The sequence below is a fragment of the Periophthalmus magnuspinnatus genome, chromosome 23 (assembly GCF_009829125.3).
Source record: "Periophthalmus magnuspinnatus isolate fPerMag1 chromosome 23, fPerMag1.2.pri, whole genome shotgun sequence".
NCBI lineage: Eukaryota > Metazoa > Chordata > Actinopteri > Gobiiformes > Gobiidae > Periophthalmus > Periophthalmus magnuspinnatus.
In genome coordinates, this window is record NC_047148.1 from 16,884,360 (window position 1) to 17,024,632 (window position 140,273).

The 140,273-nt window shown below is 39.5% G+C and overlaps 16 protein-coding genes across 32 annotated transcripts in view; 8 read left to right on the forward strand and 8 right to left on the reverse strand.

Moving 5' to 3' along the window:
• Nucleotides 1-7,297: 7,297 nt before the first annotated feature.
• On the reverse strand, nt 7,298-9,193 carry LOC117391293 (alpha-2B adrenergic receptor). Its single transcript, XM_055231944.1, has 3 exons — nt 9,144-9,193; nt 8,014-9,061; nt 7,298-7,728 (listed from the first exon to the last, which is right to left on the reverse strand). Exons 2-3 carry the CDS (start codon nt 8,931-8,933, stop codon nt 7,380-7,382), a joined length of 1,269 nt encoding a protein of 422 aa, XP_055087919.1. The 5' UTR covers nt 8,934-9,061; nt 9,144-9,193; the 3' UTR covers nt 7,298-7,379.
• A 2,133-nt stretch (nt 9,194-11,326) lies between these two features.
• LOC117392037 (low choriolytic enzyme) lies at nt 11,327-13,109 on the reverse strand. The gene is made up of 9 exons (XM_055231550.1): nt 12,742-13,109; nt 12,639-12,674; nt 12,498-12,563; nt 12,387-12,433; nt 12,243-12,312; nt 12,059-12,173; nt 11,822-11,994; nt 11,546-11,627; nt 11,327-11,456 (listed from the first exon to the last, which is right to left on the reverse strand). Exons 1-9 carry the CDS (start codon nt 12,791-12,793, stop codon nt 11,327-11,329), a joined length of 771 nt encoding a protein of 256 aa, XP_055087525.1. The 5' UTR covers nt 12,794-13,109.
• zcchc9 (zinc finger, CCHC domain containing 9) lies at nt 12,848-16,520 on the forward strand. Its single transcript, XM_033989064.2, has 6 exons — nt 12,848-13,338; nt 13,723-14,158; nt 14,255-14,405; nt 14,804-14,896; nt 14,984-15,052; nt 15,129-16,520. The coding sequence occupies exons 2-6, from the start codon at nt 13,748-13,750 to the stop codon at nt 15,239-15,241; spliced, it is 837 nt and encodes a 278-aa protein (XP_033844955.1). The 5' UTR covers nt 12,848-13,338; nt 13,723-13,747; the 3' UTR covers nt 15,242-16,520.
• Nucleotides 16,521-17,288: 768 nt separating this feature from the next.
• xrcc4 (X-ray repair complementing defective repair in Chinese hamster cells 4) lies at nt 17,289-28,818 on the forward strand. Of its 3 annotated transcripts, XM_055231948.1 has the most exons (9): nt 17,560-17,615; nt 18,987-19,120; nt 19,390-19,568; nt 21,863-22,029; nt 23,003-23,134; nt 23,249-23,388; nt 24,714-24,846; nt 26,706-26,753; nt 28,395-28,597. In XM_055231948.1, the coding sequence occupies exons 2-9, from the start codon at nt 18,988-18,990 to the stop codon at nt 28,495-28,497; spliced, it is 1,035 nt and encodes a 344-aa protein (XP_055087923.1). In that variant the 5' UTR covers nt 17,560-17,615; nt 18,987; the 3' UTR covers nt 28,498-28,597. The 3 variants fall into 3 exon arrangements, with proteins under 3 accessions (XP_055087924.1, XP_055087923.1, XP_055087922.1); XM_055231949.1 differs by lacking the exons at nt 17,560-17,615; nt 26,706-26,753 and adding an exon at nt 17,289-17,378 and having other exon boundaries at nt 28,395-28,818; XM_055231947.1 differs by lacking the exon at nt 17,560-17,615 and having other exon boundaries at nt 18,974-19,120; nt 28,395-28,596.
• Nucleotides 28,819-29,024: 206 nt separating this feature from the next.
• Nucleotides 29,025-45,973, forward strand: LOC117391994 (versican core protein-like). Its single transcript, XM_055231927.1, has 16 exons — nt 29,025-29,245; nt 29,667-29,740; nt 29,937-30,326; nt 31,633-31,807; nt 31,890-32,017; nt 32,123-32,416; nt 33,601-34,347; nt 36,831-37,069; nt 38,338-39,574; nt 40,031-40,144; nt 40,244-40,357; nt 42,097-42,255; nt 42,416-42,498; nt 44,232-44,376; nt 44,452-44,634; nt 44,706-45,973. The coding sequence occupies exons 1-16, from the start codon at nt 29,214-29,216 to the stop codon at nt 44,888-44,890; spliced, it is 4,299 nt and encodes a 1,432-aa protein (XP_055087902.1). The 5' UTR covers nt 29,025-29,213; the 3' UTR covers nt 44,891-45,973.
• LOC117391813 (arrestin domain-containing protein 3-like) lies at nt 33,676-87,400 on the reverse strand. 2 transcript variants are annotated; one of them, XR_008649228.1, is made up of 9 exons: nt 86,939-87,400; nt 84,637-84,718; nt 84,370-84,517; nt 84,197-84,299; nt 83,826-84,082; nt 83,539-83,692; nt 83,311-83,465; nt 82,508-82,935; nt 33,676-33,688 (listed from the first exon to the last, which is right to left on the reverse strand). XR_008649228.1 is itself a non-coding variant. In XM_033989728.2 (8 exons), the coding sequence occupies exons 1-8, from the start codon at nt 87,216-87,218 to the stop codon at nt 82,858-82,860; spliced, it is 1,257 nt and encodes a 418-aa protein (XP_033845619.1). In that variant the 5' UTR covers nt 87,219-87,400; the 3' UTR covers nt 81,982-82,857. The 2 variants fall into 2 exon arrangements, 1 of the variants encoding a protein (XP_033845619.1); XM_033989728.2 differs by lacking the exon at nt 33,676-33,688 and having other exon boundaries at nt 81,982-82,935.
• Nucleotides 46,298-54,965, reverse strand: LOC117391719 (hyaluronan and proteoglycan link protein 1-like). 3 transcript variants are annotated; one of them, XM_033989616.2, is made up of 6 exons: nt 54,688-54,965; nt 50,254-50,408; nt 49,536-49,699; nt 48,911-49,109; nt 48,529-48,831; nt 46,298-48,422 (listed from the first exon to the last, which is right to left on the reverse strand). In XM_033989616.2, exons 2-6 carry the CDS (start codon nt 50,378-50,380, stop codon nt 48,133-48,135), a joined length of 1,083 nt encoding a protein of 360 aa, XP_033845507.1. In that variant the 5' UTR covers nt 50,381-50,408; nt 54,688-54,965; the 3' UTR covers nt 46,298-48,132. The 3 variants fall into 3 exon arrangements, with proteins under 3 accessions (XP_033845507.1, XP_055087921.1, XP_055087920.1); XM_055231946.1 differs by lacking the exon at nt 54,688-54,965 and adding an exon at nt 51,651-51,729; XM_055231945.1 differs by lacking the exon at nt 54,688-54,965 and adding an exon at nt 50,669-50,793.
• Nucleotides 58,958-60,928, forward strand: cetn3 (centrin 3). The gene is made up of 5 exons (XM_033989518.2): nt 58,958-59,068; nt 59,539-59,674; nt 60,103-60,217; nt 60,295-60,486; nt 60,641-60,928. Exons 1-5 carry the CDS (start codon nt 59,052-59,054, stop codon nt 60,682-60,684), a joined length of 504 nt encoding a protein of 167 aa, XP_033845409.1. The 5' UTR covers nt 58,958-59,051; the 3' UTR covers nt 60,685-60,928.
• LOC117392139 (myocyte-specific enhancer factor 2C) lies at nt 65,858-79,202 on the forward strand. The gene is made up of 11 exons (XM_033990130.2): nt 65,858-66,045; nt 66,704-66,789; nt 71,214-71,382; nt 71,974-72,177; nt 75,561-75,704; nt 75,801-75,984; nt 76,070-76,102; nt 76,214-76,368; nt 76,603-76,732; nt 76,876-76,999; nt 77,081-79,202. Exons 3-11 carry the CDS (start codon nt 71,329-71,331, stop codon nt 77,412-77,414), a joined length of 1,362 nt encoding a protein of 453 aa, XP_033846021.1. The 5' UTR covers nt 65,858-66,045; nt 66,704-66,789; nt 71,214-71,328; the 3' UTR covers nt 77,415-79,202.
• Nucleotides 87,401-90,354: 2,954 nt separating the features above from the next.
• Nucleotides 90,355-103,324, reverse strand: mctp1b (multiple C2 domains, transmembrane 1b). Of its 12 annotated transcripts, none has more exons than XM_055231940.1 (22): nt 102,843-103,324; nt 98,315-98,438; nt 98,101-98,243; nt 97,952-98,031; nt 96,699-96,822; nt 96,517-96,561; nt 95,823-95,861; nt 95,280-95,447; nt 95,073-95,203; nt 94,138-94,324; nt 93,974-94,067; nt 93,802-93,904; nt 93,619-93,721; nt 93,441-93,542; nt 93,299-93,373; nt 93,012-93,131; nt 92,827-92,937; nt 92,479-92,532; nt 92,293-92,402; nt 92,109-92,218; nt 91,931-92,028; nt 90,919-91,431 (listed from the first exon to the last, which is right to left on the reverse strand). In XM_055231940.1, exons 1-22 carry the CDS (start codon nt 103,263-103,265, stop codon nt 91,360-91,362), a joined length of 2,616 nt encoding a protein of 871 aa, XP_055087915.1. In that variant the 5' UTR covers nt 103,266-103,324; the 3' UTR covers nt 90,919-91,359. The 12 variants fall into 12 exon arrangements, with proteins under 12 accessions (XP_055087911.1, XP_055087910.1, XP_055087915.1 ...); XM_055231933.1 differs by lacking the exon at nt 102,843-103,324 and adding an exon at nt 98,526-98,618 and having other exon boundaries at nt 90,923-91,431; nt 95,280-95,441; XM_055231932.1 differs by lacking the exon at nt 102,843-103,324 and adding an exon at nt 98,526-98,618 and having other exon boundaries at nt 90,923-91,431; nt 95,280-95,444.
• A 203-nt stretch (nt 103,325-103,527) lies between these two features.
• septin5b (septin 5b) lies at nt 103,528-109,355 on the reverse strand. Its single transcript, XM_055231450.1, has 11 exons — nt 109,074-109,355; nt 107,905-107,995; nt 107,495-107,581; nt 107,297-107,420; nt 106,013-106,147; nt 105,813-105,930; nt 105,069-105,170; nt 104,880-104,976; nt 104,658-104,793; nt 104,242-104,344; nt 103,528-104,073 (listed from the first exon to the last, which is right to left on the reverse strand). Exons 1-11 carry the CDS (start codon nt 109,122-109,124, stop codon nt 104,011-104,013), a joined length of 1,107 nt encoding a protein of 368 aa, XP_055087425.1. The 5' UTR covers nt 109,125-109,355; the 3' UTR covers nt 103,528-104,010.
• Nucleotides 109,356-118,351: 8,996 nt separating this feature from the next.
• Nucleotides 118,352-119,584, forward strand: cldn5b (claudin 5b). Its single transcript, XM_033990242.2, has one exon. It carries the CDS (start codon nt 118,420-118,422, stop codon nt 119,065-119,067), a length of 648 nt encoding a protein of 215 aa, XP_033846133.1. The 5' UTR covers nt 118,352-118,419; the 3' UTR covers nt 119,068-119,584.
• A 327-nt stretch (nt 119,585-119,911) lies between these two features.
• acads (acyl-CoA dehydrogenase short chain) lies at nt 119,912-123,802 on the reverse strand. Its single transcript, XM_033990172.2, has 10 exons — nt 123,723-123,802; nt 122,505-122,665; nt 121,904-122,053; nt 121,721-121,832; nt 121,387-121,538; nt 121,107-121,277; nt 120,898-121,035; nt 120,672-120,767; nt 120,547-120,603; nt 119,912-120,454 (listed from the first exon to the last, which is right to left on the reverse strand). Exons 1-10 carry the CDS (start codon nt 123,748-123,750, stop codon nt 120,302-120,304), a joined length of 1,218 nt encoding a protein of 405 aa, XP_033846063.1. The 5' UTR covers nt 123,751-123,802; the 3' UTR covers nt 119,912-120,301.
• Nucleotides 123,803-124,107: 305 nt separating this feature from the next.
• crybb1 (crystallin, beta B1) lies at nt 124,108-126,325 on the reverse strand. Its single transcript, XM_033990352.2, has 6 exons — nt 126,195-126,325; nt 125,860-126,002; nt 125,526-125,644; nt 125,260-125,392; nt 125,022-125,164; nt 124,108-124,529 (listed from the first exon to the last, which is right to left on the reverse strand). Exons 2-6 carry the CDS (start codon nt 125,980-125,982, stop codon nt 124,352-124,354), a joined length of 696 nt encoding a protein of 231 aa, XP_033846243.1. The 5' UTR covers nt 125,983-126,002; nt 126,195-126,325; the 3' UTR covers nt 124,108-124,351.
• Nucleotides 126,326-127,190: 865 nt separating this feature from the next.
• cryba4 (crystallin, beta A4) lies at nt 127,191-128,759 on the forward strand. Its single transcript, XM_033989614.2, has 6 exons — nt 127,191-127,246; nt 127,500-127,543; nt 127,762-127,880; nt 128,043-128,184; nt 128,254-128,396; nt 128,521-128,759. Exons 2-6 carry the CDS (start codon nt 127,505-127,507, stop codon nt 128,666-128,668), a joined length of 591 nt encoding a protein of 196 aa, XP_033845505.1. The 5' UTR covers nt 127,191-127,246; nt 127,500-127,504; the 3' UTR covers nt 128,669-128,759.
• Nucleotides 128,760-129,755: 996 nt separating this feature from the next.
• grk3 (G protein-coupled receptor kinase 3) overlaps nt 129,756-140,273 on the forward strand; it is a 25,576-nt gene continuing 15,058 nt past the window's right edge. Inside the window, exons 1-2 of the mRNA XM_033988994.2 lie at nt 129,756-131,417; nt 136,424-136,500. Coding sequence (XP_033844885.1) covers nt 131,305-131,417; nt 136,424-136,500 — 190 coding nt within the window. The 5' untranslated portion in view covers nt 129,756-131,304. The remainder of the gene's footprint in view (nt 131,418-136,423; nt 136,501-140,273) is intronic.

Consider the following 140,273-nt stretch of genomic DNA (forward strand, 5'->3'; position numbering starts at 1 on the left):
TTTTTTGTTTCATATGGATATGCCCAGTAATTACAGATTTAACCAGAAAATAACAGGTCAACAAATCCACAATGTGACAAATAAATAAAGGAATTTCTCTACAGAATTCTAACCTGATCTCTAGCTCAATTTTAAATGTAACTTCAAATATTGAGTCCTGTTGATAACCGTCCACCAGAAAAGTTACATAGTGCACCTTTAAAATGCGTCACTTTCTTCCTCAGCTATTCTTCTTAGGGGTCATTTTTTTCCCAGCTGACCTTATCAGCGTCCTCTTCTCTCACGCCAACTAACTTCATGTCCTTTTTCCACTACATCCATAAATCTCCTCTCTGGTCTTCCCACAGGCCTGGCAGCTCTAACCTCAGCCACTGATATATTTACAGTGGTAGCTATCTATGTCATTTCAGCCTGGCCCTGTGAACGCTATCTCACATACATCTAACGAGAGCTGTCCCCTCTGCTGTACTCCGTCCTGATTGATCTTTGCCACTCCCAAACAGAACTTCAACATCTTATGTTGCTTCTTCCAGATCTGACACTCACTTTTTTAATTAGCTAAATGATTTGTGGATGTTTTTAATTGCTGTCTATGAGGAGAATTTCTCTGCATAGTTTACAAGCCATTTGTTTTATCTACATTATGTCGCATTTCCTCTGTACATTTCAGTAAATCTGCAGGAACCTTGAGCATAAATATTCATAATATTTCACACTGATCTGTCCTGGAGTAAATTATAGTATAAAATGGGATCTTTATGATAAAGAACAAGTACATTTAAAATGTAAATCATCGGAGGAAACTCACAAAAAAGTGCCATTTGGTCTGATGGTGCATACAGCCCTGACCTTTTTTGCTGAATGGAGGCTGAGAAAATGATGTGCTTCGTAAATCTGAAACCTTGAACTGTATCAACTTGCACTTACCAAGGCAAGGAGTCATAAAATAAAGGTTTATAACACAGACCTCTGCTCTGGTGTTTTGTGGTGGCACATCCTTTCACAGTTTTAAATGGGTCATATTATGTAAAATCAACTTGTGTGAGCTTTAACCATGTTATAATAGCATTCCCTTATTATAAACTTTGAGTTTCAGTAATTCCACCGTCCTGGATTTGATGCTTGAGTACTTAGAAAATGTTTGTTTTTTCAGCCCACTGCTCTGTACTTACTTGGGATTATGTAGCAAGTTTCCCACAATGAAAACAAGTAAAGAAAAATATGTGCCTTGCTCCAATGAAATGCCACAAGAGGTGAGGCCTCTCAGTTCTGCAGTTTTGGACAGGTTAGTGGACCTGTTTCTGTTATTAGTTTGTTAGGTCAATATTGCGGTTTACAATGAATAAAATGTAATTCAGTACTGTGATGCTTAAATAAAACGAGCATGGGCTCCTCAGTTAGAAATCAGGACTAATGATAATAATATGTGTGTGTGTGTGTGTGTGTGCGTGTGTTGGTGTGTGTTGGGGTGTGTTTGTGTGTGTGTGTGTGTGGGGGGTGTGTGTGTGTGTGTGTGTGTGTGGGCGTGTGGAGGTGTGTGCATGTGTGTGTTTTGTCTGATTATATGAATAAGCAATTCATACATTTATCAGTTATCAAAAGAATAATATTACAATGGCTGTACTTGGGCAGAGCAGGAGGAGGCTGTGAGTTTGAGTTTAATAGAAGCTGCTATAGTGACAGATGAGCAAAGCCAGTGTGCAGATGAAGTTGTATATTTGCTCAAGCCTTTGTGTCTCACACATCAGTTCTTCTGTCCAGCTGGTACGGAATGGTAAGAGGCCAAACTGAAGATGTGAAAATCCTGGATGAAAGCTGAGATTCAAATAAAGTGGCTTTGTTTTAGCCACAGTGGCTTCAGGCTGCAATGTTTAACAGCTGGTCCTACACAAATCAGGAGATGGAAATAGTAAATGCAAATGCAAAAATTTGGAGTTGGCTCATCAAGTCAAGGTCAAATATGTTGAGGAGTAGTGGGTGGGTAATAAAAGGTCAATATTGTCTGCGAGCTGAAGGGAATCCAGCAGAAAATAAAAAATATTGTTATATACTACTACTACTACTACTGCTTCTACTACTACAGTTAGATACATTTAAATAAATTGTCATACAATTAAGAGAATGTATTTTACTAAAGAGACAGAGAGTCAGATTTCTGACACAAAATGAGAGCCAAGAAAATAATGGAAAGTAAAGTAGACCTGCACAATCCTCTCTAAGTGACCTGAAGGTTGCACTCCGATACCTGCTCCAGAGAACCATGATAGGAGTGGGGATCAAGCATTGAGCACATGTGATTGCCTTTTGCTAAGAGAAATCCAAAAAGGCTAAAATATTGGGTATGAAAATGGAAACTGCCTCAGAAAAGGACTGAAACACTGAACTCCATATTCTTGCAATAAAATGTTAATTAAAATACTGTATTTAGGTTTTCCCTTAGCCAGTGCTTTTGGGATGTAATCAGTGGCTGGATTAATGTCAATCTGTTTATTTGGACAGATGGCTGTGTGAAGCAGTACGGACATGCACCATAACAACCACTCAAGTTAAAAAGTGTCCAAACCCATCTTCAGAGATTTGAGCATGCAGTATGTACTTGTGTGAACACCAAGATCATTATTTCTGAAGGACTGTACAATTTACAGTGGCACAGTGGCTAAGTGGCTACTCACGATTCACAGCAAGAAGGTTCCAGGTTCAATCCCTGTGTCATTCGGGCTTTTTTGTGGGGGGTTTGCGTGTTCTCCTTATGTCTAGATGGGTTTCCCCTGGGCAACTGTGATTTCCTCCAATAAACCCAAAACATGCACCATAGGTACAATTCTCGACTTAAGGTATTCCTGACCAAGCCTGGTAACAATATCACAGAGATGGGTCCCCAAGTGCAGGACTGTGCACCCACTGCGACATTGAAAGATGGATCAACAAAGAGAACAAATTTCTCTATGGGGATAATAAAGTGTATCTTAACCTTAACCTTACAGCAGAATAAATGCATGCGTAACAGCTATAATCTTGAGCCCTCTGCGAAAATTCACTCATGTAAACATTCACCCAGGATCTCATCCAAAAATCAATAATGTGCCACTTCAAATCACTCATTCTCTCCAAAGCATGTTAGGATTTCATTGTTCTACTAAAAATACTCACAACACTTAGCATTTCGTGGGTACTTTGTCTTTTTTCACACCATTTAAAAGTGCTCTTGAGTCTCTGAAGAGCTTAAAAAAAATAGGCATACAAACTCTGAATATATTAAATGCAAACAAGAAATAAGAGCATTTCAACAGCTCTTGATAGACTAATGTTTATTTTGGAGGTAGTCATACCATTGCAAGAACATGAACTAGAACTAGAGCCGCTAGTCTTCCATCAAGAGGAGCTTTTTGTGGCACCCTGGACGCCTTCACTATTCACTGTTATTCTTTCAAATTATATATTTTTTGTAAGTAAGTTGAGCAGTTCAAGTATCACAAGGTCTGCAGTGTTTGTACTGATGTGGTCACTAAATCAAACTGTTGAAGACTGGTGAAGCAGGAGCTGAATTGAAAGGCAAAGCTCTACCTGTGGACATGGGCTTTGGGTAATGACTGAAAGGACAAGATGGCAGATACAAGCGGTTGAAATGTGTTTCTTCCACAGGGTGGCTGGGCACTCCTTATAGACAGCGTGAGGAGCTCAGTCACATGGGAAGAACTCAGAGTAGAACCGCTGCCCCACGTCAAGAGGGGGCTTTCAGATGCCTCCCCAGGGCATGTTCCACTGAGAGGAAGTCCAGTGGAAGATCCAGAACATGCTGAAGGTACTATGTCTCTCAGCTGGCTTGAGGATGCCTTGGGATTCCCCGAGCTGAAGGATGTGTGGGTGGAAAGGGAAGTCTGGGCATCTCTGCCTCTGTGACCCTGTGCAAAGTGGAAGACAAAGAAGAATTTGTAAAAAACTCAATTCTATTTTTGTTGCTTTTTAATGTAATAATATTCTGAAATATCTTCATGAGAAATCATTCGGCCTTTGATTGTAAGCATGTTTTATGAAGGATCTCAGGCTGGTCAGGGAACACTTTGGGATCCTTCATAACGTAATGACATGCTATTGGACAGCTAAAGGTGTCTGGGCGTGTTTTTATGTCCCTTCACTCTCATCCTATTAGTTTGTACTGAGATCTGCTCTGACATTTAACCATGTCAGTGCAGAGCCTCCAGCACTATGGCTACTTTCTAATGGGATAACATCCTTATTTGTTTTAACTCAATCACATTATTACACACACACACACGCACCCCCACACACAAACACACACGCACACAATACACAGCACTGCCTCCATCTCACACAATTCCTTTAATTATGTCAACATCATCCAAATACAAAAAAAGTAAATAACTAAACTGCCCAGTAGCTATGGCGAATGATACCTCTGAGAATTGTGTGTGTGTCTGTATGTCCTTCATGTTGGAGAAGCTCTATGACCATGATGATTACAGTGAGTCACACACACACCTGATGCCTAATGTCAGCTCCTCCTCCAGATCCTCCAGAGGACACTGGCGTCTACCAACCTGAGTCCAAGTCAGCAAGAAGAGTAACTCAAAGCATGAAGTCATACAAAGCAAAGGAAGAAAAAAAGACAAAAACAAGTCACTTCATGTTAACAGACTGAAACACTGAACACTTTGCTCAGTGTCAGTTTTGTGTGAACTTTGTGGGCCTTGAATTAACAGTATGTGAAGTCTTAAATAGAGATGCAGAACCCTTCAACACATTTAGAAATTAATACAGCAATTGTATTTGATGTATTGTATGTACTGTATGTATTTGAATGTTTTAAATTGGACTCTGTGGCTGTACCGTTTTATTCCCTATATTATGAAGCAGACTATAGGTTTGTAACACATATGATACATTAATATGTTCAAATGAAGAGTGCACAGATTGCCTATTTCAGCTCCATCACAATGGATATGAAGCCTGAAGCTTCACACAAGGCTATGGCTCACACTCACATGTACACATTTCTGCCTGACGTGAACACATGCATTATTGACACAGGTACCTGCACATCACAAGTTAAAACAGTGACCACATACAAGGCTCATGGGAAATGCTGGAAACTGCTTACAAGTTTAAATAAGTGCCACGCAATGGAATCTTTATGACCACAACACATCAATATGTAATTGGGCTAAATTATTTATAGCAGCTCTCCTTCCAGGTGTTTATGAATTCTCATGTTACAAACTCTTATGCTCATAAGATAACTATTAAAAGATGATTGTACTGCAGACACGTGGAACATGTCCAACTTGTAAATATCAAAATGAAATCTTTTTGCACACACACAAAAAAAGTTGATGTTTGACATGTATAAGTATTGACTGAAGTGAGAACTGAACCCCTGCAGCTTGTGCAGACTGACAAACGACATCACATTACTGCAGCTTAATATGACATCATAAAAAAGGCATTAAGATGATTGCCTTGAAGCTATGGATTTGTCAGCATAAATACACAAATTAATTAGGTCATTTTCATTTAAATATCTAAAGTGCCTGTTGAATTGACAAGTGAAAGACAAAATTTCAGTTCATTTTAAATAAAACCACAACTTGTTGGTCAAATAACAAGCACGATGACATCTATTAGTTATTTGTTTTCTTTCTCCCAGAGGTTGTAAAGATCAAACAGACAAAGCTTATTAGGAAAACATCTCCGACAGAAAGCAAAGGCAAATGACATGATTCCATTATTCTTTGCTCTGTAAGTGCTCTCCCACCCACTCGGCTCGTATACCCAAGCTTTGGTAAAACCATGTCTTTTTCAACATTTCATTGTTAGTCCATTTCAAAATAAATGTATACACATATACATCATTGCAGAGTCATACAGTGTTACATTGTAAAAAATCCAACCAGGATTTATATTTTTGATAAATAAAATTGCAATGGATGGATTATAAATTGTGTTTGCTCACTGCTGCTCACATGAGGCATACATACAGCCTAACTGTGTAGGCTACTGATTCTGCTTCTGTTATTGTACTTGTAAAAATATAAAATATAATCATATTTCACAAAATCAATGTCACTCAAGAAATTTCTTGAAAGTTAAAAGTATATGGTTTTATTGGTAGAGGGACTAACCACACCCAATACATTTTGTATTGCCATTCACTCATTTTACATTCACATGCGACATTTCAAAGCTCCTGCATTATCAAATCAAATCATTATTCATTAGAATTGACCCATAACGTATATTGGTTTTAACAACATGCATGGTTTAAACATATATACAAAGGTAAGATCCTCTGACCACATCACATGCAAATGGAGTATTACAAAGAAGTGCACTTAGGCCACAACATTCAGTTTCTGAACTTTGTGCTCCAGTCAAAACACTGTCATAATATGTGTAACACTTCATATTTTAGTACACACATGACTGAGTGGATGTAGAAAAATACTAAGATGCACAAATATAACTTTGAGGCAAATATCCTTGTTGATTAGTTGAAAATGTATTTAATTCAAATAGTGTGTCTGAGTGAGTCTTTTAATGCAATACTGATGTGGTCAAAGTTGCATTCAAATAGTTGGCTTATAATTTTACACTTATGAATAATAGACTAATACATGAGAGCCAGTTCCACACACTCTAAAATACTTTTGGATGTTGCGTTAAACAGAGCGTACAGGGACAAGTCGCTGGGGCCAGCTCTGAGTTCAGTGTATTGCTGCTGAGCATTTATTATCTCACCTCTGTTTTGTTTATTGAATATTGCACATTAATAACGAGTCTGCTTTGAGACGCTTCTCACCACAGTCTTCTGTGTTGGATACACAGACAGAGGTTTGACATCTCAAGCTTCAGACTAGATAAAAAATTCAATCCATCACTGTTCATGTCCCCAGCCTCAGCTCCAGCTGAAGGTGCTGAACTCCCATTTGCCATGCAGCCTCCTGTTTCTCTGAGCCATTTTCATCTGCCACCAAGAACACTTAGAGATATTTGCTCTCTTCCAATAAGCCCCGCGGCCCTGTGTTTTCTTCTGCCACACAAACAGGGCACTCACAGAGTTTTATAGTCTTCAAGTGACTGACCACAGACCCTGTATCCATTTGGCTTTGATTTCAACATATAATCAAATAATTTCTTCTCCAGTCATTGTATATATAATTACAAGCTTGCCTGAAATAACATTAAAGAAGATTGATTCAGCCACTTGACTGCTGCTTTCAGAATTTCAGAGATGTTTTCTAACGTTGCACTGGCGGAGCACAATAATAAATACAAATAAATGTTTCTGACCAATGCAGAAGTGTACATTAGCTGTAACTATAGTTTGTGGTTGAATGAGTTTAATATGCACTTCATTGTTTCTAGGAAAACGTACCCTTAGTGTCTCTGCACAGTATCCTCTTAAAAGCTCTCCTAAAGTCCTTGTTAAATATAGTGTAAATGACCGGGTTGAGGCAGGAGTTGCAGTAACCTATCCAAAAGAAGAACTTAAATAGGGGGTTAGGAATGGTGCATGTCTCTGGACATATAGCTTGCAGGGAATAAGTGAAGAAGAATGGGAACCAGCAGATGACAAAGACCCCCATGACCACTGCTAGAACAAAGGTGAAACGCTTCTCTCTGTTTACCATGGCTTTGCGCCGTGATGTTGGAGTCCCTTGGATGTTTGGACTCTCTTCTACCACCACTTTGGAACCAGCCTGCGTGGCCATTGTGTGTTTGTATCTACATGCCAAGTTTAGGACGTGTATTTTGAATTCTTTAGTTTTGGAAAACACCAGACCCTGCTCATTGGTCTTCATTGTTTCCGTTCCCTCTTCTTCATCATTATTACTTTTTACTCCCATTTGCAACTCCACCTCAGAGTCAGAGCTGGACACCTTGTCTGCTTTGTCTTCCTCCGTGTCTTTGGGTGGAACAGCTGAAAGGATTTGGCTGTCATGTTGGGGGATTGAAGGAGAGGAGGATGATTTTTGGATCGCAGCATTACTTGAATTTGGATTTTGCTGAGCATCCTGCTTTGTAATGCTTACAAGCGTTATAGTTTGTGATGCCTGGGTTGAATCTAAATGAGTTATCTTGCTCAGGACCTTTTGCTGTTGGTCTCCAATTGAGTCCTGTTTATCTCCATTCTGTTGTCCCGCTTCAGCTGCCCTCTGCACATGCTCATGGGCTCCAACTGGTCCTGGCATTGGCTTGTGGTTTTGGCCGGGTGGACAGCGCGTATGCTTCTTGGCGATCTGATAGATTCTTATATAGACGAGAATCATGATAACACAGGGTGCAAAGAAAGAACCAATAGTGGAGTAGAGGATATACCAGCGCTCATCGTTTAGTTCACACGTTTCTTCACCTCCTTCGCTCTTGTCCAGTGTAAGCAACGGTGGGAATGATATGACTGCAGATATGAGCCAAACAATGACAATAGCTGCCTTGATACGTTTAGGGGTGCGTTTGGTACCATAAGAGACGGGCCTAGAGATGGACAGGTAGCGGTCAAGTGCAATGGCACAGAGGTGCACAATTGAGGAAGTGCAGAAGAGAACATCCAACGCCAGGTAGATCTCACACCAAAGTGAACTGAATACCCAGTGTCCCTGCAACTCATTGGCCAGAGAGAAGGGGATTATAAGAGTTGCCACTAAAATATCCGCAGCAGCCAAAGACACCAAGAACAGGTTCTGAGCCCCTTTTAGGGATCGTGATGTGAGTACAGCAATAATGACTAAAATGTTACCCACAATAGTCACCATCATCATAAATGTGATCGAAACGGCAATGGCGGCAGTGGCTTGTGGAGAGTAGTGAGGGATCTTCACAGTGCTCTGGTTACAGGGTTGGGTGATGACGCTTTTGTTCCTGGAGTGGAGCGCCCCAAGCTCAGAAAGGCAGGGTGTGTCTGGGGCAGTTGCCATGGTTACAGAGTCCTGGTCCTCACAAGTTAGAAACAGGGTTTCTTTGAAAAAGCATATTTAGAATTGGGACACACATATCATGTCCAAAGCAGTATAAAGATCCAATGACAAAGTCACAAGAAGAACTTCTGTAAGAGATAGACACAAGACAAATTACAACCAATTGTTTAAAATAATGCAATAAATTAAAATAAAAAATAGCCTACTCACTGTGCAGTATGAGTGCTGAAGTTGAAAAGAATGGATCTGCATTTCCTCACAGAACCTAAAAGTAGTCATCTTGACTTTAAACCAGAAGTCAAGGGTCAAATATTCAGCAGAGATTCCCATCTCCCCTTTTCTCCTCAAAAGGAAGTGCAAGATGTGGCTAACAATTTTAAAAAGTGCATCATATTAAGTAAGAGATAATAAAAAAAGAATACAAGTTTCTTCTCCCTTGTCACAAGACCAGGCTGTAAATGACCCAAAATAAAAAAAAAATAAATTAAAATATCAATCCACATCTGTGCTTCTTCCGAACTGTCATTCTCCTAGGACTCTGGAGACGGATCTGCTGGCGGAGAAGAGAGAGGAAAAGTGTGTGCAGGAGAGAGTGAGAGAGAAGCACAGAATTAATGCGGACGTTAGCGGATCAACGAGGACGCACGTTGCGCACGGCTGCGCTGGACCCAAACTGCCCTCACTCAGACTCGGTGGGAATCAGAGAGAAAATTGGAGGATGGATAAATGCATGCACAGAATGATGAATTTTAATATTTTGACCAATTGTAACCACTTTTCCTTTTCCTCATGTTTCCCCATTTCACAGCATTCAGCAGCCACTCACTGACCCCAAAGTGAAGTCATAGCCTCAGTCAATGCTTCACATGACATTGGCAGGATCTAGTGTGTGACCGAACATCACTGATCTCTTTGACTGGAACTTTTCACAGTATGGCTTTAACCTGGACTTCCTTTTGCACTTACTTCACTTGCGTTTTTATTGCTCTGAAATACCAATTCGTTTAGACTGTTCAAAATAATCCCCCTTATGTGTGTGCTCGTTGTCTCTCCACAGATCTTACCAGGAACTTGACCTGGTGATGTCACCTGCTTGCCCCCGTCCCGACACTATTAATGTCATACTGTGGAACATTCCAGAGAACGCAGTAACATCTCACGGAAACATCTTAAGCTGCTTTTTCAGTAGTATTACATATTGTTACAGCAGTAAAATATGTTTTGTTTTTGTTTTGTTTTTTTCAACCAATTCCATCCAAAAACAAAGAAAAAGAGCGCGCGAAAAGGGGGAGGGGGATACTTTTTCAAAACTAGAATTTCCAAAACCATCACTTTCTACCTGTTAAATGTTTATATATTTTTGAAGCATTGCTACCCAGGGTAATGGTGGAAAATTGCTCTGACATTTACACTTGATATGAGCCATCAAATAAACAGTGAAGTTAACAGTGTGTTAAGTGCAGACGTTTACTGTTGTTGGCAGAATGAGGACAGAACCTTGGAGAGAGATGGTTTCATGGAAAGACTGAGAAGATTGGTTTGAACACAACTATTTTTATTTCTGCGCTGGTGCATAAGTGGGATAATTAACAGATGAGACTGTTCAGAAAGCCCATCCCGAATTAATCTAATGTCTGATTCAAAATGAGGCATTTCACAACAGAAAAGTGAAGCCATAGTGTAGCAGATACTGATGTAGCCACTCTGAAAGCAACTGATACAAAAAGTTTCATTTGTGCAAATCAACTTAGTTTCATTTAGTTTGAAACAAAATGTATCTAAAAAGTCTTATAGAAACATGTCCAAATGATTTCTAAAGTGCAGAACTGACAGGCCCCGCCTTTTCATACACACATACATTCATAAGTCCAGAAGCAGATTTTCACTTAGCCTGTGTGTTTGTTGTTGAAAAATGTCAGTAACATTTTTCCCTACACGTATGACCTGGATAATTTCAGGCAAGTTTGGAGCTGAAGGCAGATAAAGGGTAGGGCGGGTAAAAGCAAATGTTTTGAGTGCAGGACTGAAACATACATTAATCAGTCCAAATACAACTTCTGATGAGTGAATGATTTAAAACGCTCATAAAAGTAGTTTTACATAATAGGCCTATGTCCCTTTTAAATTAATTTACTCAACGTTACCTAAAAACAAAAACAGAAAATATTTTCAGCAGTGAATTTATTTTAAAAAGCTTTTCTGTTCTCATTAGACTGTGTTTCAGCGCCCCCTAGAGGAGGATTGGAGTTTATGCAGTGTCAGAGTGTTGTGGACATCATCATTTGCCTCTATTGCCAGGACCCCGGTTCATCAGTTAGATTTCTTGAAGAATCTGCAAAAATGATGATTAATAATAAATGTTTTTGTACAGTGGCTCATCTAACATGTTTGCTCTACACACCACACTGATAAAGCAGCCGGACCCTCAGTATGTCCAACTGTGTCAGCCTCTCCCTCTGCCCCATGTCTTTGGCCGTATGGAGAGGTACAATAGTGGGTGAGCCATTGGATGAAAAGTATGCACTAAATGCAAAACAATGAAAGAAATGAATAATTGATATCAAGCTAGGGGAAAAAGTGTCTTAAAAGCCCTTAATTCATTAACACATCACCTTCCATAGTGTAATATGGAGGCAGTGTCATAAGGGACATTCAAGGTGTCACCATGTCGCTTAACAAAGTTCTGTTCAGTTCCTGAAACACAATAATTCAATTAAAATAACTTATAAAAACATGTAATCATTATTATTTAGAATAACAATCTGCCAGACAATTAATGGCAGAAGGACCAAGGTGCATCTTAGGCTGTAACCATTAGGAGAGGATGGAGGAGCACACACTGATATGGAAACCACTGAAATAGAACTGATACAGTTTTATGTTTTTACCTTTTATGATGTTGTTTTTGATAATATTAATGTAACTGTCCCGGTCCATACGAGTGTGCTCATGATAGAAGCCAAGTGCATGCAAAAGTTCATGAACAATATTTCCCACGGTGCAGACAGACCCAATATATACTGCCTGGTCTCCACCAATGAACCCCACATAAGATGAACAGCTAGAAAATATGATAAAGAAAGTTACCAAACAGTTCAAGTTAATTGTTGCCAGATGGAACATACCCTGGACTGTTTTTGAAATGAAGGAAGTTGGTCTCAAATGTCCGGAGATGAAACGTCACACAAGTTTGATCTGAAATCATTCGTGTTGCACTTAAGATGTCATTTGTACGACTACCTGTAAAGAGACAAGAAACAATTACAACAGTCCTTTCTATGGTCTATGGTCAAATGGAACTCTGCTTACGTAGCTCAGCACTTATCAGATATGGTATGGCATGTGTTGGCCAGATAGACTGCACTGCATTCCTGTCAGTCTGCACAGCAACACAGATAATGTATGGAATCATGATACTGATGCATCAATTGAGTTTGATAAATGCACACTCACAAATTGTAGAATGTCTCCTTCTTCTATTTGATGTTTTGAGTGTAGCTCTGGAAAATGTTTACCATAAATTGATTGCTTGAAGTGAGTCTAAGAAAGCATATGGCAATTTACCTTCAATAGTCTCAGGGCTGTGTTTAATAGTTCGCAAGGTTTTGTAGACCCCATCAAGTAAGAGTTCTGTAATAAAAAGCCTGAGTATATTGCAAAAAACGTAGTACAACCAATCATCAAAAGACCATAATTGTGCGTTACCTGTGGAATTTCCCCTGTTTACTGGGCTTGATTTAACTGCAACACAAAAAGCATTTTTACTAAACCACTCCACAGACTACAATTAAAGTTTTGAATCTCTTACCATGAGGATGCCACCCAAAATATATGATTACATTTAAAAGCCAAAGATGCATTTTCAAGGTCTTCTCTGGGTGATGTTAAAAAAAAAAACTCTTTTCAACTTCTCTGACACAATCTGACTAAACGAGGCTCAGCTGTGCGTCTTCTATGTAGACTTCCCCTTTGACAGTACAACTAAAGTAATGTTGCTAAATTGCAAAGTGCTGTAGTACTGTAGGTACACACAATATTATCAGAATACTGTGAATAATTGACAAAAAGGTACTCGGTTTTTTTTTTTGGTTTTTTTTGTAAATCAACTTAATTGAGGAACTAAAATCTGCCGATGGTAAACACTAGAGGTCACTGTAGCGCGTGTCCCATAGACCCGCGTGTTTGTGGATCAAGAAGAAGAAGAAGAAACAACTTCCGTGAAAACAACACGTGGAAAAGCCTAGAAGTGTTTACTCCAAACTGTCTTAATCCAGTCCGAGTTGATTATTTATTAATGGTTGTTGCATAATAATGTTTTATTCTAGTATGTAGAAATAAGTGTTACGTGAGTCAATAGTTGCGGGAAGGGAAACCTGCTGCTTCTGCTACTTCCGAGGAGCGGAGTGTAAGTAAAACTGGTTTAAATTCGTATAAATATTCACTGACACTAATTCATGATCATCCTCCCCGGATCTTGTAAGACTTTATGATTGGGTTCACACGTGTTTTCCATCTAGTTTGAGTCCCATCAGATATTTTGGGTCATTTACATATCAAAATATAGTGTGTTTATCTTGGTGTGTAATTCATTTGGAATAATTGCGAACATATATAGTCTTAGACCTTAGAACAGATCTTTCACACATCTGTTATTTTTAAAACAATGTAATTAAAAAGGGGGTAATTCGTTTGTAGATGCCTTGATAACATGACTAAAATGTCCTGTAAAATTTCTGGCAAACGATTTTAAGTAAAGTGTGGAACATTGTTAATGCTGTTGTTCCTTTAGACTGTTGAACCAGTGCAGTCTAACCATGACAAGGTGGGCCCGAGCGAACAACATCCACCGAAACAAACCATCTGAGGCCACTCCATGGAGCCAGCTCAGAACAAGAGGGCGAGGGGAGACTGCAGCAGCACATGCCAGTGGCAGCTCCACCAACTCCTCAAAATCTCAAAAAGGACTTCAGAAAGAACACCTGCGGAGGACTCAGCCCCAGGGCACTGCTTTAAAGAAACCGAATCGTAAAAAGGACTATGTCAGTGAGGATGTAAATGGCTTCATGGAGTATCTCCAGCAGAGTGGCCAGCTGCAGCCCAAAACTGATGAAAAAATTCAGTCACGAGACCTGGATTTCGCAGAGGAGGTGGAAACTGCTTTGAAAAAAGATCAGAGAAGGGAAGACCGACGGATTAAACGACAAAAGGACAAGAAAAATAAAATGGTGAATACCTTTTTATATATTTTTAAGTATTATCTGAAAATACCTTGTTTTTTATATTTATTGTTTGGTAATATCTGTCTTTGTCTCTTTTTTCAGCTTTGTTTTAACTGTAGAAAACCAGGCCATGGCTTAGCAGATTGTCCAGAGGCTGACAGAGATGAGGAGATGGGCAGAGGCATTTGTTACCGTTGTGGCTCAACTGAACATGAAATTCACAAGTGTAGAGCTAAAGTAGACCCTGCTTTAGGTGAGGCACACAAGATACAAAAGGTTTCTCAAACTTGTTGTTAATAATACTATACTAATGTCGGGCTGTGGGATTTACGTGACTTAGTCGACAAAATCATTTTATTTGGATTGTATGCATTTTTGTATGTACGTAACAGGAGATGGGAGAAGGCATGTATTTTATTTATTCAATATTTTATATTTTATGTAGCGAATTTGGGATTTTGGGAGTCAGAGACTGTCTGCCCTTCTTATATGTAAACACAGTTTAATAGTACTTTAAATGTTTTTGTGTGAGCTTGTAGTCTTGTGAGAGATTTACCAATGCCATACCACACCCCCTATTAGTCGACTTCACATATGCCGTGTGCATCACCATAAACTAAGTACTGCCCCTCGTGCTCATTTTTACTGTAGGAGACTATCCATTTGCAAAATGCTTCATCTGTGGAAAAACTGGACACTTGTCACGCTCCTGCCCAGATAACCCAAAAGGGCTGTATGCACAAGGTAATCAAAATCAAGTGTGTTTTGTTTGTAAATACTACTTTTGTGCTCTAGATTATATGTGTGATTATACTATATGTCAATGTGCAGGAGGATGCTGCCGTGTTTGTGGTTCTGTGGAGCATTTTCAGAAAGACTGTCCAGAGCACCAGGCATCAAGTGTGTATTTTAGTTATCTGCTAATCCTTGGACCTCGTTACAACCGTTATTAACTATACTTTCCTATTTGTTTCAGCAAACACCATGACACTAAACTGGTTATCCAACAATATGAGTGCGGACCATGAAGATGTGCACATGCCAGTGAAGAAAGCCAAGCCCAAACAGTCTAAAGTTGTGGTGTTCTGATTTGCAAAGACTGTGCTGATATATGGAGCCACAATAACCTAAACATTTCACAGTTTTCACTCTTTACACTGTGGATTGTGCCTTTACAGATGGTTTAGTCAAGACTCTGGAGGCCAAATATTGTTCATTGTCCTTTGTCATAAAAAAAGAAAAAAGAAAAGTGAGATTAATTTGTTTAAACACATCAGTTCAAAACACAAATATATGTAATTTCAATGTGGACAAACTTCCTGAAAAGCTTTCATCATTTCACAATCAAATTATTTTAGCACGGTCCCTAATCTATAAACATAGTTTTTCACCACATAAGTACATAATATGGAACAATAGGGACATTTTATACAAACATACATTATTTTTTCCCAACTGGATAGAGAAACAGATTGTTTTTGTGAAACAGCTTTTTTAACATTGAGGGGCAACTTGGAATTCCTAATAAAATTTGTATGAATTTCCCGTTATGCCAAAACAATATGCTATACTTTTTGATGACAAGCCAACTGGCATCATAATGCTGCAGACTTACCCCCTGCATCTCTACTCAGTCCTGTAAATCACTGAAATTGGGAAAATCTGCTTTTCTACTCTCAAAAACTAACAAGAATATTTGCAAACTATTCCGGAGAGAAGTTACTACTGTCCCACATGGAGTATCATTTTGGAATTGTTTTGTGAGAGATATTAATTGGAAATTAGTTTGGACAATCCCCAATGAATATCTAATAACAAACAAGGTAAAAGAGATTCTCTTTAAAATTATCCACAAATATTATCCTGCTAATCATTATATGATTACATTTAAGGGGGGCATTGATGTGAAGTGATCATTTTGTGAAAATCATCCTGAGACTGTTAAGCATCTTTTTTGGATGTGCTTGTACTCAACATCATTCTGGAAAGACTTAAGCAGATGTATCACTGGACATCTCAATAAGGACTTTATTTTGAAACGGGAGAATGTGGTATTTTATTTCTTCTGCAAGCAAACAAAAAATGAACTGTTTCATTATAAATCTGTTGATTATGTGGGCAGAATTCTACCTGCACAAATGTAGAGGAATCAAATAAACTAATTGTGCATATTTCTGTGGTGACACTTTCCTTAAGTGACTTCACTAACAAAAAGGCCATGAAAACAGTTCTGTATTTAGGAATTACAACATATTTGAATGTGTGTACAACCCCTGGTATAAGGCGTTATAAGTTGTAACGTTTGTATACAATTTATTTAACTTAGTATACTTACTGAATACATTCATTAAAAAAAAGGGAAGAAGTTAGGAAAAGGAGCCTGTTTGCTTTCGTTCATAGCTTTTCACATAGGAACCTCAGGAGCTTCCTAACCAGAGGTAAAGAGTTTTTAGTCATCCCACAATACAGTGCGCATTTTCCCCAAAGGTTTCCAAACACGGCCGATCTCTGCGCGACTTTGTAACGCATTAAAAGTTTCATTGTCTCAGATCTTACACAAAACAACTATCTGGATAAGACCAACTTTGTATAAGAGTGGAAATAAAGGCTTTTAGGCTCTTCACAGCTTCACGCGCTTTTTCTGTAGACTTCATAATAACCTAAGGGAAGATCTGCGCACATTGTTTATGTTTATAAAAAGGAAACTTAAAGCCACATGGCTAATTTGCATAAACTCCGCTCTGTGCTCTGCAACAGACGGACTAAAGTACAGGATTTGATTGAATATTCGTCGGGACAGAGGACAGAGCAGGGGCTGTGCAGCTGATGGTGAGTCTGGAGAATATTCTCTTCTGTGCATGGGCGCATATCGTCATGTTGGAGGTGGTTTATGTTTTAAAGTTTTCAAAATCTCAGATCTACAGTCTATGAGGTTTAATGTGGAGCGTTTTCTTAAACAGCAGCTTCTCATGTTCAAACACTGGGGTCATTTAAGTACACCGTCATGTTGTAGTAGAGGAGAATGCAGTGCAGTAAAGGAGAATGTGGAGAGCTTATTGTAGTCCGTTTTGTGGGTGTTGTAGTTGTTTTTTTAACAGCTGTAGTGTCATGTGACTGCTCCTTTGTTCCTGTTGCAGGTGAGGATGGTCAGATTCTCCAAACGCAGCTGAAGCTCCTTCTGTCTGTCGAGGACTCTTATGTTTGACCCCGTCACGTAGCTCCAAAGGTGAAGTAGTTAGGGGCTAGGAACTAGGAGCTATGATCTGAACTATTCAGAACGAGCCAATATGTTCCTGACATAATAACTTAAGTAATATCGGCGTCAGTTGCAGGTGAATGGGGAGGTGCCGTGGAAACTTCCGTGGGAAAGTGTCATGTGACGCGATAAACTGTCGCTTAATGATGACGTAATATAAGCTCTTTCAAAGTCCAAAAATACGAATCTATCAAGATTACTCAAAGGGTAATTTAAAGAGTGTCATCTTCAGCTGCGATTGTGGTTGTTTTATTTGTGTGTGTGACCTGTAGCTTGTTGGCGCTTCTGTCCAGTTGTGTTGATGTTTACATACACCAGGAGTCAGTCTCTGCACTGCTGCTCTCAGCTCATGGAACAAAAGTATTACACTTTAAGTATAGGAAAACACTTTCCAGTACCATCTAATTTCGGAGGTTGAATACATTCGTGTAGCAGGTGTTAAAAGGATGTTGTTAAAGATGCGGCTGCTTTTTTCTGCTTCAACATGCGTCTTGCTCCGTTAGCAAGCATGTGGCACTAAGTGTTTATTAGTCAGGTAAGGTGTGGGTTTTCAGCTCGGGCTGTACTTACAACAATAATAATGGGGTTTGTGTGTTACATTACAGTGTTCACAAAGCTAGGCTTACATGGTGTACTAATCCTTTACAACAGGCATGTTTCAGGACCCGTGATGATCATTGATGGGTTATATCAGAGCTTATCATGGCATCACTCAGCATTTGTGCCACTGTATTTTTTCTGATTATATGAATTAATCAGATTTTATAGTATAGCAGATGGAACAAAAGATTACTCACTATAGGACACCAAATATGTGTTCAATTTAACAGGTCAGCTTTTCATTTTTATCAGTAGTATCAGTTTTTTCAGGACATCCTTGCAAATCTATTCAGCAGTTATCTGACACAGGGGGTAGCTCTCCCAGATCTGCTCTCCTGTCAGAGGTTCAACATGGGGCCAAACATATTGTCTCAGAGGGTTTTATTGTTCTTTGGCAAGGAGAGCATGGGGCCAGTTATTCACCACTACCAGCATTTTCAACTAGGATGTTGTGCTGCATCAGTAGAATCAAACTCAAGACACACAAAATACGAGTTCCAAAAGATTAGGTTCCCTTATGGCTGTCAGAGCACAATGGGTCCCCTTGGCTTTTCCAAATGCCTACATGTCACATGTTCCCAGGTTGAACATATGCTCATCTGTTAAAAGTCCAGGAGTGGAAATGCATTTCTTTTAGTTTTTTGTTATGCTTTTACCACTTTTTGTTGGCAAATGTGAAGTTCTCTATAAGTGAAGTATATTATTAATTTCTACTAAAGGCTCACAGGAGCAAGAAGCTCCTCAACATTAGAACCTGGTCAAAAACAATTCATCCTTTTCAGGCTTATTCCTTCCTGGGCCTTTGTCCATTCAAACAATTTGAATTGTGTTATTACTATAACAATAGAGGATTTTGCCATGCCAAATCAGTCAAATTAAAAAGGAATCCTCATGCCAGAAAAACATTATTATGTTAGTCTAGCCTAATATAGTGTCACTCAATTATTTTAATTTTTCCATTTTCAATTTCTTTGTTAGGATGCACACTTCAGTCCGTCAGATCTCTCTCTCAGGTTCCTCTTATTTCCTGCGGCTGGACTGGAGTGGACCAGACCTGGGCTCAGGGTTCCGGCTACTGCTGACAGATGCACAGGATGCTTGGAGAGGAGAAGGTGCAACTCTGTCCATCAGGGCATCACTTTCCCCTCACATTTTAAAGATCTTTAAGATTTATGTTTGTTCCATGCACTTTGACCTGTTGTTTCCAAATAGCTGTGTGGTCCCACTTCACCTTTGCACATTTATTAATACACTTTGTCTCCAGAGGACAGGGTCAACCAAAGTAAAATGTTTGTGTAGTTTTTGCATTTTTGTTCATTGAATTTGCCTCTACATCCAGTGTCCTGAGCATCTTCTTACTGCAAGATGTTTGTCTGTCTAGTTACTCAGGCAGCCATATGTGAGGAGGCAAAGGAGCTGGAGATGGAGAATGAAAAGTATGTCCAAGACATCCAGCAGGCGCTGACTGGGACAGAAATCTCCACTTCCTACAGCTTCACTCTCACCAGCAGCAGCACGCATGTGTTGCTGGCCTACGAGAAAGTGCAAAAAGACATCTCAGTGAGTACAAACACACTATTAAACTCATCATTAGTGTCTCTCTCATGAGGAGGTGTCTGTCGTAGACAAAGCAGTCCAAACTAAATTGTGATGATTGTAATGAAGTGATGACAATTGCTGTATATATTTTCAATGATTGTTTATGAATAATAGTTTGGCAGTTATAGATTAGATTAGATTGGGTTTATTAAAGATTGACTTGACAGAAGAAAACATTACATGCTAACGCTGATCACAATCACAACAGCTGAAAAGATAAAAGATGAAACATTCCCATAAAAGGATTCTAAATAGGCCTATACAAGATGTAAGATGTAACAATTTTTAAGTGTAAAACCACTGGTAAAAGAGAGAAGAGGTCTGTGACCCACTGAGATAGGTGCCACAAAAGGGCATTGGTCAGAAACCCCTTGCGTAAATATTATGGAAATTCTTTCTCATTACGTCATTGTTAAGTTTAGGTAAGAGCTTGTCACCTCAGTCCAACTCCTCAAATGGAGTTGAGTTTTTTTTTACTGTAGGACTGAACTTTTTAATGCACACCCATGTAACGTACAAATTTAATGATTACTCTGCTTCATATATGTGCTGTCTCAAGCTACTTTACAAAGGCTGACATCTATGTTGAGAGTCAAAACTACCGGTATCATTAGTGTTTTAGTTGTTTCTGAGTGCTGTCTTGTATATAAGATGAGATATGTGCCCATTAAAAGCTTCACAGGACCAAGAAGGTATACATATAAAAAATATATTTTTATGTTTGTTACTTTGTTGATTATAGCAGAATCACACACAGAAACTGAACATTTTTTTATATTTCTAATAATTATATAAAATTGGTAACATTTTGTGTTGCCACTCACCAGATCAAAGACATCTTGACCATATATTGTGTCACAGGATATAAGGGACACCTAACCCCATAGCCAATTTCCCACCTGACCCAAAGAAATATATACTTTTGTGACACATTTCATTTAGTGCCTAGTTTTTTCAATTTTTAGTAAGCTCATAGGTTCAAGTGTTTTCACTTGAACCTATGAGCTATATGGGAGCTTCAAATGTGCATTGCACATGCACACCATTAAAAGTATTTCATATCATTATCAATCATAATGAAAGGCTTGTGTTTACTGCCTGGTCATTGCCCTCTAATAGGAGCTTAATAGAAGTTACACTGAGCCTGTTGAATAGATGTGCAGCTGTTACATGCAGTGGTTAGCATACCAGGCATTTGTGAGTTTGACAGCATATTTCAAAGTACGCTCGTCTTTTCTCATATCTGTCATATTCATATAGAATGGGGCACAAGTTTTTATTTGGATGAAAATTTTGCTTTGGTTTTATAATATTTTCCTTACTGAGATTTACAATAGCCCATTGTTGAATCACTTTCTCACAGTACAGTACTGTGGACTTTAATGACAATCAGATGGTGTATGGATATCACTAGATTATTGTGGATAAAGACCTCTTTTCCACTAAAATGATTTTTTTCTGTCTTCTTTTCTATCTGTACCATTCATGTATTCAGTGAGGTTATACTTGGAATTACTTTGCAAAAGATTACATCACTTTTTTCACTTTTTATTTTAGTTCATTGCATTAGCCTTTAAATTAAGCAAGAAGTTGCAGCAGAAGTACCTAATTGCGTCAGAAATGTCTTTTGAAACTGGAATTTCTATGACTTCATCAGAGACCTTGCCCATGTAAATGGTTTAAGAGCCAAAATAGTGAAGACAAGCTCCAATGTCTGCTATATTAAAAAAAAACAAAAACATTTGACTGTTGGTCCAAATGTCTAATAGTGTCCAGTAGTTTTGTGTAATAGTGTCCAGTAGTTTTGTAGTACGTTACGCATTTGGAACATGTGCTGCAAACCCATTCTGCAACCCCATTTTATGGCGATTCCTAAAAAAAATCCCAAAGGCAATAAATATATAAATAAAGAATATTTATTTTAATCTATCATAAAATAAATTTTCCATCATTTTGTAACTGAGTGTTTGGAATGATGCAACAACTGGAAGTGTTAACTGAAATGCTCCCAGGAGGCATTTGAATTCCTTGGTATATTTGGTCAACAGTGTCTGATGATTTACTTTCTTAAACTGAATGCCATGTATTGCACCTTTATCTTGCATTTGTCCAGTCAAACTTCCTTTTTCTAATTCCTTGAAAAACATGCACTTTGTGAGTGGACTTGCTTCTCCAAAGGCTGAATATCACATACTAAAAAAATACTGAGACTCAACAATAATAAAGCCACATCCCTTCTGTTCTGTCTGTCTCAGTTCAGGCTTGGTTCTGTAGCACTCACAGCCCTCTCGGATCCTGCAGAGGCAGTGAGGGACCTACTGATTTACAGCATGGACAAGAGAAACTCACTGGAACGACACAACTGCAAACTAGAGGAGCAGAACCAGCGACTGAATCAAGAGCACCAGCGCATTACCGCACAGTAAATACAAACTACTCCACTCTGACAATGACAGTGACACCATGTTACTAGTGACCTCTGCACCAGATGTATGGCTGGGTTGTGACAAGACTTGGAAAGGGCATATTGCCAAATTCACATCATTTATGAGAAGGTTCTGTCTTCATATTATCTTGAAATGAAAGTACGTCACAGCTGTGTGCGTGTAACCCAGCAGACATGTGCCGAGTGAGTCAGAGAATCCTGCTGAATTACTCACTACCAAAAAGAGAAAAAAGAAAACACACAAACACATATTATACAGTTCATATATATTCCACATCTGTTTAAAGGTGCACTCTGTAACCTTTCCCTTAGAGAGTCTTCCACCTGATTGATTCCTTGGAGATGTTATTACTTTCCCTGGAATGTTTACAGGATGGCATTAAGCTTATCTATCCTGCATTCATTCAATTGCAGATATTTTTTATTGCAAAAAAACTTAAAGACTTAATACTGTGTGTGGGCTCACCTCTCCAAAGATCTGATCTGTAACTTCAACTGCTGGTGTCATCTGCTTTTCCCAAAACATGCACTGTAGCTAAAATCCTCCAGCTAAGGTAGTCCTGAGTCTGACCAAGCCTAGCACAAGATCATGAGTGCCACACCCATTTCTCTTGAGGAGATTCCCCAGCAGCATTGAAGGATGAGGGAAATGCTGAGGACAAATTTCTCTGCGGGGACAATAAAGTACTTGAACTTTAATCAGTTGAGTACCATACATACAAGTCTATAACATAATCATGGAGACAAGCACTCTTCATCGAAAAAGTTACACGGTGCACTATAAATATCTATTTAGTTCATTATGTGGTTGTAAATATATATATTTGATCATATATATAAATATATATTATATATTGTGTTTTATTAGATGGACTGTCAACTCCTTTCTTTTTTGTTAAGCTATATATGGACTACAGTAAATGTTGCTATATTCTTGTATTGTGTCTAGACTGAAGCAGTACACGAGTGGAAAAAAAGCACTGGAATTGGAACTATACTCTCGATTTATCCATGTGCTCAATGCGAAGAAAGCAAAGATTCGAAGTCTGCACCGTACTCTGACAAGTCTGCAGGAAGAACGGTACATCTTACTATCTTACAACAGTCTTTCTTTTATAGAATGTGTGGTGCTTTTTTGTTTTACATTTTTATATAATTTAAATAATATAGAGATAAGGTGTGGCTTTATTCTTAGAAGTTCTGATGGAAAAACTGACCAAACTCGACATTCTGAGCACAATGATGAGGACGAATATGGAGGAAGTACTGAAGATGAAACCGAAGAGGCAGAACCCAAACCTGTTGAGAAGACCCCGACAGAGGTTGAGACAAATGGTGAGACTAAGCTGTCCTCAATTTAAGAATTTTGCAACCAAATTGTTTTGTGCATGTATCATAAAAACATGCAGGTCTACATCCGCTACAGAAACTTACCATTTAAGGTCTTGACTTTTAAAAAGCACCAGAAACAGAGGTTTTGTATATTTTCTTAAGCAGTCACGCTGTGTATCAACAGTCTTGACCCTGAACATGCCTGTAACCATAGTAGCTTGACATCATAGCTGTTGCCCTGGTAGCTGAGTGTGTTTACATTGTGAGTGTATGTATTTCTTTGGCCGTGACTACATCAGTGAGTTATGTAATGCACCGTACAAGCACTTTATGAATTGTTGAATTGTTTTTCATCAGTGTTTAGGTCCCATGAGAATTGACAGAGTTAAATGTGTCTGGTGTAATTTGCATGGACTCAAGGTTGTGGAACCAAACGGGGTGGGGTAAGGGACTTGCCTTCTTTAAAGCTGTTTCGCTATTTTCCACTATCCACACCTTAAATTATGCATTCAGAGGTTCTCTTGTAGGTACTAGCAGGGAAAGTCCTGCATCTGTGTACTGGGTCTAAGGGGAAATGTTACTTTCTGTTGCTAGGACAATGACTCAGTCTAGTGTGTTTTGCCAACAGAGTGAAGAAAACAAGGGGAAGTTTAAATCATTTAGAGTTTATATTTTTATGTGTTTTGACTTTACTATATATATAAAAGGCTGAACAGTTTTGGGAAAATAAACGGCATCACTTCATTCTGTCTGTCTAGTAGACCAGGGCAGCTGTGGCTATAGAAATGTCTTACTACCATCGAGTGTGCAGAGTGAGTGACTATAAATACATGTAAAGTACTCTGAATATTATTAAGTCCTAGGGCCACAGGCTAGTCTTGTTATTAAACGTCCCACGATGCAGTTTCTATGACGGTAAAGAATTAGATTAGTCCAATATTCCCTCAGTTAGATGCATACTGAGGCTGATTTAATAAGTAATGAGTACCAATCTGTAGTTTTGTAGTAAAGTGAAATATAGCAAATCCATGGGCAGATGTCATATCTCAGGCTGTGGAGGAATGGAAAAAACAGGAGTACTGAAAATCTGTGTGAATTACATAATCACCTGCCCTCAGACACCAGTTAAATCAAACTCTTCTTCAACATCTGATACATTGTGTTTGTTTTTCTTTTGTGCAGTTGCTAAAATATGATCTTTTTTTTAATGTTTTTGAATTATGTTGTCTAGCTTCTATATAGTTGCAGCAGATTTTGTATTTTCTATATGATAGAATTAATTATTAATTTGTTTTTTTATTGCGTTATTTGTTTGTTTTTCTTCACAGAACGCACAACCCCAAGCCCACTGGATGACCTTAATGACCTTATAGATGTGGCTCCATGTCGCAAACGCCGCTTTCGTCACCTGAATCCACCAGCTCCTCAGCCGTCTAAACCACAGACCTCCAAGAAGAGAAGGTACCGCACAAAATTACTGTTTACTTTTGCGCTTGTATGACTCGGGAATTAATGAGCTGTGGTTAGTGTGCAGTGTAGAGACCCTGCTAAGTGGTGCTAAGGTAATATGTTGCTGAACCTGCATTCGTTGTTTGTTTAAACGTTCGTGTTAAATGTATTGTTCTGTCATCTGAAGCTGGAGTTGTTTATTGTAGTGGTAGTATATGTTTGCCGATTCCCAAACTTCACTTTCTGCCTCTTTGCCTGGTATTCACTTGAATGGGAAAATCAAATATCATTAAACGTCCCTGTCAAGGCTTTTTTATGATAGGCAAGCACACCCAAACCCTTGTGGCGTGTTACAGTTTTAACCCCCTGACCTGGCCATTTTCTAGGTTCAAGGTTACCATCATTTTTAGGGCAAAAGTAAAGCTCAAATGGGTTTAGGCATATTATTATTATTATTATTGTGGGAAAGTTTTGCCCATATTAGGTTCTTACATACTTGCATACATTATTTGACAACAAACTTGAATGGGATAAAATACAATCTTAGGTGTCACATCAAAATGTTTGCATCTTGTAACTTTCATGTGCAATGGGCATTAAAGTTTAGATTGGTTGGCTGTTCAATACTAGAATGATAAAAAAAAATAATAATGGTGATGTCTTTTCATGCCGTCGGAGTCCAGGTGTTGACATGATCTTTGACCTTGGTCATTAAATTCTTGAAAGTCTTGGGAGGGTAGTGCTAGACTAAACATTTAACCACACACAAAGTCAAATTTTTATCATTGTTATTGACAGAGGCAGAGCTCAATATGTTTCAGTGAGTTCAAAGCCCTGGAGAGAGTGGGAAACGCAATACTTTTAGATTAGGTCAGTGGTTGCTGCTGTCCAGAAAAGTGTCTGGACTAGAAATGAGCTCTGGAGGGTACTCACATATTTGCAAATATCGAAAGATTCTCCTTTTTGGCTTTACAGGTGATAAAAAACCTTTGGTGCGAGGTTTATGATTTTTGCTCCTAGGTCTAAGCAACTGTAGCCTGCTGATTGTGCTTGTGTCTTTTGCACACACATAGTAACACTTTCCTTTAGGCACACCAGCTGCTACCGAGTCTTCTCTTTCCACTGATGGGAAGTTGTCCCTTCAAACACTTGAGAGGGCGGTGTCTTGGGCTCACTATCCTCAGAGTTTTGCTAAGATATGTTTTATTATGGTTTCCTGTCCGGTGACGATTGCTCTATTTCTTCTTAAATCTGCTTTGTAATTAAAATGATCATCATAACAATACCATTTAGAATATAAGCCTTAATAGCCACTTCTTGCAAAAAAAAAAAAAATGTTTACAAGTCCAGTCTCTGGGCTTAAAAACATTATTATGTAATTATATTTTTTCCAGACTGATTCATAAGTCTGCACAACTTCACAACATAATCCAAAGGTCCTTGTGCCCAGTATGTCTTTTTTCACGATTGAGTTCAGTTGTGGTTGTTTCAGATATGTGCATTTTTGTATAATCTTAGTTAAAACATTGTTTGTATGTTGAAACCCTCATTGTAGAAACCCAAACATCTGAGTGCCAATGACTGTAAATTGTGCCAAATGCAGATGGCCCAAAGTGTAGCTCTACTCAGTTCAGCAGAAAAGGAGCAGTGAGTTGATGAGCAGCTGTGGCTGGCTGGGTGTTTGATCAGTGTGCAATGGTTGCCTCCAGAAGCAGACCCCCTCTGAGCTGGCAAACAGCAGCCCGACGAGGCTGCAGCAGTGGGCCCTTTGTCTGCTCTTGTGTGGGGTACAGAGCTGCTGGCAGTACTACACCCAGCCATTGTGTTTTCATTGCAGTTGCTTAACACTTTCACCTTGTGTTTCTGTGCAGGTTGTCCACAGGGAGAGTAGAGAGAAGGAGAAGAGTAGAAAAGAGAAGGTGAAAAGAGGCCATAGAGAACGACTTGGAAAAAGATACCTTTGGGAAAGGCTTAGCTCAATATAAAAATGTATATCCTGGCTCAGTGTCAATACAAGAATGCAGTTGCTCATATTGTAGTACTTATTTTTGCCTTGTTTGCTCAGCTTACTAAGGCAAATGTTAGACCTCAATGTATGGTTTACTTCCTGTATTCCCACATTATTTCTTAATTAAAATTATAATTTAAGTTCAGGTACAGTTGCTGTTTACTGAAAGTAGTATTTGTTTTATTCCCATCAGGACAAACTAGAAATTGAATTAAGCTTTCTGCTTAATTGCATGTTATCAAGACAAAGCAAAGCGCTGTTATTGTCTGCTTAATTTAGAATGGCTCTGGGCTTCACAGAATAATAATGTTTACAGTGGAGCATGTTCTTTTTATTAAACATTAAACACTGGTTTGAGGGTTCAGTACCCGGAGCTTTCTTCAGTTGCCTTCTCAGTGTCACCACAGCAAATGTTAAGCTAATGTAAGGCTTTTGAAAACATTGACAGTTTAGTTCATATCATCTGTTATATCAAATATGGATTTTCCCAAACACGGTTTTACTGTTGACACACCTCATCACAATAATAATCATTATCAATCGTATAGTTTTTGTGTGATTCTATTATTGGTGTCCTAAGGGCACAAAAAAACTTTACTCTTTGAAATTCTTTGCTTGTTCGCAAGCTCCAAACCTGCTCTAATTGGTGTTTTTCTTGACATGTCACCAGACCACTCCATATGATCATGTCTAAGCTTAACCTCATCTCTCAGGGTCAAAACGACATGGTTTCTGCCATGTGTTCAGGACCGTGGTGGTCTCATAGCTGCATCAATCAGCTCCCCCTCTGCACTCAACACTTTTCTTGTTCTAATGCAATTAGTAAGGATTTCCCACCTATTAATGTTCAAAACTCATTATCATTGATCTGCATTGGTGTCAAAGCTTAGGGTTAGTAAAGCAAAATCTAATGAGTGGAACCTCATTTTAAAATTGTGGGTGGTCTTCAAACAACCTGGGATTAATATTCAGCATTCCAACATGCAGTCCAAATGTGAGGGGTACACTCACACAAACTTTTGCAGCTAGGAAAGCATTTGATGAAAATGTCTCTTGGGTTGAAACATGTATAACCAAACTGTGACTTTTTATTTTGTTTTAGTTGTATCTTATGCCTTCCATGCCACTGTGTTTAACTTAAGTAAAATATACAGAGTTAGACCAGAGAAAGCCCCCACACAGGTAAATGTTGGATGTAGAGCACTTAGAGTGGGGGTAGCTGCTGACCTACTATTACTTACACACACACACACACCCACACACACCCACACACACCCACACACACACCCCCACACACACACACACACACACACACACACACACACACACACACACACACACACACACACACACACACACACACACACACACACACACACACACACACACGATGATCTGAGTGCAAATGTGCACACAGGTATAAAAGTGTGTGTGCCCATGTGGTTCTAGTCTAGCTCCTCATGGACTTCCCGTCTCAACAGGAAAACTGTGCTGTAAACCAGCCTCATTAGCCCACTGACCCCATCTCTGTGTTTCTCCGTGTTTGATACAGAAGCGAGTCGCCTCCAGCACCCAGTGTGGAGCAGGCGCCCCACCGCTCCACAGATGCTGCGGCAGCAACTTCAGACGCTGAGGACCTGTTTGAGGACTTCTGACCCTTCTCCAGTGGACTTCAAAAACACAAGATTCATGTACTGTGAACTGCCACTAAGTAGACCAAACTGATGAAGTACTACAAGCTACATTTTAACTTATGAAATATACATTTTTTTATTGTTAGTGATCATTTTAACACCATAATACATGATATATATACAGTCAATAGATTTTCATTTTAAGTAAATTTTAGACTATCCATTGTATGCTTTTTGAGAGACAGGCTCTAGTCAGGAACTCCCTCAGCCTGATCATTTTAAATATTTTTTTTTGAACATTAACTTAATTCTTATAATGACAATAAACATATTTTTAAAGTGTAAACGTCCACTGTGTATGTTTATTTCTTTTTTTTTTCCTTTTAAAAACTAGTAAAGCTGTTGTAATTCTCTCTGTCAAGTTTGTATCCTCATCCTCTTTAATCTTTTTGGTGCTTAGACACTCGCTTCCTCTCTTTACAAGAATGACGATAGCAGAGGGGAGTGTGCGTAATGACGCGTCTCCCTCTGCTGCTCTGGGCGGTGTAATGGGGTGCACAGACAAACGTGCCCCTCCTCGTCCTAATGTTGGGATAATAGGGGGTGTAAAGTGCATTTGAACTTGCAGCTAGAGCTGAGAGGCAGGCGGGCACGGAGCAACGCCACTCTATCTTTGTGCGCTACGGCTAAATGCGCTAATTAATACCTTTTAAGGACACTGTGGGACTGTTCAATATATGAGTGGATTTGCTGTTAAAATTCCTAAAAGGTAAGTTGTGGTCTTATTTATATACAATGTGTGTTTGGCTTTGCATTAGATGGATAGATTTGGTCAATATTGGACTCTTAAACAAACATCTTTGGGAATACTAATGCGGGATTTGAGGGGCCATCCCCCCACAATGATAAGTTAATGAGTGTGCTTGTGGTAACATTGAGATATGGGGCGTCAGTCGGGCTCACTTAAGAATCCACATCAGTTTAACACCGGGATCTTAGGATAAGTGGTATCTTCACAGCTGGGCTTTCTCTGGCTACACCTCACCCCTCACATCTGCTCTTCTTACCATACCTTATCTGTTGGTCTCAGGTTGGTCTCCCTGTCTCTGAAAGGTCTTTACAAGTTTCTTAAGCCACTTGAGTCTTATATTTTGAAGGTTGTTTTTTTGTTTTTTTGTTTTTTTTCTTAGTTTACAGATGATGCCCCAAACATTAACACACCTGCTCTGCTTGGTGTGTCTGTGCTCTGCTCTTCCTCTGCAAGGTGAGTGCCCGAAGAAACATATTTTAATATATTTTTAAATGTATTCTTTGTTAATCTCTTGTTACTACTCAAAGTCTTTATACTTCATAGACTTACTGTAGTCATAATATGTATGTAACACCGGTGAAACACGTTATTTAAGCCAAGATTTACCTCACTGTAAAAAATAAATAAACAATTTATCATTGTTCTTTAGGACCCTCACACCAAATGAAGCTGCAGACAGCCTCACCTGTCAAAGCGCCGCTAGCAGGCCACGCACTGCTGCCATGCCACTTTTCAATATCCTCGGACTCTCTGACCACTTCCACACTCAAATCCCTCGAGAGCTCAGAGGATCAGCTGAGGATCAAGTGGACAAAGCTGGAGGACAATGGGGAGAAGCTGGTTGTGGTTGCCCAGGGAGGAAAGATGAAGGTGGAAAAGAAGTACTGGGACAGAGTAAAGCTGTCCTCCTCTCCACTGCTCCACCGAGATTCCTCTTTGATGATCGACAAACTCAGGGTCAGTGATGCTGGGCTCTACCGCTGTGAGCTGATGCTTGATATGGAGAACATCCAGGGTACTGTCAGCCTCAACGTCACTGGTGAGTCAGATACAGTTGTATGTGGAGCTGGAAACTGAGAGGGTCCATTTACATCTATTATGTTTGTGAGCAACTTGATAAACTCAGGTGTCCAGTCCTGTGTAATTAACAAGTAATATAACAATAAAGCAAGTGTAGCCATTATGCTGAAGTAAATATAAACTGAAGTTTGTAAACTTTATATAGTATTTCTGTTTCAGAGACACTTAGTGGAAGTTTGTAGACTTGACTGCTTTTCTTTTGTGAATAGTAATGTGTACTCAGCTGTAAAGCCCATATTAACATTTTATGACGTTATAAAGTTGTGGTCAACATCTTAACAAATATGTGCCTGTTTACACATTAAAATTTACATAGGTCACTGAACGTTTGTGTTGTTTGAGGACAGTATGTGCAGTAACTAGTGCTTCAGCTTCTACATAGTTTAAAATAGTTCAAAGTAATGTATTTGTCAGTAAACGCACTCTTAAATAAGACATTTTCAGTGTTGGGACCTATTCAGGTTGGAATTTTAACTATGCTCAAATTTTAGTGAACTTTTTCCACCAGTGTAATTATTACCTGTGTGGACATATAATAATTATATGATACTGCATTTGCAACTGCCATGTAAAGACTTACATGACAACATGTCATTCAGCTGTTTGACAACATGATTGGATTGACTTGGGGCCAAACACACATATACATCTTTCCCCCACCTTTGAGGTCATACCACTGTTTCCTTACAAAACTCTTAAGATAGCAGACTGTATATTTAGTGCAGTGCCCCCTTCTGATGGAGTAAAGCTAATGCTGCATCTTGTTCTTTAGTCATCTCTATTCTCTAACACAAGCAACATCACCATTCAAATGTGTCTATGGGACTCCTAATAGAGTTCACTCTGTACTTCGTGGCATCATACCAACTGAATCAACCCGTGGATTCAGACATTTACAGATTCCACATTTATACTAAACAGGGCGCTTTGTGGTCTGCAGACAAAGACTTTCCCTATGAACAACACACAAGTGGTCATTTCACACTCTGGCCTATTCACATCCTCCTGCAGCTCTGCCAGGATGTCCTCGCTCATCAGATATAAAATCCACCCATCCACAAGAGGATACAGGACCTGATTACCACACAGCACAACTATGTACATTAAGCAGATAATAAGTATCAGGTTTGTGTTACTGTAGGTTTTGTTATGTGGTTATTTACTTCCACCAGCTTTTGGGGTTATACATTAATAATCAAATATAGGGAAGATGAACGATGAATCTGTTTAACGACTGTGGCTAACTCATTTCACAACTCTTGCAGGTGTTGTTTTCCATTACCGGTCTAAAAGTGATCGCTATTCTCTGGATTTTCCGAGCGCCGTTGCAGCGTGCCTCTCAGCCGGTGCTGCTATTGCTACACCTGAAGAACTTAGTGCTGCATATGAAGATGGCTTGGACCAGTGTGATGCTGGCTGGCTGGCTGACCAGACAGTGAGGTGTGATCAAGAGCTTTGGATGGTGTAATAATAGTGGAATTGTAATAAACATAAGAGTGTAACCTCAGAATATTTTTTCCAGATATCCAATCAATATGCCTCGACCAGGCTGTGCAGGTGACCTGATGGGCAAACCAGGAGTGAGAACATATGGGGTTCGAGAATCCTCAGAGAAATATGATGTGTACTGCTTTATAGACCAGGTGCAAGGTAACATAGTCATTCATCATCCTAATGACAATTGAATACAACTATACTATATGATAAATGATTTATTTTATAGTATAATCATTCCTATGTTTTCATTACCTAAAGGTGAAGTTTTCTATCCACCAATTAAAGAGAAGCTCACGTTTGAGCAGGCCACGGCTGAATGTGAGAAACACGGCACCGTTCTGGCCTCCCCTGGTCAGTTGTTTGCAGCTTGGAGGGCGGGGCTTAATCGCTGTGACAACGGCTGGCTCTCTGATGGCAGTGTCCGCTACCCTATCAACATCCCCAAACCCCAGTGTGGGCGGGGTCAAGTGGGGGTGCGCACACTCTACAAGTTTGAAAACCAAACTGGCTACCCTGACCCTAACGATAAACATGGAGCCTACTGCTTTAAAGGTAAGACATGATGGTGCTGAGTAGATTATCTGTTTTTGTTTTGGTCACTCATAACTGCACATAATCTTAAGGTGGCGCTCTCTATTATTTTCTGTGATCTCTATTATTAACAGTCCAATATGTGGCTTGCCTCAGAACCATAGTTGCTGAGCTGGAACTTCATAGTATAAATTGCCCAGATTACAAAAGTTGCCAAATAACTCCCACATGTATTGCATATAGGGAAATAAAAGAGTAGAGAGAGCACTGAAGAAGTGACACTGAATGACAGGAGTCCCACTTACTGAAAGTACTTTAAACCCAAACAACAAAAGGATATACTTCTAGTACCCCTTTTATGGTGGGGCAGGTTTTTACAAGGGGAAAACCCAACACAATCCGACACAGATTTTGCACAACACTGTACATGTCCCTAATGTATCACAGCTGGACTATCCCCAAAACGACCAATAGACAGAGGGCGGAAACTGAGAACAAACTTATCCCTCCCATATGTAACCCCATGATTACGAAATAATCTAGAAAATAACATGTCTGATAACATTGGGCATTTAAGACGGTAGTCAAGACTCTTTTATAAAATGTTCTGTATGCCCTGCCAAATAATGAGCAGGGCTTAAGAAAGCTGGTGAGAGCAATGCTTTAATGACAGTTTGTAGACAGACCCCAGCCCAGCCAGATGGCCATGGCTCACCAAACATATGACTTCATATTTGGGCAGCGCTAAAGCCAACCTGAATGTGTAGCCTCTCTCTGTTATGGTGTAAAAAGACCATACCAGACAAGAGCTGCTGTCTCCGAGGTCTGCAGGCCATTTGGCAATAAACACCTTTGTTATGTGACTGTGGAAAAATGCTCAAAGGGGAGAATTGGGGGAGAGACGTGGAGTGGAAAAAAAGAGAAAACCCCTCAATATGTGCACTTATCAAGGATGAGCAGAAGGAGGAGACCATTAAAGTATTATGGTAGTGATGTCTAAAAAAAAAAGTAATTGCCGTAATTACCTGTTACGTACATCCAATGTATTTCATTTATTTTTTTCATGATGTAACACTAACAACAGCCATTAAATGGCCAAATTCAAAGTATGCTATACATTATGCAAATATGAAAATATTCATATTAAAAACCCAAAAGCTACAGCAGTCTTGACAGTCAATTTTCAATCTTTTTTGTTTCCTCAGCTATCACTCCGACCACTCCAGCTCCTCTTGTGACCCCCTCAGACTTGGACAGGTCTACACGGACCATCAGCACTGCAGCGTCTCCAGACTCCGAGAGGCTCCAAATCCAAACACATGAGCCTGCGCCAGTGCCCCACACAACTCATAAACCTGATTACACAACTTCAGCCTCCCACTTAGAAATTAGCCATACCCCCTCTCACGACTCAATGCATGTGACTACTACTACTACTATTATAGATGATTATGATGTCCTAGATTTTGAAAATGGGACCTATTTAGAGTCTGTGCCTATCAGAGGAGATGTATTGCCCCCACTGGAATCCCCCCCTACACCTCCCAGTCATCTAGACAGCACACACATAGGACAAGGCAGAAGTCCCACTGTGCTGAGAGAAGGTCAAAGTAGTACCAGTGGCGAGTCAGGTAGGGACAGTCTTTTAGAAGACAGACTCGTGGTCAATCCCACACAGGTGCAGCACTTTACATATCCAAATATGGGAGAGGACAGCACCAAGATGGAAGTGAGGGGTTTTACCCCAGAAGTAGTGACTTCAGAGCCTGTCATTGCAGATGGAAGTGTCCCAGTGAGTAGTGGGGACATGGGACACCCTGCAGTGGTTTTCAAAGAGGACGTCACTCCTGGGCTGTTTGACCAGTCAGCATCCAGTGCTGTAGATGCAGATTCCTCAGACAAACCTCCCATTCATGTCATCATCGTCAACGTGCACAATCAAAACCAATCTGGTAAGTGGACAGTTTCAGTTAAGTTTAACAATATCTTGAGTGCGTAAATGTTTATGCGTTATCATTAATCAGTCTTTTCCATTGTAAATACTGTTTTTGTGTTTTCATAAACATAAAAAAATAATTATACTCCTTAAAAATAACTGTGGCAATATTTGTAGATTAGATCAATTAGATTAAATTGATTAGATTAGTTTATTTATAACTTTCATGTTGCATAAAGACAAAATTGCACACACAGCCACCACCGTTGCACAATTTAGTGTACAGTCGAGTCCAGCCAGTTTCTGATTCAACAGCCTAACTGCTGTTGACAAGAAGCTGTTGAACATTAGTAGCAGTAGTTCTGTAGACCAACTTTGGCTGTGGACATGGAGAAGAATCAAAGATCTGCACTAAAAAAAACTGTCTGTAGAGGCCTCCGCAAACATTGGTCGTGCTGCCATCTTGTTTGACTTATTTGATTTAATTAAATAAGCTTTGCACTTGAAACCATAATCTGTGGGAAACACTGTATTGACATTTTTTTGTAACTGTACAGGTGTACAACTTATTTAAGAACAAACCATAACATTGAGAAATATCAGAATTCCATAAATATGACTTATGAAAGAGGGGATATTTTACATCTATGGGGTAATAACTGCTAACACATAACATATTTAAATCACCATGTTACCTTTTATTGTTTTGAAAATGCTATATTCATCAAAAACAACGTATTAACATGTTTTATAAGTTTCACTTTTCTTTTTAATGCACAATCAGTGTGCATCTCAGTAATGAAACATCGCATCACTTTTGTCAAGTTTATTTATAGAATTAAAGAATTTTCATGTGGGAGCATAGATGAAGTAGGCTTTGGGCTGAATTTTACAGCTAACTGTAAGAAGGGTTTAAATAGGGCTCAGGAGAAATAATACGCAGACATGCATGGATGACATCTAAAACCTCTTCAGACATGTTTTTGCTGAGGGACAAGAATATAATATGGCAGAAATCTCAAAAACTGTATTTTGCATTATATCCCATCTTTAAGTAGATAGGGAAAAGGTGGAAAACATGTAATTCTTATAAAGTAACTGGGTTTGAGTACAGACTATTGATCCAATGCATTTTTTGTCTTTTGCAATTCAGTCACATAGGCATAAAGGGATAAAATATACACATATTAACATAGTAACATGTTTCATATTTGTATTCAAATACCTGAAAAAAGAAAGGTTTTATCAAAGGGCTAGAAGATGGAGATGAGCGAATGGGATCAGATGCTTCAGGATAGTGGTCTGCTCTAGTTTGACCTCTGACCTCAAACAACCTTCATAATTTCCATAATTCATCTCATCAGCCCTGAACTGTAATGCATATACCCAGAGTGCATCAATACTCTGTCAGTGGGAACTGGTTTTCTCAAGCCTGACTGGATTTTTGTTGTTTGTTTCATGCACAGCTAGTGCATTGGCTCTGCCTCTTTGTATTGTGTAGCAAAGAGAAGATCTGTACAAACACACATACTGATACTAGAGCCAGATGTGGAAAGTTTTGAACTAATTTCTGCTTGACTGAGTTTCAGCTAAACATTTTACAAACTCATCATGGTATATCCTTTGGGAAAACAAGCTTGTGTAATAATCATACATATAAAATGGCAGCTTTCACTCACTCTACCTGCTTTTCTCTTTCCTTTCTCTTTCAAAGACTGGTGGTCCAATTAGAGAGCTCTTTTCTTGTGGTCCAGAAACAACCCACAACTGGTTCACCGTAATTGCCCCCCTCCAGGGATCTCTCTGAATAGTTTATCGCTTACATTTTGTTTCTTTGAGATCCTCAGTCTTACTTTTGCATGTATTAACCTCTCATATGTGTTCACGCTCCACTTACACACTTAATAGGATTCTTCCTATGGCCACACCATCTTCCCTGTGTTTGTTATTGAAATATTAAAGGTGTATTATGTTGCATAGTGATTTATCATAAGGGGCCCCACCACTGACTGTTTCCACGTCATGAGGAAATTAGGACAATTTAAGCAGTGAGCCCTATGATGAAACGTCTTTCTGTTACAAGCCATATCGATGTCAGAATCACAGGGGCTTTTGACTGTGAGCCTCATGCTGCAGCTAAGTAGTTTAGCTGCGTAGATATATCTCGTTTACAATGTGCCCCACTCCTATGCTGAGGTAAACCTAAGGCATGTGTTTGTGTCACTTTTTTGCACATTTTTGCTCCACTTCCCACGATATTGGTTCCATGTGTACCATAAAGTTCTAATGAGAAGACAAGTGCTCATTGTCTATGGGCAGCCTTCGGCACCAAGTGACTGGCCTTAATCATAACCATCACAGACCACTGACTGGGAACCATCCTGATACACTTTGGATCTTTTTAATCAACAACAGAATGAGCCAGAGCAATTTATGTGTTGTGCAATATTGCCTTGGTCTATGTACTTCTGCCTAAATGTTATGCCTGTTTGTTCACAGTTGATGATGTCCTGAGGTTTCTGAACCAGCCTGGACAGGTGCCACTCTTCCCTCCGATCCCCGACCTGTCCTTGGGCAGCGACGGCTTCCCTGGTCCCTTTGAGGCATCTCCCATCAGCGGTCCCTTTGAGGCATCTCCCATCAGCGGTCCCTTTGAGGCATCTCCCATCAGCGGTCCCTTTGAGGCATCTCCCATCAGCTTGCCCTCAACAATCAGTTTTGTAAATGGGAAACATGAGGTAATACATTGAGATCATTTGTACCCTTTTACGCATTTCATGTGCTTTGCTTTAGATTATATTACCTTTTTGTTTCCACTGCCAGCCAGAATCAGCCATTTCTGAGAATGCTGTAACTTACTTTTTTTTATCTTTATTTATACCTGGGAGAGAGCACTTGGACTCTTTTTCATGACGCCCTGTTTTAAATACAATACAAGCAGAAAAAAGAAACAAAACAAACAAGTATACAAGTCCAGATAAAACATTAAAAACAGGTGTGTGTATAAAAGTTTATTACCAGATTCTTAAATTGTGATTGTGTCACCAAAATATGTGGTTTTGCTTTTCGTTGGAGGGTATTCCATTTTTGTGAAGCAAAAGAGTTAAAAGCTCTCTTTCACATCAAGTAACTGTACTTGTTTGTTTTAATATTCCTAAAACATAAGTATGTCATAGCATAAAGGTGCAAACTTAAATAACCTTTATCTGGAAAAAAAAAAAAACTTTTGTGTGACGGAGTTTAAGGGTCAGTTAAATAAAATAAATTATCCGGGCGATACGAGAATAAAGTAATAGCATTTCGACATTAAAGACATAATTTTACGAGAATAAACTCATAGTAATACGAGAATAAAGTCATAATATTACCACTTCCAGCCAGTTCCTCTTTCACAAAAGTAGCAATTTCTTCCAAATCTGTATGGTTCCTCCGACAAAACAAACTCAAACGTTTGCAATGTCCGTTCAAAGTACTTATACTGATGATAGTGTGGTGATGGTGGGCTAAAAGACACAGTATTTCACCGTGGACAAACCCCAGTTGAAAGTTTATCTGAACAAAATGCTCCAAATTCTCCATAATGCATAACGCACTAGTCACTCCTTCACGCACAGCAACCTATACTCTCACTATAACTTTATTCTCGTAGTGCTATGACTTTATTCTCATAAAATTATGTCTTTAATGTAGAAATGCTACGTCTTTATTCTCGTAGCACCTGCATAATTTTAGTTTATTTAACTGACCCTTATACTCCGTCGTACTTTTGTAATTTACAGTTAGGGATTATGGAACTTCAGCATTTGGGAAACGTATGTAAAAATATGGAACCATTAAATTTTCTTGTGATTTATTGGGAATTAGTTATTTGAAGTGGTAAACATGGAGCTTTAATATATTAAAGGAATTCAAGTGTAAGCATTGTAAAAGTGTATAATATTACTTCATAGTGCTAAAAATTGCAGTACATGCAAAAATGTAAAATGATGACTTTGTATTCTTTCAGGTGACATTTAAACCTGACCTCCCAGAAGAGGCCAGGGGAGATCAGTTTGAAATCGTCACATCTGTCCAGACCGAAACAGTACAAGAGGAGGATGTGGACGATGTTGAGACCGCCACTCCTTTTGACTATGGAGCCATCGAGGTGCACACAAAAAACAATTATGACAACTCTCTCTCTACTGATCCAAATGGTGATCGTATTTCTGAAGAGCAGCCAACAACACGTCATGAAGCTAATGCCACATTGACTTACACTGCAGCACCGATCACTTCTCCAGGCTTGGTCTCATCCCATGTGACCTTCACTAACAGCCTGTCTACATACGAGGACATGGAAGGGTCCGGCACCAAGGGAGCAGAAGATTCCTCCCTTGAAGGTTCTGGGAGCGGCTTTTTTCCTACTGATATTGTATCAGACGTCAGGACAGATGAGACGGAGATTGACGGAATTGAGGTGACCACTTTTCTCCCCGACCTCGTGACCACAACATCCAGCGTCAAGGTCCAAACGGAGGAGTTTGAAGGGTCCGCCTCGGGGGAAGAGGAGGCTTCAGGCCAAGACGGTTATCCCCTAGAAATGCATAGATTTGGAAGCACTCTTTCACCAATTTTCTCTACATTCCATCCTAAAATGGATGGTAATGCAATGGATGTACCTTTAGTTCAACATGCCACAGCTATGACGACAGAATCCGGAGCTAGTTCTAAACATTTGGAAAGAGAAGTGGAGCTCCCTAGTAAAAATGTTATTACTTCAATGTCATCAACGGCAGGGCCACAGGAACACTCTACACATTCTTCTTTGGGGGGTAGTACTATGTCATTAATGAATGTTCACCAAGCTACAACAATGGAATCTGACTTTCACAAACAGACCCCAGATCGTTCTCTTGCTTCAAAATATCCTATCACTTATTCTACAGTTACCGCCAAGATGGACACCACAACACTTTATCCTGAAATGTCACACAAAATCATTTCAGAAGAGCACACTATGCTGTCCACAAGTACAACCAGAGTCTCCCCCTCAACCACGTCTCCATTGTACACCTTTGACCAAAACACCAACTCAGTCCCTGCGTGGGCTCTCGTCCCTGATCCCGATGCTACTCCTTTGCCAGATGACTTCAAAGACTATGACAAAGAGATAGCACCACCTTTGGAGTCCCAGCCTAAGATGCCAGACGCAGTCACATACCCAGCCCTTTCTGTGGAAGCCAGCACTGTCAATATCAGAGGTACATGATAATATTATAATACTACTACTACTACCACTACTAATATTACTACTGCTAGTGATTATTATTATATTATTATTATCTGAAGCTGTATTATGGAGCCCCTAAAATAACAGGCTATATCAATAATATAATGGATATTATTAAGGCAAATATTTATTCATCTTTGACATCAGAATCAGGTCAAATCCATTTAAACACAAGTTTCAGGGCTGATTGTTAAAGCATATATTATAGAACCAGGTCAAAATGTATAATCAAATTATTATTATATTAATAAAAATGAATGTCTCATCATGTTGTAGTTTTTGCATTATCCTGATAATTGTATTCAGACAATGCATCAGGAATGTGTTTTGGTGATATTGGCATTAAAAGTCATTTAGAGCAGGACAAGTATTGATCTGCTAATTGTGTAAGCCTTGGTTAAATTCTCATTTTCTGTGCCCTGTTCAGATCTGCTGCCATGTGCTTCAAGTCTGTGTCTTAATGGTGGCTCCTGCTACAAAAAAGGCTCTGAAAACATGTGTGTCTGTGCACCTGGATACAGCGGACAATACTGCGAAACCGGTACAAACAGACTTCATATAAGCTTGTTCTGTAGTGAACACATCACAATGACCCTACACTGACAGACAAATGAGGACTTACATAGGCTTGTGTGTGCAGATGTCGATGAGTGCCAGTCCAGCCCGTGTTTGAACGGAGCCACCTGTCTGGATGGGGTCAATTCTTTCACCTGCCTCTGCCTGCCCAGCTATGCAGGGGAACTGTGTGAGCAAGGTCAGTGCATATGGCAGCACTATATCGCAAGAAATACTTAAAATAAATATATAAATAAATGATTAAATAAAGAAATAAATACTAGTTTAATTCTGGGAAGATCTCGAGAGATAAGTTTTTCATTTGGTTTGGATTAAATAATGGTTAATGCTGGTGAGTTACATCTCTTGAGAAGCCTCAGTTCCAAGAAACAGTTCTACAATGACAGAAAAAGAAAAAAACATTTAAATACATTTTTCAAGTAAATCTAAAAATTGTAAATCCACTGAACCTCACAATTTCTTCATTATAAATGATGTCAAAATCTTGTCTTATCTCTTGCTCGTGAATCTAATCTTGAGTCTCATCTTGTTTCGTGGAAATTGTGTCTTATCCCATCACTGTTTAATTTAAGACATAAGCACTGACCCGCTCAGGTGAAAACAAGATGTATAAGATATACTGCAAACAAAATGACAGGGGACAGAGGACAGACCTTGACTTGTGCAAATGCATTAGGTGTATTCATTGTTCTACGTATTAATTTAAAGTGAAGAAGAGCAGCACAGTGTGACTGTACCCAAAGCATCCGACTGTCATTACAGTCTTTGGTTACTTAATATCTGTGGTAAACTGCTTGGATTAAACAAATGTATAGTTGCTGGTTTCAGTAATCTGCAAATTGGCCTGTTATTTGTCCTTTTGCACTGGGTGTTGGCTGTGCAGCACGTGAGCCCCAACATCTGGTCCAATATATCTGTCATCATTCATTAACAACAAAACTAGACACGGTCATGGAGCCACATAAACTAATTTATTTTTTTCCCCATACTCTTTCTCCAGTTTTTTCTGCTAAATGGCGTTATTAGTGTTCATTGATTGGGAAAAAAATAATTAAATAAAAAATGGCTTTCACTTTTGAACATTTTTAAAGAATGACAACCTACAGTTAGGGCCTAATAAAAGTTCTTTGTATACAGAATCAAACTTGGGATACAGTCATTGTTGTTATCTTAACTATTTTTAGTTCCCAGATAATTCACTGCCCAATTTCTATTTTGGATTTTTTTACCGTCACAAAACCCTATCAGTGCAGTTTGCCAGGCCTGATACAGTCTGTGCTCTGTCAGATAAAGAACAGCTGTCTTCTTGTTGCTGCCACTGGAAACAACTAAATAGGACATTGTCTCCATTCTTTTTGTCTGAAAGCTTTTGCAGCTGTATGGCACTTGAACAATACTAAATACAGCCTCTAGTTTCTCCAGTTAAGACTTTGAATCTGTTTTTAAATCAGTGATTGGTTGCCACAAGGAGTCAGTCCTTGTTCATTAGTCCCACCTGGGCCTGGGCACAGTGTGCCGTCATAAGGGTGCACATCTAGACCACCGCGGCCATGAGCTTTAACTTATACAATACAGTCATTGTTGCTTTGTCCGATCCAAAAGCATTGAGTCATTGTATAACAATATAATAAAAAGACACAGAACCATGTGCATAATGCCGAAGGTGTATTATTAAAAGCCTATACTAATACAAATACAAAAACTTTATTGTCCACCGATGTAGAAATTTGCCTTAAAACACAAGTCACAATAACATTGTCACAACCAGAACCACAAATGGCACTATAGCAGGAGTATATATAAAAATCATAAAATGTGCACATGAGCTCAGTATTACATGTAAACGTATTTAGTCATGTTTTATACTAAAAATGTTCTCATTTGTCTTATTTGTAATGTTTGTCTGTTTGTTTGCAGACACGGAGGTGTGTGAATTTGGTTGGCAGAAATTCCAGTCTCATTGTTACAAGTACTTCACTCACCGTCGGACCTGGGACTCAGCTGAAAGAGAGTGTCGACTCCATGGCGCCCACCTCGCCAGTATCCTGTCCCACGAAGAACAGCTCTTTGTAAACCGTAAGTTGGAGTACACAGATAAATGTCTTCATCAATCTCTCTGCAAATATTTTTCACTGCCTCATCTCAAACAATTAATTTCTTACTTTTGTGGCCATGGTATTTATTTGAAATGTGATGCCAGTATGAGTTTCATGATAACTGTGCTTGTCGTCTGCAGGGCTGGGCAGTGATTACCAGTGGATAGGTCTGAATGACAAGATGTTTGAGAGAGACTTCAGATGGACCGATGGCAGACCAATGGTAAAGGAGCATTTCTTTTAAAAGACACAGTTACACACAGTTGTCAATGACAAGAAAATCTATAAAAAGTATGATTTAATGGGCAGCGTTAATGTAAACTGAATCGTGAAATTTGAATTAACTCTCAAACATACATTACCTATGAACTGACATTTGTGTTTTTACTAATAATAATAATGGCTTACACTTGTAATGCGCTTTTTCAAAGCCTCTCAATAGTCATTATTCATTCATATCCACACTCATGCAGTCTGCCCACTGGGGCAGACTGATGGAAGCAAGGCTGCCAATCTGCGCCATCGGCCCCTCTAGGCAATGTGGGTGAAGTGTCTTGCCTAAGGACACAACGACAGAACTTGGTCTGAGCGGGACTCGACCCTCCGACCTTTGGGTTGGAAGACCAACACTCTAACCACTGAGCCACTGTCGCCCCTAAACACAAAACAGTACCAATTCCCTAAAATTGGGAGCAACATTTGCCAAAATGAACATGCTCAATCCATAAAAGTCCTTTATAATGTAACTAAAACGGTGTAATCAGTCCTATGGTTATTGCTGTATAGTGTTAAGTCACCTCTGCTCTTCATCTGATCCAATGACGTGTTCTCGCACACACAGTGTGCTCTTGGGAACCATCAGCTGTTCAAGATGGGTTCAATGAGAAATTTAAGACTGGGGGGACCCTGTAGTTGTCATATGTGTTATCTTCCAGAGGCACACCCCTGTTCTCAGATCACTTCTACATATGTGGAACATTTGTACCACATGAACTTTGCAGCATGTGTTTTACTATGTTTATTTATTTGATAATGTTAAGGCTTAAAAATTTTGTTTGCAACACTCAAACTTTAAGAGATGTTTTTGTTGTTCCTGTAGCACCTCCCTGTGGTGTGAATGCACATTACAGAGATTAGTGATCCCTCATTGCACTGAGCTCTTTTCTCATGGGGATAGGTGGAGGCTGCATAACCTTGATGCATCTGTAACAACATGTAATATTTACTGTGAATTATAGAACCGTGAGAGTGGAAATCAGCCGAATTCAATGTTAACACATCAGTTATTTTTTGATAGACTTTTCTGCCGCAATAATTCCCACATTTTTTATTTTACATTTATTCTCAATCTTTACATAAAAAGAGAAAATATTCAAACCAGGACTCTGCCACATTAGGGCATGGTTAAGGGGTCTACTTTGTTGGGGCAGCCAGGACTTGAGGATGCTTTCATTGTAGGGATCTCGCAGTATTTTATTTTATTCATTTATTTTCATTTTACCTTTATTTAATCAGGTAAAATGAGAACTAATATAATTTACAAATATGTACTTCATCAATTTATCGTTAAATAGAAAGGAACTGGAACCATATTTTTGGGGCTTAATATTTATTGTACTTTTTCTTTGCACAAGTAGAGAACTTTTTCTTATTTCCCCTAATTTAAGACTAGATCCAAGCTTATATATATCCTCTTTAGCTCATTATAGACAATTAATCAGTTACTATTAAAGTGTTTCATTGTGCTTTATTTTATTTATTTATTTATTTATTTTCAAATGTATTATACATGTATTATTTTTTATATATTATACATTTATTATAATGTTTTTTTTATTTATTTATATTTTTTTGTCTCTAAAGTCTACATAAACCTAATATATGAAGTACCAATATTAGTAGAAGGAGTATAATGTAATGGATGTATATAACACTCTAATATTTATACTTTGACAGCAATATGACCACTGGAGGCCCAACCAGCCGGACAGCTTTTTCGAGTCGGGAGAGGACTGTGTCGTGATGATCTGGCATGAGGGAGGACAATGGAACGATGTGCCATGCAACTACCACCTCACTTTCACATGCAAGAAGGGAACAGGTACTAACAAGCCCCAAACACTGTACATTCTTTATTTACAAAAAACAACATGTCATTCATTGATACTCTCCGCAGTGTCATGCAGCCAGCCTCCAGTTGTAAAGAACGCACGAGTGTTTGGAGCCATGAAGCCTCGTTATGAGATCAACACATTGGTGCGTTATCACTGTAATCAGGGCTTCATCCAGAGACACACCCCCACCATACGCTGTCGGGCCAATGGCCAATGGGACGTCCCTAAAGTCACCTGCATAAGTCGTGAGTTCCTTTTCTTCATGTTGACAATAGTGTGTTGTTGACCACATTTTAATTGTGTTTTTCTTTTCAAGCGGCCACGTATCACAAGGCATTGGTCAGACACCGAAACAAAGGAAACCAGCATCAGCTAAACAAGCACTTTAACCACCACCTCCATATCACAAAGAGCCACGGTAAACACAATCAAGACCAGAATAATGATGGCATTTTCCAGCGAATCTGGAATCCTTTTCAGCGGCTTCTTAATAAACAGTAACCTCAGGACCAGGGTCAGAACGATCACATGGGACCTTGAGTCAGGTTTCAGTTTAGGGTGTTTCTAACCTTTGGTGCAGGAGCATGGATAGAGAGAAACACTCTTGTCTGTGTCTCAATGCATCACTAAAACATATGGGTTATTTTTCTTAAATATGGCTCATTTAAGCACATCGGTGAGGTGTTTTATCTCACATGATCTCATTACTTCTGCTTAAAACTGCTCCATGGAGAATGTGAACTTCAATGCCTTCTGTGAAATAAAGAATCCAAATGTTAAATAAATTATCACAGCTGTTCAGGCTGTTTTTTAATTGTTTATAGATAAATGCGAAGAGTATAAACTTTAAGACATTATTGTGATTTTTATAGTTTATATAATTTTTATACAAAAGTTTTATACAAAATCCAGCACAAAGATGTTTTTTTAAAACAAAAAAGGGCGTCTGATCATAGACAATATTTAAGGGATAACAGTATAAAAAGGCACAGCTGTGTGTTTGTAGGTGGCACAAAACCATACTTTTTTGTACAGTAAGCCGTAATGTGCCTGGATCTCCTTTGTCATTGTGGGATGGTATGAATGGTTAATGTGCTCTTTACAGGCAATGTTTTCAATACTGCAAATAGGCCATTTAATTTAAATTATTTTATTCAACCTTTGAATGGACTGTGAGACTAGTGATGTCGTTCTGACTGTTTACTGAAACGGTGTTTAGGAACCTGATTTGTTTTATGCACAATACAAATGTCTTTATTTCCTCACCAGTCAATGCTTCAGACTGTGGTCTTTGCTTCAGATCTGGAATCTGTTGTATTGTACCAACATTAAATTGAGCTGTGAAATTGACTCTTTATGGAGACTAATCTGTCAGTAGAAGTTTGGTGTCACACTTTCATTTATTTCATGTCTTTTATTCCAAATGTATATATTTTGACAGTAAATATGCAAAATTGCAACAGGTCCATGCAGTTAAGTAAAGACACAAGAGCTTATTTGTATGTTAGTCTTATCATAATCAAGTTACTATCTTTGTCTTTTGTCACTGTCAGATATTTGTGCAATAAAATGGTGAATTTAAAACTTATTTTCCCTTTTTGTTAGAGTACATATTTATATTGTTTATATTGTTTGCAACCCCTCATTTTTGCAATTTCTCGACACATTAGAGAGCACTCTTAACCTGCCCAGTTTATTCACAGGCTCCAAGTGAATACATGCACATGAAACAGCTTATTAACATCTGTATTTTGTCCAAATAAGTGTTTTTAAAGGTTCATGAATGGTCTGGGTGTTCAGTGGGAACAACACTTGTGCAACAACCAACTCCTCATTTGAAAACACATGGAGCCCACATTACAGAGAAACACAAACAGTCCTGCTTTAGTCCAGAGCAGTGCACTGAATATGTAAATGTGTAAACTGCAGTGTGAAAGCTCATAGGTAGAACTAGGTGATACTGTAATTAAAATTGAATTGTGATCTAATCCCTGTGGTCCTGCTATTCTGATATCATGATTCACTTTCTGCTTAATTTTCTGTATTTTAAGTTGAAACACAAGCACTTTTCACCACCCAGTCCTATTGGCTTCTTGTCATGCGCTGAGTGAGTGACAGGTAGATTCAACTAATCACAGTCCAGTGTGAACGTTCTTAAGAAGCAGATTAATTTATTTACCTCTTCAAGACAATGTAAAGATACATGTGTACATGAATCATGATATAATAGAAACCATGATCGAGCTCCAATAGCCAATACAAAACAGACCTAATCATGGCTCATTTTATTGTCCTCACAAGACATGACTTCTGATACAAAAGCACTCATTTTGAACCTGTAATTGTTAACGTGATCTAACAAAAGAAGCATTTTGCAGTTTGTTTAATTAAATCATAATTTTATCTCTTGCGTCATTGTTTTACATGAGTTTATCAAGCACTTGTTCAACGATAAGACCATAGCATTACCACTTCATTCGACTGATCCGTAGCTTTTCGAGGATAAAGCCAAGTAAAACTTCAGTACAGCCAAAGTGGATGACCTCAGAATTTACCAGATGGGACTGTTTAACTATTAGCCTAAAAAGGAAGTTCACATATCATGGTAAATGTGAGTGGCTTCTATCTGCAGACAAACGGTATATATTGCTAAAATCACTGCTCCTATTAGGCATGGTCATAAATAGTATATCTCTGTTTTGTTTACAGTGATTTTATATAAGAAAAAGTCATGTTAAACTGTATAAGGCTACATTTGGCTTTTTACTAAAATAAACTAATTTTTATCAAAAATAGCAGTTTGTTGATTAGCTCTATGCTGTGTGCTTTTCCATGCACAAGGCTATAGATGCAGCCAAAAATATCTATTTTAAGTGTTACATATCATCTACGTTTTAGCAATTCTTACCATTGGTTTTACATAGCCTAAGAGTGCCAGGCATGTTGTATTGCTGAATCAGAACTACTAAAACTACACACTACTCTAAAAAGTCCTTTAGTCCCTTCATTATTTTTTGTGCTGTAAAAAATAGGGGTTGTATATTTTATGGGCTGTGAAACTTGTTTAGTTTTAAGTAAACAGATAAGACCTGTTATAGACACCATGAGGACATAACGATATTGATATACATTAAAATAATATCAAAGGAAATACGCAAGGTAATGGACACTAGTGTGGTGTATTCACAACCTTTAGAGGCTGTTACATCAGTTACGTTTTTTTCGTAATGTTTGGTCCAAATCATTCATAATAAAAATAAAATACAGAAGGATTCAATACAAAGTACCAGTAGTAGCACCTTGTTGTCACAGACAGTAGGACCAGGTCCTTTTCTTTCAATGTTGTGAGCAGCTAAAAATCATGGCTTTTTTTACTTGCAGTTCTATTAAGTGCCAAGTTTTAGTGCAACCGTAAGACTTGTTTCTGTAAGGCTCCCTTATGTCTGTTTATCAGCAACAGTTAATATGAGTGTTACTGCTCCCTTCCAAAACTTCAAAGGCATAGATTAAATAATAAGACCTTAAATAGAATGTGTAAACTCTCCATCAGAACATCAGATTTTGAAGCACCAGAAACTCAATTTTTGAACATTTCAATGAAATTGGCATCACAGTTTAGTTGATATGACATATATGGCCTTATATGACATATATGGCCTTATATGACATATATGGCCTTATATGACATATATGGCCTTCATTATTCACCCAGTCTCTTCTTCTCTCTTTAGTTTGCACTTGTCTCAATTGGGGCCTTTGAAGCAGTACACTCCATAGAGCTTGTGCTTTTTGTCAGGGAAGCCATTGAAGCGCACAGCGGCCTCAGTGGGGCTACAGCGGCGCCGCGGGTTGGATATGGGGTAACGCACACTGCCATCAGCCAACCACCCTGCATCACAGCGGTCATAGCCGAGGAGCTTCCAGGCAGCAAACATCTGACCCACTTTGGCAATCTGAGCACCATCCTTCTTACAAGCCTGCACTGCCTCATCATAGGTCAGTTTGGAACGCTGGATCAGGTAGTAGAATCGACCTTAGGGGAAACAGCAGTAAAATTATGTTATTGGTGCAAAAAAAAAACAAAAAAAACATCCACATTCTGTTAGAAACTTTAGAGGGAACATGAACATCAGTCTTACCTTTGTAGTGGGATGTGAAGCAGAAGACATCATAGTGGTTCTTCTCTTTGTCCCGTACTCCATAGTTGCGTACTCCTGGTACAGTATTCCTTCCTCCGCAGGGTTCTCTGGGTGTTGTGATGGGATACTGCACTGAGCCATCACTCAGCCAGCCAGCATTGCACCAGTCCATCCCTCCCCTCCAAGCATCATAAAGCTGATCAAATGAGGCCACAATGGCATCCTGGTCACGGCACGCCAACTCTGCATCGTAGTAGTTGAGGTTATAGCGACCAAGGCGAGGAAAGTAGGGGAAAACCACACCTATGCACCGATCCAAGAAGAACAATACGTGAGCATCATGTACTGTATCAACAGTAAAAAAATAAGAGAAATTCCATACCCTCTAGGTCAAGAGACACTACTGCTGTTGCATCCTCCAAACCATCAATAACTTCACACTTGTATTTCCCATAATCCTCCAGGGAAATTTCTGTGATGACAAGTGATGCGTCTGATGGAGAAGTGTTGAGTAAATGGACACGCCCATGAAAACGGCCATAACTTCTTTTGTGAAAATCCATGGACACAAAGACGTCCACCTTTAACAAAATGAACAAATATTATTGGTTCACTCAGATCCTCACAAATACAGTGATAGATGTCTTTACACAGGTAAGTGTCATCAGTAAAACAGTATTTCTGCCCATTAGTAACAGTTTCCATAATTGTAATCATAATAATAATCCTCCACTGATCTGAAGGTCGACGGTTCGACTCCCAGCCCCCACAGGCACATGCGGTTGATGTGTCCTTGGGTAAAACACTTAAATAAGGTCCCTGGTGTAAAGCTCTTTGAGTGCCCATTGGAGGTAGAATCTGGGACTATTCCATCAGATGATGTTTCATATTTACTCATTCAACACACTTTGTCATACACATTATGTGTACAGTAGTCACAATAATGTTTATACATGTTTTGTCACAGTGCATGTATTACGCTATGTAGAGTCGGTGGAAGAACTAACCTCTTTGAGATAGTCAGAAGTCAGCTTTGTCCATTTGATCCTCATCTTGCGATTGGGTGCAAGATTTTCATCTCTCTTAATCTTACAGGGTAAAGTAGCATTCCCACCTCGTCTAGTGATCACCTTGGATGGCTCTGCCAACGCAGAGAGTCGAGGACCGTTCTCTGCAAAACAGTTACATTTAAATATCTTACTGACTTAGAACATTGTGTTGTTTTTGTATAATTAAAAATACTAAATCTAATATCCTGATGAGTCTGTTATCCTCATCACCATTCACTCTATATTTAAAATAAACTGCCGCAGGAGCAAGAGGCTCCAGTCACTGAACTAATGGCACATTGATTTTACTCTGGACATGTGCTTAGAGGCAGCACCTGCATTTTCCTATTTTTTTTTTTTTTATTTTTTTTTGCAGAGTCTCACAGTTAATATGCATAGTCACATGACTCATTGTAATACAAAACAGTTCTCTGCTTACTGCTGTTTAATCATGTACAACAGAATTAATTGTGAGTGTATATTTGTAGCATTTGGATCTGTTAGTGCAGAGTGAATCAGACGTTTGTATAAGATTAGTTCTCTCCGAGCTGACGACCCTCCACATAGTGCCCTTATCAGTGGTGCCACAATGCTCTGATTAGCAGAGGACACAGAAGACACAGCAGAGTGTGGGAAACACAAAACAGAGATTGCATTTTCTTATGAATGAACTCACCTACAACATAGATGGTCCTGGAGTGCTCTAGCTCAGGATACAGTGCGTCTAACTGTCTGAGAGTTTGTAGGGCTGATCTGTCGGCTGCAACCACCGAAAGCAAGACTAAGATTGGCAAACAAATCATCTTTGGTCAAAGTGGCAGATGGTTCACACTGCAGAGAAACACAGTACAAGTGCAAAGAAATGTCACGATAAATACATGAGCATCAAGCATTACTCTGCAGTACACCGGGCATTTCTATCCTTAGGACATTTTCTATCTGCAATGCTGTGCCTCTCTGCAAGAACTCTGATAATGCTAAAGGAGAGTACCCTGCATCCTTTTGCTTTACACACACATCCAGCCTATAAAGCACTACCTCAGTGAACTCATCTGACACAAATGCCAAACAGTAAATGATTATATACATACTGGGCAGCAGACGTGTCATCCAGCAACGCAAGGATGCAGCATACTGTAGAGCATGGCAGCAGCAATCAAAGTCCACAACTTCAATGAGACGGTCACTGTGCAGCATTTCCCCACTGAGCGCATTCACCTTACGCACACACACACACGCACACATGCGCACACACACGCACACACCTCACTGCAGCCACTCCACACTCACTAGCGCACACATACAATAGAAATAGACAATAGAAATGTGCGATCAATATTCACCCCACATTATGTTCTACACACATTATCATTTGTCCATTTTTATGCTAGTACGGTTTTGGCTGTTAATGTCTCATATGTTTTATTATTATTGTAATTAGACAATAGACATGTGGTTTCTACATTCAAGTGAAAGAGTACTGGCTTCAAAATAATAAAGCAAGTACAAATTAAAAGCATAATAACAACGACTCACTTTAAGCTACATTTTTGCTGCCAAGGTTTTATTTTACTCTAGTTGGCCTTATTCCATGCTGTATGTTCAGATGTATCTCTGTCTATTAGTATTAGTCTCCAGGGCTCCCCGTGCCTCCACCCTCTTTATCTCCATTCACTCTTAAACTGCTGATGTACAGGCCCCTCAGTGAGATCTGCAGTCAGCAGAAAGACACTGCAGCACACACTCATGTTTAACTCTGAGGTGGTGGGGGGCTCGTCCATGCTATGACTATAGGAAAAACTGTTCAGTATTGAGTCTTTAAGACAGGAGTTGCTGGTGTGTGAAATAAAAACAAGGGGATATGCACAAAAAGGCCTGTGCTGTTCCATTAGCAGGTGTTAACTATAAAGCAGCATTTATAGAGCTCTGTGTGTAGTTAAGAGACTTGCTAGTGTTTGATCTGTGGAAAGGATAACAGATTACTAAAGCATGTGCCCCATAACTGACCATAACACAACTGCTTCTGTGTAGAGCGTAAACAAGGCGAGGTCTTTTCAGGCCAGGTGTGTTCACGTGTCCTCTCCTTGTCCTCAACACACACACACTTCTGTCAGAGCCATTCACCAATGGAGTCATCAAAGAACTCCATTATATGAAGTCCTGTGTAAAAGCAGATGTATCGCAGGTTGCTTATAAGAATCCATTGTTTACAGACCACAGGCTTGTTTTATCCATGTTTGGTCATATTTTTAGTTTAGCTCTTAGTGGTGTATTTACATTTCCTCAGTAAAGTGTTCCATTACAATGTTTACACTGGATTTTTATGAACCACATGTCGCCATTTCACTTGAGAACTTACTTTCTGTAATCTAAATATTATTTATGATTATTTACACTTTTAGAGTGTTTTCCTTTGACACACCTCCACTCAAGGCCAAAACCAGATTCGATGTTTTACAAGTTTTATAATCAAAACTGGCCATTCATTTGCCTTTGCACATCAAAACCTGTCTCTCTGTAGCTGCAGCTTGTCACCTAATTTCTCTGAAATTTTGTTTTGTTAAACAAAATCTAATTTCATTTTGGAAAAAATAATAATGTATATTATGAGAGCCACAATTTTTACTGCAAATCACCAAATTATTCCAAATGTACCTACACAACCACTCTGGCATTTTCCTGAAGGGTTGACACTTTTTAAAATGCACGGTCATGACACATGCAACAGGGCTGTTTACTGCTAAGAAAAACAACCGGTATCATCAAGCACTCAGAGAAGATTTCATAACCATCATTTCTGAGGTTGGAGTTGGGACATTTCTCTGCTCAAAATGCCTTTAAAATTAGTCACCACCAAGATATAATAAATATCATTTTACTACAGTGTCATGTTCTACACTGTATTCCTCCAGTGTCCAAAGTCACTTGCATGATTTGCTTTTTGGGTTTCATTCAGATATTGAGTCTTTATAAACACAGTGTTAACTATAGTAGGGAACCTATAAGATTTACAGAGAAAAACGTGTAAACCATTGAAACCATTCAAATGAACCAGAGCTGCAACTATGGAGCGTGGTGCCTCCCAGTTTTCATAAACCTATTGATGCTATGTGTTACATATGAACATGGGCATGGCTGACATATGGCATGAGTGACCTGATAGACATTTGAATGAAAAGCATGACGGTCACTCCTGACTACGTAATAGCTAGTATAATCCACACCAAATGTAAAACAACACATGTTGTTTGTGAATCAACGCAATCACAGCAACTAAGCTGTTTTCAGGGATCTTCAATGCTGGGTTGTTTATAATAAAAAAATGTTCATGCTTAATTTCTCTGAAGCTAACCACGCTAGTCATCCAAGCTTGGGACTGACAAAATGTGTTAGGCACGGAACCCCTAAGGAGCTGATTATTGAAAACATAAAAACTTTAGTGAAACAAGAACGATTTGGGTCTACATATACTGCAAATGGTGGGAAAGTAACCCCCATTCTACTTGTTGAATGTATGTGGCTGCATGTTTTTAGGGCAGGGTACAAACATCATATTTACACTGAAAATAAAAATTGGAATTCAAAAATAGCCAAGCACATTTCGTTACAGCACAGTTTAAGTGTTCAACACACACTGAAAGTGCTATGTACAATTTCTGACGTCACTGTCACACCACCTGCTACAAAGAGGTCTCAGTCAGAGCACATTGGGCCTATGATGCCATGACACAAAATGGGTGGAAACCAACACATTACAATTTCCGCTGAAAATGCTGTTACAACCGCAATGCATTTAAAATGAACAGAATAAATGAATGATCTGCAATACTGAGGGTAAAATATAATTTACTCTTATGTGCTCCACTGTTTCATTCCCAGTTTGTCCTCAGTTCATCAAATCTATGATTTTTTTAGAACGTTGTTTTGAGAGATTACTACAACTTGATTTAAAATCTTCTTCTTTATCCTTTCCTTAATAAGTGAAACCGGAATTACAGCCACATAGGAACCACTCCTGAACAGCATGTTGTATTAAGATCCACTCTGTCACCTCTGCTCTCACCCGAGTCTCCACTGCCCCCCACCGTGTCAGATAATTTATGATGCTTTTTCCTCGGCCCACCTCTGTGAAGTCACACAGTTAAAAGTGTTGTGCCTCTTCATTCCACAGTAACTCCATGTTTTCAAAGACATGGTTGAAGGTTTTATCTATGTTTTATATGGCCGCTTTAGGTGTCAGAGGTGAATTCCTGGGGTCATGGGTCAGCAAAGCTCACCAAAAATGATATTACCAGACCTAAAGCATTAAGATTTAGTTACTTTTTATTTATGACCTGCCATGGACCACGAATAAATTCAACCAAAAGACGAATCATGTTGTTTTCATGACTAATGCTGACAAAAAAACAAAAACAAAAAAATCACCAGAAGAACAATAGTAATTTAATTATTGGGTTAAAACAAATATCAGACACAGCTGCCTTTTATGAAAGAGTGGGACAACAATGATAACAACATTGATAAGAAGATTTTATATGAGAATGCCTTGAACAGGGAGTAGAAAAGTTGGTGGCACTGGGAACAATCCTCATTGTACCTCACATAAATTCACCAAAGGCCAATGAGGGGCATAAGGGCACCACGCGGGGTCAGGGTGGAGCCACCATGTCTAAGCCAAAGCTCAGAGATAGAGATTTGAGGGAATAAAATTTGCACACAGGCTTGAGGCTGTCACCTCTAAATCACTTGGCCTCTGCTCTGCTGAATTTGCTTAACCACAACTATGAAAACTCTCACAAATATGTCGCATGTTCAAGTGGCAAGAGTTTAAATTTTTACTCAGCAGTTCAGAACAAGGCTGTCCAATTATCAGGATTAAAACAGGACATCATTTATCAATAGCAACACTGATAACATTTAACACAAGAGTAGGCATAGGTAGGTCCTGCAAGCAAGCAACACACAATGACTGAACAAATAGACTAGTGAAAAGAGAGAGATTGTATTTTCTCCTCCGACGTAGTGTACATGTCAAAATACAATTATTTGTCAAACTATTTCTTTACATTTAAATAGGGATTTATTGTAGGCAACATTAATCATGCGTTACCTCAGTTATGGATAATGCGATAATGTCCCACGATAAGGTTGGATTCCGCAGGTCAATCACAGATATTTTCCCTCGTGTAACAGGTCCAACAATGAGTCCTCACCAACTAGCGGACTGATGCGCTCTCACGCTCCTCCCCGCGCGCCAGGATGGGGGTCTGGGCAGGTGACCGGTCCACTACAGGGGCCACTTTCAGCGACTTCCCTGAAAATGTCGTCACAGAGTGAGCAATTAAATGAACAGAGTAAGTCAGAGCTTTCTTTTTGCAGAACATCGCTGCAGAGGTGCCTCAGCTGAGAGCTTCTATTATGAAACAAGAGCTGCCCACGCCCTCCTCTGACATTTCTATCCAAAGACCAGCTTCATTGCACAACATGTTGACTTTTTACCCTTTTGAATTTTTTTTATGCAAAGAATATTTTGACATAAATCTGCAGACTAAGTAATTATCTGTTCAAGTTTAAGGCCATGTGTAGACTAGCCTACACTAAATTCACTCAATGTAGAAAATATTTAATGTATAAAACAACAGCAGAAATTAATCCAGAATATCTATATCTAAATCTCTCACTCTTTCTCTATACCACATGTGTCAAACTCAAGGCCCGGGGGCCAAATGTGGCCCTCCACATCATTTTATGTGGCCCTCAACATGGTAAATTAAAAGGTATGATGGTCTTAACATGTCATTTTATCAAAAGATATGTCGTTACACAACCATATTTTTACATCTATGCCAATTAATATGCAATATTTGAAACTTGAATAAGTAATAAATACAGAAACAGTTAATTAACAAGTTAAAAAGTAGTTACATCTATTTAACATCTGGCCCTTTGAGGACAGCCATTTTGCTGATGTGGCCCTGTGGTGAAAATGCGTTTGACACCCCTGCTCTATACACTCACACACACAGTTTAGAAGACATACATTTTCATTTACGTTTTGTGACTTTTCAATTTATCCAGACTTTTTGACATATATTGCAATTGAAATGTAACTTAACTGGAAGAAAATGTGACACTGGGCAAACATATGTAGCACTACTGCAAACAAGATCTAGGATGACCCACAATTACATCATTTGTTATGTTACAAGTCTTCTACCCAAGGATGTTTCTCATGTTAGATCTATGATGAGGATTGTTTTATGGCTATTTTTAACACACTGGGATTATACAAAGTTCTCAAACCCTCATCCCAGAATCAATACTTTTGCCTTTCAAATAATTTGATTAGCATACCATCTTTGTTCAGTTAGGGTTTAAGGTTAGTGGTGCTGTAAACCCTGCCCCATTAACTGTGCCATTGTGCGGTCACTGCTTCTCCATTAGACCGTTGAAGGCATAAAAGTTGAAAAGGTCAGCAATCAGACAGCGCTGTAAGCACAAAGGCTTTGTTGAGCAAGATTGGTCTGTAGTAAACTAATTGCTACCAATACACGGCTGTCTTGTAGCTGACTTTGCACATCAAAAGATTTACCACTTACTCTCTGAAGACAATGGTCTGTAAAATAATATATGTCTGCACTTTTGATTGTTTCCTACCAGCTAAAAGAGACTTGTTGCAATGTGTCTGAGTATACAAGGGGTCTTTCTACAAGTTTGGGGTGGGGGTTAAGGGAATTTGGTTTAATGACATGAACGCATAGTTGCCTAACACTAGGATTTAATATGCTTGGAGTAACCACCACACCCTTTCTGTATGAAGAGCCATTCACAATTCATCAACATCAAGAAGAAAATATGTTAAATGGCCTATGCTACTGACATTCACATCATCCACAATGAATCCAGCCAAACCTGCCCAGGGATTTAATTTGTTTCAGGTTTTCAATTTGTGAACAAAATACTTAAAGAAAACATAGATTAAGGTTACAAAGTTTGTTGGTCCAAACACAGAAGGTGCTTTTTGAGGCAAGCCCAGGTCTCACTCCACCCTGCCCCCATCCTCACCCTCCAGCTGCCCGGATGTGGACAGGGATAAATGTCCAGCCTTGTGCGTACCCCACAGGTACTGCAGCGGCTTTCTCAAATGTGGTTTCTATAGAAAGATGTCTCTGTTTGAGCCGATGATTTTGGATCTAGCAAAGTCACATTTGGCTCCTTAGCAAGATTTGGGTACAATTTGCTTGAAAGAGGAGATCTGAAATGTTGGCTATAGGACAAACATAAGTTCAAACGGAAATGCAGCAGACAGTACAACTCAAACTCAGCTCAAAAGCAAGAGAAGTTCACTCATGGTGTGTAGTCATGAACACTGTCAAAAAAAAAGTCATCACCTGGATTTAACTCAGCAAATAGGTACGAGCCTCCTATTGGATAATTACTGCATGGGCGATTATCTTTCTGAGGTCAGCTGAGTGCCTGAATACACTGAATGACCAGGTTATTCCATCAATGGATTTTCTCTTCCCTGATGGCACGGGCATATTCCAAGATGACAATTCCAGGATTCATGTGCTGGAGAAGCTTTGAGCAGCGTCAGACTCGACCATCATCAATGCAACATCTTGGTGAAAAATGTATGCAACACTGGATGGAAATAAATCTTATGACATAGCAGAAGCGAAATCGAAAGAAAACACAGTTAATGCGTGCCGTAATCAAAGCTAAAGGCGGAACAACAAAATATTAGAGTGTGTGACTTTTTTTTTTTTGGTGGCTGACTTTTTTTTGGCCAGGCAGTGCATAAAGGGTTTAGGCTAAATAAGCCTATTACTTTTTAGTCAGTGAGGATGTGGAGAGGAAATCCTGGGTGTTTTCTGGAACAGATAGGACTTGTGTCCCACCAGTCTCTATCTGAGCTCACAGATGTGGGGAAAGAAACACTTGGAGATAAGGTGAGACTGAGTGGCACCTTAAACTGTCAAAGTGAGGACCGACATTTTTTAAAGAACTTAACCATACAAATACATACCTTACAATTGGAGTGTTAGACTAAATCTTAAAGAAGAGTATGTTGCTAATGATAATGAATGACATGTTGTAACACTAAATAAAGCCTACTTGTCTAAGTACCTTTCTAGCAGCATACTTTTACTCTATTATTTGAGTAATATTTTACTTAAGTAAGGTTTAGTTAATCTTCCGACTGTGAGTAGGTCTGCAAGTGACAAAAGCTTTATGTTGGCAATATTAAATTATTTGAATATGTGTGTTTCTTGCACTGCTCCTTCAGATATGGTTTTGTTTTTTGTACCTATCCTTTGAAAATGCCATATTTTGTGCATTATTTAATCAATCATTATTTTTTTCCTTCAAATTACATTAACTTTAAATTGTAAATCAGATGTTACAGTACAGCAGTTACACATACTTGAGTAGTAGTTTTCCCACATACTTTTTAGTCTTACTTGAGTAATTTCTTGGACTAACTACTTTGTACTTCCTCTTGAGCAATATTATTGAAGTAACATTACTCTTACTTGAGTACACCTCTGGTGAGTTTTAGGGTTTAGTCAATAGACTAATAGAAATGATCAGATTCCACATTGTGCATTTACCTTTTGGATATATCATGGCAAAGTACAATCAGTCATCATCAAAAAGAAAATCTGGCTCCTGCCCCCATCTGGGAGTATAACATTCATCATGCGAGGGGTGTTCTAGCTACGTGTATCTCTATGGTAGAATGTTCAGCAGTTACCATGGAGACAGGAGTGTTTGAGCAATATGAGCGTTCATGGTCCTGTTTAGGAGGTTGATGTTCATAAAAAAGGTGAGACTGACTGACTGAAAAGTTGTTGGCTAATGGTAGCAAGCTTGTGACTGTAATTTTAGGTGTGACATAGTGTTTAACAATATAAATAATCTCACCTGTTATAGTTCCAGATAATTGAGTTCTTCATGGTCAGATTGTTGTCATATTAACTTCAGATTAAAGTCTAATTTGAGTAACAGAGCTTCAGACAGAGCAGTGCCTTCAGCAGCATTACCCAGGGAAAGTTGATGACAAAGTCTGAACAGATCCACGCTTTTGACATGGGCATTGCCAACAAAATGCCACTAGGGGTCACTATTGAACTTACTTTTCATATTGATGAAAGTGAGAAGCTGATAACATATTATTAATAATCCAAGATGTTAACATTGGTTGTTGAAACAATACACCACAACAGAGGAATGTTATCAAGAATCTTAACCACCAGAGTATTTATTATGAATCTATGCATTCAAACACCCGGATGACGAAAACCAATCAGCGCGTGTTTTACTGCTGCCTAGTAACCACAGACCAATGAAATGATTTGTGTGAGCGAGCGCGGATAAAGGGATTTGTTGTGTTTCTTTGGATTAATGTTTTGGATTTGAGACCCGTGTATCTGCTCTTTTCTTATAAAATACTCGTCGTTAACTTCCGGAATGAGTCTGTCCCTGAGGTAAACCGGTCACAAACACGTTCACTTAAATCAAATGCATGTAGCATGTTTCAAGGCTTTGTTTTGGATGGCTAACTTCTATGCTAAGCTTGTGGCTAGCATACTCTTGTTTGTTCTTTGTGGCCAAATTGATGTTTATTGATTGATTTCTTACAGTGTTGTTACTATTGATCCCATAGTAATACTTTGTACTGTCGCTAAACACGTTAAATGTGTTGACGTGACTTCAGGGAGAAGCTCCTGTTTGTGTTTGCGCCATTTGATTGTCTTTATGTGGAGTTAATGTTGAATAAGTTTAAAGCCATACTGTGAAATATTCGAGGCAGAACAACATGTCCAAGCAGCTGGCGGACCTCCACCAGAAAAGTTCCACAGTGCACCTGTAATATTACATGATGGAGCAGCATGCAGTTAATGCTTGTTGTCTTTCAAATCGGTTCAACTAAAATAACCGATGCTTTTTTCTGCAGAACTGAACTTGCTGTGGACAAAACTAAACGCAAGAAAAGAAGAGAGCTCACCGAGGATCAGAAACACGAAATAAAAGAGGCGTTTGAGCTGTTTGACACGGACAAAGATAAAGAGATAGACTACCATGAGCTTAAGGTAGGCAATGCAGTATTTTATAGTCATTATGCCTTCATTAATTATTAGTTTATATGGTGGGAGGTATGCCAATAAAATCATGATTTTTCAGAGCCAAGGTCGCGATTTTAATTTAATCATAATTCATGCAGTTAGTGATTTTATTTAGAGATTTAGTTTTTATTTAATTCACCTGTAACTTATGACAGAGGCCGACCAGTAAGAGGAGTGTGTAAGTGTTTCTTACCAAAAAAGCAGTGACTTGACATCAGACAGTATCATTAAATAATAGAGGGATAAGATCACAATTTCAGTTTAAGTCTGACTAGTACATCACTAGTAAGTAATTTTAAGTAATTGTTTTGCACAACATGCTATTCAGTAATGAAAGTCTGCATTTTGATATTAAGAAGCATCAATACTAATTACAAAGTTTGTGACCACTGCAGGTTGCAATGAGAGCTCTTGGATTTGAAGTAAAGAAAGTGGATGTGTTAAAAATACTAAAAGACTACGACAGAGAGGGGAATGGAAAAATTACGTTTGAGGATTTTAATGAAGTTGGCAAGTATTTTTTCTTTATTTTTAATTTTAACTTATTTAAAATGATAAGCCTTACAATTGCAAACTCTTCCCAACAGTAACAGACCGAATATTGGAAAGAGACCCAAAGGAAGAGATCTTAAAAGCTTTCAAATTGTTTGATGACGATGAATCAGGGAAAATCAGTCTGAGAAACCTGAGACGGGTCGCACGGGAACTTGGAGAAAGCATTAGTGATGAAGAGCTGCGCAGCATGATTGATGAGTTTGATATTGATGGAGATGGAGAAAGTAAGTGACCCACACTACACCACCACCTTGGCTGGTTATAAATATAACATTGTTGTAGTGAATGTCAATTAACGCAGCAGACTGAGAATAGAACTGAATAGTAGGCTGTAACTAGTCTCTGATATAATCTCTTTTTTTATAATGTCTTTTTTAGTAAACCAGGACGAATTCCTTGCAATTATGACGGGAGAAACCTAATACTTCTCTGGAAAATTCTGAGGACCTTTCCTGAACAGTTGTAAACCATATTTGAGAAACCTCCATATAAAAGACTTATACAATTGTAGATTTTCATGGGACTTCACCTCATCATTTTTATAATGGCATCATCTCCGCTGTCAAGAAAAAGTACATGTCTTGTGTCTCATCTCACCTTAATTTAGCAAAGTGCATTGTTAAATATTTTACAATACCTTCTCTGGAGAAATATTGTGTATATCTGTCAAAAATGTGTTTTTCAAGTTATTGTATTTATTTTTTATAGAATCATTAAAGATGACGTGGAAAAAAAATCCCTATTTGGGCTCTCACTTAACTGTTCTATTCTAGTTGCCCGCTAGAGGGAGCTACACATTTACAGTCTGAACCATAGACTGCTAGAACTCATCACATCTCACTGGACTGCTTATTTAGGAGATTACTCAATTGCAAATAACCAAAACAAATATGTTTCCAGGGACTGCAGATGTAAAATAGCCTTTCATTTCTCAATGAAAGGCTAAATATTCAATTTGAAACGGTAAAGAAAATAGGACTTGAAAAGAATTCAGGATTTAAGATATTGCCTAAAGCAGTGCCCTTATTCCATTTGCATGTGCATGGACGTAGGACTGCTGGGGTAAAGGGTACTGTTTCCCCAAGGTCCAGTGCATTGAGGGTCCCTCACAAAGTCTGATATCCATTTTTCATAAGTGTAGGCCCAACAGGATGGTTTGTACCCAGGGCCCAGAATTTTGTGCTACACCCCTGTCTATGTGACCACAAAGTCTATTGACAGGTCCCGAGCTAAACTATATTGCTTTGTTAATAACCTTATCCAAACTAGTCAGAACAGAATGACAGAATGAGGAAGTCTGTGGTGTTCTGTTGTGTAACTGAAGCCTAATGTTTCAGAAAGATTATGAAGTTACTCTGTATATAGAGTTGACTGAAAAAATCTGAATGTCTGCTGCTGTAGAGATGATGATGATGATGATGACGCCCATCCAACCTACATGTAGCCATCACTGCTTAGACAGACATGAGTTGCCCTTGCTTTGTCACATGCTCAGCTGTTGGTCCCTGACCAGAGCAACACATGCTCCAGAAATAAACCAGTCCAGTTCCTCCCCAGTTACAACCTCCGCCCCCCATGGTTTCCACTCCACCAGTTTGCACACTCTCACAAATGTATACACTCTTATTTGTATTGGCTGCAATCATCTCTCCTGATGAGAATTCTAAAAATACATCAGTCTCGCTGACCTCGCAGCGTGTAATTGCTTTTTAGTTTGGGGGTATACCTACAGATAGGAGATACTTTATTAATCCCAAGGGAAATTGCAGTGCAGTCTGTTGCTCAGATTCAAATATTACATACATAAAAAAGAATCATTAGGTGTAAATACACAGTCAATGAATAAGTAGAAAAAGTGCTAAGGTGTTAGAGGCACTGACCAGAGCACTGTTTAGTATCATGAGCTGACTTAGGCTCCTCATATATGGGAACTAAGGACAGGAGCACTTGTGTGAGCACAATTTGAAGATATTAATAATATAATAGTACATAACTCTTATATAGCACTCTTTGTGACACTCAAACATGATTCCAGACAGATCAAAACAGAAAGACAGAATAACGTTTTCTGGCACAAATCATTCCAACATTCTAAAATTTCCTGGCTTTCTTGTCTTATTTGATATACCATGTATACATATATATAAATATGTCTTTTTTCCTGTATTTATAACTTTGACAAGGAATCTTTTATTTTGAATAGTTGAAGCCATACACTGCATTGCGTTTGCATAGTAAGCGGCAGTAAAGTGTCTCATTGGTAACCAGAGTTCTTACGCTTGTGTCCACCTGTCAGTCATTAGAAGAGCTATGCTGTCCATGTGACAACACTTACCCTCTGACCCTCACTGAGACAAGGGCACCATGGGGACACACCTCTGGGCTGTTTACTGGCACGTTTGGAGAGATCTTTGATGGCATTAAATTATTCCATCATAACTGTAATGAATGTGCTTTAAATTGATTAAAGACTTTCCAGATATTTGTAATCAGATCAATTAATGAGTAATGTCATTTTTACTTTTGAAAAGACTTGTAGATTTCAGGTTTATGACACATGTCACAGCTGAGGGTGGCAGGGGTGTCCAGCCAGGTGGAGGCCCTCACCTTTAACCCTTCTCACAAGTATGGCTTCAAACTATGCGGCCACTGGGATGTCAACAGTAATGCATAATGGCAACGGGTCTATGAATGTAGTCATTTCAGCTAATTAGCAGAGCTCATAGACTGACAATGATTAGCCTTTTGTGAGGAAAATTGGGCTTAATGTCATTGATGCCTTCTAGTGTGAAGAAGGAGGCAAAGCAAGTTTATTTGTATAGCACAGTTTGTACTCAAAGTAATTAAAAATGCTTTACAGATTAATCCATTGATTTTGTGCTGCTTATCTGAGGCCGGGTCGCGGGGGCAGCAGTCTAAGCAGGGACTCCCAGACTTCCCTCACCCCGGACACGTCCTCCAGTTCCTCCGGTGGGACCCCAAGGCATTCCCAGGCCAGCCGAAAGACATAGTCCCTCCAGTGTCCTCTTCCCCGGGGCCTGAACAGATGCCTGAGCCACCTTAACTGCTTCCTCTCAATGTGTAGGAGCAGCAGCTCTACTGAGAGCTCGGTCACATGGGATGCTTTACAGATTAAGAAAAGCATTAAAATAACAATATGATAAATCAAAACATATTCACAAATAATCATCATAACATAAACATTAAAAGAGAAGAGTGCAGAATAAAAACCTTTCAGTCATATGCACAGCTAAATAACCATTTTGAGCCTGGATTTAAACATTGTCAAATAGATGCCTCTCTCACATCTTCAGGAAGTAATAGTTATATAATAAAAAATAGATAAATCATATGAATAATAGTTAAAATGTTTCTTAGGTAAAATTTGGCTACTTCTATTTTAATATAATAATTGGAATACTCCTATTTCACATTCAAAACAATTACAGAAATATAAAATAACAAAAAAATGCAATGCAAATCTGACCAGTACCTGTGCATACGGCATAGAGTGGACTCAGACGTGAGTGGGGAATGCCTAGAGACATGCTGTGGATTGTGAGTTATGCCTGGCAGTTGGGTGAGGATGGATTCGTTTACACTCGCTCATGGCTTTCACAGTAATATTATCCGTCAGACAGCCCAACTTCAGTAAGCTCAAACTACTCTGTATAGGATCAACTATGAAATCAACAAAACAACAGACAAAAAACAGTTGTCTTTTTAACAAACTTGACAAATCTGAAAACTGTGACAAAATTTGCTCCTATACCTCCAATTATAATTTATTTTTGGTTTGCACATCTGGTTCAGCTCATTGCTTCTGACGTAGGTTGTTTATTTTCCTCCAACACCTTGTCGACCTCCTACACAGTCCACCTACATGCACAGCATGGATGCACACCACCAAGCACCAATAATATATTATTACCAAGCATAAACCAATCAAGTTCCTTACAGAGAGTGCCTCTGTCAGGTCAACACTATGTAGCAATCATAAACTCGTCATTTTGGTACATTCTTTCCATAACAAATTACTCTGTGGCCTGGCATTAAGTTTAGAACTGTTTACTTAATAGTAAATGGAGAACAGGCAAACAAACTTTTTTTTGGTTTTGTTTTAATAACATTAGTGTATAACTAGCATGTCTAAAAGTTTACTTACTCAACAATGCTGCCTACCATTCACTGTTTACTGTTTTGACAGTTTTGTCATTAAGTTGAGGTCCTTCAATAAACTTCGGGAGCTGAACTGAATTTGAAATCCTGGCTTATAAAAATGGGATGAATTCTGAATGTTGGAATGAAAACTTATTTTATTATTCTCTGACAATACCTAACTTGGATTTTGTGTCTTAATTGTCTTAATTACATAAAAAACTACACACATGAATTTATGAAAGTCATTTCCTAGCTTACCTTTCCTGTATTTCTTCTATTTTCACTTAGACCTCAAGTCTAAATGATTGAGGAGTAGTCTAAACAACTCTACAGTAATGGTTAAAAAGATGTCGCTTAAACAGCATGTTTCTCACTGGAGGAAGTTAAACCAAATGTGGTGAGATTTAAACAACTATTTGTCTAACATTGTGTGTAATCATGAAGCAGATCTTCACTATCTGAATGGAGGACTGACATCACGCTTCATATTAAAGTTGAGTGCAAATGTGCAAAATTCTAATTTATTTTTGTCACTTCAAAGATGATTAATTTTTACAAATGTATGTATATGTAAAAATCAAATCAAAAGTCAGATGGGTCATGTGTAGGTTGATTTCATTCTGTCTAATACATCCACATCACAGGACTAAAATCTGCAGTTGCCAGTTCAAAAGCTCCTCACATTCCTGCCACAGTGTGTGTATTATTTTATTTGCATTGCACTGGCATGAAATAAGTCTGATACCAATTATAGAAAATAAATGCATTACAGCTTGGCATAACCAGAGTGACCAGACAGAGATGTATAAGAATGTTGTCCTGTGACTTTTCCTTGGGACATCGCTGCTCTGATACTTGAGGGAGATCAGTGAAGTGTAGCGGCCGTGCTGGACTCTCTCCTCCTGCTCCAGGAGCTGACAGGAGCGGACAGCTGAGGGTAATCCTCGGCCAAGCAGATGCTCAGTGTGCTGATATGTAGGACATGCCAGCAGGTTTGATCTACCCCCTCTCCCTTGTAATGTGTCGAGAATGTGGTCTTTGGATCAGTAATCCTGGGCTCTTAGAGCGAGGGCCACAGAGGCCCTGAGTGTCAGCAACACATTCTACCCCCCACCCCAAACACACACACACGTATGCACACCCACACACACACACACACACACAAGCGCACACACACACACACACCCACACACACACACACACACACAAGCGCACGCACGCACACACACACACACACACACACACACACACACACACACACACACACAGGCAGCCGCATCAATGACACCTCCAAACTAAATATACCCCAAGTGACAGTGACAGGTGAGCAGTGTGTCCACAGACATGCACTAAGCACTGGGACGCAGGAGGTCACAGGGTCTGCAGTACAACTGTGGAAGAGAAGATAAAGTGATGTGTAGTGAAGTGGGGGCGTGGTCTGGGTGCCTAGATTCCCCCTGTATCCAAACTCACAGCCCACTTTGGGTCAGCCTCTGAAAGCCAGCTGGTCTGGCTTAAGAAGTTTTTATTTTTTAATGTTTCTTATTGGATACAAGGGATTGAGAAAGCAAACCCACAGCTGAGCTGGTGGAAGCCTTCCAGGTGAAGACAAGACATAACTGGTAGGTTACCCACACACAGGACTGTTAGGGAATTAAAACCTTTCATTCAAAGGCATTGTTATGTGAAAGTCAGCCAAGTGTGATTTTGTCTCTCATAAAAGAATAGTATTAAATTGTACAGTATGTTAATATGTTAATAAGCAGCTTACACCTGAATTAATAAATGCGTAGAGCAAGTATTGGATTAATCAACAACTTGGTCTGTATACATTTGTGTGTGGGTGTGTGTGTGTGGGGGGGTGTGTGTGGGGGTGTGTGTGTGTGTGTTAAAGTGTGTATTGTCCTCACAAGTCTGCAGATAAGTGGTGGTAATAGTCTAGGGTTAGCAAAAAAGGTGTATATAATAGTCTACAATATATTTATACAAAAACTGTTGTTTTTGGTTTGGTTCGCAAATCGGCTAGTTTTACAATGACATGAGGAAAGAGAAATTACCTAATTACTGTGTAATTCCAAGAGCTGCCACTTGGAGGCAGAAAAGCTCCCGAGTACATTTACTTGGCGCTTGATACAGAGCTGAATTGGCCAAACTGTTCTTGTAGCTGCTCGTGTAGTTCAGAAGAAAGGGCACAGTGGCAGTTGATAACAGCACGCTGGGTATGTTACTTTCCTGACTCTTTTTTGTTTTCTTTCGGCGCGTGCCCGTGTGGACTTTCAGGTGCTTGAGGCGGACACGAGCATCGTATGGACTGCCGCTGGACGGGCGCAGAGTTTTAGGAGTCCCCCAGGAGCGTGAGCGCAAAGGTAAGCGTGGACCGGAGGAGCGCAGTTTGGGAGTTGTGTGACGCATGTCTGATCTACTACAAAACAACAGAGAATCAGTAAGGAATACTTCTGATCACAAACAAGAAGTGCTCATCTCAAGTGCTCAGTGTGTCAGTAATCCTGGCCACGCACAGAAGTTGACTGCGTGAGGAAAAAGTTATTCTAGATGAGCATGTAGCACGAAGTCCTTGTCGCTTTGATTTTTTACGTCGGAAGCCTTGATTTCCTATTAGATCCTGAGCGGGATTTTTCAGCAACAACTGGCGAGGCCTAGAACTGTCCCGGAACACAACATTGTAGGAATTTACACGCCTGGACGTTGAAGGTAGAGCTATTATTTGAGCAGACCCACCCCATTAGATTATTACTAACGTGTAATAGATAATGAGCTATGATTACCTGGTTTAATGAACTTTTAAGTAGAGTGCATGTGAGTGAACAAGTAATGTCATCCTTCTTTGGATATTTTTAGATCAATGGGCCGATTTCCTATTACCTTTATGATCTTTAATATCATGATGTTTGTGAGGGATCATAACGTTTTATTCATCTCTAAATCACACTCGTAAATTGTGTGTGGGTGAGCTATAAGCTTCATTGGATGCCTGACTCACTGTCAAAATGGGATATCCCTAAAAACAAACCACACCATTAGATCAAGTTACCTGTGTAAATGTGCTGAGATAAACACTTTAAATTCTATGACTTAATAAATGTAAATGGACATTTATATGATGACTCATTACCCACCTCTTTTGGGCAGTTGCAAGAATTATTCCATGCCAGTGCACGCAGGGTGTGTTTTGCCCTTGTGCACAATGGCAGTAAGCTCTGGTGAAAGTGGGGATCAAACCACCAGTCTTCAGGTAAATTGGCAAATGCTCTATCTGCTACTGTCAGTAAAACGTGACATCAAAATTTGCTTTGCTGCTCAAGCCTGTCGTCCAGACTCCAGTAGTTTTAGGCTTATATGTCTTACTATGGTGTTATCCTGAATGATGTATCATTGAACTATTAGTCTTATTCCCAAGGGTGATATACATCAGAATGTTTTTCTCCACACATCAAGTCTGATCAGACATAGTGCTGTGCTCGTGTTCAGGGCTAAGACACAAGGCAGCTTGTGTGGCAGCTAGACCTTAAAGCTAACACATCTGTGCTCAGCCTGAAACGCCTCTGATTGTCATGTAGTCCTGTCAAGTTGATTTTAGAATTTGTTTATGTTAATGTTATTTTGACTTATACTGTACATTTGATTAGAACGATCATCGTCATTGTTTAAATTGTGATTTCAAATACAGGCCCAAGAAGCATTGAAAAGCAAAACAGCGTTCTAATAACTCCTCAAGCTGGAATAAAATCCTTGTAAAGAATTTAATAGACATGTTAAAATGCAGTTGTACAACTGACACTGTCAAATAGTGCTACTATCAGCTTTCTAGAATTGTTAATATATTTCTAGACTTGTTAATATATAAAATTGTAGTTTTGACTAAACAACAGCAGAAAATATAACTAGCTTTAATTCCAGTTGTCTAATAAATACCACTCCTCCAATGTGACAACAAACTTTATGACAACAAACTTTATGAATGAAAGTGAATGGGTCATAAACAGCTAGTTGTTTTAATTTTTTTACTTAGTTTGAAAATATTTATATCAGTACAATATTGTGACCACTGTAATTGCAGCCATTGATTTACCAAACCAACCAAATAATCTTGAGTTCACTAATTACTACTAGCTTACTTCTTCATAAGACTTTCTTGTGAGACGGTGAACAATTTGGTATCCACTAAATGAGCTTCACTAATATACATCTGGTAAAGGACTTCAGCTCTTGTGTGTGCAGGATACCAAGTGTTTAGTGAACATTGAGTATTTTTATCCAGTTACTGTGTACATTACTTTCCACCTCTGGTTGTCCACTTATTTTATTTACTCCCACAGCCCAAGTGCCGATCAGAAATGTTCATTTGGAGATAAATTGAGTTAACACAGCCATACCTATTCATAGTGAATTCTATACATCGATATTCCCAAGTGCAATTAGTGGGCACCAGTGACTGCATTAAGTACCACCATCCAGCGCTTCTTTTATCGATCTCAGAGTTAGTTCCTGGTACAGATTGTAAAAAGGTCTTATCTTCCTGAAAATGGGCCGTACAGTTGGATGTGAAGTGGCTCTCAGGGGGGCATTCCCAGCTGTTGACCCACCAACTGTTCACTGCCTTTCTGACAGACATGCACCCCTCCCCCCTCTTTACCCCTCATCTATGCATGTGCTTGTCCTGCCAAAGAATACAAGGGCACTGCCACATGCCACCAGTGGGGCAGCTTGCACACACAGAATGTGCAGTGCATACATGAGAGGGGCACAGTGGTGGACGGGCACTCGCTGTGTGTGCTTGTGTGTGTTGGAAAATAATTGGACTTGCAGAGACATTGTGAGAGCAGCTGAGGACTGAGATGACTGAGTTATGTTTGATGCTTGTTCTTTCTGTCTGTGAACCAGAAAACTGGCGTATTGTTGGTTGGGGTAAAAAGTTCACTCTTTTATTTTTGGAGATCTTCTGTTGTATGTGGTGTCTAATAATAGTATGGAGGCTTGTGCTCGGTGGAGTTTTGCTGTCACACTGCAGAAGATCAAACTTTGCATTAAGTAACTCAGAAAGACGTGACTCACAAATACTTATTATTATTACTTATTGATATTTGCAGAACTCACGGCCCTCAGCTGGCCTGTAATTCAAACATGCTGAGTGTGTTCGTCTGCTTGCACTAAATTTATACTGTGTGGATTCTGGCACCGTTTTCCTGAAGGTCCGCTCAGATGTTGAGTGACTCAGACTCTAGATATTCTTGTAATGCTCTCTGAGGTACATGTCTTTACTTGCTGCATGTTGATCATATCATTGTTGACCCAATTAAAACATCTGATTTCCTGTCAGAAAATGCGTACATTCAACTTTAGGTTACTTTAAAACCATGTGTTTGGTGCTGTATTCAAAAGGCATGAGTCAAATGGCATGTCTGGAGACCATGCGTCAAATGAAGCAGTGTGCTTAACTCAACACACACATGTACAGTATGCTTGTTATGTACATGCAGACTTGGAAAAACAAACATTAAAACAGGGGTCTTCATGTCCAACTATTAAGGCACTAGTGTGTTTTTGTTTGCTCTACCTAATCTTAGTGTCACAGATGGTTTTATTTACAGTTTCTTATAATCATACAGTGGTTATCTACCTAGATGATCTGTATCAGCATGAATGAGAAATGTAACAGGGAGCACCAGTGTAATTTTGCTCTTTTGTTCAGAGTACAAACTTTCGCCATCTTGCATCTGACATGTCAAGCGCCTGAGGGCTGACACCTCCCGGAACCAAATGTGTCTTTCTTTGCCCTGTTGCAATGACAGATCTAAGCTGCCAAGAAAACCTGTCTGTTTGTGTTTGTGTGTGTCTGTCCGAGTGTTGTGAACATCCAGTTAACTTGGAGACTCAAGCTCTTAAGCTCCACTTGAGGAGCAAGACACAGGTCACATGGCACTGAGGTGCATCTCACGCACTACAGGTAGTCCCTGGAAGAGGGATTTCTGATCCCTCCTTTCAAGACAACAACGTCCTAGACGTTACACGGCCATAACGATAGATAATACTGCCATGTTGTAAATATTAGCTTTGTTCAGCTAAGGGAGCATAGGTACAACATGCAGACAAATGACTGATTAATGATATTTATATGATTATTATTTTATACATATATATGTTTTCATTATCAAAAAATCTCATTTACATCATTGACCACTCCTGGAAACAAACAAAATAATAATAATCAATTTAAAAATGCATTTATTAAAACGTTCTTTGTGTTCATTGACAAAAACAGAGGATCCTATTGGTTTAATAATTTATATATTATATAAATATAGTATAATTTTTTATAAGGGCCCTAACTTTACAAATTACAGGTAGCTGTGGATGTACTTTTATAATGTACTTTTTATATGTAATGTCTGATAGAGCCAATCGCAGTGTGGTCTTTGCATTTAGACATGTTTGTTCCCCCCAAGGAAGCTGGTACTGGGTGTGTCAGGAGGATGCAGCAACAGTGAATGGAGGCGCATGCAAAGGAACAATACGTAGCCTGTCTGTGCGTGCAGATCAGTTTAACTCTGCAGTATAGCATGACACATTTATACACGCGATCCAATTTTGGTAATTAACTGCTGTGTTTATACATGTTTGATGGTTGTTCTCTACTGTTTACACAAGCTCTTTTTAGTAAAGAGGGTAAAGAGAACTCATCATCCTCAGAAATCGGACACAGACACTTACACTCACACTCATGATGTGGTAGAATAGCTAATATTAAACTTTTGTTTTTTGTCCCCAACAGACAGCAGCAGTTTGGACATTAAAAGTGATCAAGTGAAGTTCTACAGCTGGAAGTTCAAGAAAGAAGAAGTGAAAGCTAAAAGGATAAACAAACAGAAAATCAAACTACAGTGAAGATGGGGAGAAAAAAGATTCAGATAGCGCGGATAATGGATGAACGGAACAGACATGTAAGGAGATATCTGAACTTCAAAAATCTCATAGTGACACATTGTAGTTCCTCTACTGATGATGTCATGTCATATGACCCTCACCACTGACTGCCTGCAACAATGAGTAAAACTTTGTGTGGATGCCATTTTGCAAAGCAATGTCCTACAATACATTTAAGTTTAAGAACCTTGCCGTAACATTGTAGCTTCAAGCTGTTTATTGTCACTACTTTTGAATGTGTGCATTGTCATAAAGAGCATCCACTTCATGCGGGACAGCATTTGTTCTCTTCCTGTTATGACAGGAAATGCAGGCACATATGCTTCCTGACCCTTCAGTGGGGCCGTACCGACCTCCACAGACTCAGGGAAATACACACATCGTTTGAAATTACTATTTGTTTGTCAAATGAGTCATCGTCTCATCAGCTTGTCAACCCGGCAAGATGTTTTGAACCTTCTGAAGGTTTTTAAGCACATTCTTTATACAAAGATATTCTTATCCACACGTCCACCAGTTCACATATGATTTCATAGTGAAAAGCATTTAGGTACCCCATGTGAGCTACATTGACTGATATTGCCCCTCATCCTATTTGTTTCCTGTAGGTGACCTTTACTAAGCGCAAGTTTGGTCTCATGAAGAAAGCCTATGAACTGAGCGTGTTGTGTGATTGTGAGATAGCCCTCATCATCTTCAACAGCACAAACAAGCTGTTTCAGTACGCCAGCACAGACATGGATAAAGTCCTGCTCAAATACACTGAGTACAACGAGCCTCACGAGAGCAGAACCAACTCTGACATTGTGGACGTAAGTAACTCCAGCACACACCTGGAAGATCTAATGCTTTCGAGTACTGCAATACTACTGTACTACACTCTCGCTTCTGTAGCATTCACTTATATAATGGTGTTAGATGAAACAACAACAGAGTTTGCCTCTGTGGGCTCACGCTGCCGTGCATTCTTGTGTGTTTAAAACATTTTAACACATTTTGCTCTAGTCTTCTTGGCAGACAATTGGTAACAAGATGAGTGCAAAAGTTTCTATCATTAACAAAACAACCACATTAACTTTATGCCTGCAGTCAGTATACAGTATTGCAATTTTTAATAGTATGTGTATAGTTCAATGATGATAGCAATGGAAAGTAATTCTGAACACTAATTTCAGTATTGGTATTTTACACTGTGACCTTTGACCTCTTCTATGTCATGTTGAAATGAAGGTGCATGTGTGACACATGTACGTGGCTCTTGCAGTGGATGAATACACATGCCTCCAGTACTGTTTGTACCTGTGCTTTTGGGCCCACGCGGCCCACCACATGGTCTCTTGGGCTTCCCCGTCAGAACCAGGCTTATGCCTTCTCTAATCGCTTGTAATCTATCAAAATCCTATTTAGCTTGTTACTATAATCTGTGCAGGCAGCCTCCTATTGCACTGTATGCTTGTACTGTTAACAGACGGATATTTACTGCTGTTAACTTGTGTAAACTTGTGTGTCTGCACCTTTACCTCTACATGACATCCTCCCCTCACTCTGTTTCCCTTTCCTATGTTTCACAGCCTCCTTCCTTTAACCCTTCCATAGTTCCATGCCTTAAGGGTTGTCTTATTCATTTTTCTCTTTTATATATATATATATATATATATATATATATATATATATATATATATATATATATATATATATATATATATATATATATATATATATATATATATATATATATATATATACATACATACTTTTTCTAAACATTCAGCTCCAGTTTGCTCTCTGTTTGAGCCTTAAACTATGTTTAACCAGACTGTTGTGTGTAGCCTTTCAAAGTCATGTTTTAATTGTGGTTATGCAGTGGTACAAAGCGATGGAGTAGAGGAGTAGAACATGTTTTGGCCCTTGATGCTGATGCCTTAACTTTGAGTAATCATGTTAGAAGTAGAACATAATGAGGCACACAGTAGTGAGCCTGTGGTATGAAGTCTGCAGTGGATTCACGTAACTGTGAAAACCCTGTACCAATGAAATGTCTGATAGACACAGTTTGGTCGCACAAAGGCCTCTTTGTCTTGGTCATCTTTTTCTGCTCATGTGGTGTGTGTGTCTTTTCAGGCTACAGGCCAAATCGGCATCACTTTGTTGAGTTGTGTTCATTTAGCATGTAAACTTGTAGCTGTTTTTAGCCAGGTTCTGCATTCCTTTACTTTTACTGTTGGCCTTATTTTACTTTAACTTGCTCTTGCTGTGTACACGTGTATACATGTGTTGATGCAGTGCCTTGGAAAGTGTCTTTAGCCATAAGAGACGTTCTCTATGAGGTTGGTTTTCCAATGTTTCTTTTAAGTTTTCAGGATGGATTTTGTCAGTACTGTTTTACACACATGTGTTGCTCCACGTTGTCTCAGATTAGTCGCAGATGAAGTTTCCAAAGGTACACACACACAGACACACACATATGCTTGCGGAGTGAGTCCAGTTCCTTTGTGTTGGCTGAGATCCCTCCCTCCTAAATGGCTGGAAACCGGTAGTGTGCTAAAAATAGCACAGAAGGCAGCTAAGAATAGCCATGACGGGCTGTGAGTGTGTGTGACTGTGGTTTGCCTCTGAATGAGACATGTGTGTGTGCTGAAGGAAAATAAAGAGGAGAAGCAGCAGAAGGCTGAGTCGTCCAGTCTGAGTTCCCCTTTCCCACTGACCAGAACTACCTCAACTCACCACACAGGGACCGCCTTTTTCCTTGCCACCCTTTTATGGCCTTACGCTTTACAACAATAATAGCGAGAATTAGAAGGTTGCTATTTAGTTAATGTTCATATTTTTAGATTCATGTGATTAATTTTTATTTTCCTTTTACTTATTCACACTAGATAGCAACAATACAGATTATTGTTTCATCATATCATTGTGACCCAAGAAGCTACCGGTCTCTAAAAGAAAAACTCTCTCTCCATCCATTATAACTCTGTCTTTGTTAATGCGTCGTGACTATACGCATGTAATACACCCTCAGCCTTTTCCTTTATTTTTATCCTTGTACTGCTAATATAATACATATGATATAATAGGTACAACAATAAGAGAGGGAAATAACAATAAACAAAAGTTACTACAGTATGGTATGAGGTGTAACACAAAATATATGTCTATCTTAATAATCTTTCAGTTTCAGGGTTATGTGTTTTAGAATAATGAACTACAGAATTAACTTCAATGTTATATTACTTATAATATCGTTTATATTTTTTGTTTGTCATACCAATAAGGTGTGTTTTCCATATTCTTACAAAAGCCCTATCTGGTCCCTGCAGTGCCACTGAAATGTTATGGTAAATGGTAGACGGTCACATTTTTATATAGCGCTTTTCCACCTTCAAGCCACTCAAAGCTCTTAGGCACTCAAAGCGCTATGAGGTCTTTTCGTTATGACACTTGGCTGGAGTTGTGGTAACACCTGATGTGGAGGTGATGGAGGATAAGGCGCCTACATCTGAGAGCTAGAACAAGTACTGGAACAATGAAAGGTGTTTTATTAACATGAATAAAGTCCTCCTTTTTACTAGAGTCAGATTTGTGATTTTAATAAGTAGGTCAGCAGAGTTTGATAGTTTCAGTTATGGGAGCCAGACAGACAGGTTGTGAGGGAGGAAGGCGCACACATGCAAAAATAGCCTTCTACGGCCATCAGCGCAGTAGCTAGAGCTGCATTGGTGGTGGTTGAGACTGCCCCTGATCCTGAACCCCCCTCCACCCCCCCTCCCCCATTCTCTGGAGCTAAACAGGTGGACATGACTGGGATAACAGCAGTGGGCCAAATGTTCTGTCCCCTGTGTGAGTGATAGGCCTCAGTGGTCCGGTGACTGAGCACTCTAATGGACTGTGAAGTGCTGAACCAGGCCGCCCAGAGCCAAGCCACATACTGTACAACTCACAGTCTGCAGTCCCTCTGACCTGCTCTCAACTTCAGCAACTCCTTTTATTCACTTATATTCTCCTACTTTTTTACCTTTTTTACATTTTTGTAAATCCCTTTTATGTGAAGCTTTGGTAGACAAAAAAAAAAATAAATGTCGTTTTGGATAATCATGTGTGCTCAAATAGCACCCCCCAGTGGTTGACACAGTCTATTAAGTCTATTAAAGTGTATCATAGCAAGAAGTCAATAAACATTTATGTTATATTTTTACAGACACTGCGTAAAAAGGGCTTAAATGGCTGTGACAGTCCGGACATTGAAGCGGATGACTCTGCTGGTCAGAGCCCAGAGTCTGAAGACAAGTATCGCAAAATTAATGAGGATATTGACCTCATGATCAACAGACAGAGAATTTGTGTATGTTATTCTCTTTGATAATAGCTTTAGTATTACAGAATCAATCAAAGTCAGATCACATTTTTCTGAAGTAAATTCCCTTTTTGTTTCCAACAGGCTTTGCCCTCCTCCAATTATGACATGAGTGTGCCGATGGGTGGTAACCCCAGTGGACTACTGTACCCTCATCCTGCCATCGGGGGGAGTGGTTTGGGGAACCACAACCTGCTGCCTCTGTCCCACTCATCTTTGCAGAGGAACAGCATGTCTCCTCAGCGGCCACCAAGCACTGGGAACACAGGTATGGTCACAAAAACTCTTGTTTCTTTTTTGTTCAGTTTTTTCCTATAGAAGAAAAGTAAATTACTCTGTTCATTTGGGTTTAGGATTGATGAGCTCAGAGCTGGTCTCCAATGTTGGTAAGTCTTTTCTTTAAAATCCACTTCAAGAACACTTTACTTTATTGGCTTTTTTATATGTTTGGTGATATTTGATTGTAGTCTTTTCTTTCTTTTTTTTTTTCTGAGCAGTAAATGGTAACTATAACAGTCACTGCCCCTCCCCGGGACTGCTGTCACCAGGGAATCTGCAAGACAAGAGTCCACCATCAATGAGCATGAGCCGAAAGCCTGACCTACGAACTCTGATGCCCCCTTCCAACAAATGCAACAACATGCCAACTATTGTAAGTAGGAATTGTGAAACTTTTTCTTTTGTGCTTTGTTTGGCATGAGATAATGATGTTGTGCACTTTAATGCTATACCAAAAGTGTGAGGATTTTGATCAGATGCTGGTAAGTTTTTGCTCACTGTATTGTCTAGAGAAAATATCTTTTAAGAAATGTATTTTATGTTTAGGAAAACTATTTTTAAATTTCTTAAGGATTTCACCTAAATTGTCATTCTTAATGCTTCTCAGAATCAAAGGATAAATCACTCCCAAACGGCCCAGACACTCAACACTCCTGCTGTGTCTCTTGCGGCGCCCAATTTAGCTGGACAAGGGATGGGCGGGTACCCCTCCTCACTTTCCTCTCCTTATGGAACAGGTACAACAACACCTATTAATAATAATGATATAGCAACTTACACCCAAAGGGCCTAAAACACTTATGTCACATGAAATACTTACATAATTATGTTGTTTTTCTGTTTAGTTTTTAATGAATGAAAGTATGTGTTTTGTTTTCAGAGTTTTCGCTAGGAGGTGAGCTCTCCTCCCTGTCTGGTTTTGGTAGTCCAGGACTAGGGTCTGTAACAGGTTGGCAGCAGCAGCAGATCCAGAACCTGCAGCATTCAGCACTGGGACACATGAAGTGAGCACTAAGCCAGCAAAGTAATTACACAATATTATCATTTTACAAACATAAATAAACAAATACATTTTTGTCTTTCAGTAACTTATGTCAGAACTCCAACCTCAACCTATCATCGACTCAGCAGAATCTTCACATAAAGTCTGAGCCGGCCTCTCCACCCCGGGACCGCAGTGGTGGGATGGTCACCAGTGCTCTAGGGGCTTCAAGCGCAGGATACAGCCGTGGCCCAAACGACTCGGGACGCTCTCCAGGTGACAGTGCGTCCAGCTGCGGCAGCTCGTATGAAGGCAGTGAAGACCGAGATGATCACCATGGAAACGACAGTTTCCTGCTGCGGCCTTTGTCCAGTCAAGACGAGCAGCATAGCCCTTCAGTGAAGAGGATGAGGTTATCAGAAGGCTGGGCCTCATGATGGAGCTGAGCTCCAGAGGAGACGAGGGTGTTACTCAAGTTACCTTATAGTGTTATTATCAATATAATATTCTTGTATTGTGTGGGTGTGCTTTATGTGTAATGGCATCATGTATGTAGCAGGGCAGAAGAAAAGTTAGTCCGGTTCTGTGTAAACTTGTACTGTAGAAAAAAAAAAAAGACATCCAAGAGCAAGCGAACGATGCACATTTAACTATTGGATTTTGCATATTTATACTAACTAAGAAGTGAAGATGTATGGTACTCAGGATGCTGATGCTACTGGGAGAGAACAGACTACTCACACAGTCCAGGTGTGTATTTTGTACTTCTGTGCAAATACATTAATGAGAGCGATTTTTGTTAGAAAAGATTTTTGAGACTGAAACATAAGAAAGAAAGAAAGAGTAAGTAAGAGAATGACAAAGAAAAGGATGGACTGGACTCAAGGGTTGGAAGTGGTGCAAGAAGTTTTAATAAGAGAATGTTTTGTTAGTATGTTGCTCAAAATAGATTTAAAAAATGAATCAATTAATATGAAGATGGTTTAACAGTAAAGTGTTACCTTCAGAGCCATGTAAGCAAAGTGAGATTAAACAACAGATTCAGATGGACTCACAGATCTATAGATACTGATAGCTTTGCATGATCTAGCAGAGTGAGGATTGCACTCCAAAAGCCATACCAGACAACTTTTATGTGTTACTATTTCTATTATTTGCAAATGAATAGTTTGATGTGTACAGCAATTAATATAAATTCTATGATGGGACAAGCAGGTGCACATATTTTTTTATATCTACAAATGATCAGGGAAGTTAACTTCTTAGCTCACATTAGGACATTTTTTTGAAAAAAAAAAACCATATATTTATTTTTTATCTGAAAGATTAAAAAAATTAATTCAAAAAATAAAAATAAATTTGCCGTTCTCAGTAAACAGAGCTGTAGTTACATTTTTATAGACTGACAGTTAGGCTCAAAGGGCACCTGGCACTAATTTCATTTACAAATAATACAGGAAGCTTTTTCTCATAAAACACAAACAGTATAATTATTCTGTGCCTTGTATGACTCTGGGTCCGACACTGGCCACTTGTACCAACCATCTTTGATGAGGATGTATGTTTGTTTTTTCTGAGACATGACGTGGCTGGGGGTTGCTCACATTTGAATATTTTGGTTTTAAAACTGTATATTTAGATTCATAACCCCTGGCCACAGCTGGCTGTCTGTAGAGTTTATCTGAGACTAGATCCCCTGACTCAAACGCCTGCAGCTGTAGTTTGGCCGACCTGTATAGGTGGTTATAAGCTGACTTTTTTGTTTTTGTTTTTTCTCAGTTGATTGTGTTCACTGTAGAGCTCTTCCAGGTGAAGCGAGCAGAGCTCAGGAGCTCCGATGGGTTTGGTGACTAAAGATATGATTGGGAATCAGTGGAGTCTATTTGATCATAGCTGGACTTTACCTGTACACACGTACCTCAAATGCCCTCATGTATTTATGTGTCCCCAAATTTATTCTGTTTAATTTAAGTTTTATTTGATTATATTTTTGCTGACAGTGAATGTCATATGCTCTGTAGTGCTTCTAAAAACGATTAGTTTATAAAATATAAAGATAAGCGTTTGTTAGCGGCATAAGCTGGACTTTGTCGCCACCTGGAGACAATGTTTCTTGGAAAAAAATGCACCTTGTCACTCATTCAAAAATCATGTACAGCAATTTCCTCTTTCACGTATATGTATTTGTATTTGCAGAAAAAAATATACCGGCTCTGTTACAAATAGTTTGGTGAGTTTGTCATTCTTCTTGTTTGTCTAATTATTTGTCTATAATAGACTATGCCCCAAACCCTGGATTTAACTTACAGAGCGGCCCTAATGTAAAACTACAGGCAATATTTCTGTTTCCAAAAGAAGAATCCAGCAGCAGTGTTGGGCAGTAAATAATTACAAAGTCGGGGATTTCTGTAATTACTTTATTTACTTTATTAGTAGCGCAGTAATGTGACTAGTTACAGTTAATTTAGATTACAGTTACTTGCCCTGGTAACTTTAGTTTAGCTTTTTCCAAAAAAGCGTCAAATCCATAGAAATGAAGAACAACAGAAAGTGTAAAGAGCGTGTGAAGAATGTATGCTCCAATATGATGTATGTTTTCACTTATAATAATCAATTATATTAGTAAGTAGTAGATTGAGGACTTTTAGAAGGAGTGATCAGGAGTCAGTTTTAGTTTTGTAAATGATCTGACCAACAGTGCGGAGCAGTAAACCAACTGCAAAACTCAGTAAGAGCTGAATTCACGTGTCGCGCAGTCATTCCAAAAACAACCACCAGAGGCCGCACATCTCACTGCACGACATCCACGCACAGCTGTGGTGCACTGATGCACTACTACTACTACTACTACTATAACTAGTACTACTACAACAACAACAACTGCTACTACTACTACTACTACTACTACAATAGAGAATAGGCAACAGAGAACACACAAATTAACTCTTTATTAAGTCAAATATTCTTAAATTTAGAGTAGAAGAAAGGGACATTTCCGTGTGCTGTTTTCCCACACCTCTCTCAGGCACAGAGTTGTTTCTGTGTCTGGTGTTCGCTGTGGAATGCTCTACACCAGGACATCATATTCTGTAGCTCTATTGTTCAGTTGAAAAATATGTTGCTCAACAAAGTATTTGAGCGATACAGAAAAAGTGAGCAACATTAATGTATTATGTGGTAAGTGTTGTATAGAAGGACATGTATTACGGGAAACATTTTTTTTTGTTTTTGTTTTTTAGTGACCTCATGTTATGATTAATAGCTGACCATCTCAGTGACTGGATATCTTCAGTTTGTTGAAAGGGGCAAAAGACATGGACTTCTTCATGTCCCTGTTCACCCAGGAGTTGCCTTAACTTTCTTTAAGTCTTCTATGGCGAATGGAGGACATGCTTGTATATTTTTGTAGCATTGGTAATGTCCACAGATTGTTGGCAAGCCTGGTGCAGGACGCCTGGATAAAGGGCGAAGGGCTTGACACATGAAGCGACTGGAGGCTCAGACCAAACAAGCCCTAAAGATTAGACACTAGACACAACACATACAAACAACTTATTTAAAACTCACTATAGCTTGTGAATCTTAAATGTTTATACATTTAGTATGTGGTGTGTATGTGAGTGTTGGTGGTGGTCAGAGGGGCCAATGGTGCAGATTGGCAGCCTCTCTTCCACCAGTCTGCCTCAGGGCAGCTATGGCCAGCTTATCACCACTGAGTATGGGATGAATGAATAATACACCAAACTGTAAAGCAAATTTGAGCATCTGGGAAAGCGCTGTACACCAATATATTAAAGCATTATTATTATTATTATTATTATTATTATTATTATTATTATTATTATTATTATTATTATTATTATTATTATTATTATTACATATGCAGTTACTGACACATATGGCCCCAGCTTCATCTACAGCCTACTCTAGTAAATGATCCAAGAAGTCTACAAACAGTATCATATACACTATTACCTATTTCCCTCACTAATAATGTTCCACATGTTTAGTTACATCCTACTTCCATTACAACTTACTTACTCGCTTGTATTTACTCAACTTACAGAATGTGGTTTGTTTTCAACAACTGTTAACCAGTAGTCATATTGTCAAACAAGTCTGACCAAATATCTATCGCCCTTTATGTGTTGTCTCTGACAAATGCTTTGCACTGTCTGTTGTACCATTCTTAATCCAGCTCAAACCAGTTTCTGTTTATCAGTCAGACAGAAGCAGCCTGTATAGTAGAAGCCAAAACATTATCCATGTGACCTCTCTCATCTCTTGTGTATGTGGGACTTGCCATGCCTTTGTTAGTGTTGTGTGTGCACTGCCCTGGGAGACCAAGTGCACTGAAAGGTACGTTGTAACAAAACGAACTACACACTGAAGTTGTAGACATGCTCTAGTTAATCTTCAAACAGGTTATTTCCATTATCAAAAATAAAATATAAATAATAGCTAAGATCCCTGAGATGTTTTTGCCAAGGCCCTAATGGAATAAATATGACAGTGAAATATCATCATAGTGAACACAGCAATTGCACTTGTGCAGTGCACGTTACATTTGGGATGCACAAAAACTCAAGTCACTCAATGTGCACATATTTTAGTCTAGTTATTGCCTTTTAGCACCTCTGAGTTGCCACTTGATTCTGGTCAGAAGTTAGCTTTAGCTGGTGTTAGATACGATTCCCAAAGCCCAGTTAAATCTATAAACATAGATCTTCAACACCATTTCAGTTGCAGTCATTAGCCGTTATATGGACACATGCTGCTTGAACAAAACAGTTGCAAAGCAAGATTTTTCTGTAATTATGAAAGAATGAATCCAATTGGTTTGACACTTCTCGGTCTACTGGAGGAATTAGGTCAGTTGCTCATGTGAGCACTGTCCTACATCTGGCCGACTGCGTCTGCTGCAGCTCAGACAGAAATTATAGGCAAACGGCATCACGCAGAAAGATGCATAGAGGAAGAATGTATATGTGTCCACATCAATGATTTACTTTATAAAATAAATCTTTATTTATAAAAATTGATCATGATAACAATAATATAATTCACAAAATGGAAGAAACGACAACAAGGTATAAGAAAAACTAGTGCAAAAAATCACATACAAAAATATATTGCACTTGGTATTGTGAAGTATTAGGAAGTCTTGTTTAAAATGTTTTAAATATTCATTCAATTTGATATATTTATCTGTAAACATGATATTTTATGCTTTGATATATTCTTATAAAGCACAAAGCTCTTTGATTTTTCATTTCTTCACCTATAGTCCAGCCTTAAAGCCCTACTCAGTTTGGTTCCTGTGGTTGGCTGGAGTTGTGCTTTCTCTAGACCTTGTCAACATTGTTCCCCAAGCAACACATTAGATACTCTTTAAGTGCTTAAGATGGTCATTTATGGAAAACAACGACTAAACATTAATCTCACGAGGCCTGTTTCTGCTGCTTTACACTGCTGTTTGTTCAAAAAAAAGGTTTGGCATCATCCTAAAATTTATACCACTATCTCAAACAAATGAGCATAGAAAACATGTAGCCCATTGTGAATGTGCCATTATGATTTAAAAGTAGTAAAGTATTTGTGAACAGTCTAGCATATAAAGCTGAATAAAACATCCACAGAAAACAGTAATTACGGTATGTGCAAATCTCATTGTAAGGCAGACATCCCACCACTGGGCAGCTTGTCCTAGTGATGTCAGAGGACGGATGGAGAGGATCCAGTGTGGCTTCAAATCCCTGGTCCATACATCACTGGTCACCAAATACTCACTTTGACCGTCCTGGCACGAGGAGGGTGCAGTCTTATTTATGGTGATATGTGATCAACAGTTTGTACAGAAGCAGTGTTCCTGCTCCGCTCTCAGCGGGACGGGCATGTGTCAGGCCTCCTCACATCAGAGCTTCCACACTCCTCCACTGGAGCAGGGTACGGATCCACCTTAACCACAGACAAGTCCAGAGTTATTCTCACTAACCATGATTTTTATTTCTTCTTCATGCTTAACATAGTAAAGGGCAAACCCTATAGCTGCCCTATTGCCCAACACATCCTAAAATGAACTCTTGGTTATAAAGGCAACTCATATGATATTTCAAAGATTACATTCAGCATACTCTCAATGTAATACTTAAAGTACAGGCAGAGTATGTGAGTATATTTACAATAAAAAATTTGAACATTTACTTGCAGATACTGTACTGATTGCTTTTCATATGATGTCTTAATATGTGACATGTCTTTTTCTATTTTGAGAGTAAAACGTGTTTACTCAGTCTGTGTCTACATATAAGTACATGAGGGCGTGCACTGTACCTCAGAGTAGAGTGGTGGGGGCAGATATCTGAACTCTGTGATGTAAGTGAGTACAGAGGCAGGGTCCTCTCCCCCTGAGTCATGCCTATCACAACCACGCAGGCAGTCCCTCCTGTGAGACTCTGATATGGCCAGATCGCTGTAACTTGGAGGAGCTGCCAAAGTATTACAGAACAGTTAAACATGTTCTTACTGTGCAGAGAGACAGTGAGACACGTGTTTACTTACCCTCAGGAGGGTCTGACAGGCCCAGCCAGCTCATAGTGCTGCAGTTGCTGCTGATGCTGGATGTACGTGAAGCAGAGGCATAAAGAGGTATGGTCCCGATCACCAACGGTAATGAAAGTGACAAATTTAGCCCCCCAGGAATGTCCACATACACCTGCAGGACAGATATGATTAGTTTGTACTAAACCAGGGGAATTCTGAGACAGCAAGATGACAAACTGATCCAAAAAGTTCCAGTACAAAACCACTAAAGAAATAGTTTGAATATTTGCCTTTTGAACACTCACCATGAGTACATACTCCACTTTGATGATGGGACAGTCCAGGATGGAGGGAGACACAGGAGGGATCTTAAGCATTTTCCCTTCCCAGCTCTGGCTCTTGCCCTGAGGTAGAGGATCTCCTCGCAAATTGGACACCAATTGCTGAATTTCTTTGCCCTTGCCCTTGGCATAAAACGTCTGCGTCTGATAGAGTGCTGCTTTAGGAACCACAACCCGGGATGAGCAGTTCTCCACCTCAGCAAAGATCTGGATGGACTCACCTTAGAGAAAGGGGAGAAGATATCAGTCTGACAGACTGAGAGGGAGGAGATGGAGAGGTGTGAGTTGTGAGGAAGATCTAGAGAGGAGTGCAAAGTGGTGAGTGCAATCTCTACCTGGTGTGTATCCTTTTCTCTCTATCTTAGCACTGAGAGAAATGGGTCCTGACGCACAGAACCAACAGCACAGCGTCTTCTCCTTGGTACCTGCCTGTGGAGCCTGCACACACACAATCATCACTTTAAATCCTGGCATTCCTTAAATAAAGTCATGAGCGCAGTCTGCCTACCAGCAGAAGTGGAGTGTTGATGTCGATGTGTTCAAACACAATGAACTCTTTCTTGGCTTTGACAGGGAGCAGCCATGGCCGGTGCAGTTCAGCTTTCACCCAGTACTTCACGCTACCATGCTTCCCTTCAAAGGAAGTGGCCAAGGCCCTAAAGTCAGGGAGGAAGGGTGGGGAGGAACAGTATGAGGACGTGTGGGTGGTCTGCGGCCTTGTCAATGCTCTAACATTCATTGCTAACTACACAACTGTTAGTGAGTATATATTTACATCTGAGGCAGGTTGAAGCTGAATGCAAACTCATGCAACCCAGGGTGCAGAACAGTCAAGCCTTCCTCTGGACAATCTGCATCTGAAACAGCAATATTATATTTTAACTACAACAGTGCTCACAGTGCTAACACACACCCCCAGCCTTGCTCATCCCATATTTATTGAGAACACAAGAGACACGGACAGAAAACCATCACAAATTATTCTGTGAAAATGCAAAGTTTTTATTTTAAAATACATTTTAAAAATACAAAAATAATTGATTCTTTGACAAATGTTGTAGTGTCAGAAACTTTGCATCACAGGGACAAAATATTACTGTCAAACTTTTCAGTTATATAATTATAATCATACACATAATACTACACTGAACAATACTTTTCCATAAAGTACAACATGTAAACATTTACATTTCAAAACCACACTATAAGTACGTTTAGAGTATTGAAGAAAGCCAAACAGAAACTGCACTGTTTACATTTTAAAAACAAAACACACATATATTTATATCTTTGTCTTGTCAACTTATCAACATTCAACACCATGTGAGGAAAAAGAAACACCTCTAGCTATTTCCCACATTTGTATTGCTTAGTTTCTTGGCTGTTAAGATGTCTACAGGCTATAAATATGTATAAAATGTAGGCCTGCATATATGTAGCCCTGTAGATTAAATGTCACTCAGACCAAAGGAAAAGCCGGCTGACCAGTATGAGGCCTATCGTCTGAACTGTCTGCATCTGACAGAAATCAACTACAGGCCTACAAGAAGTGTGTATGAACATAGTTAGGCTTTATGTGTGTATGTGTGTCTCAAAACGTGCGCGTGAGCGTGCATCTGACAAGTCACCGGAGGCGAGCAGGAGCAGACCGGTATGAACCAGACTGAGCAGCTTCCTTTGGCTGGAAACTCCGACGCACACATCACAACTCAACCTCCCATTGGAAGAGACGCAGCACGAAATTCAGCTCGAGTTCCTATTGGCGCAGCTCGGCCAGCCCCTGCCCACTTCAGCCAGGCCATGTGGTGAGAGGCGTGAGGTCCCGGGGACAGGGGGGTGTAGAGGGACCAGCGAGAAGGCAGGTACGAAGCTCGCACGCAAACCAGCACTTGAGTCAGGCGAGGATGTCACAAAACACCTGCTACACCCTGTGTTTACCAGAACTGCGCACCCCAAAGCGCAGCTCACCAATAACACACTACAAACTGATGCCCTGCCCAGTGTGAGCACATAGACGTGCGTGGCTTCACATTTGATCCTTTATAGCTATAGTCTATGTGGCCTTGTAGGTCTAGAATAGATTATTTAAGATTTTGCTGTTAACTTCTGAAAATGAAACAGACATCCCATCTTGGCCTATAGTTTCAGAATCAGAATTTAAATAACACGAACGGAATGCAATTTGCTTATTAACTGAGCTATTTGACTGTGCTTTACAAATGCGGTCCAGGTAGGAAGTGGTTTCAGAGTTAGACAACAGCTGAGAGCCGCTGTTCAGCTGCATAACACTCACACACAGTGAAAGAGCAGTGTGGTCCTCCCCCTCCCTCCTCCTCTCTGGCACTTTCTGAACAGGTTTGAACCGCTTCTAACAAAGGGAGTTGCCTGAATAGCTGTTTAAGATGTAAACTGGGGAAGTGGATTGAATTCGATGCTGGTTGAATTTGTGTTTACCAAACACCATCTTAAGACAGACTTTCGTGTCTTAAAAGTCCGATATATAGATTAGTTCAAACTAGTTACTGCCAGACAGACTGATGCTGGATGTGCAGTGGCGATAAGAAAAGTAGCACGTTAGACAAGTTAGGCCCAATAGTGGGGATCACATTAAACTAATGTTAATCAGGTCCTGCATAAACACTAAGGAGCCTATATGTCCTTTGTCAGCCTGATGCGGGGCATCTCATATCAGCTGTTGCATCAGCACCACTTAACAGCTCGGTACCCCGAGGCTTTAGGATAGTCAGGCTGATGAGGACCTGTGTGCCTACTGTATATGACAAATATGTTATCAGTTCTCTCCCTTATAAACATGTAGGGCTTTTTGTGCAGGGAATATCATGTAGGCCTGCATCTTCTTGAGTAGGTCTATGGCTATAGATATTTCATCGTTCTGCTAGAAAAAGCATACCGAAAACAAAGCTACTTATGACGGCAGAATGCAGCACATTTGTTGGATGCCTAATAATGTAATCAGCCTGAACCATCAACCCCCATGTTGTTTTGTTTGCTGTTGCCACGACTGCAGCATCTGCAGCTTCAGTAAAACTTTGTGCAGACTGTGTCCTGCTGCTTACCTCGATCCTCTCCGATCAAGGTGTCACAGTGATGCAGGTACTCCACTTCCTCCGTGTAGTTCTGAGTATACGCCGTGTTGGCTCCCGCATTGCGAGACTCAGTCCATCGCACCTTGGCCACTCCTCTGGCCGTGATGTCCAAACTCTTTACCCGGACATCACCCGTGACCTCCACCACCACGCGCCCTGACACCAGGTCCCCGCCGGAGTAGGCAGGCAGGTTGTGCTCATTCAGAGTGTCGAAGTAGATGGCCAGAGCGCGGACCTTGCCTAGCACCATGGCGACAGGCCTGTGTGAACAGCTGATAGAGTCAAAGGAGGATGAGGGGGTCCGGCCCGGAGCCCGCAGTGCAATATGCGTCAGCGCTCATCTGGATCCGCTGACGGCCTCTCTCTATGTGGACCTAAAGTTTCCTGTTACAGCGCCTCTCCTCCGTGTCAGGGAGTATTCTGCCCGTGTAACTGTAAAGCTCTCCTCTTAAAAACCACGAGCATCTAACTGCGCACGCGCAGACCGGCCGGTCTCAAGCTCAGCCCCTGCTCCATTACGCATCACTATTCACTCTCTCACATAAGAGTCACTGTGTGAACAGTTCAGGATCATGGGAAGGTTTTTTTTTCTTTTTAAGGATTTAACTAAGCCTACTTTCAGATGCTCTTATAGCGTACTTCATACGATTAGTATAATTTAATTTGGTCAAATAATGTTTTGTGCCCATAACTTATATCTTTAAAAAGCTAGAGTGAAACGGACAGACCTACATTATTGTTTTCCACAAATGCTGTTTTTAAAGGGGACATTATGTAAAACCTTTTATGAGCTTACCCTGTTATAACAGTGTTCTCTCATCGTTATTTCAAGTGACTCAAGCATGTCCTGTATGTTCAGATGTTTTGAGTGCTCAGAAAAATTCAGTTTCACATAATCCATACCTGCTCTTAAATGACTTGAATATTCAAAAAAAAATCAGACTCAGAATCATACGGTTCAAAAATTTCACATGGGCATTTTTCAACAATAAAAGCAAATAGGTCTAAATAAAAATCCGCTGCTTACTATGGTGAATTACTATTACTAAAAACTAAAGTTAAAGTTGCTGTATTCTCACATATGACCACTAGATGCCGTCTACATAACTGCAGGTAGCCTGAGCAAAGGCCAGGAGATGGCAGGGGCCAGGTCATCTACTGCCAAAAAAAATGTTACAGATGATAGATTTAAGATCTGTAAAAGCTGTGTGATAATCTGAAATGGGAAACTGTTGCATCTCCTGTTTTATAACTACAGGAATGAACTAAAAAAAAAACAAAAAAAAAAACAATAGGCCTACCTTTTGATTTACTTCTATAAACTGTAATTTCATGTATTTTAGTTTGGAGCCACTCGTCAGATCCTCCTACTGTTCTATACGGCTGTTATCCTCAGTGTGCTGCAGTACTGTAATGCTGTGTGGTACAGCTGCTTGTCCACATCAGTAAAGTCTGGACTTAAACACCTGATCAAGATCTGTTCCAAGACTGTGGGTCAGCCATTAGAAGGTCAGTATGAGGCTGCCTATCACAATAACACAATACGACTGGCAAGAAACATCATTTCTGACTCTAACCATGTTTTGAACTGTGAATATGCATTGCTTCCATCTGGGCGACGGTTCAGTGTTCCACGATTTAATAAGGTTAGGCTGAAGCATTCTTTTGTTCATCAGTCAATCCTTAAAATAAACAAGGAGCTTAATCCATAGCTATCAAAGTGCTAGAAAGTGACTTGAATTAATGTTTGTATCGTGTCTGTGTCGCATGTGTGATGTTAATGTGAAGCAACGGAGCCACTGTTTTTATGTGCAAGACAAATTTCAGATCTCTGATCTGACAATAAAGTATTATCTAATCTAATCTAATCTAATCTAATCTAATCTAATCTAATCTAATCTAATTTATACCTTTTACCAAACCAGCTTTTTGCTATATGCCTAATTTGAAGTAATGCAATGCAAATGCATTTTTTTTCTGCTATGTAAACAGTTTAATGTCCAAAGCAACTTAAATTGATACATATTAATGTAGTTCAAAGAAAGTAATACCCAATATTCAATTATTAACTTATTATTAAATGATTACATTTAGGGGGAGGGGGCATCCTTCATTTTGTGGCCACATTCATGTTGTCCAGCTTCAACCTGCAACTTAGAAAACATTTGTAAACTTAACTTGAACTCTTGCAATTGGCCTAAATGAAGTGGATGAACCTCTGCTGCACAGTGTGATTTCTCAAGATAAAATATCTGTGAAAGGGCACCAGCCCCGCACCAGCCCCGCACCGGCCCCGCACCGGCCCCGCACCGGCCCCGCCCCAGCCCCGCACCGCCCCCGCACCGCCCCCGCACCGCACCGCCCCCGCCCCCGCCCCGGCCCCGCCCCGGCCCCGCACCGGCCCCGCACCAGCCCCGCACCGGCCCCGCAACGGCCCCGCAACGGTCCCGCAACGGCCCCGCACCGGCCCCGCCCCGGCCCCGCACCGGCCCCGCACCGGCCCCGCACCGGCCCCGCACCGGCCCCGCACAGGTCCCATGGAAACGAGGCTTAAGTGAGTGAGTGGAGTTTCTCTGTGTGAGTCTCTTTTATACACTGTGGGTTTACTCTGGGCCCAGGACTTCTCTGGAAATAAGATTCCAAATCTCGGCAGGACTTGCCTGGTTAAATAATAAATAACAGAAAAAGAAGGCAGTGTTTTGTCCTGCCTTGTTATTTTGTTAATATTTACTGCGCAAATATGTAGCAATAACCTACTGTTTAGTCAGCAAATTAAGTACACAAAATGTATAGGCTACAGTCCAAGAAATGTAGAATAGTAAATAAGTGACTCCACTTGACACGCTTCACATGGCAGAACACACTGACAAGAGTGAAGGTCAAGCAAATGATCTGAGAAATGAGCTCAAATATTGTCTCAATGATCAGTTTGCGCAGTGATCCACTTCTGACTCATGGGGAGGCTCCACAGGCTCCGGTACTGTCAAGTGCGACAGAATATGAGGCTCAAACAGTAAACAATCTGCTCTTTTCTTTGAAAGCGCCAGAACAGTGAGATTAGCTGCTGGAACTTGGTCTTGACCTTATGCAGCCGATGAGATACAAGAAGCTCTGGTGTGTTTGTTTAAAAGGCGATAAGGCTAAGAATTAATTCACAGTCCAGAAGCCAACATGTAAAACAGTCCTTGAACACACCATGGTTTCGCTCTGACGCTTTATGCCAAACCCTTAAACAAAACAGTGCCTCGGTTTTATTGACTTGGTAAGTCCAGTTCAGGAGTCTGTGTACAAAAAGTGCATAGTCTGAGGTAGTAGAGTCTGGAGCCGGGCTCCCCCTGCTGGCCACATACACATTCACACTTTCTTACTTAACACAGTTGACAATTGTGAAATTTCGACTTTATTACATTCAATGTTATTACAGCGAAAGACGTAACAGAACTTATGTAATAAAAAAAACATAAGGTAAAGAGAGTGACTATACACAAACCGCATAGTTATAAAATATGTAATGCGTGTTTAACAGTGATGTAAAAGTGACATCAAAAGGCCCATATTCTTTTATAAATTCTCTTCAATAAATGATTACTATTTCATGCACAAGTCAAGTTAAGTTCAACCTTGACAGGATTGCTTTGGAAGACTGAAAATATCTACATGTGCAAGGCATACCCCATTGTTTAGACAAACATGCAGTCCATTCACAACACTTAGACCTGAAGATACACTCTTTTTTTTTTCTGTTTGACCTCTGTAAGAAAACAGATATCAAACGGATATAAAATATAGCAGAGATCTGTTAATGATGTGGTAATAACATGTTCCAGCATGGTGGATTTAATGGTGGGATATATGTGGTAAACAGCTAAAACATGTAACAGGATCCCCACTCTTGGGACTCTCAGTGGGACTATCTTGGTAAAATAAGCTGTGATGAAAAACAGGATATAAAAACATGTCAGTCATGAGCATATAACGGAAGAGATGACCCATATAAAACAGTGTCAACAGGTCTGTATAGTGATACTATACTGTTTGCAGCAGAAACACCACCTACATGCAAAAAGATGTAAGAGTGACAGAACAGAAAACTTTTGGGATACAAAAAATCCCATGCAACATTTACACACCTTTGTACAGGCATGCATTGTCACAGATACACATGCGTTGCATAATAGTGCTATAGGAAAATAAATGTATCCAAAACCATAAAATTTCTTTTGGTATTATTTTTCAGTTTCAAAAAATAAATTTCCTTCCTTCAACAAAACTACTTAAAACACAAAACAGTAGACTATCACGTAAACCACATGTATAACAATTATATAAATAAAATAGGTTATAGTAGCTTTTCTTTTGGTGTATTTCCAAATATTATTTATGGCAGTGGGTTAACTGAGATTAGTCCTTCTGCGTTTGTTGGGGCTTTGTCCAGGCTCCACTTTGAGTTCCCGATACTGCATCTAAGGACACACATATCCACATGTTATGCAAATGATCATTTCCTTAACATATTCACCACAACAGCATATTATTATCAACAGATGATCCACTGAGCAGACTCTTAGTAGGGACAACAGTAGCAGACATTGTACTATCCCAATTTTAAATGTCTCAATATAATATAAGATTTTTTTCTTAATTGTATTTTTTGCAGGATTTGGTACATCTCAACCTTTTACTGGGTCAGATATATTTGGAAGTAAGTTTTAGGCATATTTTTTGACTATGTGTAGAAAAAAGAATAAGTAGACAAGCTTATGGATTTTGAAAGGGGACAATTGTCAAAAATATCATAGATCGGTGTCTAAGTGCAGCTTTTGCTGATGTGTTTCCATCAAAATAGTCTAATAAACCATTGTTAATAATACAATGGAACAGCTACAGTTAGCTTCAGATATCTGTTTGTTGTACATGGTGCAACAAATATAAATAACATTTGATCTACAGAGTATGACCTACCACTTGTACATCTGAGGGCACTCTGGAAAGGAAGTCTAAAAGTTCATTGTTGTCGATCATGTATGGATCCCGAAGCTTCTTTGTAAATTTATTTATACCTGATAAAAAAATATATATATTCTTCTTAAAAACATAACACTGTTTTGTGGCAATGTTTGGGAATATTCAGAAGACTCACCCCATGCGAGCACAAGATATCTCAGCGGTATGAGGTAGAGAAGAATTGTGGCAAAACATAAGGCAGTAATTGCCAACCAAGAAAGAAAAGGCACTGTCCAGTTTATTGTGCTACAATAGGAGCATCAACACAGAGTTAGATCATAAATGTAGATATAACATCAATGAAATTACAAAATACCAACTTTTTGACCCTCTCTTCAAATGAAGCCACTTCATCCAAAGCATTCTGCACACTAATAAATACATCTTGAATTGCATAGAGTTTATCCATAAAGCCTTTGGGCTCTGATTCCTAAAAACACATAAAAGAACAATACTGACTGATTATAATAAATGCATACACGACTTAAGTTACAGTATTACAATACCTTGTCATCTTTGTCTTCCTCCTCATCTTCCCATTCGAACATGGCTTCTACTGACTGCAACATATGGATTAAACCATTAAAAGGTATTTTAAGTACAACAATATATTTGTAAGCATTTTAAAAGCAATAAAATATGATTTAAATGTATTATGTGTTACAGGGATTATGTCCCAGAGCAATAGAAATCAAATTACTTTTTTTTAAAGTTTCATTGGATCAAGTTGGTAATGTGAATGAAAACAAACAAATATTTATTTCTTTTATTCTCATTCATAAATTTTTTTCATGTCATAATTTTTGTACTTTTTTTTTAAACATTTAGTGGTGCATATTCATTTTGTATCTCACCGCGTCAGAAGGGTCCCTGCTCAGGGAGAAGAAGTAATTCCAAATGAGCAGCAGGAGCAGAGCAAATGGCAGCATGTACAGCTCAAAGTTCCACACAATCACCACAAAAAGCTGCCAAGACAGAGAACAAGACATTTGATATTTACAGAAGATAAACATATGTGGTTCATTATACAGCAGCATACCACAAAGGATATGAGGCTTCTCTGTGCAGATTCCCATTCGAAACAGCTGTTGATATAAGTCCCATAACTTAACAGGACCATGATGCACCTCTTCACACGATTAAAGTTCTGCTGCAGCAACTGAGGGGCACAAAATGAAAATAAATTATCACAGGGTGCCTATAAAAATGCATTAAGGTAGTTGCAGGATGTTCTGCAGGATTTTTTGTTTGTATTTCACATACACATAGAAAAAACAAGGAATGTTGTGTTGTGTTATTGTGTTAAAAGGTACAAGCAAAAGATACCTGCTTTGAGACTTTCTGTTCTTCTTCAATGTATTTTTGCTCTGCTGGTGCTATTGTCCTAAACGCTGCCTTCACCTGAGAAAAAAATACAACATTGAATGGAGTAATGATTTATGTTTATTTTTAAATATTAGACACTTACTTTGTTGTAAATCACATCAATCTCCAGGAAGAGAAGGCCTTTAGTTGGTCCAGTTAACTGTTTGTTTTTCAATGCGTACCCCTTTTGTTCACCATTTCGTACCTGCAGAAAACAATATTAGGCTACTTCAGTATTTAAAACTACACTAGAGTGAGTGGTTGCATGACACTTTACTCACTCGTAACAATGGGATGGCTATTTTCCCTAAAAAATCGGCACTTCTGTCTCTGTCTTCATCAAACACAGTGACCTCCAACACTGAGTGGATGTCCTTTACGTTACTGACAACACAAACAAAACCGATAAATGTTTTGTTGAATGAAATACTGATCACCTATCTGACCACACTCTGGAGACTTACAATGTGAAGACCTTGTTCCACTCTGGGTTAAGGTTCTTGTAAACAGTGTGTGTCTGTAATCTGTCATTGTTCAGCTCCAAAACACAGAATGGATCGCTTTTACCTGACAGAAACCACATGTGTCATACGCTGCTACAACCATCTGTCCATCCAAGTGTTAAACTGTATTTACCAGTGACATCTGCAGCCATGAGACCTTCAGCTCTCATTACCTTCACTTGCACAATTCCCACATCTTTCATCTTAGAGAATGACTTCATAGCACCCTTAAGGAGAAGATCATTTATTAATGAGTACTTTCACTAGTATTTCTGTTGACAGTACACTGTTACTTACATATCGTCTGAGTATTTCACTGTACTCTTGGGGATCATCCAGTGGGGTTACTGAAAGATCAGCGATGGACACATGAGTTGAGGCAGTCAGCGTGACCAGAAGGACTACATACCCCCGAGTTTCCTCTAGGGGGAGCTCTAGATGATGAGTTTGCTCCTTGGCAAGAGTGGACAAGTCCAGTTGGCAACTACAGTGAAAAGGGGAAAAACAAAAACAAATACCAACCGGCCGGAAAAAAAAATGTGATAAGTGGAGAGAGATGAGAGGTGAATTATTTTACTTGGAACAGTCTTCCTGAAGATATGAGACAGGCCTCTACTTTGACAATGTTTATATCCAGGCTCAAAACAGTTCTGTTTAGCTGTGCATATGACTGAAAAGTTTTTATTTTGTGCTCTTCTCTTTAAACATTCATTTTATGATGATTATTTGTGATTATTTATGTTTTGGTTTGTTGTATTGTGATTTTAATGTCTTTCTTATTCTGTAAAGCACTTTGAATTACTTTGTGTACAAATTGTGCTATACAAATAAACTTGCCTTGCCTTAACTACAATGGAAATAACACTTTTGGTGACATAAGACATTATAGGACCTATCATGGTAAACATGACTAGACCTATCATGGTAAAGTATTTATTTGAGAAAATAAATACTATCTTAGTTTAACTCAAAGCCATTTCAATCATTGTCTTCCCCGTCCATAGACTCGCCCCACACAAACAACAAAGTTTTCACTGTATGTTTCAGCCACATTAAGGTGACATGATGGTCATAATCTTTGGAACTTTGATGTCTACAATTAATTTCTCCTTCTATAAGAGAGATAAAGGCTGGGTTAATCTGTTTTATTTGCTTTCAGTGAAATATGGAGACTGATTCATCGAAATGCTTCCTCAACAAGCCAGTACAAACCTGTGAATAAAATAACTTACCGTCCAATGAAGTCGTCTCTACGTCCCGTATCCCTGTCCCACACCGTGATCTCCAGCACCTCCCCAGTCTCTTCATACAGGTGCAAATCAAACTGCTCTCTCCACTGCGGGTTCAGAGTCTTTGGCACAGTCTACATCCCCGTATTAAAAAGCAGGTTAAGCATTTAGTTTGAGCCATATTGCGATACAGCAAGGGTCCAACTTTACCTTGCTCTTGTACTTCTGGTGTCCCAGTCTGAACCTGGCATACGGGTCACTCAGTCCATTGGGGTCCATGGGAGTGAGATTTCGACCCTCGATTAACGCGATACTGACGATCCCACGCCACAACTGCGATTTACGGTGCAACTCGGACAGACGCGTGGACTGCTGCTGCTTGTCAACATAGACAGATGAAACATATATCTTAGAACAAGATCTTATCTGTACTTAATTACATGAACAGAGGGTGATGTTTTTTCAAAAAGGAGTAACAGATCTGTCAAACGTGGTTAAACCTATCCTATCATTATTAAAATAATAACAATAAAAATGTCTTCAGTTTTAGGATGACATAATTTTGGGAGAAATGGGAAATTGCTGATCTGTTGCTCACATGTGAAGAACAGCACCATATACCACCAACATCAACAACATGTATATAAAGAAAAATAATGAAAAACTGGGCACATTAACACAACGATGTAACATGCACTGACCACAAAACAAATGGGAGCAGAGTGCACAATGCATGGCTACAACATCCTTTACCTTAGTGGACCGTTTCCAGGATCTCCTGAGCAGCATTGTCTGAACATACATCAAAATTTTTATTCAACTTCATAGGGCCATTATTATGTGTTATGTAATCACTCGAGGGAACCTTATGTCTCTACGGAGGCTATTCAAAGCTCTACACTAAAGCCTTACAATAATAAAGCAGTGCAATTAGAAATAAAATAATATCTAGTTTAAAAGACAATGCACTGTAGATCATTGTCCCAAGTCTTTCTAATACTTCTTTCTGACTATCTCCTGTGTGCTGTGACTGTGCCTCCTCTTCCAGACTGAATCAGCACAGACTGCATATGAATAATTTAAACACTGAATAAAACATTATTTTGAGAGGCTGTATTTAAAGTCTGGGTATGTGCCTCCAGTTAAATATGGGATTATTTAATTTTTGTAATTCAGTGACAAATACAAAGAATACATTAGGATTACAAACTAAAAGGCATGATACGCTGGGCCATAACAACAACAAAAACAAATGAGACAAAGATATGATCCTGTCTTCTACATGCTTTGTCCAAGGCCCAAAATTACACTTATTCCAGCACAGTTCATAGTAATTAAAGCAATTTTGTGTGGTATCTATATATTTCAATGGATTATGGTAAGGATGCTATTATGGACATGCTACTGGACATTTAAAGGACGTCCACTATATTTCTACAACACTCACTTTATTCACATAGGGTTTCCACCGATATGTCTTAAGCTCAAGTTGCTGTTGAGAAAAAAATGTGGCCGAGAAACTGTCACGGTACCGTTTATACAACAAAAACTGTACTATTTGATCTGGTAAAAATTAGATCAATAATCGATATTCTAAAAGTACAAAAATGTGTGGGTAAAGCAACATACCATTGAGTCCCGGCGTTCCTCGAGGGGACTCTCTTTTGGAGTGAGGGTGACATTGAGCTCCAGGCTGCCCAGGTCTTCATCTGGGAGGTGAGGATCCTTCAGTGGAAGTGTGATGGGGATTGTCCTGAAGTGTGGACAGGGAGAGAGGTCTCAATTAACCAGGTCATGTAACTACAGAACAACATGTAAATATATTTTTATATCAAAGTTCAAACACTAATGTACAAGTCTTGATATTACTCCAGGTTAAACTATCTATAATATTACAATTATGTTTTAGAAATCCATATCTGTACATCAAGCCAACTATTAAACATAATGCAAAGATCATATTAATGTGTAGTATCATTATTTTATATTTTGTACACTGTAGACTGCAATATTATAATATATATCTAAAACAGCTTAGTAACAGAAATAGGTCATGTGACTTCCTGTTCAAAACTACAGGACTGACTTTTTTGGGATACCTTCATAACAAGATGACCAGGGATGCACTGATCCAGCTTTGATACTATGACTTTAAGTATCTGCTAATACTCAATATCAACCGATACCAGAGACTGAAAATGGCATTTGTTTTCTTAAAGAAAAATGTACTAGAGATCGACCGATATTGTTTTTTCCATGGCCAATGCCAATACTGATTATTTAGGATCAAGAGAAACCAATGGTCAGTAAGCTCTAGCAATATTATTGGGTTGATATGTAGGTCCAATTTTAATAAATTCTACCCAGATTATCTAATTTGAATTCACTACACACTCTTCCATGACGTTACCCTACTACCTGGATAAGAGAGCAGTGTGCTCTCATATCCAGGTTCAAGTTCAAAGAGGGTACTACATTTTTGCAGTACCCTCTTTGAACTATAGTGTTCAAATAAAACTTTATGTATATACTGTTGATGCATATGGAGATTTAAGGCCACTAGTCGATACACTAAATATCAGCCGGACATATCGGCCAATCGATATATTTCTAAAATAACATGAGAGAAAATGGATTCAAATGCGTTAGCTGTTAGTTATCCTTTTGTATAAATAAAAGTTCAAACATTATGAGACTTTCATGGTCAACTATGACCAGTAAATACTCTTATAACTTCAAAAATATATCAAGTCAGGATATTGGCTGAACCGATATTTGGAAGCCGATACCCAATCCAACAATTTTTTTCTGGATCAGTGGCAATATTCAATACTAATATCAGATCATTGCATTCTTAAGCATGACATGGGGACATGTTCTACCTTTGCTGCTCCAGAGATTCCAGGTGCAGGTAAGCTGAGCCCATGAAATCGTCCTGAAGGCCAAAGTCATAGTCAAAAACCTAGTGAAGATAGAAAGCTGCAATTAACTTTGTGTTGTAGAACAAACAAACAAACAAACATTTATTTACCTTAATATACAAAGGCTCAGATAAAGTATCCAGGACCAAAGTTGTCTTCTCATCCCACACAGGATTCAGGTTTTTGTGGATCGTTTTGCTCTTAAACACTTCTTTACCTCCAAGCTTAAACTTCACATAAGGATCACTGGTGCCTACATGAACAGAGTTTCAGCCGATCGTTGAAATCATTAAAATCAGAGAAAACAAACAGGTTGTAGTGTACCTCCTCTGTCTCGAATGGCCAGGTTGTGACCCCTTTTCAGCTCAATCTCCAGCTTGTACATCCCAGTACTGGGCACTCGATCCTGAGTACTCCCAGCTCCTGCTCCACTGGACGCACCCACCCCCTAAAAACATATACACTGTAGTTACCCTGAGCACTACAGTAGATCAAAACTGATGTATCAGGTATAAATCCAAATAAAGTCACTTACAAATTAAAAATACAAGCTTTTGGTAGAGTCAAAAATGCACCTTTTCTGTTGTGTCTCTATCAGCATCTGCAAACAGCTAACACTGAAATGTCTCATTCAAACTGCAACAAGTCTCTGGAGTAACCACGAACAGGAAATTACATGAGAGCTTCCTTCCAAACACCAAAGTGCTGTTTAGCTTTTAGCTGATATTCTTTCCCTTTATTGCATACACTTTCTGTTAGCACAGTTTGTAACACCTCTGATGCTACTTACCTGCTTTCAATATCTCAACAGTGGTACAGTTTGAACTTTATGCCAATAGTTATACTTGAACAGTGTAAGCTGAAACGATTGTTATCAGCTATTGCAATGGCATATCTTTCGATAATGGGATGATAATGTGTTTCAGATGTACAAATGCATTTGTATCTGTGTGATAGCTGCCCTCTTTGGATGACTAAATCCACTTCAGGTATTAATATATGAATACAATGATCAGACTTTTATTAGACGCACTGTAATTATTATTTCAAAAGACGTAATGACACTAGTATTGATTTTTCAATATAACTATACTTTTTATTTAAACAAAGACATCTCAGAAATCAGTGGTAATGGTAACATCATGACAGATGTCATCTAGGCTCTATGTCACACAAACAGACAGGGAACAGACATTAAATGTAATCCATTCAGATTATCTCTACCATCATGTAAACTGTAGCCTGAGGCAAAGGTGTCTACAGATATGTACTACTCTATTTTGGCACAGGATGGTGATGGTACCTGGCGGATCAAGCTTGTGTGTGCAAACATGCTCACCTACCATAAACACACATCACTGTGTGGGATCCTCATGATCTGACACTATTCTCATCCCTGTACTTTGCCTCCTGATTTAGTGCCACAGGACTTAATCCACAGTAAGCTGCTTGTTAACTTTGGAAGCCCAGTTATTCCTGTAACATAAACGCTGGTCACTCTTGGTGCCATCACCATGAACTCATCACCATGAACTTAATCTTACTATGAGATCACTGCATTTACCTTGTGCAACGATGTTTAATTCAAAGAAAGTAATAATAATAGCCACCTCAGATAATGACAACTGTTTCTGTAAAAACTATTTTAAGTGCAAGTCTTTGTATAACAGACCTTCACATTTCACATTTGAATAAATACTATTACACAGAAGAAACACACGATTTACCATATTGTAGTGACATCCATGCTGCTTTTGAGCTGGTACGCAGACAAACAAAACCTGGCAGTATCACCACATTGTATCTGATATTTATGTGAATCCTTGTTACAGTGCGTTCGACAGCACATGGGCCATAAAAGAGCGGTAGAACTCATATGGTTTCTTCACAGCCACACCACATTGCTCTCTAACATGAAGCTCCAGCCTCAAGAAGATCATTAACATCAATATTGTAGCCAGGACAGACTGCAGTGATCAATACGAGAGCACGAAACACTACACACTGACACATTTAATTCACAACGCCCACAACAGTCCCAAGTGTGAAAAATGCAAGAGATGCCAACTACGTTTCTGCAAGAATTTGTGTCAGCAGGAACAAAAACACTAGAGTAAATGTCTGAAGGGTCATTCAGAGCCAAAGGTGAAATCCAGCCACAGTTTACTCTATTGTTTGTTACAGGCCTGGATAAATTTGGAAGATCGTGCCATGAAAGGTATCAGGTATATTGGTGACAAAATATCTTATATATTAATTACTGCATACAAGAAAGGAAGAGAGAACACTTGGGGAATGCCATGCCTGTACAGTTTCTGTAAAGTTACACATTTATGTAACTGCGGAAATACAAGAGACAATAATACATCCAAATACGATTTTTTTAAATTAATAGGCTACTTATTGAATGTCACCATGCATAACCTAGCATTTTGACAGCAGCCACCAGCACAGGAGAATAAAAGCCCGACAAGGCTGTAATCAGGGCTGCCAGGAAACACTTTATTTGGATTACATTTCCTACAACATACAGGTGATAAAGTCAGTGGCCTCACCAACAGCAGACGTCCACATCTTGAGACCAGGAAAGACTCATCAGCTGCAGTACAGCGGAGCAAGCCACGCAAAGCTTGATGGGACTCTGCCACCGAGGCCTCGCTTACAAAACGATCCAGGGTCAATAACAGCACAGTAATGGTTATACAGACAGAATTGAATAAGGTTCTGAGAATAAGACGATTTAACACGAGAACTATGAGGACAACAGGCAACACCCAGCACAACTCCCCAACACAAAGCTGAAGTCTAGGTCCACACAAACACAGTTAAAATTGTTAAGGAGAACCAGCCGTCATCAGCAGCCATGTGTAAGGAGACTGTGCAGGAGAGGAGTGGGAGGAGCCTGCTGAAATCGTCCGATTGGTTCAGAGCTAATTCTTCAGTGTGTAAGCCTAATGACTCTGGGGTTACAAAGGTGTGAGCATACAAAAGGTGTTAAGTCTCCTCAGGTCACTTTGATTTAGCCTCATTACAGCAGACAGTTTTTATTGGTATGCTATTACTGTAGCCACAGCTGCCCTGAGGGAAGTAGACAATAGAAGTGGCTGCCAAACAACCCTCTCTGACCACTACCAACGCTCAAGCACTCACTAAATATGTATTAGGTAGTAGACAATGTGGGGGTAGTGAACGGGGACACAACAACAGTTTCAATTAGAGCAGTAGTTTTTTAAGACATTTACCCCCTGACACTTTTCATGTTCAGTATCCCCTACACTGACACACTTAAGAAACTGTCTGTGGACACCGCACACGTGATGCAATCTCTAAAAGTTTTTTTTATTTTTTTTTTATTACTGAATTATTATATTGAGTCATGTGCATTGCATTTAGGCTAGCCCCAGAGATCCAAATGATTGCAATTATCATAAAATGAACACAAGATGGCAATTTTCTTTAAACTCATCTCTCTCTACATAACCCTTGCACATTTTCCGTACCCCTTAGCATACCCACACCACAGTTTAGGAACCACTATACTAGAGTCAGCCACTGCTGGCCCACTGTGGCCCCTGGTGTTCCCAGTTGTCTCCCATTCAAGTACTAACAAGGCCCAAACTTCATTAGCTCCTGAGATCAGATAAGATCAAACATTGATGAGATAGTATGACCAGTTTGGCCAAGATGGGGTCAGGACCCCTGGGGGGGGGTAGCTAGGCACACACAACCCAGGCTAGGGTCGCAAGATGACTTGGAAGATATGCCAAAATTATGGTACTGTATTTGATCTATTTTTAACTGATAACAATATATTTTTTGTGGAATTAGGTCAACTAACACCCACTAAGAGTTGTATGAATATGCTAAGTATGTCTCAGGCACCGTGCACACTTAGTGTAGCTCAATAGACCTAGCCTACATACAGAAACTGTAGACTAGTTTCAGTGTAGTTAGCTTCTCCCTTCAGATATAAGGCAGTGTCCAGCAGCAATGGATGAACAGCAAAACGTCTTCACTCCTACAACTTTTTGCCCAGTTGACAGATTTTACTTTTGGCTTTTACTATGTCAACTAAGTTCTAATTAAATACATTTAAACAGATTTTTTTAAGTTTTGCAGACTGAAACTATTATAGATGTGAATTGCATTTTGCAGTGGGGTCCTGGGCAGCTTGCATGGTTATTTTGTGGGTCCCGGCCTGAAAAGTTTGAGAACCCAAGGCCTGTAAGCCTTCGGTTAAACAGTTTATGGCATCTTAGTTGATCAAATAGTTTATTACTCAACAAATTGTTTTATAAGGATTAAGTTGTGCATTTATTCTCTCTTTTTACATACACACACAGAATTTAACAATAATACTTTTCTTTCTGTGCACCTTTTGTCAAATAGTCAATAGCTGAAACTTTTTGTAATGCATATAAACCCTTTTAGTCAAATTTCTTCAGCAAATCACAGCCCATCAGCCTTTTGGGTTAAACATAGACAAGGTTTATAGCTTTAATATGATTTTATGGGCAATGTTGAAACAATCTATAGAGGCACATTTAAGGGAATGGGGAGTGGGATGTGACTCATCATGCAGCCTCACTGTAATGCTTCAAAGTAACAGCCTCGTCCAGCATTGCGGAGAGATGACAGCTGCCCTAAACGGGTTGTAGGCTATTTGTAGGCTGCCCTGTTGAGTGGAGTAGGATGATTACAATAGGTAGGCTCCAGAAATCCAGCATAGGCTTTGGGCTTCACATGAGCAGCCTATAGGGCTTACAGGGCTAGGGTTTATACACCAGTCTTACAGTCTCACCTGTGCGTCTTCATCCTGGTTTTCCAGCTGTGCTTGTGATTCTGGCGCCACAGTATCTCCCTGTCTCTCGGTTGCACCGCTGCCTCCTGGGCACGGAGGCTCCGCCAGCGCATCCACGCACGCAGAGCCCAGGGACGAGCTCTTGTGGTGGCAGTGCACCAGTTGTGCAACAGTGGGCTTGTTCGGGCTGCTGGAGGGGCGCTTTCGGCACGGATACCCGCTGGCTGGAGCGGGATCTAGATCCGCGTCAGAGAACAGCAGGTCCGGCTGCGAAGAGGAAATGACCCGGTCCAAAGCAGCGCTCTGTTTCCATTTAATTTTTTTGAACATCCGCATACCTCGCTCCTTTTTGTCCTCGGACTCTCTTGTTCCCAGTTTTGGGCTGAGCAGCGGTTTGGCTTTGGCTTGAAATTGCTTCCATATTGTGTTTTGTTGGGACGCGCTCTCGCGGTCGTCCCTCTCGCCCCTCTCCATGTCCAAACACGCTGCTGGTGCGTTGTGCGGCTACAGGAGGAAAATCCCACTGTCACGGCTCCCACGGTGTCCACGAGCGCAGAGCTCAGTCCCCGTGAAGACACAAGCTTTGAGGAGCACGGAGCAGGGAATCTCGACCTGCCCCCTACAGAAATATTTACTAGCACAGTGCTCCCGTCACAAAAACAGCGCTCTAGGCACATTATGTGGAACAAGAGACGAAATCCTATACCCCCTACCAAAACTACAGACTCACTACTTTACTTTGAAATCCTTTATTGCAAATATGCCCTTAAACATTGTATAAAATGTCCAGTGGGATTACATGCACTACACCTATTATTAAAATACGCACAATAAATGAATACATTACAAAACATTGTGTGGCTTTTCCCCTGGTTCATTTGTGTTTTACCAAAAAGATACAGCCAGCACAAGAAAATCAATGTCCGTAGGAAGTTTGTGGTAGGCAATCCAAACTAAAAGCACTTTATGTACAGTACATACCATCAACATGTTGAAATGTAGCCTGCTAAAAAATAAAAGTGCAAACAACCAACTTTAAATCCAGGTCATTACAAGACAATCTACTGTGGCCTAACAAAGTGCACCTATGGTCTCATTTACTCACTTGGCTAATGACTGCTTAAAAAAGGACATTCCTACAGGTCTTGCATGCTGAAATGGTAGTAGTCAGTGATTACTATGTGGTGTATATCAGTGTAATAGATTCATTTAACACGAGTCACAGGTCCTGCTCATGCATTTGCTGTTGCATCTTCTGAAGCATCTGCTGCATCCTCTTCAACTGCAACGTCAACACAATACAAACACAGAAGAAGAGATAGATTTAAGAGACGGCTTACATAAGATTACATTTGGGTCATCCTTCCTCATCAGCCTGTGTGTTACATAAACCCCAGTTCAATGCATTATCCACAAGGGGATTATTAAATGTGGTATTGCTGTAAATCACCTCTTCATCTTTCTTCTTGATGAGCTTCTCCGTCTCTACGTCTGGTGTAGACAGAGGCAAAATGGGAATGGGGCTCTCCACTCTATTGTCCGAACTCATTTTACTATAATAAAGAGAAACGGGAATTAAAGCTTGTGTTAACCATAGTTCATAAGGAAAATACACACAACAATGCACTGCAGCACTCTAAACACTGTATTGTTAAGGCAATATAAAAATGAAAGTGCGGAAATGACAATAATACAATAGTACAAATTAGCTCTATGGAATAATAATGACATTTTTAATCAATCTGGCTAATTATAGAAAAGGAAGGAAACTAAATAGAGGATGTAAATACCCTACAGGTTGAGTCGTATTCATTTAAAAGTAGCATTTTAAGTTTGATTGATAATATTCACACTATTCATATTCACCTTGCCATAGTCTGAATGCACTGCGCCCTGTAGTTTTCATAGTGACAGTCGTTGGTTATGTCCTTCAAGTCGTGCATGTGAGTCCTTATTAACATGGTCCTCAGCTTCACAAAGTCACAGTGGGCAGGGTTCTCCACTGTAAACAGGAAACCATTAGCATCGGCAAAGTAACAGACCTTTTGTGATGTGTGATAAGCAGCTTGAGATTTCACTTTCCCTTACCCTCCACAATCCCCCACGGGTACAGCCGGCCTCTCACTCTCTGACCACGGGCCTCCACCACTGTGTTGCTGCCAATCACTGCAAATGGAGTGCTCTCCTACACCACGACAGACCAAGAGGCTTTTAATGTAATATTCATAAAGGCTGAACTACATCACTGGAAGTAAGCACATTTAAGAGACGCCTCACCTTCAGTTCTCTGTCTTGTTGTTTGAATTCTTCATCTTCGTCGGAGTCGCAGTCTGGGAACTGGTAGATCTTTATCCCACATTTATCTATTTCCTCTCTCAGCTGCAAAGCCAATGTGCTCGTTTTAATACAGATCACTGCCCTACTCAAGTGTCACCAAATGAGAGTGTAATCTGTTTAGTCACTTTAAAATAAGAAGTGAAAGTGAATGCACGTCTAATCTTTTATACTCGGGAACTTGATTGTTGCCGCATGAATCTGCCCAGGACAGTATTATACACATTAACTATAATAACCAATTAACTGAAAGTTCTTCCCAGATCATTCAAGACATTTCCAGATGTTATTAGCTAATAGTTAATGTGTGTATCTCTTCATATTCAATAAACCAGTCGTGCAGTTGCAGGTTATACTGTTGCTTGCAGCTTGATACAGCAAATAATCTAAAATTACTACAGATTTTTATATTTTTTGACTACAGAATTTAGATAAATAGTAAAAGAAAAATTCTAAGCTGTCAACTGGACAAAAAGTTGTAGGAGTGAAGACTGAAGATCAGATAGATGTAACGCAGTGTCTGACCAGAACTGAAGAAGTGGCTTGGACGAGCAGCAAAACGCCTTCACTCCTACAACTTTTTTGAACTAGATTTGAATTTCTCTTTTACTATGAATCATACGTGGACGATTGAGGGATTGCACAAATATTTAGACAAAAAAGTGTGCATTATGCAGCTAGTTTTACCCGCTCTTTAAACTTCCTGATCTCGCCGGGGGTCAAACAGTCTGCCTTGGCGATGAGAGGGACTACATTCACCTTATCCATTAGGATCTTCATGAACTCTATGTCGACTGGGCGCAGCCTGTGTGGAAAATGACACTTTATGATACAAATATATAGGGCAAATAGCAAATACAAATGAACTATACAGTGGAGTGCGTTACCCATGTCCAAAAGGAGGTATAAAGTAGAGGCAGCAGTGCACCCTGTTGTCCTGGATGTTCTTCCTGTTCAGACCACTCTCGTCTCTAAAGTATTGCTCAAACTGCTGGTTGATGTAGTCTGTAACTGGCCGCCAACTGGGAAACACAAGGGATGTTTTATTTATTTGCTATGGAAAGTAGGTCAAATCTGCCTCACTAGATATGTTACAGGAGTTCATAAATGACTTATCTTCCACCTTGCACAGCGATTTGAAGATATAATTTGGCTTGGATGACGGGGGAGTAGTAGCAGTCGCTTTCATGATTGTAAAGTGTGTTTGTGGCCACAGGCAGGACACTCCAACCACTTGGCTGCATGAATGTGTTTACCTGACCAGTCAAAACCAAAAAAAAAAAAAAGATCTGTGGGTCTGGAAACACGTCCTTTATTAGAGTTGGGAGTGATTGACAGGTGGATTAACCAATCAGAGAAACGCAAGCTCCATTCAGGTAAAAACAAATATGTCGACTTATGTTTAAAAAAGAGAAAACATAACAGAGGATTGAGAAACAGGGCAGATTTCTACAGAATAAGAAGAAGAACTGAAGCACTAAATTTATACTTATTTATCTGAGGTAAAATAATGTATATATTCCGTTATGAATTATAGAAGAATTTTTAAGAAATGTGATGGAACTGTCCCAAGTTAGGATGGAGGTTTGAGGTTCTTACGGTCCGATTTCAGCCCATTCTGGATTTGAACAGACTAGATAGAAGATAGGACACCACACTGACGAGCGAGTAGATAGGACTCGCTGGTCAAGAAGAAGTGGTGAAGAAGCAGTAGGTGCAAGATTGGCAGTGATGTTTGTGTCACTCCTGAGCGGCAGCGGCTACAGAGAATGAATAATGAAATCTTTAGATATTTCTGTCAGGTATTCTTTCCTCTATGTAAAATGTGCCTTCAAATAAAATAAACTGTATATGTGTTTCTCTGTGTCTCTCGGCTGGCCTGGAGGAGCTGGAGGAAATGTCCGGGGTGAGGGAATTCTGGGAGTTCCTGCTTAGACTGCTGCCCTAGAGACCCGGCCCCGGATAAGCGGAAGATAATGGATGGATGTATATGTGCTCATTTGGCATAACCCTGTTAACTATGGTTACTGTGAAAGTCTGAGGGGAATACCAGGTACCACAGTGGGGCAGCATTGGTGGTGGTGGCACAGATTTTCTGCCTTCCTTTAGGTGCCATGAAAGGCGCTATATAAATCCAATGCATTGTTACTATTGTTATTATTTATTATTACCATTCAGTGTTGTTGACTGCATCTCCAAACCCCGGCGTGTCCACTATCGTCAGTTTGAGCTTCACTCCCTTCTCTTCAATGTCCACTGTGTGCTTGGTGATCTCCACGGTCTGACTAATTCGCTCTTAATGAACAGATAGACCTTGTTAGTTTAATTTATTTTGCACATACTTGCACTTTAAGAGACATACAACTCACCCTCTGCGTTGAGAAGTTTACGATCTTTATGCAGATCTGTCAGGAACAAGCTGTTTACTAAGGTGGATTTACCCAGACCAGACTCACCTAGAATACAAACATGGCCAAGATATTAAATTCAGTTCAGTTTTATTTATATAGCACATTTAAAATACAACTTAAGCTGGTCAAAGTGCTTCACATAAACAACAATAAATAAAAACAGATATATAACAGAAGATATAGACAACTTAACACTTTAGGTCTCAGTAAAAGCCAAAAAGAACCAAAATTACACAAATTTGGAACCGTTACGTCAAGTCTGGGAAAGGCCATACCAAAAACATATGACTAAATGATTGATTTAACTGTAGATGTTGAGTATATTTCACAAAAACATTCAAATTTATGACCACTTCAGTTGTTTTTACCTGCAACCATGAGTGTGAAATCAAATCCTTTTTTGACTGACTTCCTATGCAGTTGATTGGGCAGTGATGCAAACCCAACATACTCCTTTTCCTAAAAAAAACACACACATTTATGGGAGTCAGTGAATACAGTTTTACTGCAATTAGTTTTAAACCTTAGTGTTACGTTTGTCTAAAGAAGAAAAGGTCAAATATTCATCTTTCAGTTTGACAGAAAAGGGACTGGAAAATAATTTAAAGCTCAAATATTATATCTGTCTTCGTTTTAAGTTTATTTGGATAAAAGTAAAATGCATTTACGATAAAATGTGGGATACTGTAAATGGAGAAAAGATTTCCAGTAAATAACTACAGTTGTTTAAAGCAGAATAAATCAGTGATGTAAGATATTAGATTGGATTACACTTCATGCAAATTCTTTTTTACATTGTGTCTTGTGAAGCTCTGATAAGATGCACCCACACACAATTCACAAAAATACACCAATCCAGACTGTTGATGCGTCTGTATTCTGACTCAGCCTGAGCACTGCTGTCCAACATGACACGGTGGAAGGACCACAAATGAGAAATGAGACTCAAGAAAAACGTAGACATGGTTCTGCCTCTATTAAAAACTTAACCCAAATTGCCATTGCTAAGTTAATGTGCATCTTTAGTCTGTCTGGATATAGTATTTTATTCCAAATCCCATTCCTAACACAATTATCTCCACCATATCCATCAACTAGTAAGAAGTGGAGTGAATACTATCATAATGGGAAAAAAATATGAATAAATTACTATTCCAAGTTGTTATAAAGAAAATAAGAATGGCATTGTATATTCATAATTAGTCTGAATACAAATGTTGTGTTATGTTATGCTATGTGCATATGAAAACAGCAGAAATAGCTCTACAAGATCAATTACAATAGGCAGTTATATTAGCTGATGCAGTTTATATGTGTATCCTAAATTAGGCTACTAATTACTATTTGAAAGCTAGGGTTTAATGCAAACCCATGCAACCAAGAAAGTGGCCTACCTCATGATCTTCTGGGCCATAAAGTCACATTCCAGGAGAAAGCAGCGGTTCATCGAGAGAGAACACCAGCCACGTCCCAGCATCACAGACAGAAGCACATCCGTTTATAAACAATAAGGATCATTTCAGATGACGAGAAGCACGTGAGACTTACCTGCTCGGGGCGCACGGCTCCTGTACCTGCTGCCAGACATGTTGGAGACAGTGGGTCACAAACGCGTCCGAACTAGTGGAGGAAAGGGGCGGTTCGGTGAGACAGGGCTGTGGTGTCTTGATGCTCAGTGCTCACAGCCAGCGGCCCGTAGAGCAATGGACTCACACGTGCAGAAAATAATCTCTTCACATAACAGTTAGCATCCCCTGTAGCGTTTTTGGACCAAAGCCTCTCACGACAAGTGGAGCGGACCGTGATTTTTATTTACGATGAACAAAAGAACAGCAGTTCAGCGAAGACGCCACTAGAGGGAAGTGTTACACCACTGTTTAGACACAAACAAGTGACCCAGTTTATATCCATCCATCCATCCATCCATTTTCTTCCGCTCATCCGGGGCCGGGTCGCGGGGGCAGCAGTCTAAGCAGGGACTCCCAGACTTCCCTCACCCCGGACACGTCCTCCAGCTCCTCCGGTGGGACCCCAAGGCGTTCCCAGGCCAGCCGAGAGACATAGTCCCTCCAGCGTGCCCTGGGTCTTCCCCGGGGCCTCCTCCCGGTGGGACATGCCCAGAACACCTCCCTAGGGAGGCGTCCAGGAGGCATCCTGAGCAGGTGCCCGAGCCACCTCAGCTGGTTCCTCTCAACGTGTAGGAGCAGCGGCTCTACTCCGAGCTCCTCCCGTGTGACCGAGCTCCTCACCTTATCCCTAAGGGTGCGCCCGGCCACTCTGCGGAGGAAGCCCATTTCAGCCGCTTGTATCCGCGATCTTGTCCTTTCGGTCATTACCCAAAGCTCATGACCATAGGTGAGGGTAGGAACGTAGATTGACCGGTAAATCGAGAGCTTCGCCTTCCGGCTCAGCTCCTTCTTTACCACAACGGACCGATACAGCGACCGCATCACTGCAGACGCTGCACCGATCCGCCTGTCAATCTCACGCTCCATCCTTCCCTCACTCATGAACAAGACCCCGAGATACTTGAACTCCTCCACTTGGGGCAGAGACTCACCACCCACCCGGAGAGAGCAAACCACCTTTTTCCGGTCGAGAACCATGGCCTCGGATTTGGAGGAGCTGATTCTCATCCCAGCCGCTTCACACTCGGCTGCAAACCGCCCCAGTGCCTGCTGCAGGTCCTGGCTCGAAGAAGCCATCAGGACAACATCATCTGCAAACAGCAGAGATGAAATCCTGTGGTTCCCAAACCAGGCCCCCTCCGGCCCCTGGCTGCGCCTAGAAATTCTGTCCATAAATATAATGAACAGAACCGGTGACAAAGGGCAGCCCTGGCGGAGTCCAACATGCACCGGGAACAGGACTGACTTACTGCCGGCAATGCAAACACAGCTCCTGCTCCGGTCATACAGGGACCGGACAGCCCTTAGCAAAGAGCCCCGGACCCCATACTCCCAGAGCACCCCCCAAAGGGCACCACAAGGGACACGGTCGAATGCCTTCTCCAGATATATATATATATATATATATATATATATATATATATATATATATATATATATATATATATATATATATATATATATATATATATATATATATATATATATATATATATATATATATATATATATATATATATATATATATATATATATATATATATGGTACCTCCTCCTTCGTTCCTTTGTGAAGTGCAGATGAAGAGTTGCTGGAGGTACCATCATGGGGAGAAAAGCCCCTGCATGGGATGTACCACCAGAACATAACTGAAGTGACTGATATCAAAAAATCCTACCAATGGCTTGAGAGAGCTGGTCTGAGGCTCAGATAAGACAAGACCCAAGTGTAGGGTGTGCAAAGAGGTCACTGAGACAATCCAGCACACATAACTGCAGGGTGTAAGATGCTGCAGGGAAAGCATACATGGAGCATCATAACCCAGCGGCAAACATAGTGTACAGAAACATCTGTGCAGAGTACGAACTGGAAATCCCAAGGTCAAGGCAGAGAACACCTGCAAAGGTAGTGGAGAATGATCGAGCCAAGAGCCTGTGGGACTTTCAGATACAGACTGACAGAATGGAGATGGTGAACCAACCCGACATTGTGGTAGTGGATAAATGGTAGAGCAAAGTCGTTGTGGTGGGTATTGCAGTACCAAGTGATGGGAACATCAGGAAAAAGGAACATGAAAAAGTAGACAAATACCAGCGGCTCAAAGAAGGACTGGAAAAAGCCTGGAAGGAGAAGGCATCAGTGTTGCCTGTAGTCATTGGGGGACTTGGGGCAGTGATCCCTAAACTGGAGATGTGGCTACAGAAGATTCCAGGAAAAATGTCAGACAACTCAGTCCAGAAAAGAGCAGTACTAAGAACAGCAAAGATACTACGCGGAGTCCTCAATCTACCAGGGGACAAGAGCTTGGAAAAGGAGGGAGAAAAGAGACCATTGGATATATATCTCATCTCTGCTGTTTGCAGATGATGTTGTCCTGATGGCTTCATCGAGCCAGGACCTGCAGCAGGCACTGGGATGTTTTGTTTCTTTTTTCTGGGATGAGAATCAACTCCTCCAAATTCAAGGAGTTCAAGTATCTTGGGGTCTTGTTCACGAGTAAGGGAAGGATAAAGCTTGAGGCTGACAGTCATATTGGTGCGGTGTTTGCAGTGATGTGGTCGTTGCATCGGACTGCTACGGTAAAGAAGGAGCTGAGTTGAAAGACAAAGCTCTCGATTTATTGGTCAATCTACGTTCCTACCGTCACCTATAGCTTTGGGTAATGACTGAAAAGACAAGATTGCGGATACAATCAGCCGAAATGTGTTTCCTCTGCAGGGTGGCTGGGTGCCGCTGCTCCTCCACGTTGAGAGGAGCCAGCTGAGGTGGCTTGGGCATCTGTTCAGGATGCCTCCTGGACGCCTCCCTAGGGAGCTGTTCTGGGCACATCCCTCTGGGAGGAGGCCTCGGATAAGACCCAGGACACACTGGAAGGACTATGTCTCTCGGCTGCCCTGGGAATGCCTTGGGGTGCCACCAGAGGAGCTGGAGGACGTGTTGGAAGTCTTGGAGTCCCTGCTTAGACTGCTGCCCAAATAAGCAGAAGAAAATTGATGGATATTCTAGCATGACTATCATAAAAATAGAAAAAAGAAAATAATATTATTATTGGCAATATACTTAACACATTTATAATGACTAAAGAACTACCAGCACAGGGAGTATTCAAACAAATGAGACAAAAATGTTGGGAACCATTGCATTAGGTCAACACAGATAGAGACTATGTCATGCCACTCACCTAGAAAATGTGGATCAGTTTAAAGGAATTAATGAACAATTAAGCTTGCATACCACTTCCAACAATGTAAATGTTAGTGTGTCTTATTCAAATGGATGTGATTTGGGGAAGAATGTTTTTGTAAACAGCCAGAAGACAACAGCTGTTCCACATTCAGTGCATCCCCTAAGCATGTCAATCACATCCCAGCATCCTGTTTGTCAAACACTTGCTAATCTTCAAGTAAAGTGCTGGTGTGGGACACAAATATGGACTGGTGGTCAGCGACAGGAGGTCATAGACGCAACAGAGGGACAAGGGCACCATGACAGAGTCTGAGGGAGGAGACAATAGGAGAAACAGCAGTGGAACAATGATGAGAACTAGGGGTTAGGGGCGGCAAAAGGCCGCCATAACCCAGTGCATTTCCTGTACTACCACCCCAGCTGCTTCTGGTGGGAGGAAGACCTCCTCTTTAAGACTTCAGATTTAGGTACTCACACTCTAAACAGCTCTTGCTACAGATTGGTTTGTTTGTAGACTTCACATGTAAGTACAGTGGCGGCCTGTGTCTGTATATATGCATACCAAATGTTTGATCTCTAGCTGATTTCTGAAGTTGTGAAGTTCATTTAAATAATTTAAACAGAAATATAATGTCTGAGTCTTGGTTTCCTTGTGATATTCAATTTCCCAAAGGTTTTAATGAGGAAAACACAGGAAAAAGGAAAACACATGCAAAATATGGGCTCAACATGGCCTCAAAACCAAATTGGCAGCTCAATAGAATAGTTATTTTTATTTGGGTGTAAAATATTGTCCATAAAATTTGCTGAAATGTTTTTGAATATATTTATTGTCTTGAAATGGGTGAAAGTATTTTTATTATTATATGATTAGCCTATATAATATGATTTTTTCATCTTAAGGAAATAATTGTTTCGGATTCTTTTTTCAAAACATGTCTTTCCTTTCACATTTATGCAGGCTCGGGATTGGCCAGATTATATTTTAGTAACAAATGCAACATTCAAACACTGGCAAAAGTTACAATTGAAGAGAAGCTACTGTGGAGTCACCTCTCTGAGTGAATGACTGAAACAACACTATTTTAATGTATGTAGTGACAAGTGTACCGCTGGCTGCTGTCTATGGATGTTTATAGCATAGTGTCAGAGAAGGAGAGTCAGAGAGTGACTCGATCCACCTGAGCATGAGGCCAGGCTACGTCAGTGAAGTAATGTGCAATACATCCTTGTGTCAGCCACGCAAAGGGAAGTACGTATTGTCCTCATCACACACCAGAGCAGGGAAGGAAAACCAAGGAAGCAAAGGAAACACATTACTTTTATTTGTTCAGAGTAAGAGGTAGGTAGGGGAATACCAAGAAAACCCTACATCACTCAGTTAGTGTCAAAAGCATTTAACTCACTCTAAATCTAACAGTTATAAAAATGACCTTTGTAAAAGAAAGTAAAGTCAAAGAAATAAACAAGTGTGTTCAAAGAGGTGGAGCTGAAGACAGAATGAGAAAGAAAATATGGGTTCATTTTGCTTACCTCTGTGATTGTGTCGGATGGAGACAGGAAGTAATACTGACACACAGGAAATGGGCTGATGCTGCAGATAAGGTCAGAAAACGGCTCCATGATTCAAAACAAGCCCACACCGGAGTGGCCCCAGGGTCATCAGAATAATGTAAAGGAATAAAGTGTTTACACTGGTGACATGGTGGAAGATCACAAGAACCAGTCAGCAAGCAGTAGACGAGAATGTAACCAACTGTGTGTTCAAATTGTATTTTAAACACTAATTTAACTTTTCTTTGTTTCATGGAATAGATCATTTGTTAAAATAAGCTAATGCACTTATTTTAACTTAGAGAAATAATTCATGTAATTACTATAGGTGGTACCCACTTTGGTGCCATTACATTTAGCATACAGAAGAGACAGGTGCATCCTGCAAAGGCCAGTGCAGTGACACACGCCTGAAGGCAACTCCCTCGACTGGGTTAGTGTGTCACAATAAAAGCCTCATTAACCACCATGTTTAGTGACCACATCTCTTCCTCAATGATACACACAGTATTCATACTTTTAGCATGAGTATTGTGTGTATGAGTAATTTGGAGATGATTCATCTTAGGAGCAGGTGCCACTGTGAATCATACATTGTTCAAAACATATAATACATAAAAGCAAAGTTGACTTAAAATATAAATATTTTAAAAATTACTGTGTCTTTTGTTAGAAGAGGTTAGGTTAGTCACTGACATATTTCCCATTAGGTATAATATCAGTCTTTTTGGTAACTTTAAACAAAAGTATCTCTGAAGGGAAGATAGATAACAGAAAATGCCAGCCGATATCCTTTTACAAATACTAACTGGCAAAACAATGGCACCTGATGACAACAATACAGTTATGTCAAGGTCTGATACATCCACAAGCATCAAAACACAGCCAGTGGTGAGTTTTCATTGTGGATAATAAAAATGTGGATTGCAGAGAGAAGGAGAGAGTATCCTCAGTAGCTCATGGAACAATGGTGTGGAGTGGAAGTGATAAGAGACAGGACATCCTAAAGCGGCTTTTCTGACCTGCAGCTGCCCACACCTCACTCTCTGTATGCATCTGTCACTTTTATTATGGAAGACAAACATCACTGCAGATAAACAACTATATGTTTCTGCCACACTGGGCTGATGATATAGAAAAGTATGAGATATCTTCAGTTCTTTGTTTTTTTCCACGCTTTCTATTCTTTTTTTTTTTTTTTTGTTTGTTTTAGGAAAATGCGTCGCAAAAACAGGACATTGTTTCTGCATAATGTATATTTTACAATTTGTAAGTTTAGGTTTTGCCTGAACTGTGGAAATCAAAGGCCCAAAAGAATGCAGTGTTAGACTGGATGATGAACCACCTTGGCTGTATAATGTGTGTACTTCAACACAGACGTGTGTTTGTAAGAGTGAACATATAACAGCATTGTATATCATGTGTGACTATTAACATGCACTTTTCTGACCCAGTGAACTGTTTTGTACAAACTGTATGTTCCTCATGATATCCTGAAAAAGCCAAGTGGACTTTATGTTGCATATAAACTTGATATTGGCTGTACATGGAAAAGGAAGCATCTGTGCTTTTGCTGATGTGTGCAGATGCACAGAGGGATGTTAATCAGTGGTCAGTGTGCTGCTTGTTAGGACACTTTTAAAGAAGGATTGTGATTGTTGCTCTTGTGTTATTCAGTCAACAGGAACACATTTTCAAAAGCATCAACATTCAGTATGAGTGTGTACGTGACCGGGCCTCGTAAGGTTTCTTCCATCCACTTTGTTTTAAGATTGGTGTATAATGAGGCTTCCAGATGCAGAGCTGATGTGTTCATAGCCTGCAGTTAGTCTGCAATGATAGTAAATTAGTAAATAAATTTGAATAAGAGGCTTTAACCAGTGCTGTGACAAAGTAGGTTCCTTTGTCTCATTAAACCCAATTTAATTAATTAAATTTACACATTAGTTACACCAACTACACAGCTAAACATAACAACACCGGGTTTGTTTTAGTTATAGTACACCTTTAAGTATACGCAGTGGTGGAATGTAACCAAGTGAAAGTAGCAAAGTACTGTACTTAAGTAAAAAATGTAGGCATCTGTACACACACACAGACACACATGTATATATATATATATATATATATATATATATATATATATATATATATATATATATATATATATATATATACTTTTACTTGAGTATTTTTTATCTGTACTTTTACTCAAGTAAGAAAATTGAGTAGCCCTACTTCTTCCAGCACCGCACAAAGGCCTACGTTTAATTTTTGCTTAACCTTTGCTTTAGTTCTGAGTCCGGACACTTGGTCTAAGGAGCGAGATCAAAAGACTTCATAAGAAGTGGAAATTTTCTTTGCTGCTCATTGCCCCTCAAAGACTCTACTTGCCCCAAAAATTCATCCACCTGTCCCTGAACCCAGACACTTTAGACCAGGTGCACCCCAACATGCACCTAGACCAGACAGTAGAAAAGGAGCAAAGTATCATTATCATTTATCTGGTCAAAAAGCTCATCTTAAAGCTAACAGTAGTGTAGTCTGTGCAACTTATCTGCTAATGACAGCTCTAAGGGTCACCAGGAGACGCTGACTACGGGGGTGGTTATAGATGACAAACCTTCCATTGCCCTTTTAGATTCAGGTAGCGACCATACTCTGGCCAGACGGGCTTACCTCAGGGTGCTATTTTTGTGGAGGGAGAGTTGATATGGTGACAGAGTAAGCTATCCCATTACACAAGTAATGTCTTTTGCACTCTCTGTAGGTTTACTGGAACACTTGCCTTACCAAATTGTATTAGGCCTAGATGTCCAATCCTTCATGAGCTAATCAATCTACCACAGCTAAGTTAAATCCTAATGGCTGTTTAATGGCTGTTCTAGATCTCAAACTCATCAGAAAGCAACCAGTCAGAGATTTAAGTTCCTTTTTGTTGAAATGTATTTATTTATTTTGATGTATTTCAGTGTTTATATTTTTCTTATATTTTTATTTTTGTTAAAGGAACTTTATGGGAAATGCTGCTGTTAGGTTTTAACTTGTCACCGATGAGAAGAATTGTACTTACCGGAGGCAGATCTTTTTTTGCTGGGGAGACTATTATAACGTATAGGCTGGTTTAGTCCATTAAGGGGACATCACCATAGCCTGGTACATATGGGTTTTCCTTAGTTTCATTCATTTCTGTTGCTTTTGATCAAGTTGAGCACAATTATTTTTTTGTAATGTATTATTTTGCCACGCTTTACCACAGTGAACTTGAACAAATTTTTGGTTTAATGGACATTTTTCCCTCCTACTTAAGATCATACTAGCGGGCTACCACAAGCACATTCTTTAATCTTGTCCTAGGGCCCTTCACACACATTATTTAACATGCCCTTTGTGTTCACATGAAGAGTGTTCGCTTTTCTTTGTACACATATACAAAGACTGGCTGAGTATAGTTAATTTGAAAACATTTACCATTTATTTAAGACAATAAAACAAAAGTATACTGCGACGAATTATAATGTGTGTAATAGTATTTACTGGAAGGCAAGATTATCCCATTTTACATGAATGTACAGCAACGGATTTGGTGACACACATCTGCCCTCACATCATGGACTGAATAATGACCATAGCATTCTGTGAGGGGATGTAATCAGCAAGTTTGTGACTAAACTTACCAAGATTATGCGTCCTGTAAATAATCACTGTAATTAGAAAAGGTGTGGTTCAGCTTTTATCACTACATCACTTAGCGTAGAGCAAACACTGAGCCGGGTCACATAAACTGGGACATTTGCTGATGTGCCTTTGAATGGGTCATGTAGAGGATGTGTATGTAAGGTAAAATCAGGAAAAAAGGGGCTCCTCTAAAAACTCACAAACAGATGGAGCTGAGGGGATATTTCAACAGCAGGGTCTGAACACAATAGAGCATTTCAACATGTTCTCTAGTCCTCTTCATGGACAGCATCCTGTGGGTATGTGTGTGGATTCAAGGGCAAAATGTGTTTAGAGTCAAATGTATTTAAAGGTGAAAGGCACAAAAGGGGCATGCGCTTGGGACATGTTACCCAGAGGTTGATTATGAATAGGTTATATTTTAAATTGGATGAAAGAAAAACACACACACAAAAAAAACACTTTTTAGTAAAGGTGTGCTTAAATGGTTTGAAAAAAACATTATGGCCTAATTCTGTGTGGTTGGCTTGATTCAGTTTACTCATGTATTTGAACAATAGGTTAATTGGACCAATCAAAGTTTGAATGACCAGGAAAAAACAACTGAAATCCGTTTACAGTGTTGTGCCATTTCCACACAAGCGACCCCCCAGTTGCTCTTCTCTGATTGGCTGAATCTAAGATGCGGTGAGCGCTGATTGGAGCAAAGTTTTAGACTTTAGCTGGAACCTTTAGTGTGGTTCTTTGAGTTTGCAACTTTTCATTTAGAGAATACATACCTCAGAAGGTGGACAGAGAGAGCAGTTTTGTAGCCAGTATATCTAAAGGACACCTGCACCATGCTCACCGCGTGCCTGGAGTTCCTGGGCTTGGCTCTGTGTGTGGCCGGCTCTCTGCTGGTGATGATCGCCTGTGGGCTGCCGATGTGGAAGGTTACTGCTTTCATCGACTCCAACATCGTGGTAGCTCAGACCATTTGGGACGGTCTTTGGATGTCCTGTGTGGTTCAGAGCACAGGCCAGATGCAATGCAAAGTGCACGACTCCGTCCTGTCCCTCACCCAGGACCTCCAGACCGCCCGCGCGCTCACGGTGGTCTCCGCTGTCCTGGGGGTGATCGGACTCACGGTCACTATCGCAGGAGCGCAGTGCACCAACTGCATAAGAGATGAAATAGTGAAGGGCAGGGTGGTGAATGCTGGAGGGATCATCTACATCATCAGTGGACTGTTTGTGCTCGTGCCTCTCTGCTGGATGGCCAACAACATCATCGTGGACTTCCATAACCCGCAGATCCCCCCGTCCAAGAAGAGGGAGATAGGAGCGTCCATCTACATCGGCTGGGCGGCCACAGCTCTGCTCCTGCTGGGGGGCGCGCTTCTGTGCTGCTCTTTCTCACGGGGGGTCAGAGGCTCATTTCCCATCAAATACACATCTACTAAACCTATCTCAGGCAACGGAGACTTTGATAAAAAGCACTATGTATAAACATTTATTTTTATGTAGCCTACACACAAAGGACATTTATTTTTGATCACGTGTTCAGTCAACCCTCCACAGAAACACATTTGAAACGTGGTCTGGGCATCACTTCACACAGTAAAAGCCTGAAAGCGTCCAGGTGGTCGATGCTGGACACTTTTTTATTCATCGTTAGCTTTTGAAATAATACAATTTAAAGTGACTGATTATTGTTAAAGTAAACAAAAACGGATTATAACTCCAGGGTAGGCTCCACAGGCCTTAACAAATGCATTATTTTATTTTATTTTCAGAGGTTTCAAGTGTTGTGTGATAAGCTGATGTCTGTGTACACTTCTTGAGGTTGGACCTTTGTGAGCTCCCCATTGTAAAGCTATTGTTTTGTTTGTCCCAGTGGACTCATTAAGTGGATTGCTTAACATTTGTTCCCACAGTGAGTGTACAGCTGACAGTGAGGCCTGGTCAGCCCAATGTGCACTCCTGGTGTAATAAAAAGGACTGACCATGGACTGGACCTTTGAATGCATTCACAATTGTATACTATGCTAAATGTTTAGTTTTGTTTTTAATAAATGTGTTTTGTAATAAACTATCTATTAACTCAATTATTTAACGTGTGTCCCTCAAATAGCTGGAAAAAAGGTTATGCTAATTTGGACATTAAAAAGCTTGATTTAATATAGCAGTAATTATTGAGCTCCTGGTCTCTTAGGAAAGGGCCATGGGACTGAACAATCACCTCAATCAGTGACAAGACCTGTGTCTAGAGCAGAGGAGGGATTAAGATTTTTCATGGAAAAATACAATACATTGTACAATTTGTATATCAACAATACACACAGACAACGCATTTACAAATATTCTTCCTTTATTCTCCTTTAGTTTCCAGAAGTTTGTAAAATTCTGAAATATATTAACATAAGCTTAGACTGCATTTTCAATTTATTACAGTACAATATTAACATCATTATAAAAAGTGTAAATCTTCGAAGCAGGCTCAACATTGCACTCTAGTGGTAGCATGTAGGCACGTCAACCAAAGTATCATACGCAAGCTTGGCATGAATGGCAATAAATTTAATTAAATATTAATCCATGATGGTTGTTGATTTAAGGTAACAAATATGGCCATATGGCCTATTTATTTACAATGTTCTTTAAAAAGCTTTAACAGGTTTCATACAAGCTTTTACTTAATCAAATTATTCCTTATTATTGACCACACCCAGAGTCACTAGTGTCATTGTTTGTATTCTTTCAGTATCTGTCCTGCAATTACCAGTCTTTGGATCTCACTGGTGCCCTCATAGATTTCTGTGATACGAGCATCTCGATAATGCCTTTCTGCAGGCATGTCTGTCACATAACCCATGCCACCCAAAATCTGGATTGCCTTAATGTGAAATTGGAAAAAACAAAACACTCTGTAAATTAAAATGTTTAATGTCTAGTACAAACATTTACTTTTCAGTTGTTTTTTTGTACCTGATGTGAGCAGAAAGTGGCAGCTTCTGATGCAGCCAACTTAGCCATAGCAGCTTCCTATGAAAAAATTAGGGCTGTCAAAAACATGTTGATGTGCAGCTTTAGGGTGAGAAGGGCTCATTTACCTTTGTAAAAGGTTTCTTGGCATCTCTGAGAAGTGATGCTTTCCATGTGAGTAGACGCGCACTTTCTATGGCTACAGCCATATCAGCAATCTTGAACTGGGAGTGAAAGTGAAATATGTGTTTGCAACAATTTTAGCATTAATACACAACATACAAAAATCTGTTTTATAAATCGATAACTTATTATTGCAGTATAAAATAAATAAACACATTTTGGCTTCCTTACCTGTATTGCCTGCAGCCGGCCAATGGGTGCTCCAAATGCATTGCGTTTGTGTGCGTAGTCTGCAGCACAGTCTAGTGATGCCTGAGCAATACCCAGAGCCTGGGATGCTATTCCTATACGTCCGCTGTCAAGAGTTTGCTGCAGTTAAATAGTATATGTTATCTAGGGTCTAAAAAAGTGTTGCAGTATTAATCAGTTATTTTAGTTACCATGGCAATTTTAAACCCAGCACCACGAGGTCCCAGCATGTTTGAGAGCGGTATCCTGCAGTCCTCGAGAATAATGTTAGCAGTTGATGAAGCCTTAATTCCCAGCTTATCTTCCTTCTTCCCAAGAGAGAGTCCTGGGTGAGGCATCGGGATGAGGAAGGCACTGATACCCTGAGATATTGCAGACAGAACTTTATTTTTAGAACTTGTGGACAAATGTAATGGAATTTAGTGAATATTGCAGAAAAATAAATGAAACAATAATACAACAGTTTCATGCCTTATGTTTTAGTTTCTTATCTGTTGTGGCAAATACTACAGTAGCTGATGCATCCCAGCTGTTGGTAATCCAGGCTTTTGTGCCATTAAGCACCCACTCTTCTCCTTCTTGGTGTGCCATTGTGGAAGCAGCACCTGCATCACTTCCATTACCTACAATCAAGTGCAAATGTCACTTTAATGTAATCATTTTATTTTTTTAATTTAACCTTTATTTAACCAGGAAAGTCCCATTGAGATTACTACCGCAATCTCTTTTTCAAGGGAGTCCTGGTCCTCATATATTCACTGGCCCACATAAACATCTATGAATACAGTGTGAAACATAACATTACCTGGTTCACTGAGTGCAAAACAGCCTACTTTCTCCCCTGTTGTGAAAGGGGTTATCCACTCCTTTTTCTGTTCTTCAGTTCCAAATTTCAGAATCGGCCCTATGTAAAGTGACTAAAAATGAGGACAAAAGTTTAATATATAAGCAAAGATGAAGCACATGTACAAACAGATTATATTCTTACATTATTGACAGAGACAACGACTCCAGTGCTGGCACATCCTCTGCTGATTTCTTCCATGGCCACACTGTATGCAAGATAGTCCATTCCAGCTCCACCCAGCTCTTCTGGAACTTCAATAGCCATTATCCCCATTGCACCCAACTCGTGGATCTAGGGGTGACAAATTATGTTTAGAAATAAAATAAATAGCATAAGCATAAACAGTTAGATACACCATTTCCTACGATGAACACGGTTTTCATATTTCTTGAGGATTGTCCTAAGTATCTTTTGCACACAGTAATGAAAGGATATAAGCAAGGTAAGGCAGGTTTATTTGTATAGCACAGTTTGTACAAAGTAATTTGAAGTGCTTTATAGAAGAAGAAAGGCATTAAAAATCACATAACAACAAATCAAAAGCTAAATAATCATAAAATTAACATTAAAAATGCAGAATAAAAACCTTTCAGTTAAATGCACAGCTAAACAGAATTGTTTTTAGCCTAGATTAAAATATTGTCAAAGTCTGTCTCACATCTTCAGGAAGACTGTTCCAGGTTTTAGCTGCATAAAAGTGAACACTGTAAAACACTGTAAAACACATAACATTTGGGTATACCTGTTTCAGTGGGTATGAATGCTCTTTGTCTAATCTTGAAGCAATGGGTGACAGTTCTCGGTCAGCGTAGTCTCTGCAGGTTTGTCTCAGGATTTGATGTGTCTCTGGTAACTCTGCTAACTGAGACAATCTTCGACAACTATTCGCACATGAAGCAAAAACTGTAGAGAAAGTAGTAATAATTATGTCATGTAATAATAATTATCAGCATGTAAATTTAGATACACGTGAGTACAACTGCTATCTGGATAATCCTATGAATGAAGACAGCATTCAATATTTTTTTTTGTAGTATGTCTTGAGAGTCAAGGATGTACATATTTGACTTGAAAGTCAAGGATGTACATATTTGTTTCTGGAAATAACAATACAATAATATTGCACAGTACAACCAGCTGTCATTTCTGAATAATAAGAGCCAGCTGAGGCCACAGATTGCCCTCAGCAACCAGAAGGGACACAGGGTTATTACGGGTCCAGTAATTCATGTTATGTCTAATTCAATGTGATGAAAATGAAGTTGACAGACAACACAGTAGTGGCCCAAATCAGGCCATGGGTTTTCTTATAATTGTTTGCATTGAGATTGTGAATTAAGATTTAATACATAATCGGGGTTTGAACAAATTCACTTTTGTATACTAGTATAATAATAGGTTTGTAAAGTTCTGTTATGAAATGTAACAATTTCCCCACATGCTTAATATAGGTGAAAGGTCACCACCAGTCACCTTGTTTGATACCATCAAATCGGAGCCCAAATGACACACAATTTTAATATTAGATTTATTGAACGCCGATTTTCGGCTCAGTATTGTTATTTTGTTTTATAGACAATTATGTTGGTGGTATCATTCAGCTAATCCCGGGTGCAAACAAGAGTCATTTAGGTTGCTGTGAAGAGGGACATACTTTTTCTTACTTATATTATTGCTTGATATGTTTTATTTATAATGAGAGTATCTGGTTTTTTGTTTTGTTTTTTTCTTATACTATGTATGGTTTCATCAAGCGCACTGTAAACTGTATAGCCAGCTAAGCTAACCAAACAGATGTAAGAGCTAACTTAACGCTATGCTAGCTAGACCAAAACATCCAGCTAGTTATGTCTATATAAATGAATGTAGCAACAGAACTGAGAGTCCAACAGAACGCGGTCATTATTTAGCTAACGTTAGGTATTTACAAACATACGGTGAGTAATATTTCAAAACACACCTTTTCTTGCTTTAAAAAGAGCAGCCATGGTTCCTACTGTAAGTGAAGCAGCCTGCAGCGCACTGCCAGAGGACAGTGAAGTAAACTGCTGCGTTTGAGGACGGTCAGAAACGCTACATAATCAACAACACTGATACCAGACTCAGTCCTAACGTGTACTTAATTATAAATTGTCAGTTCCAAGAATGTGAACTTCTATTTTTATTTGTTTATTTTCGTTAAATTATACAATAATACAATTATATAAATATGCTTCAGTGCCTTTTGTCAAAATAATTTTAATGTATTTTTCCTTGACATTTCCACGAGATCAATAAAAGATTAAAACTTAACCATATCCAAACAAAAAGATGTTCATTAATAAAGTCTATCCAGCCATAATTGATTTAGATTTTTCATAAGATGTTTATTTGTAAGCACCATTGGATAGATACTTTATTGTTCCCACAAGAAAATCAGGCATGAAAGTCACTTAATGTTGTCCAGTGTAATGCTCTGATTCTGTCTTTCCTTTGGGATGGAGCATTGACGGTAAAAGGTTTAGGAAAGAAATGTCGAAAAAGCCTTTGAAGAGATAAAAAGATTTGGGAGCTGGTTACGGGACACCAGACTGCCTGTAGATGTCAAATTCACTTGCTGGCAGAGGTGAAGTTGAAGCATCCTCTCTGGTGGAACTGCATGTCTCTGATGCGACGCATGGACTGGATCTGGGGCTGGAAAGCGCAGAAGTCGTTGTAGTGTCTGTAGTCACCACACTCAAACAGGTACTGGTAGCCTCTGTAGCCAGGGTACTGATAGCCCACCCAACTGTGTTTGACAGAATAATAGAAATACGTTAAGATTGTTAGTATACGTTTAGTCTCTTTTAACTGCTGACTGTTTTCTAATTTTGTGTAGTTTTAGTGTCCTCTTGTACATTCTGTAAAATTTCCCAGTTGCTGTATCCGTATCTTTTACTTTGAGACAATGTTAACATAGCTTATCTTAAAATTGAGATTTATTGACAAATACCATGTAGTCATTTTTCAACCTTGTGATGACATGACTGGCTAGTTTTCATGAACCACTACATTGTAGAGTCATTCCAGGCCTGCAGCTTCCTCTAGCAATGTCTAAGCAACATTTATAGCACAAAACTCTGGTTTATTAGTATGAGTTCCCAGGCTGTGTGATGAAGCCTTTTCTCATGGTCAGACTGTTATAAACACAGGGATGCTGTTTGACCTTTTTCGAAAAATAGCATTAGTACAACATTAGTGGCTTAAGCTGTTTTCCCTGCACTAATCACTGTGTACTTACGCTCCTCCAGGCACCCTCACGCTGCCCACTCTGTCACAGAAGCCGTGCGCCCAGAGGGTGGGCACATCATCCTCCTGGATCTCCATCTTGTTGCCCTTGAAGTCGGAGAGCTCATACAGGGAGATCTTGTGCTCCATGCTGTCCTGTGGGGGAGACAAATGTCACGGTTTTGAAGTTAGTTTAGTGATTTATGATAACAATGCAGATATATTTATCACTGATAATAAAAAATATATACCATGCGGATGGGCCTGAGGGACATGAGGCAGTCGCTGCGATAGGAGTTGCTCCAGGTATCCCAGCGAGGATACTCTCCCTTCTCCAGGATAAACATCTCCCCACGGAAGTTACTCTGCTCAAAAGCAACAAAGCTGGAGAAAGAGGGGCACCAGGTGCAGCGGGGGAATAAGTGAGAAGAGGACAAGAAAAAAAGATATCAAGAATATGAGTCATCGGTATACATATAGATTAGTAAACCTGGGCCATGTGAGTGTGTTTGCTTACGGGCCAGACTCCACGATGATACTACGCACTCTATCCATGCCACGGTCACACACGTTCATGCACTCATTCTGGACCTCAATCATCCTGCCCTGGAAGTTCTCCTGATCGAAGAGCATGATCTGGTAGAGAAAGAGATGGCAAATACCCCTTAGCAAATAACACCTTTTAATACCAATTAAACCACAGGGATATACAAACACTGTCAAAAACACTGCTATATAAGAAGCCATTTGTTGGTGTGGACTGCAACCCTGCTTATTTTTATTTCAGGTCAGTCTTTAATTAAACTGTACTTTTGTGTAAAATCTATTGTCAATGCTGTAGATGTACTCACTCTGTAGGATCCCATTCCAGGGTCTCCGGTCTTGGTGGCCTTGCTGGAAGCAGCTGGAGCAGGGGCTCCCTTGTCCTTGGCATCAGTGCCCTGGCTGGAGGCGGACTTGGCAGTCTGAGACATGGTGAGGGGCTCAGGAGAGTCTTATATAAAACAAATAGATGCAGAAATATAAATAAATAAAACAGTGGGAGTTCATGATGTTTTGGGATTTTAACATTATTATGGGCACTTTCCCAGTGGAGGAAAGCTTGTCTCAGTATGGCCTGCAGGGAGTGAGTGGTCACCCTTGCAATACATTTCATGTTATGGCGTGTGTCGGCATGTATCCTTACCTGCGTTAGTATAGCTTGTAGTGCCGTATTTGAGTGGCTGGCTCGTGCTGGTCCCTTCAGCTCGCTACACAAGCTTTTATACTCTGGCAAAGGCCAAACCTAGAGGCTCAATGCACAATGAAAATCCTCTCGTCATCATAGTGGCCAGCACCAAAGCCACGGGTCATCATGAAGCCCAGAAAACACTGCCGGCCTCTTTCTGGCTAGCCTGTAAGCATTTCACAGTCAAAAGAAAGTACAGAGTAATGCATTTTCTCCATGTGTGGCAGAGCTCAAGCTGTAAGCTATAGTCCATGTAGAAAGGTGGAATGTAGAGGTAATCCTTCCTCTATGTCACCAACACAACTATTCTTTAACTATTCCAGACGATTAACTTAAGTGTCAAGAAACTTTGTTTCTAGTATGTTCATAGTAGAAACATATTTACCTGAACCAAGTTTTTACAATGGTAATATGGCTCTATAGCAATCATAAATGCCTGAGTAAATCTGTTTTGTTGTGAAATGTTAACAATTCTGGTTGTGATGTATTTGTCAATATGCTATAGGGAGGTCTACTATTGCACCTAAATCCTAAACAACAAACTTCTAATACTGTGTTCAATAATGAGAACTGAAAAAATATTACTGCAATAACAATCATAAATGAGACAGCAGGGGTCCCTGTTGGTTACGTACAGTTTTTTTTCCTAATTCCATCCAGAGAAAAAAGGACAACAGATAACATCCACATTTTTAAACAAAAGTATAGACATATATTGTCAATGTTTGCATGTGTATTTATGAAAGCTACAGCCTCATGAAGAATTACACTTCCCACTTGTAATTACATTTCACAGGGAGTCTTACTAAATTAGAATAATGTGATGTTTGCACTTCTAGCTCAGTACAAATTAATGCCACTTTTGTTACGAGAGACAAAGAATAAGGCCCCTCCCCGCTGCTGACCCTGGGCTTTCAGCATGGCCTCTTGCCAGGGGAGGCTTTAAAAGGGTGGGGGCGCGTGGTTGCTCTCACTCTCACGGCAGGACAACCCCAGAGCATCAAAGCAAGGTGAGTCCCTGTCCCATAGACAGTACAGGTTAGTCAAGTACATCTTCCCCAATCCCAACCACACAGGAACCTTTTGGAGTCTATACACTGTCATTAAATTATAGATAGGCTGTGGAGATAGAATTTTACAAGACAGGCTAGATATACATTCATATAAATAAAATCTAAATTAGGTTAATCAGTGGTATAGGAAATCTACAACTAAATTACATTATTTTCAAGTCAAGCCTTTTTTATTATTTTTTTCTTTCAGACAAGATGACTCACCATTGTACCAAGTTTTCCGGCCACTGGAAGGTAGGTCTGTTCTGTATGCAGTGTTGCATTTAGACTTTGACAAGCTGTGTATTAATAGTGTTAAATGCTGGTATAATCTAGGTATAGCTTATGACATCTGAGAATTTAGTTTAATGTGTGCTCTTTGTGTCCTAGACAACTATGCTTATTTATTCATGTATTGTTAGTAAATCCTAGAACTTGTATGAATAAAAGCTATATATGCACATGCATTCCAGATTATTGTCTACGATGAGGAGTGCTTCCAGGGTCGCCGCCATGAGTTCACTTCTGAGTGCTGCAATGTGATGGAGTTTGGATTTGAGAGTGTGCGCTCCCTAAGAGTGGAAAGTGGAGCGTAAGAACATACTGTACAATACATATGCAATGTCAACAATGACATAATGTAATGTAGAATCTTGTATTTTTCTAAAATTGGTGTGGTCTTTTATACACCATAATGCAAACAAGGCTCTTAAAACAAGCAATGAGAGAGTGTTTTTATTCTTTTCTTCTTCAGCTGGGTGGGTTATGAGCATGCCTCCTACCAGGGACAGCAGTTTGTGCTGGAAAGGGGAGAGTATCCTCAGTGTGATGCATTTGGTGGAAGCAACGCCTATCACATTGAGAGAATGACCTCCTTCAGACCTATTGCTTGTGCTGTGAGTATAACATTCCAAAAAACAAAGTAATCTATAGTATATGATTTATAATGTCTGAACCTTTTGCAGAACCACAGAGAGTGTCGTATGACTATCTATGAGCGTGAAAACTTCCTTGGCCGCAAGGGTGAACTTAGTGACGATTACCCCTCCCTCCAGGCCATGGGTTGGTGCAACAACGAAGTTGGGTCTTTCAGGATCCAGTCTGGAGCGTAAGGGTCCTCACTAAATAATGTCTCTTTTTTCTTATCATCACTCCAGAGCTTATCAAGTCTTTATAGATTTAGAAATCACAGTAACTCTTTTTTTTTAATAATTTGTCTAATTTATTTACAGATTTGTGTGCTACCAGTACCCTGGTTATCGTGGATACCAGTATATCATGGAGTGTGATCGTCACTGTGGGGAGTACAAACACTTCAGGGAGTTTGGGTCCCACTGCCAGACCCCTCAGATCCAGTCCATCCGCCGTATTCAGCAGTAACCACTTATGCAAAGCCTTTTACCATGTAACCCCTTCTCCTTTGACCACTGCTGCTTCCTAGTGCTGAATAAACTGTCTTTCTTAAACCCTATTCACTTTACTAAAATATTTGTTTTACAAAAGAAAAACAGAATTAAGTGCTAAACAACCAAGAAAATGAAAAGCAACATGGTAATTTTGGAACTTTGATGTTGCACAGATATGAGGCGATGTTAAGCCAGTGAAGTAACGGTACATAAGCAAGGTGTTGCTTTAGTTGTAGGTTTACATATTTGTGGTTCTGTCCAAGATACAATGAAAATGTAATAAATGAGTAGGCCATGGAGTAGGCCGTTGCACTGTGGAAGGAAACCGCGTGTTTACAGGAAGAAGTAAGGTTTGGCCCATGTTTCCCACTGACTTTAATGTATTACGACCAATGGCCAGGGGACGGCGCTGCATTCCCATAAACTAGAAGTGACGCATTCTGGGTGCATACGATTATTTATTCCGTTTCATATTCTGGTTCTCGCATTCTCGATATAATGGGTGAGCTACCTGTCTTAATTAGAAACATCAACTAATAACGTACAGCGTGGACTAAAATGGGACCAGACCATTTTTTATTTAGATGGAGCAGAAAAATAGAGCACAATTTATGTTAACATAAAATCGTCTGATTTGTAATAGCAGATCGTAAAATTACAGCATTACAAGAACATATCACCCATAATAGGCCTAATTACCTTTCCGGTCTGGAGCCAGTCTCCAGTCCGTATTTTGCAACTCTCCAGGCCGCAAAGAGAGGAAGTTGAAGCACCAAAAAAGCACCAGGCACACTGCAATCGAAAATACAGCAAATACAATAGATGGACTAAAACCAGTTGGAGTCCAGATCTGTAAAGAAAGCTAAATAGTTTAACACAAACCCCCAGATTATAGAGATTTGTGAATAGTCATCACATTCAGCTGACCCATTGTGAGCTTAATCTTCGCGTGATGTCAGTCCTCGCATGGTTAACTTATTTGTTAGTTTTAACTATGATAAAAATGGTATATTTTTCTCAAACTCAAATAAGCACCATTGGGCAGTCTAGTCCCATCATCTCCCAGTGAACCCTCCCCTCCTCCATCGTCCGTCTGCGCTACCATCAACTCAGCAGCAGCACTCTGTGCATGGTCCTGTTGGCGAGGAGGAGAGAGTCCCTGGAGCTCAGGAACAACACAAGCACATATGGATTAACTTGGATTTGTGCATTTTTTTTTACCCGGATTCTCTCGGAAACTGCTCTGGGAAGGGTACACATACTTCCCTTTTTAGACAGGCCACTTAACTCGCCTCCGCTAGCTTATTAACCAACTAAATCGGTGTCTGAAATCGTGCCAGTGTTAATCTTCCTGTGAGTGGTAATGCCTTCGACCAACGAGGGACATTGGATGTTTCTATGGGATATAAAAATCTTAGATGCGCATAGCGACTGATGACACATACCTCGCTTTAAGTTAGCCTAGTGGCTAACAAGTCTCATTTTGCTAGCACGTCTCGTCGAAGCTAACTAGCACATGAATCAAACGCCACAAATACTAACGGGAACGCCACTGCTCTGGAAGTGTGGATTTTATTTTTTTTTTAGAAGCAAAACTCTTTTTTCGAGTTGGTTTTGATACTAGATCACTTAATTTACTGCATCTTTTCGGCGACGTTTTAATGATTGATGAGCCGATAAGGAACCTTAACCATTACACAGGAAGCAGCGACCACGGCAACATAAACAACTGCAGTGCGTGGATTTCTTGGGCTCCAGTCATGACTCTGGGCCACTCTTTCTGCCGTGTGTATTCGGTTCTGCTTCTGCCATTACGTGTCTGATCTACTTGGACCAAGATTTTTTAGGAGTAACGGACGACAGCACACAGTGCCCTTATACTCTTCAAGAAAGTTGTCGCCCAGCACCTTTCAGATTTTTCAGATGCAACGAGGTTTAATGTATCTGTTTTAAACGTTGTGAGGAAAGGAAGAAGACTGTCACATCTGTGCAGTGCAGCGTGTGATCTCAAATTGTCTCATGTGTGACCGAGTCTGCTCCCAGCATTGCCTCTTATAAGCAAAGGAAAAGACTGAGGCGCATGCCGCACTGGTGGCAAACCAGTTCGTTTCGATCAAGTGGACCGGGCCGACAGATTCCCTGAGACTTGTAGGAGTTGACAGCTGTCTCGAGAGAGACCCATCATTTGGTGCAACAGTGTATGTGTTTTAGTCATATTACAAGCAAGCATCAGTACAAGCAAGGAAGTGCTGCGTAAAACACGACTGCAATTCTGCATGCACCATCACAATTTTCTGTGCAGATTTTAGACTAAATGACGTTGCAAGGACTGTAACCTGCGCAACTTTACGCTTTTATGCATTGAACTGCCACCAGTTGTCTTCATGGCAGAAATTTGGGATTCTAGATAATGATTTGAGGGGAAATAAACCCGACCAAGACAACGCCACATTTACGCTCGACGGTGAACCGTGTCATTCGCTCCATTGGTCCTGTCACACGCCTCGACCATTGATGCTGCTCATATCTGATGGACTTTGTTTTCTGATCCCCTAAAACAGCCCTCTCGAACCCAGTATTTTATCGATTTGATCATTCCAGGGTCGAAAGATGGCGGACCTCGAAGCAGTGCTTGCCGATGTGAGTTATTTGATGGCGATGGAGAAGAGCAAATCTACTCCAGCGGCCCGGGCGAGCAAGAAAATTATCCTCCCTGAGCCCAGGTAACCCAATTTCACCATATTTTAGTTGTTTTTGTTTTGATTACAGTCATTTGTATGTACTGCTGTAAAGGCTGAAATTAACACACAACTGAGGCCCCTAGGTGTGACAGCCACGGCCGTATGATCTTATTCAAGTCCTTGCAGACATTCGGCTACATTAGGGCTAAATTGTTTCGATCATTGTATGTGTCATCCAACATGTACTGCATGCTGCTGTGTTGAAGCCTGTTTGCAGAACAATGTGGCCGCAGGCCAACACTCGATGACATTTTTGTTTACTTAAATAAACTAATTCATTCCTAATGCAAATAGCAAATCACTTAATTTTGTGTGATTACTGCAAACACCTCTTGTCCAGGGCCAAATGGATGGTCTTTGTAGCTTGGTAGTGTAACATGCAACAAGAGTGAAGAGGATGTGGTTACAATTTGGTTATTGGAACAGTTGCTTTTCATAGAGTGAGCTGACGGAACTATTTGCTTTTAGTCAAATTACAACTGTTGTGTCAACAGTATGCAAGACAAGGCTTACTCCAGTTATATCTATCAAATAAATGTGTAATACAATTTTTAACTGTGCAATATTGCATATTCAAGGAAACATTATGATTAGTATTATTGTTACAGGATAATAGATGTGTGGTCTTTGTAAGGGTTTGTACTGGAGGGCTTGCCCATTTGTACTAGCCAATTAGCCTAATGCTGGTAGATTTTTAACCGTTTACACATTCAGTTCCTTTAACCACCAGTAAAACTTATGCATAGTCCTCCCACCCTTGACCCATTACACTACGAAAGCCATATTGCTTGTTTAGATTTTATCCCTGTCCAGATATAAAAATCAATTGTAACATGACTTTATATCTTAACACCAGAAGTTTATACTTATACAAATTATCCATCAATAACTGGCTGTAATCTTTAGTGTAAAGGCCTTGAGCCATCATAGAAAGAGGAAGGAGTAATTGTTTATTAAGTTATGAGGTAAAATGTAAGTAGCATGTGATATGTTTTCACATCAGTTGCCAGTTTGCATTGTAAAATTGTAGATATAGTAACCACTAAGAGTTTCCTGTCATGCGACAGAGATGCTCAAGAAAATTCATCAGACCATACAAATAAAGGTCAACAGAAACACGAGGCAACTGACAAAACCACTCTGATGCTATAAGTGTTAATGCACAGTGCCATATTTGAAGTATTTCAATTGTGACACAAGGCTCAGATAGTTTACAGTAATCCAAAAGAAGTTGAGAGATGTTTTGGTACATAGGGTGGGTCAAAGTATTTCCAAGTGAGTTACTTACAGAAAAGATCTGCTTCACTCAAACCTAAGGTAAATTACCAAGAAAGCTTAATGTTTGCAGACAAATGAGACCATCTCAATTGCAAGGGATAGTGCCCCCTTTCCTCAATGGAAGAACTCATTCCTTCAGAATAAGAAACAGAAAACAGTGCTGAAAGATTTTTTTTTAATACAGACTAGAAAAGATTAGATTCAAAATCAATCCAATTTGTTTATATGAACCAAATCTTCACACAGAGAGCTTTTTATTCAAATACAATTTATAAAGGACAACATATCTTACTTTTTTATGATATTTAAATTATTAGAATATTGTGTTTGGAATATATGTGAATACAATGCATCCACATAACATTTTTCAATTTTGTAAAAATCATTATGGAAATTAATTTCTGTAATTTTAGTTAAAAATTAAGGAATTAATGGAGTCTGAATTCTTTCTGAATGGTGGTGGTGGTGGTGGTGTGTCATTCACTGAGTCTTTTCTGGGATCTCTGTGTCATGACATTGGAAGTCATCTAAGTTAATTTTCTCATCAGTGAGAAACACTGTTTTGCACTGCACTTTTAATTATACTTCTGAAAGTGTAGTGATTACAGAGATTTTTTTTAACTTTTGAAGCCCCCAGATGCTGTCTCATGGTTATTGAGCTGCAATAGACATATGGGAGAGATTTGTTAAGTTTGTCCAAGGGTTGTCTTGGGCATTAGATCCTCCTACTTAGCCCAGGTGTTATATTCTAGGCTCAACTTTTGCCCAGTCTCATTAAGGATGGCTTGTTAGAGGATGCATAATTGAAGTTGCAGAATAGGGCTGGAAGGCTGAAGTTGATTAATTGGTCAATAGTGTCTTAGTTGACCAAAATTTGTATTAGATGATGAATCATTTTATTTAATTTTGTAGGCTTTAAATGTAGTGAGTTTTATCAAGATTTGGTATTAACATGTAAAAAGGCAGATTAAACTCATGATTCACAAGTTTAATCTGTCTTTATTTGAATATATTGTTTCCTAGTACAGGTACTCCCATACAGGTGTAGTTCTGTGAGTGCAATTTGCAGAAATTCTGATTTAAAGGACAATTGTACTTGTACCATTTCTTTTCAGTCAACAAGCCTTATCCCAAAACAAAATAAAAGCTGTGCTACTTACCTGATTGTATCCTTATGGTTATCTGGTGTTGATAGTCTGCTCTGATCGATCAGCTGACACCCTGCTCAGTTAAATGCATTTTCACTGGATAACTCAATCAGATCTCATAAAACTTGAAACCCTTTATTGTAGATGTGGATAAATCTGTGTACATTTGTTACACAGTATACATGCGGCTTACAAACTATGGCTTGTTGGGGGTGCCGTTAAATGTGGCACTTGGAAGATAGTGTGGTGCTGCAACATTCTCGACAGGCCAGGGCTGTGTCCTCTGGCAGAGAGGTGAGATTTTGACAGCAATACCAAAGACGGTCCAGATGAGAGGCATGGGGGAAGGCAAATGGAAATGTTGTCACTTTAGTGAAAAAGTTCAGCCTAATAAAATGTACACTTTTGTGATTTAATTGTTGAGCTTAATTGCAAATAAATTTCCAGATTCCATTAGCCTGCATAGTGGGTTAATTTGTGTCAACAGCTCTTTGTGATCTCCAAACTAAAGAATCATATAGATCACTTTGTATAACCTTAATCTATACTGAATTTTCAAGAGAAAGGGGTAGAATGTTGCTGGACACAGAGATTGGCATCAAAATATCTAACATAATATTAACGGAAATTGATTTTTGTTTTGAGGTGTTTCACGTAATGGTAAGATTGAACTTTGTCAGTGTTTTTTATAATCACCAAATCAAGTAGTAAATATACTCTTGTGATTAGTTAATTGGTGATTACATATAATGATTGACTTTCTGTCTCAATGCAGCTGCTTAAAACTGGTTAGTCACATGGTTCAAAAAGTTATTTGTATTGTAAGTGTTTTATTTGTAGCTGTAGATCATTGTATGTAACTGTTGATAAATATAGGAGACATGTGATTTGGTCAAAAATGCATACTGCTGCATCATCAAAGCTGTTCCAATCAGGCTACAAAGGGCATTTACTTGTAGCTGACCCATAGGTTTGCTATAGCTTTTGCCCTAATCAGGAGCATTGTTCCAAGTAAAGCCTCTTCACATGACCATGCGTTTTATGTAGAAATGTGACAGAAACACAGAAAAATAAAGTTTTCAGCTACATAATGGGTTAAAATCACACCAAAATTGTTTAGGCCACTTCCACATCAGTCTTGAATGTTTTGCAAGCACTGAAGTTGATAGAGGGAGGGGTGGAAAGGGGTGTATTATCCGAGAGACTTTGGGGCCCAGGATTGTTTCCTCTTTCTATTGTTTTCTATTAAAGGGGGCCCATATGCCTTCTTTGCTCAGCTCTTCAAAACTCTGGCTACTTGAACTTGATAAAACAGTAAAATAGTATGGACTATGTACTGCAGATTTTTTTTTGTCAGGTTTTTGTTGTCAGATGCTTAATTGTGCCACACAGTCCCCTTTGTGAGGTACTCAAAGCACAGGCAGCCATCATGAGAATAGTGGAGCTACGCTTGGCTGTATGTTCTTAGATGACACATCAGATCAAAGAATGGTGTTGCCTAGACCAATTTCATATGGAAAAGACTACAATAAATTTTGGTTACATTTTTGGTCATTCTTTTTGATAGACAAGCTTGTAGCTTTACCGCAAATTGGAGGAATCTGAACATATAGTGGACACTTTGTACACTCAACAGCACCCTGCTCTAGGCCGCAGAACGTAGCTGATAAAGTAAACAAAAAAGAGGATGTTCCTCCAGGCTTAATGTGAAAGCATAGCTTGTACGAGGAAATGGATGATTTGGCATAAGTTTTGAGCTAACAATTTGCAAAACCTTTTTTTAATTACACAGACAGTGCATATTGACCACCAATAACTGTATAATTTGCCAGAGTTAGTGAAGAGGGCAGTTTTCATCTGTTGTCTGTCTCTTACCCTTCAATAAGAACAACTAAGGTGTCCTGGTTCTGGTTGATTCATCTTCAAATGGATATTTGGACACGACTATTAGATTAGTGTGCCTGTTGAGCCCACAGGTCCTGTTTCTCTTTTCCAAAATTAAGGTGTTCAATTTATTATCTGTAAATCTCTGGCACTACTATAATATATGCCTTTATTTGTGTCATGTTTGAACATATAATCCAATATACAACAACTTTAAAATGGACCGTTGTCTTAATACATCTGTTATGTATTATATATAATTGAGCTTTTGTGTAAGAGTAAATTGCAGCAAGAACTTTTATTGGCTGGAGTGTCTTTGTGGAGGTGTTTGTAGATGCGGCCAAGCCTGGTCAGTTCCCTTATGTGTCAGCTCCCATGGCATCATGATGCTGTTGTAGTGTTAATGGGCCCGTGGAGGGGTGCTAATTGATTCATTCTCCCCACACTCATTCTCATTAACACTCATTCCCAGGGAAGCATGTATCTCTCCAGGATCCCCTCAGCTTCCCCTGTGGCTCTGCTCTCTGGTGCAGTGTTGTGTGGGGACTGGTGCAGGGAGACTCCCAAACCTAGTTGACGATTAGGCCATGACCTCACCTTCAATGCTGCTTGCTTGATTTAACAATAATAATAAAAATCTTGACTCTGATAGTTAATACTTTTTCTTTTTTCCAACAGTATTCGCAGTGTGATGCAGAAATATCTTGAAGAGAGAGATGAACTGACATTTGACAAAATTTTCAACCAGAAAATTGGTGAGTTACTACTATGAGTCACTGTTGCTCTTATAATAGTCTTATCTGAATGTTTACTGTCAAAAACACTGCTTGAGTTATGTTTTTACACACACATTCATGCTCACATTACTGAAAAAAGTCTGTCTCTTGCTTGTCACGATAACATTTTGAAGTAAGAAGATACAAATACTAAGTGTACATGCATAAACCAGATTTCTGGCCTGCTCAGATTTGAAGAGGATTTCTAAAATGCATCTAATCGCAGAACTTTGATTAAAGGGATCACAATTAAGGGAATAGCATAATTGGGGAACACTGATCGTACTTGTTGTGTACAACTCACTCTGACAACGCTAGGAGGCATTAAACTGCTTGGGGAAAGAAACCGCTAGGAAAACATGTGTTAAGAGGTGTACTTGCTCATTTTAGGCCTGTAGCCAATATGTGAAAACAGGGCTCCAGAGTGCAACCCTCAAAGATGTGGCTCTTGCAATGAAATGTAATCTCAAACTTTCTACTGTCACTCATTATTGATTTGTTCAGTGAAACATCTCTGAGCATTTGATAATATTTAGTACTGATATTATTTATAAGCTGCCCAAGTTTTTGTGTGCCCAAGTGTCAGTCCCAGTTTGTCCTCAGTGTATCAAATTTGTCTGTTTGAACAGACTGATGAGTAGACGTAGGCTAGGAGAGTAGGCTTATAAAGCTAAAAGTATGGTTATGTGTTTACTATATACAAGAAAAAAGTAGTATACTTCAGCTTGCTTTGCTCAACCTAGTCATTTTTGCCGATTTACAACAGTGAGTTTATCTCAGTGCATTAACCAAAGATGTTGTGGTTAAAATATACAGATTTTTAAAACTTGAAATGGCACTTATTTCTACTCCTTACATTTTCAGCATGCATGTCTGCATTGTATTTGGATTCTACCTAAAGTGAACATTTTACAGCAGATGCCCACAAGTTGACTTTCATACACCCCTAAAATAATCACAGTGAAGAGTGCCCACTATAGTTAAGCTTTTTGGTATGAAACAAAATAACTATAACTTCTTTCAGGATTGTAGTTGAATACAAGTCAAAGATGGTTACCTCGATGTTTGTATGGATGTATATTGTGGCGTTGGCATGTGGTTTCCATCCTAAGCAGAAAGCAGTGTGCCAGTATGTGGTGCATCCTGGGACGACAGCGGCCCTGCAGGCTTCAGTGAGGTTTACTTACTCTTGTGTCTCAGCCCCCTGTGAGAATAGACTGTTAATTCTATCTGCCGTCTTCACTCTGCTTTTGTCCTTATTCTATCTCACACTTGTTGATTCTTACACTTTCCTACATCTAATTCTACTTCCTTTGAATAAACATACAACACTGAAATTTATGACACTTTATTTTAGTTTATATCTAAATAAATAGCACAGACTGTAGTGATGGGCTGATGGTAAAGTTGTACTCTTTTGTGTATACAACCACAACATCTATTTATTCTGCCGTCTAAGATGGCTCCATTAGTTAAAATCTTCAAATTGATTTTTATAACTGCTCAGTCCCACTGGTCAGAATGATATGGGTGACTTGTGTATCAGAGCAAGCATAAAATGCCACATCCTATGCTAGTGTTCATTTGAAATGCAAATGCATTGTTTTGAATGTTTCGCTATCTAGTCATACTGCATATTTGGGTTGTTGTTTTGTTCTCATGCCTTTTAAAAGGTATAGGTTTGTTTTCAAATACATGTTTGTAATCCACCTAATTAGTAAAATGATCACATGCACTGCAGTTATGAGAATATGTCTTCTGGATTATGTTGGTGAGAGTTACTGTTCTAGTCTTGCCCTTGTGTTTTTATATGATGAATAGTAAATAATAAGTTGTCTCAATTTCAAACATAAATTAATTGCACTTGGAGAGAAATTAATTTTAAGTTGTTTATCAATGATTTTTTTTCAACAAGTCAACTAGTTAATTCAGGTTTTTCACCAGATAATATTTTCATTTTTTTACTACACTTTATTTGTAAATGTTAATTATCAATCTTTTTTCAGTGAGCATAACAAATTATATAATTTGTTTTGCCATTTCCATTTAATAATGCCAATGTCTCTTTATGATAAAAACACCTTTTGGCACATGTTTTTTGAATCTCTGTATTCCAGAGAAAGGTTACTAATTATTTGTTGTTTTTCTCTATGTTTTGTATTATCTGCTTATTTGTTTTTTTATTAACTTTTTATGTGAAGCACTTTGAGCAGCTGAAGTTGTTTTTTGATGTGCTGTATAAATAAGATTGACTAGAATCTCAGTAGTTGATTAGCTATGATTATTCCAATTAATCGTTGCAACCTTATTTTCCCCTTTCAGTAGGAGTGTGACAGTTGTAACAATCAGATCACACAACATCAAATTGTCTCTTGATTATGTCCTGCTTGATGGAGGGTTGGTAGGTGGAGGGTTCATAGGATGGACCATGTCGGTCAGGCTATTTTACAGGTGATTCTAAAGTGGGGATCTGCTTTTTCTATGAGATGAACTTTGGTCTGTGCATTTTTTGCTCCAGTTGTGTGTCTGACTTTACCGTGTTGCAGTGTTGTGGAGCAGAGGATAGAACCTAAATAAGTTTTTGTGATCAGGGTTTAATTTCAACTTTATCCTTCCAGAACTTTAAACAACAGTCTGATGTCTGTTACAGTGCTCAAATAAACCAAATTAAATTAACAACAAAACTCAACAAGTTACTGTTTGCAATTTGTCATCAAGAAATGTATTTATATAGATTTTTTATCTACTGTCCATATCATTTCTCTTGTAGATCATGTGAGTTTTTCTGAAAATGCATGGCAAATATCTCACAACAAAGGAAAGTATGTTTGTATGTTACTAAAAGTATCCGAATTGTGACCCTAGTTCCAAGTTCCTCCTTCATGTGAACACATAGCACATATATTACCTGGATCTGTAAAAGCATTTGCAGTTTAAAAACCCTATAGTGCACCTTTAACAAACCTTGCAATAATCCGTGTATGGTTTGTCCTTTTTATTTTTAATTGTAACCACAGTCATTTAATATGATTCTCATATTGTTCCATGTTGCGGTTGTGGAGAGTCCATGCTTGAGTTCTAACATGTCCAGGTGTTCTTTGGGTTTCTTAAAGCTCAACCACCTGCACCTTAACATTAAATAAAGCATCACTTTAATCTGTGTATGCGCAGCTCAGCAGTGAGATTGATTTCAGACTCTTATGCTTTGTCCTTGAGCTCAACAGGCCTTGGCCACTGTCATGACAACCACTGTCAGGCAGATGATGGTGTTTTTATCCTCAGGGGTAATGTTACAAGTGCTCTTTTACTAAATGCTATAGATCACACTGTTTTCATGATTTAACCATTTTAGACCTACACTGCCTCTTGGTCCATGCTGTCTCCACAGTATATCATTTTTTATTTGTTTATTTATCTTTATGTATACAGGGGAACCCAGACCCCTAAATTAGAAGTATATAATTTTGTGCCACCTCAAAATACTACAAAACATAATTTTTGAGTGTGTTTTAAACTTTGACAAAGTGCCTTGACACTTCGCAATTACTTTTTAAGCCGTTCTAGATACAGTAGCAGACTGTTTTATGTTTCCGTGTTTTGTGTTTTATTATGAGCGTGTTGTGGTAAGAATACTGGCCCTGAAAATTATTTTAGATCAGATCATCAGAAGCTACTACACTCATTATCTCAGGTTTATAATGCAACACTCTTGCCGCTCGCTTTAGCATTTACAGTGAACGTCTCACCAGGAG

Coding starts and splice junctions, on each gene's coding strand:
- crybb1 (XM_033990352.2), bottom strand. CDS start 125,982: ATGTCTCAGACTGCCAAGTCCGCCTCCAGCCAGGGCACTGATGCCAAG. Junction 125,393..125,525: donor ATCATCGTGGAGTCTGGCCC/GTAAGCAAACAC, acceptor CTCTTTCTCCAG/CTTTGTTGCTTTTGAGCAGA. Junction 125,165..125,259: donor CCCTCAGGCCCATCCGCATG/GTATATATTTTT, acceptor TCTCCCCCACAG/GACAGCATGGAGCACAAGAT.
- LOC117391813 (XM_033989728.2), bottom strand. CDS start 87,218: ATGGTGCTAGGCAAGGTCCGCGCTCTGGCCATCTACTTCGACACTCTG. Junction 84,300..84,369: donor TCAACACTCCACTTCTGCTG/GTAGGCAGACTG, acceptor GTGTGTGTGCAG/GCTCCACAGGCAGGTACCAA. Junction 82,936..83,310: donor CCCCACCACTCTACTCTGAG/GTACAGTGCACG, acceptor TCTGTGGTTAAG/GTGGATCCGTACCCTGCTCC.
- acads (XM_033990172.2), bottom strand. CDS start 123,750: ATGGCTGCTCTTTTTAAAGCAAGAAAAG. Junction 121,036..121,106: donor CTGGGTTTAAAATTGCCATG/GTAACTAAAATA, acceptor ATTTAACTGCAG/CAAACTCTTGACAGCGGACG. Junction 120,455..120,546: donor CCACTTTCTGCTCACATCAG/GTACAAAAAAAC, acceptor TTTCACATTAAG/GCAATCCAGATTTTGGGTGG.
- septin5b (XM_055231450.1), bottom strand. CDS start 109,124: ATGTCTGGCAGCAGGTACAGGAGCCGTGCGCCCCGAGCAGGTAAGTCT. Junction 107,421..107,494: donor TAAACTTCTCAACGCAGAGG/GTGAGTTGTATG, acceptor CTGTTCATTAAG/AGCGAATTAGTCAGACCGTG. Junction 104,345..104,657: donor TGCATTCAGACTATGGCAAG/GTGAATATGAAT, acceptor TCTTTATTATAG/TAAAATGAGTTCGGACAATA.
- LOC117391293 (XM_055231944.1), bottom strand. CDS start 8,933: ATGGCAACTGCCCCAGACACACCCTGCCTTTCTGAGCTTGGGGCGCTC. Junction 7,729..8,013: donor GATGCTCAGCAAAATCCAAA/TTCAAGTAATGC, acceptor CAAACACACAAT/GGCCACGCAGGCTGGTTCCA.
- xrcc4 (XM_055231948.1), top strand. CDS start 18,988: ATGCACACTTCAGTCCGTCAGATCTCTCTCTCAGGTTCCTCTTATTTC. Junction 22,030..23,002: donor CACCAGCGCATTACCGCACA/GTAAATACAAAC, acceptor TATTGTGTCTAG/ACTGAAGCAGTACACGAGTG. Junction 26,754..28,394: donor AGAAGAGTAGAAAAGAGAAG/GTGAAAAGAGGC, acceptor TGTTTGATACAG/AAGCGAGTCGCCTCCAGCAC.
- LOC117392037 (XM_055231550.1), bottom strand. CDS start 12,793: ATGCATCTTTGGCTTTTAAATGTAATCATATATTTTGGGTGGCATCCT. Junction 12,675..12,741: donor TTTTGGGTGGCATCCTCATG/GTAAGAGATTCA, acceptor TTTGTGTTGCAG/TTAAATCAAGCCCAGTAAAC. Junction 11,628..11,821: donor CAAAAACAACATCATAAAAG/GTAAAAACATAA, acceptor ATTGTGTTTCAG/GAACTGAACAGAACTTTGTT.
- LOC117391719 (XM_033989616.2), bottom strand. CDS start 50,380: ATGATTTGTTTGCCAATCTTAGTCTTGCTTTCGGTGGTTGCAGCCGAC. Junction 49,700..50,253: donor CAGGACCATCTATGTTGTAG/GTGAGTTCATTC, acceptor ACTGTTTTGCAG/AGAACGGTCCTCGACTCTCT. Junction 48,423..48,528: donor CTTCACATCCCACTACAAAG/GTAAGACTGATG, acceptor GTTTCCCCTAAG/GTCGATTCTACTACCTGATC.
- cetn3 (XM_033989518.2), top strand. Junction 59,675..60,102: donor TAGACTACCATGAGCTTAAG/GTAGGCAATGCA, acceptor TGACCACTGCAG/GTTGCAATGAGAGCTCTTGG. Junction 60,218..60,294: donor TGAGGATTTTAATGAAGTTG/GCAAGTATTTTT, acceptor TCTTCCCAACAG/TAACAGACCGAATATTGGAA.
- LOC117392139 (XM_033990130.2), top strand. CDS start 71,329: ATGGGGAGAAAAAAGATTCAGATAGCGCGGATAATGGATGAACGGAAC. Junction 72,178..75,560: donor CCAACTCTGACATTGTGGAC/GTAAGTAACTCC, acceptor ATATTTTTACAG/ACACTGCGTAAAAAGGGCTT. Junction 75,705..75,800: donor TCAACAGACAGAGAATTTGT/GTATGTTATTCT, acceptor TGTTTCCAACAG/GCTTTGCCCTCCTCCAATTA.
- LOC117391994 (XM_055231927.1), top strand. CDS start 29,214: ATGAGTGGATTTGCTGTTAAAATTCCTAAAAG. Junction 29,246..29,666: donor GCTGTTAAAATTCCTAAAAG/GTAAGTTGTGGT, acceptor TTTTTTTCTTAG/TTTACAGATGATGCCCCAAA. Junction 39,575..40,030: donor CAGCACTGTCAATATCAGAG/GTACATGATAAT, acceptor TGCCCTGTTCAG/ATCTGCTGCCATGTGCTTCA.
- mctp1b (XM_055231941.1), bottom strand. CDS start 103,265: ATGGAGAGGGGCGAGAGGGACGACCGCGAGAGCGCGTCCCAACAAAAC. Junction 98,244..98,314: donor GGCCATTCGAGACAGAGGAG/GTACACTACAAC, acceptor CTGTTCATGTAG/GCACCAGTGATCCTTATGTG. Junction 94,068..94,137: donor GTGAAATACTCAGACGATAT/GTAAGTAACAGT, acceptor CTTCTCCTTAAG/GGTGCTATGAAGTCATTCTC.
- cryba4 (XM_033989614.2), top strand. CDS start 127,505: ATGACTCACCATTGTACCAAGTTTTCCGGCCACTGGAAG. Junction 127,544..127,761: donor AGTTTTCCGGCCACTGGAAG/GTAGGTCTGTTC, acceptor CATGCATTCCAG/ATTATTGTCTACGATGAGGA. Junction 127,881..128,042: donor CTAAGAGTGGAAAGTGGAGC/GTAAGAACATAC, acceptor TTTCTTCTTCAG/CTGGGTGGGTTATGAGCATG.
- zcchc9 (XM_033989064.2), top strand. CDS start 13,748: ATGACAAGGTGGGCCCGAGCGAACAACATCCACCGAAACAAACCATCT. Junction 14,897..14,983: donor AAAAGGGCTGTATGCACAAG/GTAATCAAAATC, acceptor GTCAATGTGCAG/GAGGATGCTGCCGTGTTTGT. Junction 15,053..15,128: donor TCCAGAGCACCAGGCATCAA/GTGTGTATTTTA, acceptor TATTTGTTTCAG/CAAACACCATGACACTAAAC.
- cldn5b (XM_033990242.2), top strand. CDS start 118,420: ATGCTCACCGCGTGCCTGGAGTTCCTGGGCTTGGCTCTGTGTGTGGCC.